At 37.5% G+C, this 121,219-nt stretch overlaps 10 protein-coding genes across 11 annotated transcripts; 7 read left to right on the top strand and 3 right to left on the bottom strand.

Moving 5' to 3' along the window:
- Positions 1-1,250: 1,250 nt before the first annotated feature.
- eif4ebp2 (eukaryotic translation initiation factor 4E binding protein 2) lies at positions 1,251-6,102 on the bottom strand. Its single transcript, XM_066678333.1, has 3 exons — positions 5,717-6,102; positions 4,437-4,613; positions 1,251-3,630 (listed from the first exon to the last, which is right to left on the bottom strand). Exons 1-3 carry the CDS (start codon positions 6,075-6,077, stop codon positions 3,599-3,601), a joined length of 570 nt encoding a protein of 189 aa, XP_066534430.1. The 5' UTR covers positions 6,078-6,102; the 3' UTR covers positions 1,251-3,598.
- Positions 6,103-6,666: 564 nt separating this feature from the next.
- Positions 6,667-14,232, top strand: ppa1b (inorganic pyrophosphatase 1b). The gene is made up of 11 exons (XM_066678331.1): positions 6,667-6,821; positions 8,387-8,451; positions 9,843-9,896; positions 10,080-10,199; positions 11,006-11,092; positions 11,235-11,361; positions 11,461-11,588; positions 11,897-11,982; positions 12,665-12,740; positions 13,433-13,472; positions 13,952-14,232. The coding sequence occupies exons 1-11, from the start codon at positions 6,761-6,763 to the stop codon at positions 13,978-13,980; spliced, it is 873 nt and encodes a 290-aa protein (XP_066534428.1). The 5' UTR covers positions 6,667-6,760; the 3' UTR covers positions 13,981-14,232.
- Positions 14,233-15,056: 824 nt separating this feature from the next.
- sar1ab (secretion associated, Ras related GTPase 1Ab) lies at positions 15,057-20,671 on the top strand. Its single transcript, XM_066678332.1, has 7 exons — positions 15,057-15,237; positions 17,942-18,011; positions 18,368-18,487; positions 18,606-18,671; positions 18,886-18,989; positions 19,147-19,278; positions 19,511-20,671. Exons 2-7 carry the CDS (start codon positions 17,954-17,956, stop codon positions 19,625-19,627), a joined length of 597 nt encoding a protein of 198 aa, XP_066534429.1. The 5' UTR covers positions 15,057-15,237; positions 17,942-17,953; the 3' UTR covers positions 19,628-20,671.
- Positions 20,672-24,750: 4,079 nt separating this feature from the next.
- tysnd1 (trypsin like peroxisomal matrix peptidase 1) lies at positions 24,751-28,458 on the top strand. The gene is made up of 4 exons (XM_066679418.1): positions 24,751-26,183; positions 26,272-26,402; positions 26,764-26,949; positions 27,361-28,458. Exons 1-4 carry the CDS (start codon positions 25,144-25,146, stop codon positions 27,561-27,563), a joined length of 1,560 nt encoding a protein of 519 aa, XP_066535515.1. The 5' UTR covers positions 24,751-25,143; the 3' UTR covers positions 27,564-28,458.
- A 450-nt stretch (positions 28,459-28,908) lies between these two features.
- spock2 (SPARC (osteonectin), cwcv and kazal like domains proteoglycan 2) lies at positions 28,909-67,254 on the bottom strand. Its single transcript, XM_066679864.1, has 10 exons — positions 66,952-67,254; positions 47,286-47,331; positions 42,490-42,604; positions 40,489-40,594; positions 38,250-38,364; positions 36,744-36,863; positions 36,172-36,390; positions 33,535-33,597; positions 32,290-32,427; positions 28,909-31,323 (listed from the first exon to the last, which is right to left on the bottom strand). The coding sequence occupies exons 1-10, from the start codon at positions 67,141-67,143 to the stop codon at positions 31,178-31,180; spliced, it is 1,260 nt and encodes a 419-aa protein (XP_066535961.1). The 5' UTR covers positions 67,144-67,254; the 3' UTR covers positions 28,909-31,177.
- A 10,333-nt stretch (positions 67,255-77,587) lies between these two features.
- On the top strand, positions 77,588-86,991 carry LOC136706077 (DNA damage-inducible transcript 4 protein-like). 2 transcript variants are annotated; one of them, XR_010804109.1, is made up of 3 exons: positions 77,588-77,700; positions 77,934-78,047; positions 86,268-86,376. XR_010804109.1 is itself a non-coding variant. In XM_066679997.1 (2 exons), the coding sequence occupies exons 1-2, from the start codon at positions 85,915-85,917 to the stop codon at positions 86,705-86,707; spliced, it is 570 nt and encodes a 189-aa protein (XP_066536094.1). In that variant the 5' UTR covers positions 85,866-85,914; the 3' UTR covers positions 86,708-86,991. The 2 variants fall into 2 exon arrangements, 1 of the variants encoding a protein (XP_066536094.1); XM_066679997.1 differs by lacking the exons at positions 77,588-77,700; positions 77,934-78,047 and adding an exon at positions 85,866-86,044 and having other exon boundaries at positions 86,268-86,991.
- A 628-nt stretch (positions 86,992-87,619) lies between these two features.
- Positions 87,620-94,526, bottom strand: dnajb12a (DnaJ heat shock protein family (Hsp40) member B12a). The gene is made up of 9 exons (XM_066679721.1): positions 94,349-94,526; positions 92,915-93,092; positions 92,584-92,729; positions 92,296-92,469; positions 90,132-90,211; positions 89,783-89,892; positions 89,437-89,609; positions 88,353-88,490; positions 87,620-88,178 (listed from the first exon to the last, which is right to left on the bottom strand). The coding sequence occupies exons 1-8, from the start codon at positions 94,479-94,481 to the stop codon at positions 88,366-88,368; spliced, it is 1,119 nt and encodes a 372-aa protein (XP_066535818.1). The 5' UTR covers positions 94,482-94,526; the 3' UTR covers positions 87,620-88,178; positions 88,353-88,365.
- Positions 94,527-95,517: 991 nt separating this feature from the next.
- Positions 95,518-97,582, top strand: trmt2b (tRNA methyltransferase 2 homolog B). Its single transcript, XM_066679708.1, has one exon. It carries the CDS (start codon positions 95,804-95,806, stop codon positions 97,211-97,213), a length of 1,410 nt encoding a protein of 469 aa, XP_066535805.1. The 5' UTR covers positions 95,518-95,803; the 3' UTR covers positions 97,214-97,582.
- Positions 97,583-100,376: 2,794 nt separating this feature from the next.
- On the top strand, positions 100,377-109,369 carry scdb (stearoyl-CoA desaturase b). The gene is made up of 6 exons (XM_066679250.1): positions 100,377-100,654; positions 100,859-101,090; positions 101,618-101,748; positions 103,285-103,490; positions 104,554-104,786; positions 106,274-109,369. The coding sequence occupies exons 2-6, from the start codon at positions 100,865-100,867 to the stop codon at positions 106,471-106,473; spliced, it is 996 nt and encodes a 331-aa protein (XP_066535347.1). The 5' UTR covers positions 100,377-100,654; positions 100,859-100,864; the 3' UTR covers positions 106,474-109,369.
- Positions 109,370-109,921: 552 nt separating this feature from the next.
- On the top strand, positions 109,922-116,310 carry wnt8b (wingless-type MMTV integration site family, member 8b). Its single transcript, XM_066678906.1, has 6 exons — positions 109,922-110,657; positions 111,218-111,251; positions 111,962-112,100; positions 113,506-113,631; positions 113,935-114,077; positions 115,234-116,310. Exons 1-6 carry the CDS (start codon positions 110,587-110,589, stop codon positions 115,795-115,797), a joined length of 1,077 nt encoding a protein of 358 aa, XP_066535003.1. The 5' UTR covers positions 109,922-110,586; the 3' UTR covers positions 115,798-116,310.
- The last annotated feature ends 4,909 nt before the right edge of the window (positions 116,311-121,219 follow it).

Raw genomic sequence — 121,219 nt, 5'->3', positions numbered from 1 at the left:
ATAGAGAGGATTTACAGTGAAAGTAAAACATAGTCAACAAAAACCGACATCAAAGGGCTCTTGTAAGACAGAGAAGTAGGCTGCTAGGGCTCTTAAATGACTAAGCGATGACTCAGTTTGCCACTATTCAACAAAAACCATTGAACCCTGTAAGACTGCATGACATTGGCTGCGTGATGGACAGCGGGACTGTTGATAATGCTGCTCAGACCTTTATGCAGAATCAGATTATTATTTAAAGATGTGGTATTGCCAGATTTCTTTTCATACAGAGAATAGAACAGTATTACATTTAATTTAATCTTGTAATACTAGTCCAATAATCCATAAAACCTTGTTATAACTGCTATTTCAGCCCTGTTTTTAAGCACAAGTACTGATCAAGTAAACAACTAAATTCAGTGCAGAATAACCACTGTAAAATGTATCGACAGTGATGGAAAATGTTGCTAATGTCACTTTTGTGCACATGGACAAGAGGCCTTAGTTTTACTGTCAGTGTCTTTCAGAGGATTTGGTCTCAGTTAAATAAAGTCTTTTTAAGAGGTGGCGCCTTTTACTGCATTGATAAAGAACAGCCTCAGTTTGAACTGCCTGCTGGTGTGCTATAGACAGTGTTGCCAAGGGTTTCCAAGCAACCAAGCACTTCTCTAAAGTAATTCATATACTGTAGTTCCATCCTTCCTGCTGGGGAAGCCAGGAAAGAGAAGAGTTTAAAAGCTCCAGAAGGATCCACTTTTCTCTCTTTTACAGTGTGATTGTGAATATTTGAGGCAATCTACATAAGTACTATGTTTATATTTATTATAAGTCTTGACTGCAAACTATAGATACTATGCTGTATATACAACTTTGAATATGGTGATGCTTATCAGTTTTGCTACAGAAATGTACTATCAAGCCCCAACACTTTCGCAATAATGGACGGAGTACAACTTTTAAGGGTTTAACACAAAATATGTTAATTTGTTTTGCTGTTTTTTCCCCCTCCTCAATTATCTTCACTGTTCTCTTCATTTAACATTTCTCCTGTCAGTACAGACCAATGAGATTTAAAACAAAATTAAATTAGCTAGTTATGTTTAAAGGGCCAAACGTTATGGAAAATTAAATGTGTTTTTTTTATATTCATGATTTGGAAGTAATACTTTGACACAAAATATCATTACCTTGTTCATAAAGAATATAAAAGCTATGTTAAAAAATATGTGCATGAAACAACATAAAGAAAAATGCAATATTATTAAGGAACTTTTATTGATTTTGCTGTTACATAGACCACTGGCACTGGCTTTTTTTCCAAACTAAAGTAAATTTAACAGGGTCTCAAATTCAGAAAAAAATATCAGTTCAGGTCAACTTTTATATGCAATATGATACCAGTTGAAACTAGAAAAGCCCCTAGTCAGGTATAAACTCCTTACAGGAAATTTGTGAACTCTAATGACACCAGTCATTAAAAATATGACACTTGAGTTTAAGGGTCTGAAAAGATACTGAGAGATTTGACAGCTCACAACAGTCTGCAGCAGTAAAGTGAGCAAGATGCTTCCTTTTGCTTTTATGCCCATTTCTCCTTCTCTTTGCCAATTAGTACTGAAATTTGAGGCAGCAGTTAGCCTTACAACCTGAGCAATCAAATCCAAATTTCCTTTTGATTAAATCACTGATCATAGTACATCCATTACACTGTTGTAAGCCCAAACCTCTCTGCCCTCAAAAGGTAAAAAAAATAAAATGAAATAACCAACATGTCTCTAAAAATATAAATGTATTCTGATAAAACAAACAACCTTGAGCTTAAATCCACAAAAATGAAAGACACCAATCAGACAAAGGGGAAACAACTGAATTTGTTTAAGTCACAGCTGCTAAGCTTAGTAAAGTAAGGCATGGGTAAAGAGACTTAGCACAAGAAATCAATGAGAAAAAGAAAACAAGAATGATTTAAGCACAGCAGGTATAGAGTTGAGAGAATATGTTGAATTCCCTCACTTTATTAGAAACAATCTCTTGTGAAAGTCTGAAACCTTCTGTTTACCATGAAGATGCATGAAACAACACTGAAGAACTTCACAGAAATTTGGCATTGTTGAATGCTGACATCTGAGCTTAGGAGAAGAAACTCAAAACCATATGCATAGAGAAGCATTGGACATGTTCAATTCAAGCTTCAAAGACTTTTGATCTATCAAAAAAAAAAAAAAAGTCACGTCATCTGAAAAATATCCATTTCCTCATTTGCTGCTTGATCACAAATTTTGAACAGCACTGTCAGTGATGGATAATAGGACGACTGACCCCACAACACTTCAGTGCTTTTCTACCTTCCATCTGGTCAGAGTTGGTTCATAATGTAGCTGTATATATAAGATATCAGGCATCACAACTGGTGTTAATGCTATGTAATTCCCTGTCATTTCACCTGTAAATCACATAAAGTAAAGTGTATGATGTGTAAGTGTGTGTTGAGACCAGCTCTGGCTCTGGGAACCTTTCTACACATTACTTATAGAGTATATTACACCCTTTACTCAGTCCAAAGCTGTGCGTGTTGTCTTTACCTTTGACCAACAACTAATATTGTGTCACTTACATTATTTGTTGTCTATCACTCAGTGAACACAAAGCTGATGGCGATGTTTCAAGTATCATCAGGATTCACTCACAATTCAAAGGTAGGGACAAACTGTATTGCTAGCAGGATAAATCAGATATTTTTAACAGGTTCTCTCTAGCTAAAGAGAAGCTGGTCAAACAGGATGGTTTTTACCCTACCAACAGATATTTTTGCAAGAAAGTAATAAAATAAGAATGACTCATGAAAAATCTGTACTGGGTAGAATGGCCAGAAAATTGGGTACAGTTCGGTAGCATTCTCAAAAACTCAAATTCCCATTTAAGGTCTGTGGTTTAGGCATGTTTAAAAAAAAACTATTGACCCAAGGCTAAACTTGACATTTCTGTGTCAGAACATAGACATCATAAACGGATGCCAGACTAATATAAAAGGCCTGGAATTATAATGGAATTTTTTTGATTCAGAGGCACAAAATATATGTTAATCGTGTTGTTCCGGGTTTACTTTGCAACTAAAAATAAATTATATTGAATTGGATTATCATAAAGAAGCATATGTAATGAGGAACAGGTATCTGAGTGAATGACACAAAACCAAGATACAGTTGTACAAAATAAAGCATTTTGGATCCTCATACAGCATCTAACCAAAGAGACAATTCTGAAAACAACTCTAAAATACCACACATAAATCTCTGATGGCTGTTTTGCAAGTAAATCTGTTTCCACAAATTTTTGTATTTGGGCACTTAAAATACAGACATTTCCCCCCTTGCTGTGTGGCTTAAGCAAGTGTAGCTGTTGGTAGCCCTGAAACCTAACCATGGGAATCATTTGTTAAATTTCAGGGCTCCAGAAAGCCAGTAGGCCAACATGAGTCAAATAATCCCATGGTTTCTTAGCACCCAGCAGCTAGAGAGAGCTAAAGGAGAGGGCTCACAACATTGGTTTCTACAAGCCAAGCCTCTGACACATCAGTGCCAGGTTATTATTTGTTCATTATGTTGGTTCCTCTTCCTTAGATGTCCATCTCGAACTGAGCATCCTCACCTGTAAGAACAAGAAAGTCATATGCAAAAAGTCCTGGAAAAAATATTTAAAACTGCAATCACATTACCAGGCTGAAGAGACTCCAATGTGATATTTGGCCTTAATGTAATACAGACCAGCTTTTTGAAGGGCTGGTGTGGACATATCAAATCAGACTTGAGTATTGTTATATGTGGTCCTACATTGCATATGTACCCAATCCATGTGACATAATGTGAACAGTGAGATCAAATTTCATGTATATTTTTTGTCCTGTATGCATGTGCCTTGTGCTGTTGTCTCAGTCAGCACCAGCAGAGTAGCCAAATATCCATGGAGGAGAGGCACAAGCTGCAACACAAATAGTGCCACACGTCCTACATAATGAAATACGCTGAAAATACTAAAGCAAGACAGTGCACTCGAATGGAGTACAACGGAGTATACGTCAATCATTTGACGTATAACACAATGTGTGAGTGCAGAAACCATTCATTTTTGACCTAGAATGTGCACTACAAAGGATAAGACATTTTCCTTGGTGCAGCAGCAAAATTTTAATACAAAGTGTCAACTTAAAAATATAATATCTGTTGTTGTTGGTTACGTAGATGATGTCCCAAAAATGATCAATGCCATTTCAGGAACAGATATGTTCACATTACAAATACAGTTCATTTACATTTATGAATGTGAACTAAAACAACAGCCAAATCAGATCTGTCAAATTATCAAATCACATGCATGCCGTTAGCTCAAGAAATAGTCTGAATGCACACAATGTTGTAATCTGAGAGAGATGTATTTAAATGTATGAAATGACAAACCTGGCCCTGGCTTCCCATCATGGTTATTGACATGATTGGCTTCATTCTTCTTGTTCTCATTCAGAATGTTTTGGCTAGTCACTCCAGGGATGACAGGCAGGTGTTTGGGGGGAGTCTGGGCAATAGGTGAATGACGCCGGTCTAACAGGAATTTACGGTCATAGATGATCCGGGTGCCTGAAGACACAAGAAACTGATGAATAAAAAGTCACATAGCCACACAATTATTTTAGCAAACTCATTATCATCCTTTTGCACTAACAATATTTTATCACAAACTTAATGGTGGAAAAGATGTGAAAAGAGAGACCGTGGAAATATGACATTATCATTTCTCCAGTGAACTCAAACTAACTTATTAATTATAGTCATACAGAGAATGTAAAAGTATATATACTATAAAGCCCATGTGTCTGGAATAAACTATCAGCGAATCAGCAGTGTTCCAGAGACAGTCACAAATGAGTGAATTAAAGTTTTGTCACATAATAAATAGACATTAGGAACCAATACTATTAGCTTGAGGGTTTAGGGTTTCAAGATGCATGTGAGTGGATGAGGGGTAAGTGAAGAAAGGAACGGGGACTTATTTGCATAATCACAGATCTGCTTGTACCGATTAAAATCAAAGATTTATTGTTGCATCAAAATGTATTACTATATTTTAATTTCTTAGAATAACTTCAGAATATTTAAACATCCACAGGGTGCAACACCAGAGGAAGACATTAAAGTGATTAGTGTTGCAATAAATATAGTGAGAAACGTTAAATCAAAATCTTCATATGCATTATATTTAATAAATGTTTGCACAGTGTACTTCAAAATCTTTCTATATTAATTTTAAGTAAAAAGACACTACAACACCTTAAGAGGATACATGTAAAATGTTTATTACATAATATAAACATTATATATTTGGAAAACCTGTGCTACTGTACATATTTACATGATGTGCTGATAAGAGCTCTGTGGGTGCTGAAGTTGGTTCTAGATGGAGGTAAAAAGCTCGATATTTCACTACTGCTGTGAGCTAACACTGGACCCTTCCCTTTGTTATCGATACTCGATCCGTCCTGACTGTCAATCACGGAGCTGAAAAGCAACCAATCATCGGAGTTACAGCGAGGCAGAGGCGGTGCGAGAGCTTGTTTTTGTTTTGAACACAACGGGCTTCTGACAGTAGCTAGGCCCCAGTCTCCAGAAGCGAGCTGAGAGGAAACACAAAACTGCATGTAAAGACCACTGGGACACAAGCAGCGTGCTGTAAGCCTGTTTACCTCCTGGGGTAGTTGAAAATAAAGTGCCTCCCGGAGTGGTGCAATAGTCGTGAGGTAGCTGCGTTGCGTCGTTGATCAGCACCTTCCTGGTCGGTATGGCCCTGCTTTCACTATGCTGACGACTGGACGACATGGCATTAGATTCGGGTACCCGGCAGTGTGGAACCAAAGTTGTACCCCTACGGACGGTTGAACTCCAGGCCCTTTGCCCTCTTTCTCTCTTTTCTGAGGCTTTCTCTTCGTTCTCGTCCTCCCAGCCGTCAGCACCGTCCCTCCCTCCGCCAGGCAGGAAGCAAAGCGTCCCCGAAGGATATGAGCACAGAGCTGTAGCCCAACACGTGTTCACGGGGCCGCTTTCCATTTTCTCCCAACGTACACTGTAGTATAGGAGTATTCCACTAGGACCCACATCAACATCAGTGCCTCCAGGATTTCATTCCATCTGTCTGGCTTGTCAGATCGTCTAAAACCAGATTCAGATGTGTAAGGGCAGTTGAAACTAAATTCTGGGAGGCATTTTTTTCTTTCTGGACTTGAATTTGCCACATCTGAAGCTACGTGAACTAGTATTTGTCTCATATTAAACACAGCAGGCTGCTTTTCATTAATTATAATATACACGTAAAACAATCACATATAATTTAACTTTTAGTAGAAGTCAAGAACATTTTGGCCCTTCACTATTTTGAAGCCTAATAAGATAATTATTTAAATAAATCATGTATTATATTTTATTAATTAATTTATTAATTTTTAACTTGCAGGGGGAATAATCTATTCAGCGGAAAGTTAAGGTGTCTTATAAACATGGATATTTATTATTTATCCTGTTCCTTTACATACAACATTAACATAATGAAAATTGTGGCCTTCCTGTACCTACCGCCACTTGAACTAACTCGAGTGGTAGTGTGTAAGGGAAGTGAGGAAGGGATGTTTTGAATTGGGATGCTGCCTCAAAGTGCGCATGTCTGTTTTAAACTCTTCACGGGTCATTGTACCGCAAGCTCCTCTCACTGAGTTTCCCGGAGACAGAGCGCTACCATGAGCTTCTCGACTGAAGAAAGAGGAAATCCTAACACTCTGAATTACAGAGTGTATTTTAGTGAGTGGGACATTAATTTCGTTTGACTGAACTCATAACGCGGGAATAAATGGCGACCCTTGCTTTTTTAAGCAGTGTGCAGTATCTTCCCACGTGTCGCATTGATTAACCGGTTAACGCCTTAGCCACGTTTAATGTTCAGGTTAAAGTAGGACGCATGTTATTATTGCTATTATTACACTCGCAATTTTTTAAATTTATTTTAAATGAACTGTTCTTTATAATTCGTATTTGTATTGTGAACACAACTTTAATTCACATTATGATGTATTCTGTGAGTTTCTTACTCGGAGGCGGAAAACTCAACTGTTCCATCCTTCACAGGTCTTTCAGGATTGATCTAAGGTGGCTGTAGAGGGTAAAGACCTAAGCGAATGCACCAATCCGCAGACTGATGCAATATCCTAGGCGGAGATACAGTACAAAAACTGAAAGTGAATAACATTTCCTAAAGTGATCCAAATCATAACGTGCAAGACATTGCTGATCAATATTGTATTACAGTAGTTGCTGATTATATTTTATATAACAGTAGTTTTACCCACATTCTTGATATAAATCATTTTACAGTTTAAAAAAACCTAACTGTACACTCACTAGTTCATATAATAAATATAAAGAAAATACAAATCCTAAATGACACAAATCCCAAATGCTTTTTACATTTATTCACGTTTATTGTACAAATGTGTAGCCCTACTGCTTTAATTTTCAGAGGTTCAATACAGGAAGTCCAATCACAACAAATACCTGTGCATCTCTAAATCTGCCATCTCATTAAAGCTATCTCCTTGTTTCTATGTTAACTGTCCATTTTGTCATTTTGAACATATATGCATTTTTTAGTTCTAAAGTTTTAGACTGTGGTCCATTTAGAACTGCATATTTTTAGCTTCATTTAACCTGTTTTCCAATGGTCAGGACCACAAAATAGCAAATATTGTATGGAGGGTTATTCATTCTCCATGTTGGGAACCACTGGGCTAGAGCATGACAAACACAAATTGTGCAGCAAAATATGAGCTACATCTGTTTGGTCGATCATTAAGGAAGGTGTGTAGAATAGATTGGACACCCAAAAAATACCTTTTCTGTGATGGTCCTGTGGATGTCCTCAACACTGAAGAACATTGCAGAGCAACAGAAGGATTGCAGTCTTTTAACTGTAGAACTACAAAGTGCACCCTTATTATCAGAAACCAGGAGGTGGTTCTAATGTTATGGATGACCAGTGTCTTAACAAAAAACGTCTGTGACTGTTGTTTTCGCGTGTGTAAAAATGAGTTAAAGAAGCAGCAGTGAATGTCAGATCCACTCACCAACTGAACAGAAAGAAATTAAAGCTTGAAAAACACAGATTTAGAAAGCAGATGTATGTGATTTACAGTACACTTAATTAAAAACTGTAATGAGTTTATATTCTAAACCCATCAACTTTTCAGTTCCAGTAACTGAGTTACTGTCTGTTAGTTACTTACTAAGTCTGCCCATACCTTAACTACTGTAGAATTGATTTTGTATTGGTTCAATGTTTGATATTTGTTGTTGGTTCACTGTCTAAACAGAAAATTCAGATGGAAAGTACATTTCGCCATTTCATGACATACCTATGTATGCAGATGAAGACCAGGTATGGAGTACCTCCTTAACCTCCCTCATATGTTTTCATTTTGACTGAATGACTGAGAGTTAATTGCTATAGGTGTTTATCGTTTTAGATTGCATTTTCTTTAAATAATACAAAAGAAATATTAGTCTGCCTCCCTTAGCCTTCTTGGGTAATCAGTGGTCATTTCACAATTTTAGGGTCTGTCCTTTATCACAGTTTTTGCAGAGTGACCTTTACCCTTAAACTAGATATATCTTGGTGTCTTACACTTCCTTCTTCATATTCAGTATCTACTTTTTTTCTTATTAGATGCAATCCATTTTAAGTCATTCATACAGGAGCATCTCAATAAATTAGAATGTCATCTAAAAGTTAATTTATTTCAGTAATTCAATTTAAAAAGTGAAACTCATATTCATTGCAAACAGAGTGATCTATTTCAAGTGCTTATTTCTTTTAATATTGATGATTATGGCTTACAGCCAATGAAAACCCAAAAGTCATTATTTCAGATTATTCAAATTAGAATAATTAACACAAAACAACTGCAAAGGTTTTCTAAGCCTTTAATTGGTCCCTTAGTTTGGTTCAGTAGGTTACACAATCATGGGGAAGGTAACTGACTTGACAAATGTCCAGAAGGCAGTCATTGACACCCTCCTGTTGTATTCAATCATGTTAATGGAAAGATTGTGTGGTAGAAAAAAGGTGCACAGTCATCAGGGGTAACTGCAGCCTTGAAAGGATTGTCAAGAAAAAGCCAATCAAAAATTTGGGGGAGATTCACAAGGAATGAACTGCAGCAGGAGTCAGTGCTTCAAGAGCCACCACACACAGATGTATCCAGGACAAGGGCCACAACTGTCGCATTCCTTATGTCAAGCCACTCAAGACACAGAGATAGCGCCAGAAGCATCTTACCTGAGCCAAAGAGAAAAAGGGCTGGACTGTTGCTCAGTGGCCCAAAGTCTTGTTTTTAGATGAGAGTAAAATTTTGCATTTCATTTCAAATTTATTGCAAATCAGTAGTATTAAATCTACATACTGTACATATGTTTCAGTAGGCCAACATTTGTGTTAAAAATCATTTTTTTATATTGGTCTTATTTAATAATCTAATTTTCTGAGATAATGACTTTCGGGTTTTCGTTGGCTGTATGCCATAATCATCAACATTTGATTGAATTACTGAACTTTTTGATGATATTCTCATTTTTTGAGATGCACCTGTATATCAGATATAATTACATTTACATTTAAAGTACATTTAAATTTACATATTTTCCCTGCACTCAACATCTCTGTTTATATGTAGTAACCAGTAACTGCTGATCCAGTGCACATTTAATAAAATAATCTGTGCATATAACTAAAAATTGCACAAGAATGACATGTAAATGTTCAATTTGCAGATTATTTTCCACATGGTTGTTGAAGTACCACGATGGACAAATGCAAAAATGGAGGTATGGCTGATCATGATACAGAGTTCAGTAGCTTTGAATTTATATTGTACCAATGTAAATTAATGCTCACATTTTCAATCTATAGGCGTATGCCTTAGAAATTAATAGGTTTAGTATGAATTAGGCAACTACAGCTTATCACATTCTTTATATTTTCTAGAATAATTTTTTATTTATTTTCAGATTGCTACAAAAGACCCCCTCAACCCAATAAAGCAGGATGTTAAGAAGGGTAATTTGCGCTATGTGGCCAATGTTTTTCCACACAAAGGCTATATCTGGAACTATGGTGCCATCCCTCAGGTAAGGCAGATAAGGACTGATTTATTTTGCAGACTATGCAAGAGCAATATACATTATCATCACTAAGCAACAATAGCTGAGTTTTTATATTAGTATTGTATCCTTCCATTGCATGTGATATCAATGTGGATGGTAACCACCATTTTGAGGACTTACTAATTACTGAAACACAATTAAAACCAAATCTAGGATGTTTACAGTGATTTATATCTTTGCTTTCCATCTAAAACATGTATGTTTATTTTTGTCAATTTTTAGTTTACTAAATCATTTGAACACAGCAGCTGTCATTCACATCATGTTCAAATTTAATGATGAATGAATTTAAATGCTCCAAAATAACTTAAAATAAAATCTTTTTTACATTCACTTTAATTGAAAGTTAGTGTTTTTTCTTTCTGTAAAGTTAATATTTTTGGAAATAAATGTTTTTAATTGGACAGCGACAATATGTTAAAATTAAATCAACATAAGTGAAAAACCCAACGATTGTATCTCAGACACATTTGAAAACAGATCCCTGTTCCCCTGCCACAGTCAGGACAGAGGCACTATTTTTATGACCTACATAGTACACTACATATGGTTTAGCCATTGGTTTTGTTGTGGTGTGAAATCATTAGATCACATTTTCAGAAAAGGAGAACCAAAAGAATGAATTTAGGCCGACAGTTGAGATAAAACATAGATAGAAAGAAAGAAAGATAGAAAGAAATTATAGTGTGACCTTGTAATTTTTTCACATGGAAAATTACCTGAATCTTGTCTGTCTTTAAATCCCACATCAATATTGCTTCCCCCAACAGACCTGGGAAGACCCTGGACACACAGACTGTGATACTGGATGTTGTGGTGACAATGACCCAATCGATGTCTGTGAAATTGGTAGCAAGGTATGCATGTATGTATTTTTGTGTTTTTTGACACTGCTTGTCTTAAGTGTACTGTAGTTATTTGCTCATTTTCTGTGCATGTAAACATGTTTTATTGGGCATAAGTGGTTTTTATTTTATTTATTTATTTATTTTTTTTAAGGTGTGCTCCCGTGGAGACGTTATCAAAGTGAAAGTCCTGGGTGTGTTAGCAATGATTGATGAAGGTGAAACAGATTGGAAGGTTATTGCAATCAACACTGATGACCCAGAAGCAAAGGATTTCAATGGTCAGTTCCATAAAGTGTAAGCCTCTTACATTTCAGCTCTATCAGCAGCAGGTTTATTAGTATGTAATAATTTTTATCTGCTTTATAATGTACGTTTAGATATTACAGATGTTCAGAGACTCAAACCAGGCTACCTCGAAGCCACTGTGGACTGGTTTAGACGATACAAGGTGCCTGACGGAAAGCCTGAAAACAAGTTTGCCTTTAATGGAGAGTTCAAAGACAAGGTACATAGTGTTGTCCTCCTATTTTAGAGAACCATTTAAAAAAATAAGAAAGAAAAACCTGCAATTGTTTTTCACATCTGTAATTAATTTGTGTTACAGTTAATAGCACAAATATTTCTTTTTTTATATTACATAATTTTTGTTTGTACTAAAATCCATGAATATTATTTGATCATGTTGTTGATTTTTTGCCTTTTAGTCATGACCTAAAGAATACCTTCAGAACACAAAACTGACTTTCAAGCTAAACACTAAGAGGATGTGCTGCAGTGTATTTTCTAGCAAAGTGTTTATTTGTTTGTTGACAGGAATTTGCCATTAAGACTATCAAAAGTACTCACGAGTTTTGGAAAGCACTTTTTTCAAAACAGACTAATGCAGGAGAACTGAACTGGTAAGCTCTCATAAGCTCTCTGAAGTCTCTTTTAAATTAGACCAGGAAATGTATACATCCTGAGAACTTCTGTACTTGTCTGTAGCTAAGCTAGACACAACTTTGTTCCATCCTAACCATATCAAGTTTTGATTGTGAAATGGACCCAAGTTTTACAAAACTCCAACTACTGTTGTAATTAAGAGCCTAAATAAAAACTTTATATTTCTTCTGATGGTGATGGTTAACTGAGTAGTGACCGTAACAGCCAAAAGTAGGTAACAGATAAACAGTGTGTGGGTGGGGGTTTGTGAGAGGCAGTGTTAGGGGATATGATCAAATGCTAATCAGGTATCCATAATTGAGATGCAAATTCACTTTAACTAATTTGCTTCATCCAGTGCTATTTAACAAAGCATCTTGGATCACAGTGCTAAATAATTTCAGCAACATCAACATGTTAAGGGTTGTCAATACATATTTAATCTATAAAATATTTGTTAAAAAGCATCAATTAGGCTTTGAAAACCAAAAGGTGAAATCCCAAGCCTACACAAGCTGGACACATTGGAGCATTCGGTGTTTGCCCAAAACCTTTCAAACTCTGCTACTTGGTCATTTGTTAGGTATGTCATGTTATGTGCGCTGTGAATGTATGTGTACTTTATCTGGCTGATTTTCTCTTAATCTGTCCTTTACGCAGCAAAAACACTTGTGTGTCAGAGGCTGGCAGTGCATTCTGCCTCTCACCGGAGGAAGCCAAAGCAATTGTTGAGAAAGTATGTTCTTTTCTTCTTTTTCCTGAATACATATTTTGTCCTTGAAGTGATTTTTCTTTTTATTATTATTAGACATTTAGAGGCATCATAACAAAAGTTAAATGTATTTAGTTACAACAATATTTAACCACTTATCCAGTTCATAGTCCCAGTGTGTCTGTAGCCTACCCAGAATCTCTGGGCACAAGGCAGGAACACACACTGAAAGGGGCGCCAGTCCTTCACAGGGTGGCACACACACATTTACTCACACACACACCTATGGACGCTTTGAGTCCATCCGCCAATCCACCTACCAACGTGTGTTTTTGGCCTATGTGAGTACACCGGAGCACCCGGAGGAAACAGGGAAAACACACCAAACTCCTCACAGACGTCACCTGGAGAGGGTTGCCCCCTTCAAATTAGATTCACTTAAAAAAGTAATAAATAAATAAAAGAGCTCTTTGTAGCATATTATGCACCAATGTCTTCATCATAGCTTAAATGGGTGAATAAATAAGAAGATAGTCTTCCACTGTTAAAGATTTTATATGTGGGGATTACAAAATGGATTTTACTGTAGTGGCAATTACTTCAAATACAATAAAATTAATGTGTCTACATTTAATCCTATTTTTCAGGTTTGGGTACACATTGCATAATTGTTTTTAAACTAAACTTTTTTCTTCTTCTTCTTCATAACCTCACAGACTTCTCCATGTGGAAATACAGGACTCATTCCTGACTCAGGTACACAAGTCATGGCTTCTGGTTTGCTTGCTTCTTTCCCCCCTGTTATTACATTGTTACAGTATTACAGCCAGTTAAAATGCTTATGCAATTAATGGACTAGGAGTGGTGAACTTTGACTCTGAGATTGCTTTCTATTCCATCTGTGTAAGTGTTCTGTGTACACTTGCAGGGCATGTTTTTCAGGTATTAAAACCAGTTTTAAGGTGCCTGGTGCACCTTTTTTCTCTCTCTCTCACTCTTGCCCCCTCCCTTTAGAGAGTACTGCAGCTCTGAACCAGTGAATCTCTTGAATTTTTCTAAAAGCCCTGCTGATAGTGGGACAAAAGGCAGCTTAGGAGAAATAGAAAGCTAATGCCAGTCCATGATATTTTGCATTTTTTTAAATAATTAAGGCATTCTCTCCACTAATATAAAAGGCAGGATATTTTAAATGGAATAAATTAATGAGTAATCTTGCCTTTTCTTTTCTTTTTCAGTTGACAAATGGTTTTATTATGAAAAGTGATAAAAGCAAAAGACAACATGGATGGACCAGTCTGATCTCATCAGTTTGGACAATGTAGGTGTAGACAGAGATGGGTAATTTATAGGTTCTAAAACGTTTAATGGTAGCACTGAGGAAGTTAACATATGTCTTGTTAAATTAATTTCTCATGTATTTAATCAAAGTGTCATTAGATACTGTTTAACTGAAAGTCAAATTCAACAGTCTAGTCAAACTCAGGTATTGTATGGTTGCTTTAATAAAGTTTCTTTCTGTTATAACACAAACTGTTGCTTGCTTTTTATGATTACTTTATTACAGCTGAAATGTATGGTCCATGTATATTTTCTTGCAGGTGTGGAAGAAAATGAGAATGTGTTTACTAGAATTTAGTCCCACATGAAAAGGCTTTTAATTAAATTTAGTTCTTTGAGTGGGATCCCCATAAACAAAATTGATCTTTAAGCTGCCACCTATTTACTGCCACCCTTGTGAAATGTTCATCTTTTCCATGGGTTCACGGTGGTCTACAATATGTTGATCAACCACATCCCATGTATATGTATATTTTTTATCCCATAATTGATACAGTAATTTAAATACACATTACTGAAAAACTTGAATACAATCAGAATGGACAGTGATTTTGCCATTTGTGTTGTCAATTAGGAGTACACAACAGGCAAATGCACTGTAACAAGGATTATCTTGTAGCTTATTTGCTACACATCTCTACACATCAAATCTTTAATTTTTTTTATTAATTTATTTATTTGTTGCATTTTTTTAGCTGGAATTTTATTAAACTTACTATATTTTTCCAGATTTACTACAGGTCACCTCATATATCACATGACACTGAAAAAATGAGTTGTACACATAAATGATTATTCAGAGTAATCTTTGTCTTGTACCATCCCTGCCCTGTATCTATCTGTGTATGTTGTGTGTGCTGTATACGTTCCTCTAGAACACACTTTCAGTAGGATCTCTAGATGGTGGAACAGCTCAACTGAGGTTTCTCCTACTTTCTACAGTCATTTAAGGGTTCACCACAGGGGGGCGGTGTTCAAAGATTCTACCTCACTAATATTGCTAATACGTGGCTGTTCGGTGGAGGATATTTATTTTTTTCTGTAGTTGGACTTTGCCAAAAAATAAACAATTCCTATTTACTGTTATCTGAGAACATATCTCACAGTAAGTGATCAGCTCGGTAGATTCTGTGAAACCTTCATTATCGACAAGCAAGCTCCCGGCGACCAGAGAGACCAAGAGGTGGGTTAAATATACAACCTTATTTAAGTTCGTAGTTCGTGTTGTTTAGTTTACAGCAGGTCGACGTTGAAGTCAGTTTGTGACAGAACTGTGAAGAGAAAGTGCAGAAATACACGTCGTCTTGTTACTTTTTTGCTATTATAAAAGTGCTGACAGAAAATGACATACTTAATCGAACAAGATGTACTGGTATATTCCGCATATTTAAAGAAATACGTAACATTACGTTGCTTTATATATATATTTAACGACGTTAAACAACTGGTCTTCAAGTGTAGCTAGCGATAACTGTTTGGCATTCAGCAGAAAGGGCCAATATCTGATGAAGCTAATTCAGTGTAAAATGTTTAAATGAGAGATTACCACATACCAGAGCTGGTAAAACAAAATCTGCTTAGTTTAAGAACAGGTCTTATATATTTCACAATAACTCGGTCTCGGTCACTTGAGTGACAGAGGTGTCTGTAAGGCATGGGAACTCGGTGTCAAGTAGCGAGTGTCCGCGGCGCTCTATAAAAATAGTTGTGTTGCACTTGGAGTCATTGGGGTTTCGGTTAAAAAAATGTCATTTTGAACCACGTGAGTATTGTGGACCAAACTCCAGCAACACAGCAATTTTGAACAACTCTGAGTGACCCCGAGTCTGTGACCTGCAAACACGTTACATTTACTGAACGCACTGTGTTACCAGTTTAATTACCAATTATTTATTTATTTATTTATTTACAAACACACGGCGAAGTTTAATGGATACACAAAAAGGTTCTCAATTATTTAAAATGATCTCAGGTCTTGAGAATCTGACAGGAGAAGTCTTAATGCTCCTAAAACCTCCATTAAAGAAGGTTATTCAATTAAATGATAAGGGATTTGCTTACATTAGTAAATAAATAATTTGCTGAGTTTCTGTTGTAGTCAGAGAATTATGCCACTTTGGTTTTGTTTACCCTTTAACAGTACTAGAGGTGTGTGTCAGTATGATCCCGGTACCTTTCGTTAATTGGATTTCCATTTCTAATTCTGCAATAGAAAAACGGAGAATGACCCATTTCCCTACTTTGTATGTTATCAACAGTACCAGAGAATGTAGATTTTATTAGTTTTTTCTTTTCTTCCAACACATCAAAACACAAATACATGGAATATTAGAATCTGATATAATTTGATTTTAGTTCACTATAAATTGATATTTTGTTTCACGTCACCATTCTGCTGTGGTTTCGCAAACTTACTTCTATTAGCCCTCTCCAGACACCCATGTCCTCAGTGTGAATTTCCAGTTCTTGCTAAAATATACAGCCCAATCCATAATCAGCCACAAGCAGGAATGAAAAAAAAAACTTATTTTATTTTAGTTCATATTCATTTTCCATATTTTGTTATATTTAGTTTTATGTTGTATAAAATGGTTTGCTTTCCTTAAGTCAATGATATTTATATCTTTTGAAACAGGAAAAACCAATTAACAAAAGGCACACAGACCCAGTATACTTTTTGGTCATTAGATTTGGTTTTTGAAATGGAAAACAGGAAAATACTTATCTTTTATAATTTTTGATTGAGAAACTAAGAAAAATGGAAACACCATTTTCTGATTTTTGTGTTGGAGTGGAAAACAGGGAAAAAAAACTTCCAAAACCTTTCTGTTGAAAACAGAAAAGAAAATTGCAAGGAACTAAAAGCAGGACAATGCTCCTTCCCACTTTTCTGGGGCTGTTGTCAGGGCGACTCAAGCTGCTGTACTCACTGTTCATGAGCTCAGAAGGATGCCTCTGGAACCAAATTCTGAAATAATTTTAGACAAATTAAAAATAAGTGCATTTCACAACAATATCTGCCATTATGTCAAATGATTATAGAGAAATAATTGTTGTTTATTTTAGGAGTGTGAGGAGATTTTAGTCTAAAATCGCTTGGGTTGACTCTTTCCACATCTAAGAAAATAGGCCTATGTCTTTTTTCTTGGCATTGTGACATACAGCATGTATTGCTCTGAAACATCCAAAACTATTGTCAGGGTATTGTTCCAAACCCTCCCGCTGAGCAGATTCACCACAGACATCAGAGTAGGTGGGATAAAATCAAAGTAAATGTAATTTGTTAAGAAGAGTTGACTCCTAATGAACAAATTCTTTGAGCTTCTGTCAAAGGGATCAACTTTTAGGATCAACTTTTATGTGCCAGTGACTCTGAGTCTGAACTTTTGAATCAGTCAGAAAATTGAATCAGTCTCAGTTTTGCAAGTGCCTTCAGAAAACAACAGCCCTAGACAAAACACAGGCATTTAACTTACCTGTTTGAACCTTTAGTGTTTCTGCCTTGTGTCGAGTAACAGCACAATATAGCAAAGAGGAACCAGCAGTTTCTACAGTGAATTGTCCATGGTGATTTCCAGGGTTGATTTATTTATTTATTTTTTGGCTTTCTTTGTATTGTTTTGTATTTTAATTATAAATAAACAGACTGTCTAAATGTAGTCTTTCAGTGCTCTCTGTTGGATTAGAGATGTTTCTCTTTAGTTTAGACATGGGCGGTAAATGTGAGAATGCATAAATTGTAATCTATTGTTTGGTTTTGAAATATTTATTTATTAATTGACAATGCATCTTGTAAAAAAAAATCTGTAACATTCTAATTTAATGTGTGTAGCAGCAGCTTTGATATTTGTCATATTTCATATTTTACATTACTTTCTTTGCTTTAGGATTGCAGCAGAATGTCTTTCATATGGGATTGGATCTACAAAGGATTCAGTGGTGTATTACAGATGTTAGGTAAAATAAATAAGCATTATTTACCAAATTTACAAAATTGCCATGCTGACATTGTAAATGTGTTCTTAATGACTGAAAAAAATGAAAAGAAAACTTTCCTTGTACTGGAAAAGTAGAGTACCTCAAGATAGTGAAGGTATTGTTGATGCCATCAAATAATGACTGATCACTTTCCTCCTAAACTTGCAACACAATAACAAACACAAATAAAGTACTAACTCTGTGCTGAATAGAGAATAAAATGTAGATTCCTTCTGCAAATTAAGTAAAAAATATAGGTTTAAATCACTGGATACTGGGTATATACTCATATTCACCTGTTACTGATTTTTAATCTTAATTCCTAATTCTTATAGGACTATATAAAAAGACTGGAAAACTGGTTTTCCTTGGTTTAGATAATGCAGGAAAAACAACGTTATTGCACATGCTCAAAGATGACAGACTTGGACAACATGTTCCAACGCTTCATCCAAGTAAGTTGTTACTAAATTAGATTGTTTCACTCTGAGATAAATTGAAGAATAAAATGTGGTGTAAAGTTTAAAATGTACCTGTTAATTAGGATGATGAATGTCATGTAATTTCTATCAGCTTCAGAAGAGCTGACAATCGCAGGGATGACCTTCACAACATTTGACCTGGGTGGACATGCACAAGGTAAACACAGGAATCTAAAAATTCAACTTCCCTAAAGCTGTAATTGTGTCTCCAAATTCCAGCTCCATGCCTAATTTAAGCTTTATAAAAGTGTTGTTATACCTAAAAAAATTGTTTGAATAGTGAAGTATGAATTAATGATCCACATGATTAGACAGATTTGATTGTGTGGTGTCATTTCCCGTGTGATCATTTTCAAATGTGTTTTTTACAGCAAGAAGAGTTTGGAAGAATTACTTACCAGCCATTAATGGAATAGTCTATCTTGTGGATTGTGCTGACCATGAGCGTCTTCTTGAGGCTAAAATTGAATTAGATGTAAGCATTCTTTTTCATTTATTTGTTTATTTATTTCTTGACACATTCTTAACTTATTTTCTGTGTTTCTCTTTGTATGACATATGTTTCCATATGTATACTTTCTACAAAATATTTTTATATCTGATGGTATTGTCAAAATTGTCTCAAATTATAGGCTTTGTTAACTGATGAGACCATTTCTAATGTGCCAATCCTCATTTTGGGAAACAAAATCGATCGACCAGAAGCAGTCAGCGAAGATGCGCTGAGGGAGATGTTTGGTCTGTATGGACATACTACTGGAAAGGTAATAAATAAGACATTCTCAAACTTGTTGCACTAATTAAAGTCTGCAAAAGCACACATTTTAAAGTTTTGTAATCACTTTAGATATTTTAATCTGATAATTTTCTCTTTATGTTGATGTAGTGATGAAAGTTTTTTTTTTTTTGCATATATATTTTTTAAAACTATTTAAAATTAATATTAGATGGATGTGATTTTGAATGTAATTGTGATTGTAATTCTTTTTGTTTCAGGGCACTGTGTCACTGAAAGAGCTGAACATGAGGCCAATGGAAGTTTTCATGTGCAGCGTTTTAAAGAGGCAAGGATATGGGGAAGGTTTCAGATGGCTTTCTCAGTACATTGACTAATTTTAAGTCTGAAATACACTGAAGAATTCAATATCCCTATCCAACTTCCCATGTTTATTTAAGGATTTGACTCAGGAGTAGATATAAAATGTTACACAATTAATACTGAATATTATGCTTGTGATAGGTGATCTGAGCCATAAATGTATTATTTTCTTAGGACTGCCACAATGTCTTTTATCATAAAAGATGTTAATGGATGCTGTAAATTTGCATGAAGGTTTTTTATATCTTTTTTTCTTCTATATACAAGGAATGAAATAATAAGCTTATGTATGGGTGCTTTTCACAGAGCAGGATTGCATTACAGACAACACATCTTTGTTAAAAGTACTTTTGCCTTGAATACATGTCACATAGCCTGCCATGAAAATATTTAATGTGCCTGAATATTAATTTAATCACAGCTGCATCACCTCTGTGCCTGTGTGGTATGTTAGTATGGGAGCATCAGTCAATTTTTTGTGCAATCACAATGAGGTCTGTTACTGAATGATGTATTTACAATGCTGTATACATGCTTTTAAAAACCACTCAAAATATGCTGCCAGAACACATAAAGTTGCAGAAACATAATGAGCAATATTTGATACTTAAATGTATTTTTATATTTCTAATGCAGAATTATTGTAGTTGCTTAAGTAATTTACACAGTACTCCCACCATGTTGACATGTTTTTCAGTGTTAAACTACCTGATATTTTTTGTGCAATATTAAGTTCTTTTTGACTATCACCTTTTGAATGCAGTTATGATACGAGAGTACACAAAAGGCACAATTACAAACTTATACAGAACACGCACTAGGACAGTACAAAGAATGTTATTAACAGGTCATTTTTCACATGCAATATTTGTACAAATTGTGTAGAGATTTTAATTACTTACACTTGAATCTTTACATTATATCTCTGCTGCAGATGGCATTACTTCAGTGATAGTTTTGGAGGATGTCAAATATAAACCTGTTGTTGGATTCACACTGTGTATTTTGTTCACTTCCTATCCTGACAGTTAATGAATGACAATAAATAAATTAATATAAAGTGGATTTATTTGTACGTCATTCATATGGCAACTTTATGTGCATATGTAATGTTAAGAAATTGGGTATGTGTATCAATGTTTCATTTGTCATAGAACTCACAGTCCAGTGTTATTTTATTGATATAATTTGTGTCAATTTGCATAATGGGCAAATAGTACAAACTATTAAAAAGCATAGTAAGATAGTATGGAATGTAAAATATCGGGGGCCACTGTAACAATCTTGTGCTTATTAAAAGCTAATGATAATGTTTATTATTTTAAGTGTTACTCAGTGTATCAATTTCAGGGACAGCTGGTCCTAAGATAACGTACTAAGACAAATACTGTAACATCACACTGTAGATTTTCAACAAACATTATTTTCTTTTCAACAAACATCAATGAAACAGACATGAACACTTGTAAACAGTCTATGGCTGTGGAACATTTTTTTTATCTGTTCATAACATTAACTTTTAAGGTACTGGGCAGTATTGAGAGTGATGTCATTGTAGTGTTGCATTCCTACCTGAGCTGGACGATAGTGTGTGCACTGTGATATGCAGCATGAAAGACCATAGCTTCAAATTATTACTGAATTACTCTGCAGCATGCTAACAGTATATCAGCTGTTAATCGACATTTGATGATAATGTGATATTTAAAGCTAATTAGGTGTTTTCGTGCCTCTCCTGTATAGCTACCTCTCACTTTCTTTTTCACAGCTGTCATTCAGTCTCTTTGGGTTGGAAGGAGTGTTATTGAGGCTGAAAGGCCTAGCATATAGACAACTACATATTAGGAGGGTTTTGCTGGGTCAGAGGATGTTGTTTAGACTAATTTACTCATGCTACCCCTATTCAGTAGAACCTACCTGTATTGAATGTGTGTTCAGTAAGATTGTAAGTGCTGTTCCTGATCCTAATAATTATATTAAGATAATTTGCATATATATTTGTCAAAATTTGCCAAAGGAACTATTAACATTTCACGTGAACATGAAGGCGAATGTGGAAATCATTTTTTAATATTTGAGTTTTTTTAAGCACACAAAATTACAAAACCATTATAACAAAATGAAATACCACCAATTAACAGTTGCCAGTGGAGACCAGGGCCCTCATTTATAAATGGTGCATATGCACAAAATTGGGTCTGAAATGTGTATATGTAATATATCATGCAGAAACTGTGATTTATAAAGAAATATTTAGTGTAAAAATGAGAGTATATTTAAGCAAGGTTTGACCCATGCGTACCCATAAAACTTTGTGGGGAGAGTGCAAATTGGTGATGTCATGTGATAAAATAGAGAATTGCAAGTAAATGTGCAGAATATTAAAAAATAATTATTTACATTGCTTGCCGTATCTCATACTTTGTAGTATTGTTTTACTCTAGCTTGTTTTATTTCACTTTCATTCAGATTTTGTCATTTAAATAATTTTTTGTTCTATTTTGTTTTATTTCACCATAATAAGTTATTATTATTATTATTATTAATTCATTCATTATCTGAAACCACTTCTCCAATTCAGGGTTGTGGTGGGTCCAGAGCCTACCTGGAATCACTGGGCACAAGGCAGGAATACACCCTAGAGGGGGCGCAAGTCCTTCACCGGGTGACACACACTCACACATTCACTCACACCTACGGACACTTTTGAGTCACCAATCCTCCTACCAATGTGTGTTTTTGGACTGTGGGAGGAAACCAGAGCACCCGGAGGAAACCCATGCGGACACGGGGAGAACACACCAACTCCTCACAGACAAGTCACCTGGAGCTGTGTGACTGCGACACTACCTGCTGCGCCACTGTGCCGCCCTCTATTATTATTATTACTATTGTTATTAAAATTCATTCTATAAATAAAGTCTAATAAATAGGCAAGCGGCTGATGCACTGCCTATCATAATGGCTTTTTTGGCACTAAAACCCAGAGCCAATAAGGGAGAGAGATATTCTCTCTATACAGCTCTGCTAAAGCCTAGCTAACTAACAAATAAAGCGACAACATGTTTTCAGAAATCATGAAGATTTTTTGTGAACAATGATTCAATTCAATTTATTATCTTACCGCTTATCCAGTTCAGGGTCGCGGTGGGTCCAGAGCCTACCTGGAATCATTGGGCGCAAGGTGGGAACACAACCTGGAGGGGGCGCCACTCCTTTACAGTGCTGATTCAATTCAATTCACTTTTATTGTCACATTAAAGTGTACGAGTGTGCTGTGGATTGTTGTTTGAATCACAGTATTTATGATGAGGTGTGAAAGTTCTGGCCTTGGCTGTTCAGCAGTCTGATGGACAGAGGGAAGAAGCTACCTCGCAACCGACTGGTTCTTGACTGAATGCTCCTGTACCTCTTGCCACTCAGCAGCCGCGTGAACAGGCAATGGCTTGGGTGGGTGGAGTCCTTTAGGATCCTAGTGGTCCTCCTAAGGCAGCGGATGGTTTACAGTTCTTGGAGGTTTGGCTATTGAACCCCAGTGATGTGCTGGGCTGTCCATACCCCCCTCTGCAGAGCTTTACACTCAAGGGCGGTGCAGTTCCTGTACCAGGCGGTGATACAGCCTGTCAATATGCTCTCCACAGTGCATGTGGAGCAAGACTGTTCAATGAGATGATTTAACAATTTACTGTTGCAACCACATGCTAACCACGCACTAAACTGCGTTTGTTTGTAATACCAGGACTGAGGCCACCAAACAACACATTTTTCTGGCTTTTGTGCACATGCACACTTTCACTCCAGGATCCACAATTTTATAAATGATGCCCCAGGTGTTACTGCCAGAAGGCATTTTCATGTGCACATCCAAGTGGGAGGTACAGCTCCAAGAGTGTGGGACAACCTAATCCTACCTTCCCATGCCGGTATCTGCCTACTTCTTGTGTTTACCCAATGCTTGTCTAGGGTTAGGATGTTTTATGGGGAGTGGCTTTGGAAGGAGTGAGATTCAGTTGGATTTTTAGATTTATATGTATGACCATATGAATATCCTTTTCACCTAATTCATAGGTTGCAGTAAAATGTCTGGCGTGCCATATTGGGGTATCGAACTGCAAGCTATTTTTACCTAAAATTACACCAGCGATACAAGTCCTAATTCAGTTTTCACTAGTAAAAATGTCATACTGACTAGTGAAAGGAGAAATAGATATCTATAATTCAGTTCTCACTAGTAAAAATTGTATTTTCACTAGTAATAATTGGAGAGCTCAAAAATTACATTCTTACTAGTAAAATTTTACCTTACCATCACAAGCCATTTTAGCTTTTAATGTTTTTCTTGATATCAAGAATTTAAATTCTTTCATTCATTATCTGTAACCGCTTATCCAATTCAGGGTCGCAAAGAATTTAAATTACACATGTGAAAATTCAATTGTTACTAGTACAAAAGCTATTTCAAAGATTTCAATTGTAACTAGTGAAAATTTTATTTCTGATATCAAGAATATAATATTTACTAGTAAATATAATATTTCTGATATCAAATTTTTAATTTTTAGTAGTGAAAATTGTATTTCTGATATCAACAATTACATTTTTACTAGTGACATTTTTACTAGTAAAAAAATCAATTCCTGATATCCAAAATTAAATTTTCACTATTAACAATTAGTAAAGCTTCAGTGCTTCAGTCATCGTCTTATTTCACTCGTTTTGTTTTAGTGTAAGAGACTACAGACAGACCACATATTCTTTATCTCACTGTTTACAGGGTACATTTCTGATCTCGCTATCCCTGCACTCTGAGAGTGCAACTGATTCATGGAAGACAATGTTTTATCGCAAATGGCGGCCTTATTATTCCTCCTATTTGGCAAAATAAAGTGCCAGTTCTCCTTGTCTGAAAGTGTTAGTGATTAGTGAGAGATGTTTCCATACCGCAGCGAAGACAAGGCTGAATCCAGCTGTAATGGGTTACTGGCTGAATCTCCAGTGTCTCTCGCCTCGTTAAATTATAGTCAACTACGTAGGGAACAGAGGGAGATTTGAGATTCAGCCTAGCATGAGACTGTCCTCTGGTCCAATAAATAAACGTGATGCTTGTAGGTTGCACAGACAGGCCAATGGTGTTCAAGCTACTTGTGACACGTATTCTGAACCAAAGACAACAACCTGTAAAGCGTTTCCGCATTGCCTCAGTTATAGTTATAGTTGTTTATATCAGTCTACATCTACTCTGAATGCTCTAAACCGATACTGCGGAGTTATACGCAGGTTGTTCGTGTTTGGCATTTTGCTGCGGGACTGTGTGGCTCTCCCCGGGTCGTCTGGCCAGATTCTAATTAGTTATCTGTTACAGTTATGTATTGCTAGGTTTAAAGTTCACCTCAACGTGTTAGTATAGACGTTTAGCTGCGGATAACGAGACGTACTCGGCGCAGTAGAGCTACCAAGCATTACAGAATTACAACAGATTTCAGAGTTTCTAATGTCCGCCACTTGATAAGTCAGTGTTTCAATAGTGAAGATGTCAGTGGAGCAGAGCTGCTGTGTGGTCAGTGTTTCAGAGACCAGCTGTGGACCAAAACGGAGAAGTCCTCTGAGCTGCAGCGGAGTGGTATTAAACCCTCATTCTGGAATAGTGCTGTGCAGTGGTATGGTGTTTTCACCATTCTTAATCGACAAAGAATGCATAAATCAAAAACCAACAGTACTGCATTCTGACAGCTTTAGCCACAATATGCAAGTCTCTATAGATTATGCTGAGGAATCCACAAGAGAAATGAGCTTAAATATTAAACATCACAGAGGACATCAACGTGCTGCGCTCCTAATGATGGTTAACTGTGTGGAATTTCAGAGGGCATTTCAGACAGTTTTCACAGAAGCAGACAAGTGGAACTTTTATAATGGTGATGAAGAGGCTGAATTTCTTCATGACGTCTTATTTCTGAGTTGGTTTGCGGTCTTGAAAATGCCTGGACTGGACAAATGTACCCATACTGATACTATACCTTGGATAAAAAGTACAGCCCTTGAAAAGGGCTACTCTGTTCTTGCATGTGGATCTCCTTTCGGTTCCTTCTGTCCAGATCTCTTTATGAGCACCCTGAGTAAAGGCATCGTGAGTAATCTTGCTGGGGAGGAGAATTCATTGATTTTGACTGATGCACGGTGTCTACCTGGCACTGAAGGAGGAGGACTCTTTGTTAGTGTTGGTGAAACACACTGTCTTGTAGGTCTCATCACTTCCCCACTTTGTTGGAAATCTAGTGAATGGATTGGACTGGCATTAGTGTGCTCCTTTCACTTAATTCTAAAAAACATACTACAGGCTGTATGTTCTAATCAGACAGTGAAGGAAACATATTCATCCATTGACATTCCACAAATCCTCCCTTGTGCAAACCAAAATGAAACCGACATAAAATACCCCATGGTGGCTGTGGTAGAAAGTGGCCAGTTTTGGGGCTCTGGAATTTTGCTAAATCCAAATGTAGTTTTAACCTGCAGACATGTGGTCAATGGAAAATCATTTATTCAAGTTAGGATCAAAGCTGGTGAAAGGTAATGTTGTACAACCTTTCTGCTGCATAGGACTTACAGGTACAACAGGAAGCAGCACGATGTGACACCTTTGTCTGTCTTTCCACAGGTTTCTTTCAGTAAGTGGTCGTGTACTGTACTCTTCAAAGGCATCTTCTCCATATGATGTTGCTGTGGTGCAGCTTCAAGAGCCATTTTTAGATGTTGTGGCACCACAGTTATCTACCAATTTTCAAACGGGTAGGATATTTAAATTGCAGTTTTATAATTTTTAAATGTAGATACATGTCTTTGCCCACTTGGAAGCTCTAGAGTTTCAAAGGAAATCTGAGTAATAAACACATAGTTGCAGTCAGAACTAAACCTAAAATAGGGTCTTTAAGGGAGGTTTTTTCCTGCTTTTATAAAGTTTCTATTTTGGAGATAAATGTTTTTCATTGGACACAATTATATATTTTATATTTGTTGTTCAATGTCAGGGTTTAGAAACAATGGAACAAAAAAATTATTTTGACTTATATTTTAAAATGAATTGTTTCTAAGAAAAAATAATTATGTTTTATCACAGCATGAATATCTGTTTATTTCTTTTATGTTTTAGGTGAAGATGTGGTTGTGTTGGGTTATGGTCCATTAGGGAAAAACTGTGGCCCCTCAGTGACCTCGGGGATTCTGTCTAGAGTCATCGCCAAGAAAAATAAGGCAGTGATGCTTCAGACCACATGTGCAGTGCAGTGTGGAGCCAGCGGTGGCGCTGTTGTCCGTGCCAGCACAGGGGAGTTGCTAGGTAAGTTTCAGATTTAAATCATTTTTATGCAGCTTATTAGATGACAGTAAAATACTATAAATCTTAGCTTATTCAAGAAGTGTGTTATTAAGTTTCAGCTTAATTCCATGAACCATTTTATTTAACATATCTGTGACAGACAAATGGCTGTAAAACAATAGTATGAAGCTTAGCTTATTTCAAGAAGCTTATGTTCAACTTCATATACCATTCTAGTCCATAGCAACATTTTTACTGACAACTGTAAATCTGTGACTGGCAAAACCTTACCCAATAACAGCCATCACTCAATAAATATGAAGTCTACAAAAAAATCATTATGTTTTTCAATTTGTCCACTATTTGGCTAAGCTGTAATATTTTCCTATTGTCAGTGCAACATATGAACATGAACCGTTTGCTTTAAACCAGGTATTGTTTCCAGCAACACAAGAGACTTTGCAGCAAATGTGACGTACCCCCACTTAAACTTCAGCATTCCAATGTCAGTTTTGGAGCCAGTACTGAAAGAGTTTTCACAGACAGGAGATCCTGCTGTTTTTCAGACTTTGGACAGTACAGAGGATGAAGTTAGGAGAGTCTGGAGACTACAAATTCCTCAGAGTAAGCTGTAAATATTTCCATTTCAATTATAATGAAAACGAGGATGTCCAGCTTTCCTGGTGTTTGCCTACACATACATTGCCACTACAGTATTCACAGAGAGGCTGCTCTACTTCTCAATGCTTGTGGTTCTGTCTATTGGGGAAATAGAAAGGAAGAGAAAATATTTTTTTTTTTCAAGTTATTTCACTTTAATTGACTGATATTTTGTTTTGATTACTGCATACTTAAGCATTGAAAGTAATTATAACAGGGTTGTAAACAGACTAATTATTTGTAATATGGTTTTTAGTGTTACATTTAAAGTTCAATGACCTTTACACATCATGGATGTCCTTTCTATTTAGGTATCCTTTTAAAAGCCATTCAGCCACTATGTGACTAGCAGGTATCCAGTGATACATCAGTTACAGGTGTGAAACAATTAAAAAATTGAAGTTATAATTTGTATGGCAAACTACTTGAAAACCTGTGTTTGTTGTTTTGCCTCTCAAAACACATTTTTTCTCTTGTGCTGTGATGCTTCACTAGGCCATTATCAAATCTGACATGAAAAGGGTGCAGACATTGAAAGGTTTGTGCAAGTGCCTTAGAGACATGCCTGTTCCTGCACCTCGTTCTCATATATTACTCCTCCCACAGGAGAAGGATTATTTGAATAAATCTAAGTAAATATTGGGCTAAGTCTGTTTAAAGAAAAAAAGAAAGAGATTGAAAAGAGATTGCTGCTGCACTGCCAAAGGCATTTCTCTCTGATAGAAAACACAAAAACACAGATTATTACTGCTGCTACTTTAACTGGTCAATTAAAAAGTGTCTTCCAAACAATCTCTGTTTCTAGCTGGCTGAATTTTTCATTATTGTGCCTGGAAGTCAAAGTAATTTCTTTCAACTTGGAGATATTGTGTCACATTTCTTACAAAATCTTTTCCTCACTGATTTCTTTATTTTTAAATTTAATTCTATTTTGGGTTTTTTCCTCCTCTGAAACAATTTAGCCCTGTGAAGGACTGGCGCCCCCTCCAGGGTGTATTCCTGCCTTGCGCCCAATGATTCCAGGTAGGCTCTGGACCCACCGCGACCCTGAACTGGATAAGTGCTTACAGATAATGAATGAATGAAACAATTTAATTTAAAAACAACATTTTAGGACAGATTGTTATTCTAGCGTTTAAAATGTATTTTTTAAACCTTTCCCATAATATTTTAAAAATAGATATTAGCCAATGCCATCTCAGACGTAATTTATGTCTTTTTGTACACATTTTCTCCAAGGCAACTGGCTTTGCCTGAATTCAAGCTTGTGCACACTGAATGATTTGAGAGTCCAAGAGAATAGAGTACTTTGGCCCCAATGCTTTTAATAATCATACTGAGGCAAAAAGATGACATCGCTGGACAAAGAAACATGCAGCCAAATGCAAATATAATGCAACTGCCAGGGCAAATACACTTTATATGTATAATCAAAATATTTACAATAATATTGTTTTATAGGTCAATACAACCATACTAGCGTGTTAGCTAGTTAATCCACATTGAATAGCAATTGGAGGTGGCACGCTCTTACACTGTTGAATAAGACATAATCAGAAACAGTTATCTTCTCACAGTTAGACAAGTGAAAGACTCCTAATGATAAAGCTTTAATCTTCCTGAAATAATGTCTTTGTCAGCTATTGGTTATCTGCTGTTCAACTAAAAAAAGGGCAAGCATATTACACCACAATGCTGAAAAACGGCATCAGATGAGATGCACACCACAATTCCTTCTCAGGGTTTATTCTAGTCTGGGTCTATCTGAACGTATTACCATGCCAGAAAAAATCTATAATTCAAACTCACTTAAGCTCTGCATGTGAAATATTACATGCATCCCTAATGTTTTTCATGGTATGCAGAGACATAGAAAATCATTCTTCAGAGCTGTGCTCTCACGAGGTGTGTCTAAGTATGGCATTATTGTTTCAGTGGGTGACAGTAAGTGCACTGAGTTCACTGCAAATAGCCCAGGTATTTTTGTATGCATGAAATCACTGGGGCATGAGGAATTCTCACTGAATGAACAACACAGTCATCTTAAAAACCAATGAAGACAGTTTTTTCCTAGAATCATGGAAAGCATTATACTGAAAATGTCTTACAAGTATATGGTACATGAAGATATCCTTTTGTCCACAGTAAACTAAGACTAAAAACCCTTGCAGCAAAAATATTTACACCTAGTAACATTACAGTAGACTCATATTTCACCATATATGATGAGATCTGATTAACAGACATAAGGGCAGTCTGGTCCCTCTGGGTGTCTACAGGAGGAGTATTGTGCGGTTGCAAATATTAGTCTCCATACTATTATTCAGAAATGTATTCATGATGACAGACTGTTGCCTGAGAGGTAATGTATTTTTTCAGCTTAAACTACTTTAATTGGATTCCATTACTGGAGAAATCTGAAACTGGAGACTATATGTAAAAGGATCCACTACTCCATGTAAAAGAAGAGAACAACATAGACACATTTATATAAATAATAATGCTTTAGTATATCCAATTTCAGCACAATGAAACTACCAGAATGCCTTAAAGAAACTGGTACCATTAAAGAATTGTACTATGATGCAAATAAAGAACGTTAAGGCCTTAGCATGCACTCAAATCTTTGAAAAGAAAGGCCTTGGACCTGCTGAGGAGACTAACAACAGACATTAGGTAGCTGCCCAATTTACTAGATTTATCCCTGGCAAAGGAAGGAATATTCCTTTAAGGTTATGTGCTGCCATATGAATTGATGCAGAGGCTCTTGGTGGCCAGGTAATGTGTGGCAGAGAAGTGGCTGCAGTTTCCTGGGTAATTTTGGCTCTAGCTTTTGGCTCTCATCGTGGTGAGCTTTATATCTGCTGTGCCCTAACCAGTGAAGCTACATGGGAACAATTAAGCCTGTAAATGATGTTTGCTTCAAAGGCCAAGAGATTATCATACACATGGTTTGAAGTGGCCAGACCCTGGTGCTAGTTGCTCCTGATGGATCAAATAGAAAAGAAAAGTAAAAAAAAAAATACAGAATTAAGGTTAATGTGTAGGGTTGAAACTCATCCACAGTATTTTACTTGCACTTTTATTAGTCAAATGGATAGATTACCTTGAAAGTCTGAGTCTAAAATGTACAATTTCCAAATATTTAGTGATAAATGTGTATTTGTTTATTATGCTTCTTGCATAACATGTCCAAATTCACAAATTAGATGAAGCACACTTTACAGCATGGGCAAAGCTCCAGTTTGTCTAAAAAAGAAAATGTCCATTTATCAAGCTTCTAGATTGTGATTGCTGATGCTACAGACTCTATCAGGAGAGCACAAGTTTGCACATACATCAAAGGAAAAAAAAGATGTTTCACAAGTATTCATATGACCATTATTTGAAATCTTTCCCAAACCCATAATTTCACTACAGCTATCACTACCCAGCCATCCCTCCCCCCAAGTCAATGTTGTTTGGAGTGCAGTATAAAGATGTCCAAACCTCCAGGTTCCACCATTTTGTGTCAGCAAGAGATGGAGCTGCCTCTGAACCAATAGTCAGAGAAAAGCTATAGTTGACCAATCTGCCACTTTCTTTTGGCCTACCAAATATATCCACCATCATCCACTTCACCCACTTCCCCCTCCTCTTCTTCAGCCTCTTCACCATTTTCTTCAGTTTCTTTCTCCTCCTCATCTTCCCAGCCTACTGCACTGCCAAAATCACCTGAGTAGCCAGTCGCCTCATCTGGAAAAGACGTGAGGAATATATGACAAAAATATTTTGGAAGAAGTCTTCAGGGAGCTGGTTTTAATAGACGTTCCAAACATATTTTCATTGTTTCCATACAATAGAGCAACAACAAAGCAACAGCAAACTGCATTATCCTATGCTTTATAGACCAATATAAAAAGCAAATTAGTTGAGCTACGGTAAACAACATATACGATGTGTGGCTCTGGCTTTTAAAGAAAACCAGGATAGGAAATTTGAGTGGCTAGAACTGCTTAAATACAGACAACTTCCATGAAGTAAAACGTTATGATAAATAAAAAATGAGTTACTTTGCCTTGCAAATAAAACCAGGATGAGAATTCGTGGCTTAAAATGGAGCAGTCTTCCATTCATGAAAAGGATTCATTTACAGCAATGTAGCTGCAATCTGTATATCATTATAATAAAGGCTATATAAAAATAAAATTGCTTGGGCAAATAAATTCTGCAGCCCTGTCAACGGAACCCTTAATGAGAGCCATAACATGTCGTGAAATGCAGTGGAATGAATATACAACTTCAACGCAAGTAAAACAAGCAATTTACTCATGATAAAAACTAAATGCTACCTCTAATACATGCTTGGGTACAACAAACAAGTGCTTTGGCTTTGACATTGGTCTTTTTAAAGGCTATTTTAAGTCCAGTCAGGGGATTTGTTCTTATCACCTGCAGGTCCAGCTCAGCCAGTAGTAATTAATCTTGCAGACCTTTATTTCAGCAAGACAACTGCTCTTTTGGAATGGAAATGAACCTGGCCTAATGAATGTAACACTTGGTCTTCTGTCAAAGGGGTGACTGATGTTTTTGTGGATCTAAGCCCTATGAACAAAGGGGGCCTTGTCCTTCCTGGGTGTGTGTGTGTGTGTGTGTATATGTCTGTCCATGTCTAAGTGTGTGTCTATAAGTGTGTGTGTGTGCTGGTGTTTGTGCACTTACCACAGTCAGGGTTGCCATGGATTCTGGAGCCCATTAGCTCTCCTCCATGCTGGTCTACACACCAGCACTCCCCCCTGCTTTGGTCGCACTGCAGTTTCCTGTAATAGCCATCCTCATCACAGCTGGGAATGAACATACCTAACATGAGAAGCACACATGCTGTTGGTTGACATGCATGTTTTAAATTCAATTACTTGTGCTGCATGAATCAGAATGATCAAATGTGCATTGCACTGAGGGTGAGATTGTGAAGCGGGCTACATATTGCAAGCAATAAGTCATGTGGTGGAGCCAAATGACAGCCTTCATTTCAGTGTGAAGAGCAACCTTGGAAAAAGGCTTGTGAACTGATTACTACATGTAATGGCTCTGCATACAGTGATAAAATTCTATTCTCACTGCATACATGAATGCATAAAAAAAGAATTATCATCAGTCCAATGTCACCTACATTCAAAGGCAGTTTTGAAGGTCATGTCGAAGAATCAATTGTGCTTATTATAGGCTGGAGGATCAGGAAGGAAAGGATCTGTGCTATGGCAATTACAGCAGCTTGTGGTGTGGCATCAGGGGGCATGTGCGTATTTGGCGGGCTCTGGTTGGCCGCTGCATCTGCAGAATGTCCTTGGAGAGTCCTGCGGGTGTCTGAGCCAAACATGCAGCACTGCCCACGGCCAAGAGCCAGCTCCGCTCCACTCTAATCCTCACGCCTGATTAGCAGCTAATCCCAGCCTCGTGCTTGTCATCTGCTTAATGAAACTCCTCAAGCACAACCCCTGCATGTTTGATCAGTGCATCTTTCACCTGATTTCTACCTCTCTGTCTAACTTTCACTATTTCCCTTTGTTTCTAGTTATTTCTTGCTCTCTTCTTACCCCAGTGTTTGTTTGTTTCTGTTTATTAAATGCCTCTTACATAGGATTGTAAATCTCTGATTTTTGAATGACTTGCGGATTTGATTATTTTTATGTACACCTAGTCCCAAAGGTTACTGGTGGAAACATCTACCCAGTAATGGAATACAGATAAATAAACAATATTCCAAACCTTACCCTAATCTTGGCTAAAAAGCACACATTAAATAATACTGAAATAGCTGTTTATGCTCAGTTTATTAACCACCTTCTGCTTGATTTTGGTTCTCTACTGCAAATTTTAACCTGAGCTTGGAGCACTTCCTCTGCCTGATTCCTGCTCTCAAGATACTGTGTGCCCCCCTGCACACACACAAATGTTCATACGTACCCAGCTTCTTTTTGGCTCCCTCCTGCATTTGAATCCTCTCTAGCTCAGCCAAGCAGGGAGGCTCTGAGGAGCAAAATAATCAGAGTATTAGAAGGAAGCACTGCTAATCTCCTCCAGCCAAAGGCTCAGCTTCTCCAGCAGCCTCTGATCAAACCAGCATTATGCCATGCAACTCCCACTGCAGCCACTCAGGCTTCAGCATGTTCCTGTTCACAAAGGAATTCATAGGTCATTTTTCAGTATTATTAGGAATGCATGAGATCTGTGTTCAATAAATCTGTGCTAATGCATTGAAAGTCAAAAACAGGAAAGTTGACAATATAGTCACATATAGTTCTGCCTGGCTGGCTGGCTGGTTCAAGTCCCAGAGTGTTCCAGGCTGAGCAGGCTGTCAACAAGCAACAGTGATGTTGTTTTTGTCCTATGATGGCCATTTCCCCTACACCAGGGAGAATATGAAGGAAAGAAATAGTGTGACAGACCAATGGCAACTGCATCCTCCCTGTGAGTGAAGACAGTGCTTGGTCAGAATCACATACAATTAGCAGATTTAGTGTAGAGTGTGGTGTTAGCGTGTGTCTGTGTGCGGTGAAGAGATTCTGTGTTCCTTCTTGAATTACAGGGTGGAACATATGCCGCTTCATGGAACAGGCATGCCCACTCACTCACTAAGGAAAATAAACCTATTAAAAGGGATGCTTATTTACTACAGAATATACATGCTCATACACACAGAGCACATGACCCTTGTAATGCTTTATAATGTGCTGCTCACAATCCCTCATACATAGAAAATCACTGAACACAACACCACCACCCACACACACGCCACCTACACATCCACAGCTTCAGTCATTTGTGCCTGTAATCTTCAGCGAATACAAATTCACTCAGAAACACAACACATGGGCAGCAGAAAATGACTCTTTTCCTACGCTTAAACAAATTAAACCGCTGCCCTCAGGCACCACAGACCAGGGAGGTCAATGCAGAGCATGTCACTCTCCCTCTCATCTCTCACTTTCTAGGCAGGGTGTGTTTGAAGCAGATGGAAGTTCTGGATTACTGTAATCCAAACATCCCACATATGGTTCAGTTCTACTCTCAGTGTTTGATTATATTTAGAAAACCAATTAAACCTAATCCAGTGCAGACTGAATGAGTTCCGTCAATGTGAGGGATAAGTCCAGTGACACTTTAGGACACTTTGCAGACAGATTGCTGCTGTGTTATTTATTTATTGTTAGCTCACATATTTTTATATTGAATAGGAATATGTACACTTGCACATCCAATGACTACAGTCACTGGGGATGCATATTTACACGGTCACTCTGAAAATTAAAAAAAAAAACCATTGTCTTCAAAACTGTAAACACTAGTGTGGTAAAATTTTCAAAACATTTGCTGGCATTCAGAGCTCAAACTCCAATATAATTAGTTGCTCAGCCTTAAAAGCCAGTAGGTTGCATCTCCATGAGAGCATTAAGCTGTACTGGCGATGCTTCCCTGCCATGTGTCCCCCTTCTGTCCTCCTCACAGAATTGGGCTGAACAGAGTGTAGGCCATGTCCCTCACTAGCTGGGCCAAGAACAGCTCAGACAACCTAACACTGACTGGCTCGGTTAAAATTAGGTTTAAAAACTTTAACAATAACTGGAGGTTGTGGGTTCTGGCTGTCTTTGAGGTGTTGGTGTGTTCTCCCCGTGTCCGTGTGGGTTTCCTCCGGGTGCTCTGGTTTCCTCCCACAGTCCAAAAACACACGTTGGTAGGTGGAATGACGACTCAAAAGTGTCCGTAGGTGTGAGTGTGTGAGTAATTGTGTGTGTGTGTGTGTCTGTGTTGCCCTGTGAAGGACTGGCGCCCCCTCCAGGGTGTATTCCCGCCGGCTCTGGACCCACCGTGATCCTGAACTGCATAAGCGCTTACAGATAATGAATGAATGAACTTTAACAATAACTCAGTTTTTTTTGGGAGGTAGCAATTTTCGAAACTGTATGCTTTACGACAAGTCTGTTAAAATAATTATTGAATATTACCTCATTAAAAGGGGACATATTATGAAAAAATAAATATAAAAATAAGTCACATATGGGGATATTGAGTACCTACAAAGCTGGAAATATGATAACTTAGTCTATTTGCTGTGGGTTATCTACGTCAGAAAACATGGGATTAAAAAGTGATTCAGACTTCAAAAAAACTCAAAACCAAGAGCTTCTGTTCTCTCACTTCTCACTGCTGAATGTATAAGACACCATATAATAACTATAGGTTTCAGCCATGAAACTTAATACGTATTACTTAAAATGTATTCCATAATTATTCTACATAGTTTAATAACTACTTTGAAACCTGCATACAAATTATGCAGTTATGAGAGTTAGAAACTGAAATGTGGACCCACAAGCTGTACAATTAAAAGGGCTTCAGCTATGGCTGGATCAATAGTATAGGTGTCATGAGTTACTGCCCAGTAGAACCCAATACCCAAGGACAGAATAATGTTGCTCTAAAATCATGTTTAAATAGGATGATGCGTCCTCCGTCCATGTTAAACAATGGATCTTAACGTGGCCCTGGGTTAATTATGATGATTAAATTAGAAAAGCTTAAAAATCAATAAGAAAAACATACTCTCTCTCCAGAAGCAGAGGCACCACTCCGCCGTGGAGACTTTTCCATCACGGTAGGAATCACAGGAGTTGAAGAAAGGCCGAATACACACTTCATATTTGTCCAAGTTGATTGCAGCTAGCTCAGCCTGGTCCAGATACAGGTCACTGTTAGTGTCCAGCTTGGAAAACATCCATCCAATGGAGTCCTTACAGGTTGCCACTAGAGTGCGGTCCAAAACTGTATGGAGGAAAAAAACAATTGCTCTTTAGCTGTTAACCTGATGTTTTTGTTTGTAATGGGTTTATCAGTGTCATCAAAAAAACACATATCCCCATTCTCCAGTTTTTCTTTTTCAGATTATTTGAACACATTCTTACAAGAAATAGGCAACTAGATGTAGCCTGACTGGAAAGTTTTATATGCTTTGCAAAGAGTCTGAATCTCTGAGTATGTTTCTGATGCTAATTTTATTGTGTCCTTTACATCAGTGAATTGTGGGTTTAGGCAACTTGCGCAAAAGCCCATTGGTGTGACATTGTTCCAAATAAAAGCACTGGCTGAGCAGACAGCCCAGTGCTGTGGGGCCTCACTTGATGCAGAGCTGGCCACAGGCTTGCTCGTGCTGTTCTGCTTGGCATTGCCCTGGAGCAGCTGGAACCAGTCCCGCAGACGATCCCCCAAATCTGCCAGGTCCTGACCCGTGCAGCTCTCTGTTGGGGGGCGGGGAGAAAGAGGGAGGCAGACAGAAAGAGAGACAGAGGGGTTAGAAAGTAAAAGGGAATGTGGGACAAAAAGGAGAAAATAAAATGCACAGTGAGGAGAGGTGCTTGGACAGGGATACTGTCAGAGTCTGAATGTTAAAACCTCCCTGGACCTTCCTGAATTGTGCCCCTGAAATAACCAATAGTGTTTATGTACACCCCATACAAATACAACATCAAGGGCAAAATAATGTCCCAGAAGGAAAGACAGTAAGAGAGACAGGAGGATAAAGTGTGTACTGCTGATAAATCAATACAGCCCGGGAGAATTGTAAGCTCCCAGGGGTGATGTCAGAGGAGAAAAATGTCCTGAGGCTATCTCTAAGCAGAAGTATTCTTTATCATCTATATGTCATGTATGTTTCTTACGATAAAGGCCTGCTAAATCTGCTGTACTATACAATCTTACAATCTCACACTGCATATGACCATGTTTCTTCTTTGGTCTGAAGTAATTGCAATCACAGTATGTAACAATGTATTAGCACTGATCACATTTTCTACTGTACTGAAAAATGTATTGAATGAAGATACCTCTGTACCTTAATACAATAAGAATTTTTCTGAATTGCTACATATATGCATTAGAATATAATGTTTTATTCAGGTGCTTGATGTCGTAACAATATTACAAAGACTATGACTAAAAGCACTATTACAATTAACTTGTTATATGTGTCTTGATCCAGTTCATAAGTGTCCGTGCCAGAGATATACAGCATATTGTTGCTGCTGGAAAAAAATGTATAATGTTTTTAAATTTATTGACATTTGTGTCCTAATTTCATAATGACTGAACTAATAGAAATTATCCTAAAATACTTTGAATAAATGACTGCTTCACTATGTTCCTTGAAAACTGAAGAATGTCTCTTCCTTTTCCTGTAAAGGTTTGACGATAGGAGGTTTTGTTCTGACAGTGACAGTATATATTAGGCTGATACTCTGCCTCCGTAGCACTATATGCATTCATATTCCAATGGTGTTCCACTTTTTTTCTTTAGCAAAGTAGGTCAATTTCATTTGTAAACCACATGCATTTGGACTACATAAGAGTCCCTCTGTGATATGACTTATGTAAATTAAGCTCTTGGGAAGGAATTGAATAAATGTGTCTTGTGAGATCAGTGAATGGCTAATGGTGAAACTAGTGCAATGGGCTTCTAATGCAAACAACAGACATTCAACTCATCAGCAAAAAGCTAACCCTTCAGGGGCAATAAATACATTGATTATAAATATTTATCTGTTACTGTAATGGAGTGATATAGATGGTTGCTGCAGCTGCAGTAGTTAGAAACCGGCAGGTTGGTGTTGACTGTGGCTGTCACGTACCATGTTTGTTGTCTGTGGGTATGCTAGGCTCAGCTGTGGGGGAACATGGGCAGGGACCAGCACACTTCACACTCAGTGCTTTCCCCGTGAGACACGCCTGCTGCTCCAGCTTACACTGAGGAAAACACATGCACATGCACATGAAATTCACTTGTTTTTTTTTTTAGAGCATCAGAACATAGGCTCATATTCTTAAGGACGGGAAGTATTTTTTTGTTATGAGTTTTGTGAATCATTGCATATAAATGCAACAAATTAGAGGTCTATTCAGGCTCCTACACTGAGATTTTGTGGATTATGTGCCTGGTGCTCTTAAGAATCATAACAAATATCAGTTTCCAGCAATTTTGTTCTGATTTTATAACATCTGACTGTTGTTGAGGGCGGCACGGTGGTGCAGCAGGTAGTGTCGCAGTCACACAGCTTCAGGGGCTTGGAGGTTGTGGGTTTGATTCCCGCTCCGGGTGACTGTCTGTGAGGAGTATGTCTCCCCATGTCCGCGTGGGTTTCCTCCGGGTGCTCCGGTTTCCTCCCAAAGTCCAAAAACACATGTTGGTAGGTGGATTGGTGACTCAAAAGTGTCCGTAAGTGTGAGTGAATGTGTGAGTGTGTATGTTGCCCTGTGAAGAACTGGCGCCCCCTCCAGGGTGTATTCCCGTCTTGCGCCTGATGATTCCAAGTAAGCTCTGGACCCACCGTGACCCTGAACTGGATAAGCGCTTACAGATATTGAATGAATGATTATTGTTGAAATGATTATTTTTATTGTGAAAATGTATTTTCTAAACCCAAACTTAACTGTAGTGATAAAGTGCTCTATTATAATTCAAATATAATTTCCCATGAAGTTTTCCAGAGTACACAGCAGATACCACAGACAACTGCATGCTTCATTACAAAGCATAATCAGTCTTTTTTTGCATAATTACTTTTAAAATTGTGTTAATATATCATCATATTATCTTTTCACTCAACACATCTGTAGTGAGAAAAAAATAACAATACATTTGAATTGAATTTAAAAATAAATCATAGTATTTGAAATGCTGCATTAAATGCCTTGCATCCATTTTTTATTTTTTATTTTTTTTATTTTTAAAGAGATACTGCTAGATCATTGTATCTGTTCCAGTCACAGAAGTATTACACATAATATACGAGGGTTGTCGTGTTACATAACAACTCCATTTTATCCTTTTAACACCAGCTACTTTTACTATTGTCAGTATTTCCTTTTGAACAGATTTTAAATTAAAAACAGGTTTTTGCCAAATCAAACATACAGAGTTTTGTTGTGACTGTGTTGAGCATTCAACCACAATTTAAAATCAGTGGCAAAAGAGAAATTAACCTTACAAATAGCAAAGAAATTTACAAAATCAGAACCATATTATTGGTCCTGATATTGTCGACCATCCTTGGTTTTCTATGTTATCTGTTTTTCAGGACATTTTGTTGCAAAAATATATGACATCATACCCATGCATGCACATAAATAGCACAGGATATGCTGCAGCAAAAGCTCATCACTGTCATGGGGCACTGCATAATGCTCAGTTCTCAGAGTAGCAGGGTGTGAATTATAGTTCAGATACGGATCAAATATTTATAAAGGTGACCACAAGCAAGACGATGACTCATTCCAGTGACACATCACCATTCAAACAAGGCTCCTGTAAAACCTTATTTTACTTCAGGACCCCAGCATCTTAACAAGGTCAGAAAAAGATCTAACAGACAACACATAAATCTCTCTCTCTCTCTCTCTCTCTCTCTCTCTCTCTCCCTCCCTCCCTCTCTCTCTCTCTCTCTCTCTCTCTCTCTCTCTCTCTCTCTCTCTCTCTCTCTGGGCACTGGGTGTTCATCCACCCATCCTTTGATGGGAATCCCTCTGTGCTATTTATCTTTAGCTTTTGTAGACTTTGGGGGCCAGTATATATGGATAACCTCCAGCAGTAGTCGAATAGCAAAGGGACCTAGTGTCATTGTACATAGTAAGACATAGGTGAGTCACAGAGGGAAACATTTGAAACTAGAAAACATATGACCATAATTATATCCTACAGTAAAGAGCACAGAAAAAGCTCATAAAGATAAAAACCAGAACAACACCACAACCATCAAAACTTGTTATACAGTACTATGAGTAAATAAATAAAAAAAAAACTTCATGACTACTAGATTATATAATAAGATTAATGGTGTGTATAATAAAATGAGTGCAGCAGATGTGCTGTACCTGAGAAGCATAATTATGTCCATCAGAGCCACACACAGGCGCAGAAGCAGACACAGGGCAGGGCTTACAGCTGTTCTCCTGCTGTCCCACCACTGGATGCTTCAGCCTGTGAAAAACACACTCATTACTGCAACACTCACAATAATCAACTGACTAATCATGTTTTCAGCCAATCAACTCTCTCTGCAATCCAAATTTTTCCTTAACAGCAGTTAAGGCAAATATACTGTATGTAATAATGTAGTCGTATATCGTACACATTCCTGATTAGGAAAATCTGCAGTACGTTTTTACATTAATTTTCCTAGCACTAGGTTGAACCATAGGAGGAAAGGAAGGGCCATTCTACACACCCACAGAGATTGACGTTAGTTGTGCTATCTTGGACTCCTGCACTTGGATGGCTGAGACGTCACCAGGAATCACATATATAAATTTTAAAGTAAAAGCATAAAGTAGCCCGTTTGTCTCATTAGATATCTTGTGTCATTGCTGCAGATAGTAACAACAGATACAGCTCAATACATACAGTTTTATACATTGCTCATGGCTGCTCTTTAAATTTTATAAAGAGAGTTTTATAAGACCCATGAAATGTGTTTTATGTTTTCATTTATTTGTATGGTTTTGCTCTAAGCTAACTGATTTAAAGGCTTGAGATTTAAAGGTTTCATGTGGACAGGGCAAGCAGGGCTTCTAAGTATGCATTTGTAAATAGAGAATATCTCCTGATGAAATTTTATAGACACATTGATTAAAGATTGATTAAAGTAATATAATTTTACCATACACTGCAATTTTACATTTTCCTTTTTTACTCTTAATGATAGCTTTCAAATGTCTTTTAATGTGTTATCTACATTTGAATTTCAATTAGCACATGACCCTTTACCTTAAGATGTATTTATACCATGTAAGGCCACTGTTCGCTGTGGCAGAGCAAATGGGAGCAAAATGCCTCATGGATACATGCTGTGTTCAAGGACACAGTAGTCATCAGAGCAAAGATATATGAATCTGCAGCCCTTTAGTACAGGGCTGGCATCCGTGGTGACCACTAGGGGATCTGAGTAGGAAGCCAGCAGCTCTTTATGTTGTTGCACCATCGAGTGCTGTTGATGTGAAACCTCTGAATCTCAAAACGCAACTCACAGTTGTTTTCTAGTGTTAGTGCAGTGTAGCAATATTGACTGCTATAACAATTCAAGTTGAATATATTTGATTTTCAGTGCGATTATTTTATTCTGAAAAGCCTGAACATGCTTTTAAAGCAAATGTTTTATTTTCCTTTGTTACGGCTAAATGTGAGCATACTTACTGTGCATAAGCAGTCCAACTGCAGATAAATGGTCTAATTTAGATTGGGGTGGGGTTTGGAGTATATTTTCTGTAATGAGTTGTCTAACTGTGTGTAACCATGCCTCAGGGAGCTAAAATGAAGCAACTAAGAAGTGTGTAGCAGTAGGAAGCAAATGTGTTTACAAGAGAATGGGCTTCAAGGAAAAAAATAAAGAAAGATGTATAAGATAACAACACTCAAGACACTCAAGTGATTATTTTTGAACATTATGTTCTTATCTATGAGTCTTGTGCTTAAATCAGTAAATATATTTTGACATTCTTAAATATGTTTTTTGACAGCAAATCTGTGATTGTTCCCTCAAAACAGAACAAGATCATTGTGCAGTCTCCAAGGGACAGAGAGAGAGAGAGGGCACAAAAAGCAAGAGAGAAAAAGCAAAGAAAATTGATATTGGAAAGTCAGAAAGCAAAAAACACGAAACAGCAAGAGATAAAAAGAAACAGGTCCAAGAAGAGGATGAGAAAGAGAGAAGACAAAGAGATTAAAGAGCATGAGGGAAAAGATAGACAAGTAGAAGTGGTCAAAGAGGGAAAAAAGGGAAGGAAACCAGTGAGAGAAAAAGAGCCAGAAGGAGGGGCAGAGAAAGGGAGAGACATAATCAGATAGAGGAGAGTTATTTCCCTCTGGATTAAGCTCACCTGTACTCCAGTTTCTTGCGGTTGACACACACAGCGCGCTGGTAGCCCTGGGCAACACACGTCTTGTGTCGGCTGCACTTCACCTTCTGGCAGGGGTCTTTAGTGGTGTCCACATCTTTTGAAGGACAGAGGATCATTGGCATGGTGTTCTACACATTCACTGTAGCAGCATGCAGAACAGTTACAAGCCCAATCTGCTGGACAGCTAATATTTGGAACCACATACATTTGCTTAAGGTTAGAAGGCATCAGTACTACAGGTCTGTTCTGTCAAACCACAGAATCACAGCAGATCAGATATTCTACCCAGACATTCACAAAACTGTCCCCTCTCACGAGAGAAATATATTGCTGCTACACCTATTTAAATATTGTAATTCTGCTAACTGTTAGTGACACACATTAATGATAGAGGTTGTAATTAACCAATTTGTTGTCACATTGTCACCAGCCTTCTCCTTGTTTAAGCACTAATGCTTGTCATGTCACTGTCTCGATACCTGTAGCTACATGGGCATTAAGAGCATAAAATTCATTCATGAATGAAGAACATTCATATTTGCTTTCAGTGTTATGCATGTGTATATGGTACAGAGGAACTGAGGGGAGCTTTAAGCTCCACACTATCACTACAGCTTCATATGGATTAAAGAAACACATGAATGATGATGTTGCCATAGCAACAAGCCCACTATAGAGAACTGTAGGACTGGACTGTGATGAGCAACACCAATTTCACTTTGCTTCCACACACACACACCTTTTACCTCTCCAAATACTGCCAGCCCATTTTCACCCACTAGATATGTCTTTTAAAATATGCCCAAAGAGCTTAACCCCATAAAATGTGTAATTAGACTTCCCATATCCAAGTGGAGCCAAATCCAGCTTAGGGAGATGGGGAAAATCCCAGAAGCTTTAGCACCAACACTGTGTCTGCTTCCTGGCATCATCAAGCCAGTCATCCTTTGTTTACAATGGATGCTGCAGCATTTAATGTGATCATCAGTGTCTCAAGCTGAAAGTAAGGACCTCCAGCCCTGAGCTAATGCAGCCAGTAAAAGGGGCAGACAGGATGATGCAAAGTGGCTAAAGCCCTCTCCCATGCCAGAGTAATTTAGAATACATGACCAAAAGCTTTATCTGCAAAGACTAAAAGCCTCTGAGCTCACAAAAGGTTTGATTTTGATTCTCCAGAAAATAACTGAATGCATAGTGAAATCTCATGTTTCACCATGACTCGAATTTGATTTGGTTATTTTGGATCAAACTGGGGCTATTTGTAAATTAATATACCAAATATACAGTGTCTAAAAAAAATCAAACAAATACCAAACAATATTGTGGCCAAAAATGTGTGAATATTAGATATTATTTTAGTTGATAAATCACCTCTCCAGATGCAGATCAGTGTGTTACAATTTTCAATACAAAATGTCTTTTTACACAGCTAACAAAAAAAACTGAAGGTGACCATGTCATGTGACTGATAGCTCACATCTAATTATTATTTGTTTCTCAATTATAAATGATAATTATCAATCAACTTGGATGAGGCCATTTAAAATAATGTCTTTAAGCATTTTTAGATAAATCTAGTTGTATCACCTGAACTATGTGACAGGAAAATAGCAGTAAAATGTTGGTAATGGAGAACAGATATTCTAAAGGTTTCAGACACCCTTTTGGTTTATTTCATGATGTAGAAGAGTGTGTGTTGATAACCCAAACTAGGTAGCATAATCATACAAGCATTAAAAGATTAAATAGATTAAAGCTTGTGTTATTATGCAGATGAAGTTATTTTGTGGTCAAAAAAGGTCCTCAGTATGATTTTTTTATTTCACAGGCTGCAGACAGAAGTACTCATTCTCTATGAGGTACATTTTATCAACTTCATTTAATAACAAAATAAATAGGGTCACTGCTCCCTCTAAGATCAGTGAGCAGCTTGTCATGTGTCCCTTAAAGCAGAAATAAAAAGCCCTAGAGGTTTCTCCACAGATGTTTGCCTTTAAAGTTGAGACAGTACACTGCTTGAGTAAGGTGGGGATGGGAGGATCTTTCAGGTATTCTTTCCTCCCTAGCTTTATTAAACTCAGAAAGAATCAGGTCATCTCAGCTTTAATTGAGACAGAAGGGAAGGAAAAATTGAGAAATCTTTCTCTGATTATATTTTACATTCAGAATACAGTTTGTTTTTTGTTTTTTTGTTTTTTGCCAGAATGGTTGTATGTGTATATTGACTAACCGTTAGATATTTATTTGAGCAGTAAACATTAGTTGCTGTCAAAAATATCACAACTATTGCACCTGGTTATTGTAAGATACTCTAGTATATTAAATGCACTTTGATAATAATGATAATGTGCAATTATTTGTCATTGTACAACATACAACAAAATGTGTCTTCCCATCTGTGGCAGTGGACACACCTGAACCCACATTGTGGATTCAGTGCCTTGCTCAAGGGCACTTCAGCCGTGGATGTTACCGCCAGTCTTGGGGATTGAAATGGCAACCTTCCGGTACCACCCCACGGCTTTAGTATTATTAACAAAAACTTGAAAACTTAAAAGCAGAAAGTAAAATAACAGCGTGGCATACATGTTATTGGGACACATATCAAGCGTGATTCATTCATTGATTCATTGTCTGAAACCTCTTATCCAATTCAGGGTCATGGTGGGTCCAGAGCCTACCTAGTATCATTGGGTGCAAGGCAGGAACACACCCTGGAGGGGGCGCCGGTCCTTCACAGAGCGACACACACTCACACATTCACTCACACCTATGGAGACTTTTGAGTCACCAATCCACCTTCCAACGTGTGTTTTTGGACTGTGGGAGGAAACCCACGCCGACACGGGGAGAACACACCAAACTCCTCACAGACAATCACCCGGAGTGGGACTTGAACTACTTGTCTGCTGTGCCACCGTGCCACCCACGTCAAGCATGATAAATGTCAAAATTCATTCTGTCAAACTTACTAATCATTTCATCTTTATACAGTCTTATAGAAGTTATATATTGGATATGTATTTTTGGATTCTTTTGGTTAAAAAATGATGTCATTTGCGATAAAGACACTTATTATTAATTTCTTTTGAACAGTTTGCACTAAGAAGGCTCATAATTCTTCAAGGAGGCTTTGAGTGTGAACTTAAAAATGAATCTTCAAATTCACAGACCTCCAGCTCCAATGTCTGCAGCTTAAGTGGATTCATGCTTTGTGGGAACAAAGCCAATGTCACTCTGTACTAAATCAAGTCCCCAAGGCTTTTACAGGGCCTTCAGTGGAACTGGCAATTACCCATTAATTACATTCTGCGATATTTGCTAATGGACTTCTCTATTCTGTGGACTTAATTTGAACTGCAAATCAAGACACTATGTTCAAATGTACCTGGCCATCGCTCTGCTCCAGCACACAGAGCAGATTACCTCATCTTGGCCATGAGCAGTTACATCTATTTAGTGTCTGGCAACTGCTTGAGGAAGAGGGTCGCCTGCAGTGATAAGAGTTGCTATGCCCAGACCATTCTGAGCATAAGGACATAAGACATCAGGCTACATTGTAGCTACCTCAGGAACACTACATAAGTCATAAGAAACAGTGACATTTATTGGAATGACTAAAACAGCTCATTTATAGGAATTTATTACTTAAAATGGCTAAAATACATTGATTCCTGACAGTGTTTTAAATTACTTTTGTCATAGGATTTTGGCAAAAACATTTTCATCCTGGAGAGGTACAAACCCCTTTTCCACATAGCAGACACGTTCAGGCCTAATCTTTTTCAATTATTGGCCACTTACAGTCCAATAACAGTACTGGCAAGTGTTGTGTGCGTCACATGTGGGCCAAATGTCATGAGCCAGGCTTGACTTGAGTATGGCACAATTTGGCCAAAATTTGTTCCTCAACACACCTGATATTTGTCGTAAGTTCATGTAAGTGAACTTACAGCTGAGTTGAGGCAAACAGACTCACCCTGAGTCAACACCATCATTCAAGGCCAAATGTGGGCAAAAAGTAAATGAATCAAACTGTAAACAGGCCAGTGACATGACAGGGTTAAAAAAAGCATACAGAGACGCTAAGTCTTTCAATTTTAAAGCTGGGAAATATTTGTAGTTGTATTAAAGACCAGGACCAAGAGTAGCATTTCCCAAAGTAAAATTGTAAAGAACCTGGATATTTCATATATGGTAAATAATATCATTACAAGATTCAGAGAATCTGGAGGAATTTATATATTCATGGGGCAAAGCACACAACCAGTATTAGCTGGCTGTAGTCTTTGGACCCTCAGGTGACACAGAATTAAATAACATAAATGTTTCTCAAGTGGAAATCACTGCGTTGCCTCATCCAAAAATGCAAGTTAATCTCTATCATACAGAGAAGAAACCATAAATAGACAGGATCCAGAAACATCACTGTGTTCTCTGGGCACAAGCTCATTTAAGACAAAGTGGAAAAGTGTCCTGTGGCCTGACAAATAAAAAGCTGAATTTTTTACTAATCATGTATGCCACATCCACTGGGCTAAAGATGACTGGGACCATCCCACTCGTTATAAGCGCACAGCTCAAAAGCCAGCAAGGTTTAAATTATTTACACATCACACATGACTTGTTTTTATTTACATTTTGCACACTGTCCTAATTTTTTTGGAAATGGGTTTTGTAAATGCAGGGTAACTGTTTATACAACCCCTGAATTAAAAAATAAAATCCTTTTTGAAACAGATCTGTGGTGTTTATGAGGGTTGAGAGGGACTTACTTTCATTTGAGCTTTGACTTTCATCCCATGACCTGATGTAATCATCCTGAGGCAGAGAGAGAGAGAGAGAGAGACACTTTTGTTAGAACTACTGGCAATTTGAACTTGGAAATTGAGAAATGTATCTTATATAGTGATCCGGTCACCTAGTAATGAAATTGTCATGGGTTTGCAAGGCAGAAAATGGTGGACAGAAAGACAAGCAGATGGAAGTTCAAAAAACAGGAGTAAAAGGAAGGAATTGAAAGAAGGCTGTACATTGGAAAATCTTGGAGTTAAAATGGATGGTAAGGGAGTTAGAGGGTTTGAATCACTCATCTTAAAAGAGACATCAAAGAAAGGCAAGGGCATGGGACAGATTTAGACAGCGTTACTGACCTCCACTTCCTGGTGAAACGTGAGGTAGATGAGTCAAAGAGAAAAGAAAAGGAGGCAGTTAGAGGAGAACAATGTGTCTCTTAGGAGATTTTATAAAGAAAAATGACGATAACATTCAAATGCTTAAAATATCTTATGCCCCCAGGTAGAACTTTAGACTTCATCTGCATAACCCCCCCTTTGTGTGCATTAAAAATAGGCCAACACTGTTTATCATGCATCTGCTATTCAAAATCAAGTTTCATATACATTATCATTACATTCACCTTGCAATGCGTTGTCAGCTGTTTTTAATGTTAATAACCCATGTAAATGGACTGGCTCCTAGTCAACCTCATAAACCTCAACTTATTACAATAAATGACAACAGATTCTGTGGATAACAGAGTTTAGGTCAAATCACCAAAAAAAAAAAAAAAATTCAAAGAAGTGTCTCTTTGTATAAAAACAAGGTTAAAATGTACTCACTTGCGATTGGTAATAAATTAAACAATGTCAGTGTCCAGCACAGACATACTGTTTACTTGTCCTTCTCCAACAATAAATACAAGCCATTTTGTGAATTTATGTGCCTTGTGCTAGAGCTGTAGACTCTTGAGAAATACTCTGTCATAAAAATTTACAGTACATAAAAGCGCTGCCAGAAACCTCTTCATGCCATACAGTGTGACATTGGGGATAAGCATTCCTCATAAAGGAGGACTGCGCTTTGGCATTTCATTTAGAGGCCTATTTCGTTGAAGTAAATTACTCTATGATTGGCACCAATTCAGCTCAGCCATTTGCACACTGTTAATCAAAGTGCCTCAGCCAATTAAAGGCTTTTTGCTCCATCAAAACGAAGAGCAGCCTGAATTCCTTATGACAATGAACTCCGAAATTAAGTCATTCCCTTATAGGCTAATACCTCACACCTTTGATAATCTATTGCAGTCTTTTTGTTGGTATATGGATGTATGAATTATGCACATTTCTTTGGTATATAAAATAAAAAAATGGAATTTAGTAGGGCTGCACGATATAGGAAAAAATCTGACATTCAATATATATTGTGATATTTTAATTATGCAATATTATTAATGACATGTTTCTAAGAATGCTTCGATATCTACAATTGTTGGGAATTGGTTTGTTTACTCAGTGTCTTTTAAAGTGGAACAGTATGTTTGAGAAGAAAAACGACTGTTGTCTGAGTGTGGCTGAAGTTTTTATTCAGTGTTTGAATTACCACAGAAACTCATTTGTAACTCGAGTTGTTTTGTAGCTAGCACTTTCTGTAATGCAGTTAGCCTTCCGCTGAATTTGGAGATATTTCCACCTTAAGTGATCTAAAACAAAAATAAGTGTATATTACCCACCTATGGATCAGTCACAAGCAATATCCTAATTTCGTTTCATGCTTTTCAACGTTTGGAATACTCCAGATGCCTCTGCCATGAGCACAGAGAGAGAGAGAGAGAGAGAGAGACAGAGAGAGAGAGAGAGAGAGAGAGAGAGAGAGGCTAGCATACCAGACCGAGCCAGTTTATCCTTAAGTTTTTTACAGACATTGGAGCTTTGTAAACACATCAGAGTGGTTTCCTATTGTGCCAAGCAGTAGACAAAATTGTAAAAGAACATTTATAAAATTATTTAACCAATAATCAAAACCACTGCAGTCTTAGTAATGTAGCAGTGCAGTGCTTCGGAAGAGTATGTGTCTATCTCTCTCTATGATTTGCTTTTCATTTCCCCAACTCCCACCCCATTTCATTTGTCTGCTCTATTCAGTCTACAGAGTCCATCTTTCTTTTATGTTTCTTAGTAAGACAAATGAAATGCCAGCACCACCCACAGCGTACTCAACATGACATTGAACATCCTGCTATGTGACTACTGCACATGTGTGCATTGTGATGACGATGCTAAAATGATACATCGTGCAGCACAAGTATAGATGAAATGTACTGTGTGGGTCAAAGTGGTTTTCAAGAGCTATTTCAAGAGCTTTCTTTTTCCAATGTTAGCTTATGTTTAAACATATCTCCAGCTAAATGCAATAATTAATAGCTTTTGACATGCACTCCTGTTGACTGTATGATGATTATACACTCAGACAGCACAAAAAGAGTGGAAAACATTCTGCCAATGTGTTCCTCATCTCTGCAATGGTCAGCAAACACAAGTATGAGTCAAACCATTGAAACAATGGCACAGCACAAATAAATCTTTTCAAAATATATCACCGGTTTTGCAAGGCCAATATAAGGAATATTCACTTGCTAAGGTGTAGAAAACTGGAAAAAAAACATCATTATACTGTATACTGTACTGAAATATATACAATATACTGCCTACATTTATTTGTGGGTATCTGCTCTTCCAACATTTCCCCTGAAAACTTCTACTCTTCTCTGAAGGCTTTAGACAAGATTCTTGAACAACAAAGTGAGGTTTAGTGGCATTCATCCATAAGAACATGCCCATCTAACTCACCCAAGGTATTGCGTGCTGCTCCATTGCTCCAGAGAACAGAGTTTAACTGCGACACTGTCCAGGCCTGGGGTGCTTTAGACCTGACTATAGCTGATGTTTGGAATACAGCATGGTGATATTAGGCTCCTGCTAATGAACATCCTATTATATTACAGGTTTACTGTGGAATTGTTCAAACTGAAGCAGTGAGTTCACTCAGTTCTGACATAACCCAGTTCAGTAATTATGTTCAATATTCCACAAGTCTGAATTTAATACCAAATATTTGTACTGAAACACAATTTCTTTTATCTTTTCATGGTTTAAAACATTCAGCACATTATAACATCTTATGACACTTTAAAGCACATTATATTCCCTTTATACTAAGTGACTGAAAATCCCCTATTTTTAGCAAGGAGTGTTAAAAGTGTTGCATAGCTGAGGCATCTTCACTGCAATGTGTGGAGGAGAGACAATGTGTCTAATATAGTTTTTCTATTCAAAGCCTGAACACTCTGTACACTCTTTGCAGACAGATTAGCATCACTGTTGGACTTCAATAGAGCTCAGAGAGCAACAGACAGGCACAGCTTGAATTCACAGACATCCTCAGCACATAGCCTTGACAGTGTGATATTTTAGATAGCATAAGCAGTCCATGAAGTTATTTGTTGTGCTGTATTTCATGCAGATGTATTACAGCAGCAAATGAAAGCCTTCTAGAAGTTTGTGATTTCAGGCACAGTTGTGTCAGAATGTATTGAAGATTGTCTTTAACAGTAAAACATTGTAAATAATTCAGTGATCTAACATTCAGTACTAGCAGAGGCAAAAATGACTAGTGTGGTATTCATAGAGGTGAAGTGTGTACAGAAACAGATTACTAGGTCAAAGTCAGAGACAAACCTCCATCCTAAACAGCCATTCAATATTTGTCATTCTTTTCTGAAAGGATTAGCTATATAAAGGTCTAATGTGTAGAAGACGTGTTATATATATATATTGCGCATTGTGTGCTCGGTTTTCAGATTCCCCCTAAAAACTGACATAAAACATGGCATATATTCCTGAAGGGATTAGATATATTAAAATCCAATTGTATAAAAAGGAGAAAAAATAGCTAGTAGTTTTTAAACTTAACTTCAAAGAATGATTACGGTTCTTAACATAATGACCACCAAATATCACCATCAGAAATATGAGAAAATTAAATCACAGCCCTGAACCACTGAATGTATTTGGGATTGCTTAGATTGTGATAAGCAGACATTGCAACCAAATTCTAAGTGTAAACACTTATCCCTACAGATTTTTTTAAAGAAACCTCTTGTTTTGAATAATGTACTACTATTTTTAGCAATAATCTACATGAAGCATTTTTTTTAAATAAAAGACTGTGATGAATGATTATATTTGGCTCATAGTTAATGTTTCTTTTAAAACATGTTGAATGCATTTAACATATTAAATAAATTTCAATGTTTCATCTCAACCCTTCTCACCCTATCTCACCTTCTTTTCTTCAGCAGGACAAGCAAAGAAACCTAGGCATCTTTGTCCTGCAACTTTCTCTAACTCTTTCTGGGGATCCTTAGAATTCTAATTCAGGTCCTCGTTCCTGTTGGCCATGGCTGGTATATCTCCAGCAGGAAGCAACCAGAGGCATCCTTATGATATGCCTGAACACCTCAACAGGCTTCATGTAAAGAAGCAACAGTATGTGAAGAAACAGTGGTTCTACTCCAGTATCATCCTGGATTGAAGAGTTTCTCACCCAGTCATTGAGAGTGTGCCCAGGAACCTGCCAGAGAAAACTAATGCCAGCCGACTGTATATACAATCTCATTCTTTTGATAATTACCCAGTGCTCATGGACATATGTGAGGGTAGGGATGTAGAACATATGGTCAGCTGAGAACTTTGTTTTTTGGCTCAGCTCCATTATATATATCTTTTATGTAACACTGTGATTGATACTGCTAAACTGGATGAAACCAGGTATTGTGATATCATATCTGATAGCTGTGTCGACTTTTAAATTATGATTCCATGACAACTTTAATACACTGATCTGTGATATGCATAAACAACACTTATTTTGTTTAATAACCTATTTTTCTTAAGGTCGTTGATGAGCTGTGAGTATTGCCTTGTGTTATTACATCTGTGATATATTCCAGAGAGAATATTACTTACAGAACCATTTCATCATTCGACAAGGAACAACACATCACTTCCGCCTGTGCATAAGAATGCTGAATGACAGTTTTTTAATCCCCTAAATTTTCATAATGAACCTAAGCATGTCAGACATGCACTCCACAAATTGAACTGTGGTTTAGAGGCATGTGTGTGATGTAAGCCCTTGATTTTGATTTGACAAGGCTCTGCACATGTGGTGTTGAGAGTTGAATAAAAAGTAGTTGGGTAAGTAGAATAACTCTGTCAAGCTTTCAGTCTCTGAGGAACATTATAAGGTAATGTAAAGAAGAGAATAATATTCTTAAGTATGTATAATGCAAAATGTTCCATTTCTTTAAACGTATTGAAAAAAAATACAATACTTCAATTATTGTGGTTTATTGCAGGAATCACTTGACACCCAGTTGAGTATGATGAAAGTGAAAAACAGCACAAGGGGAGTTGAACAGCCTACGCGAGCCTTTACCCAATCAGACAGACTACACTGACTCTGCATAGAATTCATTCATTCATTCATTCATTGTCTAGTTCAGGTTTGTGGTGGGTCCGAAGCCTACCCAGAATCACTGGGTCAAGAACAAACCCTGGAGGGGCTGCCAGTCCTTCACTGGGCGACACACACTCACACCTATAGACACTTCTTGAGTCGCCAATCCACCTACCAATGTGTGTTTTTGGACTGTGGGGGGATACTGGGGCACCCAGAGGAAACCCATGCCGACACAGGAAGAACTCACTAAACTCATTTTATTTATTATTCATTTATTATTTTTACTGTGACGCTCTAAGGGTATTTTTTGTATAATTTTTACTTTTGCAGTTTATATGCATGCACTATGCTTTCTGAATTTTAGTTTTGTGGCAGGTTTATTTGTTACATTATTTATTTAATACAAAATTAGAAATTTACTCTTGTTTACAATACAACCAAATATTTACTGATATTGTTTGTATTAAATATTTGAAACTGCTACATTTCTATTAAAATGAGTAACATTTTTCTGTGTTTGTTAATATTGCCAAGAATGTTGTTATCACAAAAATACTCTATCAAATGTTATTTTAGGGCCATATCACCCACTCCTACTGAGTACTCAGAAGTACTCGATACTCAGAAAGAAATAAACAGAATTTATTTTCCTGCACTACAGAAAAGAAAGTTACAGTGCTATCCAAAGTGCTTGGTATGTCACTGTAAACTAGAGGGACACTGCAGTACATGCTGGGAGGACCACAGCAAAAAGATTTTCTGCTCTTTGTCTCTCTGTCCCTTAGGTAATGAATAATATTGCTTACAGCCTGTTCCCTCCTACTAGCAGTGACCTTTTTTCGGCTCATTTCGTGTCATACAGAAAAGCTTAAAACAATTCTTGACAATTCAAGCCCACCTCTATTTTTCTACTAGCTACAACCCTTCAGTCCCTTTTAGACACAAACAAGAGAGTCTCTGACAAGCTTTACATGCTTATAATGATAACATGAAAGAGGCCTACTGTAAAGTTGCCCTCCATAATTGATCAAAGTCAGGCACATCCATGTGGTGAAGCTTTCACAATAATGTGGCATCCCACGCAAAGACTACACTGCAGGACTGCCGACAAGCATCTGGGCTCCTCACAGCTTGCAAACACACGTGTTCACATTCAGCTGCTTTTCCACTGTGAATCCCATCAGTCATGTACCAAAAAAAGCAGAGGAATAAAGGCTGTACCCACCAGAAGTTGCCCGACAATGTTTTCACTGTCATTGCATTGGTAGAGCGGACAGGCAAGCAAAAACCCCCTACATCATTTATGCATGAGGACCTTTTTTGACTAGGCTTTTCAGATTAGCAGCAGTGTAGCACATCAAAAGCACTACTAACAGCCCACTCGGCTGATTTGCTGCCCCACAGCGTTCCTTCATATGCAGGAGGAAGCTTGAAGTCCTGCCATTCTGGAGAGGTTTTTAGAGCTAGAGAGAGAGGCAGACAGTCCCTCAGAGGCACATTTCTGACCCAGACAAAGAGATCAGCTGAAGAAACCCAAAGGCTGTACAGAGAATACAATGAATATCTCAGAGAGGATGCCCTGCAGTTGCTTGTCGCTGACTATTGTCTATTAGAAAAACACATAATGGTGGGTGGTAGGCCTTCAGTTTTCAGAAGCCCCAAAAACCTGACATAATATATGAAATACAACTCATCCATATCTTACAACATGATGTATAAGAGCTAGAAGAACTCTAAGGCTTTCAGACAGATCTTGTCTTGAGGTTAATAAATGCCATGCCACACAGGGTTCTATAATAAAAAGAGTAATCAACAACTCAACACTGTCAGTCAGACGATGAGATCCCAAATTACAGCCTTTTTCAAAAGTAAATCAAAGACCAACTTAAAAAACAAACACACACCAAGCTGAAGCTTTAGAGTAGATATTTCTACTACATTACTGGTGCAATAGATGTGAGACTGAGCAGGGGGTCAGTACAGGAGAGACTAAACAGTATGAGTAAACAAAAATCTTATCCTGATTAATGCCTTAGAGGTTCACTCAAAGAACATTAGCTATTTGTCTGCTGCAAGATGGTAATTTCATGTGATCTTCCTGTGATTCTGGAAATGATTCAAGTATTTGTTGTTTGTTATTGCAGTTTAATCAAGTCAATTGACTCATATCTTTAATAAAACCGGGATAAAACAGGATATAAAAACAGGACAATTAATATCTCTAATATTGTTGGTGACTTCCATTATATTGAGCATAATCTTCTTATAAAAATATAATTCATATTAAGATTGTTATTGATTTGTCGCATATATCTTAATTTATTATGTTTATTATTTTACTCCCTGTAAAACATTTAGGCAATGTGTATATTATCATCAGTAGTCATAATGGGTAGTAAACATTTGCATTTGCAGCATTTATATGCTAATATGGATTTCTTTACATAATATTGATCTAAAATATAGATATTTGAGTATTTTCAAATCGCTAAAACAATTAAACTATAAGCTTTTCTAGCGAGGACAGATTTATTTATTTGACAATTAGCATAAAGAACCTGTTAATGTCAACAAAATATGAGTATGCACAATCACTCACTAAAACATCATTTACAATATGTGACATTATTTAACTGTTTAACACTGTCATGTCATCATGCCCCTGCCATTTGAGACATCTGTATGTGAAACCATTGCTGTGAGTGTGAAAACTTAAATAGGTCTGGTTATTTGTGTGGGTTAGGAAATTTGTTCAGATGTGGCACAGAATTTAGCAGCAAATAAAAACAACATATGAAATGAAATACCTTCTGTAAAATGGAAATAGACCAAGATAGTGTATACTATAGTTTACACTGGCATATGCCCTGTCCAGTGTGTGCTCCCACCTCACACCCAGTGATTCCGGGTGGGCTCCAGACCCACAGCGACCCTGAACTGGATAAGCAGCTTCAGACTATGAATGAATGAAAGAAAGACCATGGCATGTATATGTCATTCAAAGGACTGTATAGTAGATATAAACCCATACAATTTGTAAGCTCAAGAACAGCACTTACAATCTTATTCAACACACATTCAGTACAAGCAGTTTCTACTGAATAGGTGTAGCATGGGTAAATTAGTCTAAACAACCTCCTCTGACCCAGCAAAACCCTCCTAATCAGCAGTTGTCAATATGCTAGGCCTTTCAGCCTCAATAACTCTCCTTCCAACCCAAAGAGACTGAATGACAGCTGTGAAAAAGAAAGTGAGTGGGAGCAACACAGGAGAGGCAGGAAACCAACTGATGCCTTTAAATGAGCAAATCTGACACTAGAAGCAGTCAATAATGCATTCTTCTCAAAAGCAGGGAATAGAAGTGAGGCACTTGACTGCTGTGGAGCAGAGCTTGACAGCTTCGACAGGTCATGTCAACCATACTCCTTTATCGAGCTCATTGGACCTGATCCCACTACACCCTGGCTCATTACGGCTGGAAGCAGACAGCACTGCTCTGGCATTGGGAACAACTCTGTGCCACTTAACCTAAAAAGTCATTACTACTTTTAAAGAGACATTCATAATCTGCCATAAACTCATTTGTGAAAAATGAACCCCTAAACTTCTCTGTATCCTAAGGCTTATTATTTAGTAAATACAATTGAGGTCAATACAAAATATTTATGTAATTACAACAGCCACACTAATTGCACATGGAAAAGCCTCTTCAGATCATTCATCAAAAGATGGGAGGGTGTTCTGAAATATTACCACTGCTCTGAAGAGATGTGAAATGTGTTAACATTTCAGTTAAAATGTCTAGCACTGCCTAACCGGCTCATAAATATCCACCCTTAAGTTATAAGAGAGAAAAATTAAAATCACCATCCATCAGCTGGTCCATTAAGGCTGACGGATTAAATCTGAGGAAGCTGACTTTCTCAAGCAAAGCCAAGCGAGGCAGATGTTGTTCTAGCACAGATAACAACACCCACATTTTGCACATGAAGACAATGTGCTGTCTTCTTTCAGCTGTGGTCTTGTTTTTCAGAATGTGCAAAAACTTCCAGGAACAAAGTGAAAAGGCCAGTGGAAAAGATGGAAATGTTGGACATAGTTCAGTAAGAGCAGTAAAGACGTTAGGAGCCTTGTAAATGGAATGAAAGGACCAGCTTGGGGACATGTGAGAGCTGGGGCAGGCCAGAGTCTGGACTGTACACTCCAAATTAGCCTAGGCCTGCCACACTCTGCACCTGCACTCTCCAGATAAAACGTCCAATTCAGCAGAAAAGGGCACGAACCCCAGTAGCAGCATGATGAAAGACTAGTTTTTCTCGACTCAATTAAAGCCCACCTACACTTTTGGTACATGGCCAAGAAGAGCTGCTGAATCCCCCACCCCCCATAGCTGCCATCAAAACCTCAAAATTGTCAACTGCCCTGTTTCAATGTGCTCTATCTGTTTTGCCCAGTAAAGTGATGATTTACACTAATATTAAATGTATGCAAATGTATCCTCACACCATCAAGATACTGTATGTTTGTTGTGTTCTGCTTCTTCCTTCGTGTTCACACTATAGTTCCTTGATTAAACCTTAAAATATACAAACATAATCATACAAGTTCGAACTCCTTGGTCAAGATCAATATGTTATGGATTGTCTTACTGAAAATCAGAGCATAATACATGTGACTAACTAAGAATCTGATTGTAAATGTAACATTCAAATAATTGTCAAGCAGGAGAACACAATAACAAATATCTAAACAATTCAGCTGGTATCTCCACTGTCTGACATGTCATTAGGGAAGGAAGTTAAGAAGAATTTATATCAGCACACGCCAAATGTTAACTCCAGGCTATCACCAAAATCATATATAGAGGAAAAAATAAAAGCAGTAATAACATAATAGCATAGGGCAGCACGGTGGCATCAGGTAGTGTCGCAGTCACACAACTCCAGGGACCTGGAAGTTGTGGGTTCGATTCTTGCTCTGGGTGGCTGTCTGTGAGGAGTTGGTGTTCTCCGTGTCCGCATGGGTTTCCTCCGGGTGCTCAGGTTTCCTCCGACAGTCCAAAAACACACGTTGGTAGGTGGACTGGCGACTGAAATGTGTCTGTAGGAGTGAATGTGTGTGTTGCCCTGTGAAGGACTGGCGCCCCCTCCAGGGTGTATTCCCGCCTTGCACCCAATGATTCCAGGTAGGCTCTGGACCCACCATGACCCTGAACTGGATAAGCGCTTACAGATAATGAATGAATTGATGAAAACATAATAGCATGAAAGCTTTACGGGGATGTTCCCTAGTCATTGAAGAAGGAAATAGTTTGAATATTACAATTAAACAATTGCCAACAACCCACATTCCACATAAAATTAAGATTGTTTTTTTCAAATGGCCTAAAAAACCCAGTATATCTCAAACATGTGTATGCAAGGCTGTCTATGAATATTTCTGAACTGAAAATATTCTGCAGTGAGAAGAAGAACAGCCATTGGAGGCTGATTTCAACAACAACAACAAAAAAATGCACATGCCATGTTATTTTTACAACATGTAAATACATAACATTTTTCATTACACATTTTAGAAGGATATCATATTAATACTGATAAAGTAATAAGTTTGTGTTCAGGTATTAACCCTATAGCAGAGTGAAAAACAGGTGTAGCACAAGCACATTGTAATTATGATGCAGTCAGGAAAGTTTATGTCTCCTGCTTTCACTAAGGCAGGTTGGATTTGTGCCAGTCACTTAATGCTGATCTTTTACAATCCAGCATTTAATGGCATATTTGGATGCATTACATTATACTGCATTATCCATAATCATGGCCCATATGCCTTGCTGGTATGATAGTGACACAGCGACAAGGGTATTCCCACCTCCACAGCCACGTGGCTGCAATCCTGATGGAGTTGTGCCATTCAGGGCATCGCCGTGGGGCTTTCATAAGACTGGGACACATGCCCAGCAAGTCTGTCACAAGTGCTCACTCGCTGCCCCTCACAGCAAGGTGTCTTACTTATCACTGACAGTGATGACAGACACTTCAGCACCTTAGCTAAAACTGCTATGCCAGTAGCGCTGTATGGTACTGATACAAGTCAATGCCATTTTAATCTCAATAGTTTTCCATCTACACAAACGAGCCATAACATTTTAGACAACCCTCTAAATTCTTTGTACATTTTATGTTCTCCACTTACCATATAAGTAAACTTTGTAGTCCTACAATTACAGACCAGGCTGTAGTCCATCTGATGTTCTATATGCGTTATTACCCTTTTTTTCACCTTTTCTTTGACAGTCAATACTTCTCGCAGAAACATCATAGCACAGGTATTATGTCTGTGATGGATCATTCTCGACACAGCAGTGTTGCTGATGCGGTGGTGGTGTGTTATTCTGTATTGAGCTGGTTTAAGTGGACCAGATTCATCAGTGCAACTGGAGTTTTAAACACTGTGTCCACCCACTGGTTACTCTATTAGACGTATTTGATTTGTTGTTCCACCTTGTAGATGTAAAATCAGAGAGAGTAGCTTATCTGTATCTGCACTGTTTGTCTTAGTCATCTTATCCTTCATCAGTAGTCACAGGAAGCTACCCACATGACCCTGTTGGCTGGATAGTTTTGGTTGCTGGACAGTTGTTAGTCTAGCAGTGATACTGATGCATTTAGTAACTCCAGCAGCACTGCTTTGTCTGACACAGCTCACACTAAAACACCTCCACAACCTTAGTGTCACTGCAGTGCTGAGTAAAACCCATTGACAATGGTCCTTTGGGGGGTCCTGACCATGGAACAACAGGGTGCCAAGCAACACACAGACAAAATTAATAACTTGTAGAAAAAAGGCACTAGCTTTCATGCCATGGCTGATTGGCATATATAACAGTTTCAACGAATCAAGTGGTATTAAGCTTTACAATAATAATGTACTGTTACTGTACCCAAAAAAAATGTATTATAAACTATACTGATCTGGGTAACAATATACCGTAGGCAATCTTTTAACACATTCATAAACTTTTTTATGACAACTAACATAAACCTGCATTAATATTTACAAAAATGTATTATTATTTATTTTATTTTCAGTTATTATTAAAGCTCCTTTAGCCAGTTTCATCCTCAAAAGTGTTTTGACAAATGCCACTTGCAGAAAAGGGGTTTTATAGATGGTTATGTAGGTTTATGTCACTTGTCATAGAAATCTAGGATATGTATTTGTCATGTAGTTATAAATGAGGACCTACAGCACAGTTTAAGATTTTAACTTGAACATTTCTGTAGAGTTGTGTTTAATTATACCAGAAAGAATGTACATAATTTGCATTTTCATATGGAATACCACCAAATGTTCACAGTATTTTACTTTTGAGCTATGAACAATGTCATTCACAGTGGTCTGATGAATGAAGAACTATAAAAGAAAAGTACAGTCTACTTTAGTGTTATATTGTGTAATACACATATTTAGCTAAATCAAATCAATCCCATGATCAAGTACTATCTACATCAAAAACGACATTATGAATTTTCATGATGATGCTGATGTATTTTGAAATCATCTTTCTGACTCTATGAAATGAAAATCATTCCAAGCAGCAACTTCTCTACATCCAGCCTCATCTTAGTCCAGTGTGCATCTAAATGCCATGGAAAAAACTGGGGGACTTGGGAGAAGACGCACAAAACATTTTTTTGCTTCATTAAAAATGTAGTGGTGGCATAACAGGTGCAAGCTGACACATCCTTCCGCTGCTGAGGGGAAGCACTGCTTTTTAATGAGCTCCTTCCAGAGAGAGGGAGAGAGAGAGAGAGAGAGAGGGTGAGAGAGAGAGAGACAGAGAGAACGCCAGCCACCAGAGGATTGGCCAGCTTCGTTCGTTGTTTATTTTCAGTGGAACAGATGACAGATTCACTCCTGCTTTCTGAGAAACTCTTTTAGCGATTGGGGGAGGAGAGCCAAACACGCAGAGAAACTGCTACATATTTACAGATAATGAGTCTAATCCTATTAAACCAGTGAAATGTTCATTAAAAGATGATGTTACAGCAGCCAAAAGAAAATGTGTCCAGCTTTTCTACTGCAGATTCATCAACTCTGAAACATGCATTATCACATTTATCTGTCGCACCTGTGCACACAAATAGTGCTAATGTACTTCTTGGCTAAAATATCAAAAGTGTAAAAATGAAATGGAATGTTATCCAGCAAAGATTTGTCCAGGTATATTGCATAATCTGTTACACTGCATTGTTGTTGTTGTTTTTTTTCTGGACTTAAATACCAACCATGAAATAAGATTTTATTTTCTACTTACATGGAACAGGATAGAGATTATGACTAAATTGTCCAGAGACTGATATATTTAGTGATGCCTGATTCATATCACTAGACATAGTGGGTCCAATTTCAGTTTTCTGTAAGATCTGTTCCATTTTATAAAACACATTTTTTACCCTCATGGAATTTCAAAAAATGAAAAATATAATGAAATATACACCTACACTTTTATTAATAACATTTGCCTGCCAAGCCATAAAATAAAACGGGCAGGTCAAACACATATATATCTCCTTGAAATGGCAAAATTGGAACTCCAAAAAGGGACATTTCTAAATAATGTGTGAATTTAAGGTTTACTTTTAATACGCATATGAAAATACATGAAAATAAGCTGAGGCTGGATGTAGTGAAGTTGCTGCTTGGAATGATTTTCATTTCATACAGTCAGAAAGATGATTTCAAAATACATGAGCATCATCATGAAAATTCATAATGTCTTTTTTTGATGTAGATAGAACTTGATCATGAGACTGATTTGATTTAACTAAATATGTGTATTACACATATTATTAAAATGCTAAAACAGGATTACTGGTTCACATTTCTTGCTTCAGCATCTGATTTAAATTTCAAAAATCCAAAAGGAAACAGAGTTATGCTTCTTCTGATCAATTTATGATCAAGTTAAACTCTCGGAATCAAAGCAGAATATTAACAGAAAGAATCAGGTTGATCAATTTTAATGACTTGTCTTGTATGAGTAAACATATTAGAGAAGTACCAAATGCACCCGTTCCTTGCATCACATAGTGATCTCACAGTGTTACCATTTGCCCATTTACTCTCATTTCAATTTGGCTGACATTCTCTATTTGTATTAAGGAACTTACAGACACTGACCAGTGAACAGATCTGACTGTAAATGTAGAGCTTAAGGATAATTAAGCCCATGAGTATTTGTTTTTGTTCACCTATCCAACTTATTATGCATCATTCAAATGCATAATTCAAACCTTTAATAATCAAATTTATAAGCAAACTATCTGCTGAGGTGAGGGTTTGTATGTAAACAATGACATCAGTAGCAACTTCATCTGTCCTAGAAATACATTTATAGAATGTCTGGAATATAAAATAATTAAATGCAAAAAAAATAATAAAATCATTAAATATTCATGTATAAACTTGTATAAAATATATGCATATCATACGTATGAGTCTCTCTCTCTGTGTGTGTGTGTGTGTGTGTGTGTCTTTTATCTTCTGTCCTTTTGAATATTTTTGTCCTTCATTACAATGTTATTCAGCGCACAAAGCCTTGGAATACAACCAGAACCTGAATAAATTAAGACTCTGGTTATTTTATTATCTCATTATTTCAACTTTAAATATGTTTTTTTCCTGGAAAATAAACTGGAAAACAAAGAAAATATTTAAAGTACATTCTAAATGACTGCTGTATTAACAGCATTGTACTATGAATATATCAGGTCTTCACAAGTCTCAAAAACATATGCTAATACTGAGATTCAGGGACTACTGAAATATAATATGCTGAATTTTGCTTTCATGTATTAAAGTTTGATCCTGACTGCAACTAATGCAGAACTGATTCTCACCAGGAGATTTCTCCTCTGTGGCACCAGTGAAGGGCATACACTTAATCAAAATCCGTATGAATACTGCCATTGCATCTTTTCATATTATGCAGCTCTCAGAGACTGTTGTGAAAACTCAGAGGGCTGGGTTTTGAAATGTAATATTTTTATGGTAGGAGGTTTGCTCAGTACTGCTGAGTATCACAAATATGTGTCAATGTCAATCTTTGTCTTTGATTTCATTGACCCCTGGATAAATCTGGACTGGCAATTGGCTGATATTACTGTATTATATTATTAATGTCAAAGCAAATTGAATACAATTACAAATACAAAAAAAAGCTTAGCATCTGAACATTCAAACTTATAAATATGAAAACACTGGCTAAAAAGTTTGAATCACAAAGTCACAAAGTCAAAGATAACCACATACGCTAGTAGTAAGCTATTCTGTTTATCATTAAAAAGGTTCTTAAAAAAGAGTCATGAATCTTTACATACCAATTTATATTCTACTACAACAGTTTTTATTGCTAAACTCATTCTTAAAATCAAAGCATTTACTGCAGGTGTTCTCTGGTTCATCATTACATCGATTCTCCAACGTTCATTATAGACAACAACCTTATCACCTGTATGCACACATAGTAACAGAACCAAAGAGCTGCTTTCCATACACTCTGACTTCCGTCTCACCTTCAGTATCATGACAGAACAAAATCAAAACACTCTCATGAATTCATGAGCTAGAAAGCAAGCAAGAAGGCAAAGATCTTAAATGGACAGCTAACCCCCAGGGACCATTGAAGCCCTTTTCGTGGAGATACTTTTATCTAGATCTAAGCATTAGACAGTTTACTATACTGGCAGGACTCTCCACTATATAGTATATTTGTATGCAGAAGCTGGTATGAGCCAATCAATAGGCTTCGATCAGAGACTACTGAGGCTGCTGTGAAGCCTAGCTTAAATCAAAGTGTTTCGTGTAAAAATGCTGTGCACAGCCATTTCTAATCCGGTTTTAATAAATAGTTAATCTTTTCATGCCCATGATTGGACTAAGTCAATCAATAGTACTCCCAAATGTGCATTTTACATAATCATTTAAAGAATAAGACACCATCCAGCACCAGATACATAAGCCTAGCCAGACAATCGCTGATAGAGATAAAGTCAATTTTCTCTTTGGGGGTTTAATGTTTCGTGCTGAGATACGCTAACCAACCAAAAGCTGAGCTTTTAGATTTTTGTGATGATATTCACTGTAGGGCAGCATGGTCATCAGCATGTGCGCCTCATTGTCTCATGCATATTTCATGTGTGTTAAGTGTTCTGGGAAAGGCATACAGCACCTCTATGTTAGCATTTAAGCCAGCTAAGTCATTTCACAAGAACAAGGCCACATCAGCTGGATGGTTCTTTGGCATCATTCCATATGCTACATCATTGCTCAATATGTGATTAGAAGTTTGAATTACACTACAAAAAACAAACAAACAAACAAAAAAAATTCAATCAGTCAGCCTTTAATAATCTATTAGATCTGGGTATTAAAATAATCCGTCATTTTCATTAACCCATACCCCAAGTGAATTGAAGCATTCCTTCAATTATACAGCCTCTGTCTGATTATAAAGGACACCTGGTTATTTCCATTTCAGCTGAGGAAAAGCGTGCTTATTAAGTTGGTATTGGTATATTTTTACAAATTAAATAAAAGGAACTATAGTGTAATGTTGCTAATTACATTTCACAAGTCCTTTACTGTGTTCGAATAAAGCACATTGTGTTTGGATATGACATTGGTCACAATAATATAATAATACCTTATTGTATTGCCCACACCCAAATCATAGATTCTTTTTATCATTGAAGGACTATGACGACTATCAAACACACCTCCCCTAAGGAGAACACTGTGTGCTGAGCAGAGGATGAAGGTTTCTAGCTGCTGAAACTGGCATTCAAGGTAATTTACAAAAGAAAAGCTTCATGATTAAATCAAATATCAACACAAATGTTTTCTTGCAATCTACAGTCTACCATAGACAAGACCTGTGGATTGTGTAACATGTAGGACAAAAGACGTAATATTAAAATGAAAATGTCACATTTAAGCTGTGTGAATTATAAGCATCTTGTTTAAAACACTTATTCAAAACACTCCAGCTCTGTGTCCATGGAAGCCTGTTTCCACCTTTAAAATATAAACCCCTTTTCCTGAAAAGTTGGGCCAGTCCCTAAAAATGCAATAAAAACTGTAATCTGTCATATTTTAATTCACCTACACATTTATTTAACAGTCAAAACAACAAAGCAAAGATTGTCAGTGTTTTCAGTAATAAAATGTAATACTATCTGTTAAATATAAAAAAAAAAATCAGAAAATGATGCCAGGAAGCCACAAAAAAAAAAAACACACACACACACACACACTGCGGACAGAGGCATGTTCACCAGTGGGTCACAGCAACTATTCTTTTATTTGTATTTTAATCATTTGGTATATGAAAGCTAACAATTATTTGAGTTTTCAAGTGGATTTTTTCCCAATTTTTGCTGTATACAAGACTTGATCTGCTCAATAGTTTGTGGTCATCATTGTCTGATTTTCTTCTTCATAATGTACCATACATTTTCAATAGGAGACAGATCTGGACCAGTCAAGCACACACACTCTGTCTACGAAGCCATGCTCTTGTAACTAATGACTGGTGTGGTCCAACTGATTTCCTGGGAATAAGATTGTCTTTATGGCAACAAACCTCACTAAAACATCAATGAAAGCATTTGGATTCAATGGCAATTTCACATTTTTGCACATCACCCTTGCCCTGGCACTGATGCTGTTTTTTGCACTGGAAACAGTCCGGATAGTGTTTTTCACATTTGGCACATAGAATCTGAGGTTTCCACAGTCATTAGTTTCATCTAACTTGACTTTGGGCCCAAACAACTTTCTAACAAAATTAATAAATGGCTTCTTTGAATATTACAGATTTAGATTGCACTTCTTAATGCAGTGTCAGACTATTTGTTAAGGGACAATTCATTCATTAATTCATTATCTGTAACACTTATCCAATTCAGGGTCGCGGTGGGTCCAGAGCCTACCTGGAATCATTGGGCACAAGGCGGGAATACACCCTGGAGGGGGCGCCAGTCCTTCACAGGGCTAAGTGACAATTATTTTCCAAAATACTCCCAAGCCTATGTGACTATGTCCATCATAGTAACATGATGATTTCTCAAACAACATCCCCTGAGGGCCTGATGGTCACATACATTCCTGAATCGTTTTATAATATTATGAACTGTAGCAAGTAAAGGCAAACTTGCACTGAAACATATTTTGTTTGGATGAGTTGACAATTCCCTCAAATCATTTAACATAAAGTGATGAGCAACAACCTCTTTTTGCTTGCAAAGTATACGCCTTTGGTGAATGCTCCTTTTATATCTATCACAATCACCCACTTGTAGTGTAATCCTTCAGAATGATTTGACATGGAATAAAATGTTAACACTTATTTTTCTTCTGTCCCAGCTTTTCTGAAGTGAGCTACAGGCTTTCACGTTTAGTGTTTGTTTACACTATCAAGTTGGTCAGTGAAAACATTGGAAAACATTTTTTTGTGTGTGTGATTTTGACTGTTAAATAAATGCTGAAGAGAAATAACAACACAGATTTATGTTTTATTGCATTTTACACAATGTCACCAAATGGGTTTTCAGAGCCATTTCTAAAATCATAACAATGAGAACATTTTCCTCCTTTATTAACTTAGTCTTTACATCAAACAGCAATGAATTAGCTCCTCGTAATTGTGCCTTAGAATTTCATAACTATATTCTGAGATTATCATTATCATGAGGATGGTAGACATTATAATGAGGGTGTGTAATTCCCAGTTGAAATGCTATTAAATAGAAATTATGAGAAACGTTCATTATTCTGTTATTTTAAACGCCTATGTATGTGAATATTTAATAGTGAGACTGAGCTGATTGATTTGGAGAAACAATCACTGATTCTCTCTCTCTCTCTCTTCCCTCTCTCTCTCTCTCTCTCTCTCTCTCTCTCTCTCTCTCTGCCCAGGGACCCAGCTCTCGTCCTCAGGACAAACTTGACGCTAATCCTTCGCATTTCGAGCGCACTTTAGTGTAAAGTCTGTAGTGTGTGCTGGCTAGTTTAGTTGGTGTAATATTGGCTAATTTCCAAGCTGCTCGTGTATGCTGCTCAAGGCGCACTCACGTCTCTGAAGCGGTTCCAGTGCTTGATCTTGCGGCTGTATTGGGAAATGGTGGACAGCCACTTCTCGTCTTCCATGAAATTCCCGCTTTTCTCCGCGTCTTTCCCGCTCTTTCCCGCGTCGCTCTGCAGCGAAACCCCAGCGAGCATAACAAGCGGCACGAGGAGGCGCGCCATGCCCCTCACGAGCGCCATCACTCCTCTACTGGTCTGTGGGTCAGCGGCGAAGTCCGGATAACAGCTTCCGTCCACTACTCCTCACGGCCAGGAGATGGATGCTGAGTCTTCAGTGAAATGTGACCTGATTACAGGATGCTGTTGCTCTCATACTGCTAAGAGAGAGAGAGAGAGAGAGAGAGAGGGAGGGAGGAGGGGGGAGGAGGAGGGGTGGTACCACTCATAAAATTTGCAACATTGTGAAAGATTAATCTGCTGATTATATTAAATAAATAAATAAATACAAATAAAAATACATAGCAAAAAAACATCATTAAATTTAAAAAATGAGTCAAATACATTTCTTTACTCTTGTGTCCAGTCATGGCCTAAAGATTTCATCATTTTTAAAGATTTTTAACTGGTGGTTTGTTAATTTTGCAACACATTTATGTTAAAAATCGTTTTCTTTTTAGGTTTTTCAAACAGCATATAGATGCGAAAATGCATATTGATTTTTTTTTAATAATAGATATGTGTTCGGAAAATAATAACTACATACACATAAAAATATTAGGTGCACAAATAAGCTTTAAAGCTTTAAATTAAAACATTACTATTGAACATTAAACTAAAAATGACCATTGTAATTTTATTAATCAAAACAAATCTAAAAATTAAATATTAATGCACTATATTCACCATTCCTAACAATGAAATCACCATAATTTATCATCTTTTATCATCACTAAATCACCTATTGTCATGTTGTAATTATTTGTACAGGTATCTAGAGTCAGGGGTCCAAGTCCTTTAAATCATTGCTTGTGATCTCAGTGAGCATGCATTTAAAAAAAAAACAAAAAAAAAACAAAAAAAAAACAATGTCCATCCGAGACCCCAAGGTGAATAATTAGCGGGCACAGCTTATGCACAGCTTGTACACATTGTGTTCACAGTGTGTACTGGTGACTTTAGGCCTTCATGCAGCACACATATCCTTTGCTGGTTCTTATGTTGGCTGTAAAGAATAGCATATAATTGAGGCACTAGATTAACTGATGCAATCTTTCTAAACCTCTAAGACATGTTCTTTTCTCCAAAAACATGATGTGTACTAATCTATTTCCTGGATGCAATCATTTTACACTGATTTAGAAATGAAGGAATCATTTAAATTGAAATCCATATATGACTTCACAGTTAAATAGAATTTTATGAGTTGCAAATGAGTTGCAGATACAAAGCTAGCATTAAACAACTACAAACACATGCTATCTCACCTTCGAAATTTCTGTCACACCTTCAATAAAAAGATGAAAATATGCAGATTTATAAAACAGCTGAATCGCTGCTAACCTACACTTTTGTTTCTCAGCATTTACTCACACTTTTATAGAGTCTGAAATAAAAAGAGTTCACTACAGTAATGAGGTGGCAAATATAAAATCATTTTCAAATTTAAAAAGTAAATATCAAAGACCTGAATTCTGCAAACAGACAATAGCATAAACAGGATGGCCGCGACCCTGAAATGGATTAAGCGGCAAAGAAGAAAATGATGATGATGATGATGATGATGATGATGATAAGTAGGACGGTGGAGAAGTGCACACAAATTTATGTGGAATAAAATATAATACGGTAATTAAACTGGCCCCAGCTGACAGTGCTTTTAATTATGTTCAGTCAATGCTGAACATAATTAAAAACAAATAGCAAAAATCTAATAGCAAACCTGTCACATATATATAGATATATATATACAGACAAGTTAAAATGTTCTGCAGAGGTCATATAACTTTGATCCTGTAGATTTATAGCATAAGTAGGCACGGCACATTTGATTAAATTATTTACAGCATATAGGTTCTGGAAACAATTTACTTTTAGATTTGTTGCAGGGACATGAGTTTTATATAGCTTTGAACATCCTCCACTTGTTCTCATGGAGAGTAATTAATTACTCACTCTCCATGACAGCACTCACTTGAAATAGCATGTAAAACATGGAAAAAGCTGCCAACTGATTAAACAGATTAGACTTACAACATGTGAACATCAGTGTGTGGTGTAACTCAAAACTTACATACATTTTCAGGTATTTTTGTCGCTGTAATTAGAGGACCATTCTACCCTATAGCTGACTATCACATCCTATACATCACTAGGAGTATAATTCCACACAAGAGCCACGTGCCCAAGGCATGACATATGAAACTTGACACAAAGACAAAACAGGACTGAATTATCCTAGGGTATTTGGTGTACCATTCATGACATGTATATGTGATCCTGTAGAATGCTGTTCTTTAATATGCTGCTTATTGGATTATGCTGAGAAACTTTATTCAATCAAAAAGTTTATTCCACTGTGACCCTGAACTGGATAAGTGGTTACAGACAATGAATGAACGAATGAATAAATGAAAGTTTATTCCATTCACAAGCTGCAAACTAATTACCACTATCTCCAAAAGACAATTTCACCTAATAGAACATATTGTTTCACACAGAGGAGGTCAAGTGCTCTTTTCTGTGTGAAGAGCAATCCGAATGCAATTTAAAAGTAGCTCTGTTAGCATAGAGAACATTTTCCACATGTAATTTCAAAAGCTATTTATAAATATAAAAAAATCTATTCGATTTTGTTTTATTTTTCCATTCCTATGTCATGACAAAAACTGAGTTTCAAAAAACAGCATTCGAAATGTGTAGATTGCTGCTGACAGTTATCTTTAGATTAAACACTACCCTCTAAAAATAAAGATGCTACAAAGTGTTCTTTGGCCAATGTCTTAGATGAACCACTTTTGGTTCCATAAAGAACCATGTTGGTGTGAAAAATCCTTTAAAGCTTTAAAAATCCTTAACATAATGTTCTTTACCCATTTCAACCGATTAGCAAAAATGGTTCTATATGGAACCAAAAGTGATTCTTCTAGGTCATCGCTCAAATAACCTTTTATAGCACCTTTATTTTTAAGAGTGTACATATGCAGATGTATGCAGAGAGGTGGTATGTTTTTCTGGATTCTTGCAAAGATTAACTGTTTAATGTCTAAATAGTTTTTTCCAGTGCACCAGGCCAGTCAAACCTGTCATCATGGAGTAAACCTGTTAACATTATTAACTGAAATTATTAAAAGGTTTTTAAATTAATTTAATGTAGATTCAAACAATTTTGTGAACTTATTGATCACTCCTCTGTCCACTGGGTCAATACATACATACCGTCACTGTCATTTAAAAACATGTATCTCCCAAAATTGTAACTTTACAGAAGAAGGAAATAACTTCTTATCTTTCAGTGGAAGTGAATGTAAAAAGATTTTATTCAAAGTAATTTTGGAGCATTTCTATTGGTTCATTCATCAAGAAATTTTAACATGATGTGAAGGACAGCTGCTAAAAAAAACAGTTTCGTTGGAGATTCTACAACATTATGTTACCGTCAGTGATTTCAGTGACCTTATATCCTTTTGTCATTTATGCTTCACTTAGTTCATATGGCATGATTTTCGATGCAGTCAAATCAAGACTGTAGGCTGCCTGCTCCTTCATTTATCTCTCATGCACTGAGGGGGAAACATCAATGTTTGGAGGCTAGATTATATCACACGGCCCAGGAGGGGGGCAGTTTTTCCCTGCACTCAGCAGTTCCCACCACTGCAGCACAGTGCCACTTCTGCCACTGATATACTGCAGTGAAGGCCAAAAGAAGACTCAGCCCCCATCCTTTCACCCTCGTTCGGTTTCAGCAAACTGCTGACGCAACATGGAAATTAATACATTCTCATGTTTATTGCTCCTCAGCTTTGAAATTGTGACCTGATGTTATTTTTTCAGTTTGTTCTTGATACAACTTAGGACTGAATACTTTTGGTAAATATCTCCATATATTGCAGGGACAGCAACAGTCATATAAATTTGTCAATTTCTGTTTATAAATGACCAAAATAATCTGTTTAAAAAAGAATAATTATCATTTATCTATTTACGTATCTATCATTTACGTATCATTACCTATAGCCAATGTTGGGGAGTAACTAGTCTCAAATTAACACACTCTCTAGCGGGGTCTGGTACTTTTCGTCATGTAAGAGGAAAAGAACTTTGACTGACACGCAAAAGGACCAATCACAAGTCTGCTATTTTGGGGTGCTGTCTATAAAGAGGCAGAGAGGCAATCAGAATGCAACTGACAGAATCCTGGCTGCCTGTGCTCTGGGTGTATGGGTGTTTAGAGACAGTGTCACTGGTGGTAGTTCACTGGTTTGTTTTTCCATATTTCATGTTCACACAGGTTGCTGATAATAATCTGAACCCTGAGTGGCAGGAATGACACCAGTTTAGAACAGACCTATGGAGAAATGTTCTTTCATGTCAAACATATTGAGATTAAGAATCAACATTTCATGGGGTATTTTATTAATGGTGCCATCTGTAAAAGTCTTCTCCCGTACACCTGCTGAAACCATGCACCCTCATAATAACAAACTTCCTTCTCCCAGTTTAATGTTTGTATGTGCAGTCACTGTGATGGTCTTGGCCAGGACCAAACATGCTGGAGCCCATAGGATCTAAACCACATTACTTCATGCTTTCATTATACATCAGGCTTCTTTTCATGTTCTTTGCAAACTGCAAACCTCTGTCTGGTAGTTTTGTACCTATTGGTTGGAATGGTTTTCTTCTTGGGTGTAATGCTGAAGTGGACTTTATTATATTATATTAGTGTATTTTTCAACTTTGTTAAAGGAATACTAGAGAAGGTAAGGTATTTTTGCTCCTGGGCTGTTTCATTTGCAGAGTGCACTTCACTTTTACAGCACTCTCCTGAAAGAAAAAGGTTACATAGTGCAGTTTGTGCAGTCTTGAATATGGCATAGAAATGACAGAGGTTCTGCTCTCTTGATTACATGTTAGCGAAGCATCCCAACGATTTTGAAGCTGTAAATTTAAAGTTAAAAAAAACATGGTGTGTTCCATTAGTTATTACAGTATGGCTTGAAAACAGTTGCTAAACAGAAGTGTGTCATTTCTTGGCCTCTCTAATTTAGTTCATAGCAATTTAAATTTAAATTAATGTCATTATTTTAACATGATGTGATTTTAAATCATATGATATTTTAGTAATATTGAACAGGGTGAACTCACTTTCACACTTTGTTTAAATTATGGGTTTTTTTTTTATTTCTACCAGCCGTTTTAAACTGACCGCCATAGGTAACATACGCTGATTCCCACTGTAGGGATGTTGAAAAAGCTGTCATCAATGTACCTCAATATTCAAACACAATAACAAGACACAAAAGACCTTAAAATTGATAATGTAACAAAGCGTGAATAAACCTACAGATTTCTCACTGGCTTGGATTCTGAGCTTGGCTAATGGCTGGATTATCTAAAGGTCAACTACATCTTCCTTCAAAGCACAGAGGACAGTCCTCAAAGAGCCTCAGTAATTCTTCAGTTAAATGCTACACAATGTGGAACATGTTCTTGCTTCTGGCAAAAACTCATATAAGATTGTTCAAGTTGATAATTATGTTTTATACTATAACAGTACCACAATACTATAACAGTAAGACATAATTTTCCTCGCCATAACATTTGCAATTAAACTGTTAGCTACATCATCCATGTCTCTTATATATTTCCATTATCCTTAAGTGTAAGACTGTACACTATGCTGTTGGGTAAAGTGTGGGAACCGGAAAAAAATAAAAAATAAAAAATAAAAAAAGTTTGCATCTCAGCAAGATTTCTCTAGCATCACAGTTTCCCATGCACCTCTGGGGACTGGCAACTTCTGCTTCTTTCAGCCATAAATCAAAGCTTAACGTGAACAGAGCTTTAGCCAAACACCAGGAGTACACGCACACAGAGGCACAGAGCATGATACCTGACACTATTCCTCTCGTCTGCATCATGTACAAGGAACAGAATTTTGCTCTAAAGCTGAACACTTACTATACATCAATGATACTGTATGGCCTTTGGCTGATGTGGCCAAAAGCCAAATGTCATTCCTATATTGTCCGATTGCATTAATACAGGCACAAAAGGTAGTGTCGCTGTCAGGGTCCTGGGGTTGTGAGTTCCAGTCGTGCTCTGGGTGATTCTCTGTGAGGTGTTCAGTGTGTTCTCCCTGTGTCCACGTGGGTTTCCTCCAGGTGCTCCGGTTTCCTCCCACAGTCCAAAAACACACAATGGCAGGTGGATTTGAGCCTCAAAAGTGTCCATAGGTGTGAGTGAATGTGTGAGTGTTTGTCACCCTGCAAAGGACTGGCGCCCTCTTTAGGGTGTGATCCTGCCTTGTGCCCAATGATTCCAGGAATGCTCTGGACCTACCGTGACCCTGAACTGGATAAGCGGTTACTGACAATGAATGAAAGAAAGAATGAATGAATGAATGAATGAATGAATGAATGTATGTATTAATATACTTATACAAGTAAAAGTAAATAATCTATAGCTAATTTTGCTGTGTTTTATATTTTTTGTCAGAATAAAGCTAAGTGGATCTGTAATCTTGCAATCACATTATAGTGAAAACAGGCAGCAGTGAATAAAGGTTTCGGGACTTTGAAAAGTAGTGGCACAGACCAAATAGGAGGCTTGGTCTTCTAAAACATGGTGTTTCTATGGTTACTGACTACTCAAAGCAGCCCTGGGACTCTCCTGTGGCACCTCCCCTCTCTGTGATGTCCATTTAATTCAGCACAGCTCACTGTTTCACAGAACTCTGGCTATCAACCCTGAGCCCCCATGCACATGCACAGAGGGAAGCCTTCTATTCTTCTCAGTGCAAGCTCAAACACTGTAGTATGGCAACAAAACGTCCCATTTCTTCAAAAGAGAGGAAATTTTTGCACTGCACAGTCAGAGCTGCTCTAAATGCAGGTCGGGGTTTCACTGCCTTAGACAGGACCCTTCTCAGTAGTAAAATGTCCATCTTATACTTTTGTTCTAAAAGTTCCATTGTGCTTCCAATGTGGATCAAAAGTACAAAAAGACACTTAGAAAGGGCACTCCTTTTATAAATATGAGTCAGTTCTATTACAACTTGAACATCCTCAATGAAACAGATAGAAACCATTCAAATAACCTTAATTTTCTCTGGTGTTTTAAAGAATTGATCTGGAATTTATCACAGTCCAGATGAAAAATTCCACTTTACAAACTTATTGTCTGTAAAGTCATTTCTATCCAGCACTATGATGAAGAAGAGTAAAACACACTTGGATACTTGTGCAACATAATATTTTGTTGTTTTAAGCATTTAAAAGTTATATTATTTACGTTTTGATGTAACATAGAAATTTCATTACTCTAAAAAGCTATACAGTTATATTAATGGAATATTAATGGAAATGATTTGAAGTGGTTTCATTAAAATTAAAATTACTAATTTATATCTATACTTTTATAGTTATATTTTTTATATTTATATACTACTAAGTTATATCTATACTTTTTACAATTTTCTCTGAACACAAAACTCAAAAAAGCAAAAAACAAACAAAATAAAAACTGAAAAAAAAAAGCTAAATTCCATAAATCACTGGCAAAATAAAATAAAAAACTGTATTTTAAACTCTTAAAATACTGTAGGTATTTGTATCAAAAGATGATACAAACACATACACTACAGAATCAACAGATCTAGGTAGGAATTTGCAACAGTACAAACTGAATTGAGTGATGAATTATATATTTGCTTTGTGCTGACATAAACATAAATATTCATGTTGAAACTTTTGTGGGTTACTTGTAATTATTTTCAATAAAGATAACTCTAGCAGTTGAGACCCAACAGGTAGTGTCACTGTTACACAGCTCTGCAGTCCTGAGGTTTTGGGTTCAAACTCAGTTCACTAATGGCTGGGGTTTCCCTGTGTCTGTGTGGGTTTCCTCTGGCTGCTCCAGTTTCCTTCCACAGTGCAAAAACTTGCTGGTAGGTACACTCTCAGAAAAAAGTAGGGATACATTATTGTCACTAAATGTACAAACAGTCTAAATGTTACTTTAGAGGTACAACAGTAGCTTTAAAGTCCAGTTGTGTTCCCTAAATGTAGATTATATTCTCTTCTCCAAAAAGAGAGGTGAATATTTGTAATATTTCATTAGAGAACTGTATAAAATAAAATCAGCAATAAAATCTGGCATATGAAAGCAACACCATTTTAAAATCTATAAATGTAACAGAATAACAGATATGTAAGGGTACCACAACAATGACAGTTTTTCTGAGAGTTTTAATGTGTGGAAATTCGTTCTTAGGTATGAATGTAAGAGTGTGTGATGCCCTGTGATGGACTGGTACCCTGCACTGGGTCTTTTCCTGTCTTGCACCCAATTATTCTGGGTGGAACCTGACCATGAACAAGATAAAGCAATAACAGATACAGATAACAGATAGCCCTTTTTTATATAGATCTTGTTCCTGTAACTTATCTACTCTCAGTTTGAACAATGATGAATTTGAACAATCTCAGCTTGGTGACATTGATGATATTGAGCATATGCTGAATGAACCTAAAAGAGATTAAATGGAAAAACAGTCATATTTTTGTTACCAAAAAAGTATTGTACATGAAGTACAACTCGTTGACGCCTCCTAGTGTACGATTTTGTTATAGAAAATGTGAGCATGTTTAAGTCTATATTTCGTGGAATTAATAAATTACAGAATATTAAACACAGACTTTGCTTTTTAAGGTTGTAGATGTTGAGTAATGTCATGTGGTTGACTTTAAAACTGAAAAAGAACATTCAACTTTCATTAAAACCATTTCAATATTGCTTTAATTCTTGTCATAGCCTAGTATTTATTTTTCAGTTTATTTCTTTAAAGGTAGGGTACTACATAATATGTGGATGAAAATCAACAATATATTCCAGATTTTGCTGTCTCATGATGCTTTCATGGCACTGATCTTCTTTGTTGATATGTTCATACAAGGGGATGCATGTGTATAGTAACCAAAACATGAAAGTCTCTGAAGGAGCAGACCAGGAATGTGAGAAATAGCTGACATGTAAATGATGATTCTATAAAATTTGCAAACAATATTTGTGATTCAATTGTTGAAATAGTCAACAGTGGTTTGAAGTTAAATGGCTTCAGTTGTCTTCATCATTAATGCAGTGTTTCCTTAAGGTATTTTATCTTATTGTAAATAAACATCTCTACAAATATGTCCTCAATCAGTATATTTTAAAAATATTTCATGAAGTGGTTTTCTGTATGTATCAATGGAATTTAGAGAATTTAAGGGGAAAAAATCCAGCCCAATTTCACAAAAAATTCAGAGTCATTGTTTCAACATTTCAATTTAAACTTGTTTGGTCAGAAAGAGGGCAGCAGGTAGTTTTGCTGTCACACAGCTCCATGGTCCTGGGTCTGTATGGAGTCAAAAGGGGTCAAAAAGATTTTGAGTTTGTAAAACAATTCTCACAAATGTAACGGACTTTGTAACTGCGTTTGAACAACTACATACACGTAAAACTAAAATCCACAAATGTATTGGAATGCACAAATTTAAAACAACAACAACAATAACTTAAAATCACAAATGCGTAAAAAAAAAAAAGACTTGCATTTGTAAATCAAATGCCATGAATGTGTGAATCAGTACCTTCTCAAATGGCTTAAAATGTGCAAGAGCAGACCTTTTTAAGGTTCCAAGTGTGACAGAGGGAGTTTTTGCATGAGATGGAAAAAATCCACACATTCGCCTTCTCTGCTGCGTGTGTGAATCTCTTTTTGCAGTTGCGGATTTAAGACCCTGTTTTGACGGCCAATTGACGGACCAATAGGAAAGTTTTAGCTGGACCAATCAGATCGCGAGGTTTGTTTAACCAATCAGAACCTTGATTTGTTGCTGTCAGCCATAGCGCTTTTCCACAAAATGAACTCTGGTTCTTGAACCGGTTCTGTTCCCGATTCTTGGAACCTTGGTTCTTTCCAGTGAACCGCCGCGTTTCTACGGACAGAAACGTAACCAAGAGCCGAGGCTCTGACCAACGTGAATGGCATCGCGCCTAACTGCACCAGAGACACATAACAACAGGACGTGTTCCTGTTTTTTCCTATTATTTATTTATATGAAACGTTGTAAATGACCCTGTGAAGCTCCACTGGGCGATAACGCTTTGAAGCTCTGAGCTCTTTCTTACGTTTCTTCGCTGTTCACGAGGTCAGCAGGACACTTCTGAACTCGGTCCCAGCGTCCCCTGCTCATGACGTATTGCTGAGTCCCCTCTAAACGTCTAGAAACGCGGCGGTTTACTGGAAAGAACCAAGGTTCCAAGAATCAGGAACAGAACCGGTTCAAGAACCGGAGTTATTTAGTTGGAAAAGCAGCAACAAATCAGTGTTCTGATTGGTTAAACAAACCTTGCGATATGATTGGTCCATCAATTGGCCGTCAAAACCGGGTCTTAAATCCGCAACTGCAAAAAAAGATTCACACACGCAGCAGAGAAGGCGAATGTGGGGTTTTTCCATCTCATTCAAAAACTCCCACTGTCACATTTGGAACCTTAAAAAGGTCTGCTCTTGCACATTTTAAGCCGTTTGAGAAGGTACTGATTCACACATTCATGGCATTTGACTTACAAATGCAAATCTTTTTTTTTTTTTTACGCATTTGTGATTTTAAGTTATTGTTGTTGTTTTAAATTTGTGCATTCCAATACATTTGTGGATTTTAGTTTTACGTGTATGTAGTTGCTCAAACACAGTTACAAAGTCCATTACATTTGTCAGTATTGTTTTACAAACTCAAAATCTTTTTGACCCTATTTTGACTCCATAGGTCTGGGGTTGTGGGTTCAAGCCCCATGCCAGGTGACTGTCTATAGGGAGTTTGGTGTGTTTTCCCTGTGTCAGCGTGGGTTTCTTCTGAGTGCTCCGCAGTCAAAAACACACGGTAGGTGGCAACTCAAAAGTGTCCCTAGGTGTAAATGTGTGAGTGTGTGTCACCCTGAGAAGGACTAGGACCCCCCCCCCTCCCCAGGGTTCCTGCCTTGTGCACAGTGATTCCAGGTAGGCTCCAGACTCTGAACTGGATAAGCGGTTACAGACAATGAAAGAATTAATAGTCAGAAAGACCTGTTGGTCCTCAGTCATTTATTTTTAGGATGGATTCATTGCCGCTATTCATATGTACTGGCAAATTTTTCACTGTTCACATTGTTGTAATCAGCACCGGGGATAAAGGGAAAAAATATTTTGAAAATAAAAATTTTCATTGTAGGAGTTCAGTGTAAAATCTGTAAATATTTAAAGCTTTAGCTAAAATATATAACTATTCATTTCCATTTCCATGTCTTTTTATTAGTTATTATTTGATTGCACTTTGTATTTATGAGAAATATATAAATAACTTTACATTATAAATCAAATTGGGAACGGGCAACTTCCTGATTCATCTGTAAAAATGACTTAATCAATTAGCCTAAAGATCTCACCTTAGAATTTTTGTCCTCAGAGAGAGTTAGAACATGTGTATGTGCAGAGTATTACGCTGAAAAATGCTAATTTATTAGGCTACTTCACACTTCTCCACCCACAGAGGGCTCATATTTTCAATGCCAATTTTAAGATGAAAGCTGAAATGGTATTGCTCATAAATTTATTTTGGCCATTGAACACACTGCCAGCACAAATCACATTGCCAAATCCTGTTTCATATTCATCCAGGTTTGTAGGTCAGCAGTGGACGGTCTATGGTCTAGAAATCTGTGAAAAAGCCTGCTAGTTTTTTGGTGGTTTTCCAGAGTACCACATTAGCTAGGTAATGTAGGGTAAATCTCTCTGAAATTGTAGTTAACTAAATAATCGGCTCTGTAAGTAGTAATTCATTTAAATAATTATACCTGAGTCAAATGTGGAACAATCCCTTCACAAAAACTCTAGAAAGGATTATCTTTTGAAAAGTAAATTTGAAGTCATTTAAGGTGCTTTTTCAGTGCATGGCTTCGGCACGGCTCAACACGCTTTTCCGCATCCACAGCGCCAGAGCTAAATGTTGCCTGTGACATTGTGAAACCTTGTCTCTAACAGCAATCGCTGGCTTTGAAAACCACTATGGTTACGTTAGATGTGGTTTACTCATTGTGTGTTCACGTGTTGTTTTGGGGTTTTTCTTTTGGACTGTTTTTTGTTGTTGCACGTCCGGTTCATGCTGGAGTCTTTTGTTGGCCACCAATCCAAGGAGCCAATCTAGGTACCAAATTTGCCTAATGAAAACACAAAAGAGCAGAGCCAAGCCAAAATGGTCCATGTAGGGTCCTTGCAGTTTAAAAGTGCCATCACCTGTTTCTAACTGAATAAACATACCAAAACCTTTCCTATATTACATGTAGCTAGCTATAGTTGAAATATCTCTTGGAGTAGCTATTAGCAATATGCCAGAGGGGAAGTGTTATAGAAAACCAACTGTTTTCAGAGCATGCACACATTGATCTGGGGATCTGGAGCCTACCAACCCACAAACTGTTAAACAAGACCACCCTGTCATTATATAGTTACCTAATCAGTGAACAAAGGATAAACAAGTAGTTATGATTGTGTGTTGGTCTTACATAGGATGGAGACACTTTCGAGTCATACTGCCTCCCCCTCTATGCATCTTTAATCAGAGTGCTGGACCAACATGCAAAGGCATGGTTAAACTGTGTTAAAGCAGACATGATCAGAGCAGAGACATTAGAAAACAGAATAAAAACATAATAAGGAGTAATGAGAAAACAGGTAGAACAAATTAAAATAAGTGTGGAGGAGGAGAAGAGCTTGTGTGTGCCTTCATGCAGCTGTTTTGCACTGTGTGTGACCTCTGTGAAAGCTCATTCTCATTTAAAGGAACAGGGGCTGAAACGGGGCATTACTTTGACCAAAGCATGCAACAGACATTTCACTAAGACCTAGGGGGACTGTGGTAACTTGTGGAAAAGGAGTATAAGGCAGTGAAAATGTTAAATGTCATTTCCTCCTCTTATCACATCTTAACTTTTTATATTCTGTGTACATTGACCCATTGCTGCAGTACTGAGCCCAGAGTAGCAGTGATAGAGGCTATATTTCTGCAATTACATGTCAGTGGAACATATCAATAGTTTTGAAACTGTAAAGTAAAAATACAAGCTAACGTTAGTTTAAAAGATTCTGAGAATTCAGGGAAACCTTTACATGCAAGGAACAAGGTCCAAAACCTGTGTTGTCTGGCTGTGATTTTCAGGCCCTCAGGAGACTGAACAGTCTCGATTCAGTACTGAAAATCATTGCATGGGCTCAGAAACACATCAGTGACTGTTTGTGAACACAGTTTATTGCTGCATCACTAATGCAAGTTAAAAATGCACTTTGTTAATTGTACTCTTCTTGATGAAGTCTTGGTCTAAAATTTAAAAGAATCGCCAAAAATCCAACCAATCCCACAGCAATTCAGATTATGTGACATAATCTGACAAATTCTAATGAATTACACAAATTGTAATGAAATAAACACAAAAATGATACAGTAACTGCAAAACTTACCAGGGACATTTTGTAAAATGCAATTAAAACTAGAATCTGTGATATATTTACTTCTCTTTTACATTTATTTAACAAATACATTCATGAAGAAAAGTGTTCCCAAGTTTTTATTGAACAACTCGATTGTGATTTGTAAACACACACACACACACACACACACACACACACATTTAGTATTTGACACTGCAGAAGAGTTGGGATGGGCAAAATCATAGTAAAATGTCTATAAAGTGTTTGTGTATTACACTATGAAAAGGTGAATTTGAAAGTATAAAAAGAGGGCGTTTAAGGCCCCAGATGGCACTGCATACAAAACTGTCATGCTACAGTGATAAAGCCAGGGCTTGGGAGTATTTCAGAAATTGCTGTATGGTTGTCACTTAACAGAATCCGCCACTGCAAAATGAAACTCTATTATGCAAAGAGAAAGCCATAAATCAATTTCATGTAGAACCACAAACAGTTCTCTGAGCCAAAGCTCATCTCAGATGATCCAAAAGATCATGAGTTGTTTTCAGAGGGGGCCATGTTTAAGCTTGTTCTTGTGAAAAATGAATGCTGTGCTTTTCTGTGCTAATGACAAAAGGGACCTTTCAGACTTTAGTCACCGATGGGTTCAAAAGCCAACATCTTTTATGGTATGGGAGGTGTATCAGCGACCACGGCATGGGTGACTTGCACATGTGAGAGGTTTCCATTGATATGGAGACAAACACTGGGTTTTAGAGAGACATATGCTGCTGTCAATACAATGGCTTTTCCTAAATATATGGCAAGAAAATGCAAGTCCTCATTCTGTACATGCTACAACAAAATGGATTTATAGACACAGATTGTGTGTGTTTGACTCATCTGCCTGGAGTCCAGATCTGTCTACTATGGCACACTCAAGAGAAAAATCAGGCAATGGCAACCACATACTGTTAGGCAGCTGAAGCTAAAGTTCAAGAGAATTAAAATAAATATGAAACATTTTTGATTTATTGCATTTTACAAAATGTCCCCACATTTCTGGAAATGAAGTTTGTAAATGTTAATGTCTAAAATGTAGAGTCAGAAATATATTAATTACTAAGGTAAGTTTTTAAGCTATGAAAAACATATCTCTTACAAATTAGCAAAAAGTGTACTTAAATACAGGTACTTGAGGAAATATAGTTAAATAGTGAACACTTCTGGGGCAGCATGGTGGTGCAGCAGGTAGTGTCACAGTCACACAGCTCCAGGGACCTGGAGGTTGTGGGTTCGATTCCCGCTCCAGGGACTGTCTGTGAGGAGTTGGTGTGTTCTCCCCATGTCTGCGTGGGTTTCCTCCAGGTGCCCTCAGGTAGGTGGGTTGGTGACTCCAAAGGGTCCGTAGGTGTGAGTGGATGTGTGTGTGTGTGTGTGTGTGTGTGTGTGTGTGTGTGTGTGTCTGTGTTGCCCTGTGAAGGACTGGTGCCACCTCCAGGGTGTATTCCTGCCTTGCGCCCAATAATTCCATGTAGGCTCTGGACCCACCGCGATCCTGAACTGGATAAGAAGTTACAGATAATGGATGAATGAATGAATGAATGAATGAACACTTCTGAGTGTCCAGCAACTGTGGATTTGTAGAGTGGCAAACACATGGATCTGGTCCAGAAGGTGCCCTAAGCACTGTAGTTCTCCACAGAGACTGCACTCTAGAGAAAAGTGCTGATATAGGAGACAAGAAGCCTTGAGGGAACTGTTTGACAGCATATGTTTTGGACAAAATCTTGCAATACACAGGCTAGAAAAGTACAGTACCAGGGGAAGCTATTACTCATTGTTATTGTAGATTAGCTAATCGTCTTATATACAGTGGCTCAATACAGATTACAAGCATAATGCAGCTCAAAGATAAGTCAATGAATAAATAAATAAACGTACAAATATCCTTCCACTCTGACTTGTCTAAGCCTGCATCAAAGGAATTTAGAGTAAGAGGCTGTTGCTGAGTCTGCAAAGCTTTTTTTTAATCACAAATGAAGTTGGATAAGCTCTTGGATATTCTATACTCAGTAATGGATGAGATACTGCCACATTATCAGTGAACTGGAAAGAATTTAGGAAACATCAAATAATGTTATAAAAAAACATTGTTTTCTGACATTGTGTGACATTGTTTTCTCCTTAAAGAGTAAATGATGGGCTAAACTATTTTGAAATTAATCGTTCTTATAGCTCTGCTCCCTTTTTAGAATCCTGGAATTTATAAATTGAAATTCATAATGTACATTATGCAGTTGCACTGTCAAACCCATCCATGTTTCACCATTTTGCCAGTGTTTTGTCCATTTAAATTGAGCAACTTCTGCATTGTCTGGACGTGAGGTAGTGTTTTTTTTTTTTTGTTTTTTTTTTGGCAATCATTGATACATAACCTGTGTCCAACTTATTTAGCTTACATAAAGATAGTTCTTTTGGAATTACCTTAGTGCTATGGGCAGTAATTTGATTGAGAAATATTAAAAGGACTCTTTTAGAAATAAACTTTAAATTAAATCATTGTAATATTTCTTAAGGAAGTTTAAATTACTAAAAAAAGTCCTCTTATTGTCCATTCTCTCAGCTCCACTTACCACACAGGTGCACTTGTAGACACACAATCCATATGTTGCTCGGTATCCTTTTTCACGCCCTTTTCACCTTGTTCTTTAATAGTCAGGCCATCCAATGGACCACTGTATTAGCAAGTATGATTCGGGTGGTGGGTCATTGTCAGCGCTGCAGAGACACTGACGTGGTGGTTGTGTGTTAGTGTGTGTTTCACTAGTATGAGTGCATTAAACAGAGCAGTGATGCTGGAGTTTTTAAACACTATGCGCCATCACTTCCCACTCTATTAGACACACCATTGTGGTTTCACCTTAGAATTGTAAATTCAGTGACAGTTGCTCATCTGTCGTCCTCTGCCCCTCATTATTGGTCATGGGACACTGCTTAGAGGATGCTGTTGGCTGCATATTTGATATGAATACAGATGGAATCTGCAGTTGTAGAACTATAGTGTCCTAATGTAGCCATGGATTAATCTGAATATATAATTTTATTGCAAAATAAGTACATCCCTCATTAATGTGATTATTTATATAAATATTTGCTTGTTTTACAGAAGGTCGTTTTCTTATTTTTTAATATTTATTAGTTTGTTCATTTATATCAACTGTTACGTTTGGTGTGTTTTCAAATGCTGCTTTTCCCATCCAGCTCTTTATTTCAAAACACCCCATTTCAGAACGAGCTTTGCTCTAAACGACCCAAGGATTGGTTGATACTCGAATCGGAATACAGAGGAGAATCGTATTCCGGTTTTAAGGAAAACTAATAGCCAATTAATAGACTTACTGGAGAATAATGCTGGATGTAGGCCTACTCTTGCGTCTGAACTGGAATCATGCGCTTCTGAGGACACGGGTAAACGTTTCCTGACGTAGGTCGCACTGATAATCCAATCCCAATAGTGCGATGGACCCTTTCTGATCTTGTGGACATTGCCTTGGAGAGCAGCAGTGGATAGAAAGCTAAAGAAACGTGTTTGTGTGTGAATCTCTAAAGCCCAGCCGAATGGGACACAAACCGCGGTCTAAACCAGTGAGAAACAAAACAAAAACAAATCACCGGCTCTCAATATACAGTCGTGCTGTTTGTAAGCCATCATCGCGTCTTTTGTCGAGTGTGAACCCCTCCAGTCGTTAGATGTGCAAATGTTTGCTTGTTCGGATTCGCTGGCCTGGACTGATGATTTTAACACGTCAAACGTCACACAAATGTCTTTATTAAATTATCGGAATCTAAGACTAAAGGCCAGGCGTATCTTGTAGGTCTGAAAAGAATATCGACAAATTAAAAACACTCAGTATATTTGAGGGAGCGTAAATTGGTTTACATATATTAATTCAATGATTTATTGAATAGACTACAGTATTTTAAAGTCGTGTTCCTGTGTGTATTTGTTGTCGTGGTTTTGCTGCTTTTTCTATAACCATTGGTAGTTGGAATTTTTCATATTGAATTCAAGCATGTGTACGTTCAGACTGTGAGAACTGAATGTTCACCATTTGCAGGAAGGACGTGTTGTTTTTAGCGTTACCACAGGCTGCGTGTGTTTTGGTGATGGGGGCTGGGTGGGGATTAAAGGTCCAGAGACCATTCACACTCTCTCTGTCTCTCACACACACACACACACACACTTCCCAAGGCCCTACAACTTTTGCATGCCTGCGCACTACAATGTCTCTGTGTTAGAAGTGTGAGGAGGTTCCCATAATCATGCTGTTTTTTTTTTATTTTATTTTATTATTTTTTTTTAGTAGCCTAATACACAGCTGGTATTTTTACTGGTTATATTTACAGGCTATATTTAGTATTTTACTCAAAACATGTTTTCACTTATTTCCGGTTTCATTGTTTTATTACCACGGGTCTTATCCTTGATATGGACAAATAAAGTTTATTTGGTAAAGTTGCTAAAAGTGACGAGTTTCCTTCCAAAAACGTATGGTATAATATTTGTAAGTTTTATTACCCTTAAAATTCTGCAAATCTGTGCAAATATTACTGCACAATTTTCATATTTTTTGCCTGTTAAAATCAATAAAACAATTAATTTTTTAACGTGCCATCTTTTTATAAAGAAAATTATCACCGTTTACCTTTTTTAAAAAAGGACTATAACCCAAGCTTTCAAAAGCAGGAGTCATTATGCTTGATTAATATGTAAGGAAAGGAATCAGTAGAGTTTTGAGACGTGAATGAATACAGTCAGCATGTGATAAATCCCCAACTCATTCAGGTAAGTCTTCAGCACATTCTGATTAACGCAATGGAAATAACATAATCTCACCACTGCACCACACCAGCAAAACAAATGTGTGTTATTTTCGGGAAGGGTCCTCATTTTTTTTCTCCAATGTAATGTTAATAACATTAAGGTCATTATGTTGGAACTACGCAAAATCCTGCGTGTTCTCCACGTGAAACGGGCGTGAGATTTATGGTACAATAAACATTCAGAATAGTTAACCCCCACTGAAGTTTGGAGTTTCAGTTAAAACTATTCAATGGCCCCGAACAGTCTCCCGGCGGGATGGAACGTTGGAAACGTGCGCTGAAATCTGATTGGCTCAGAAGTGTGAGGGGGCAGGACACCCCGCTAAAGTATAAATGAGTTTGACCTGCTGGAAACCCATTCCGCCTCCAGGACTGGACGGTGAGATTCAGGTCCACTTTGGCACAGTACAGGTTCGTTTACCATGAGCTGCTCGACACCAGAATCTGCCGTTTTAAAGCGTCCCTCATGGGGGAAAATGGTCCAGAAACTAATGGATTTTAACCACGCTGATGACACCAAACCGAGTGTGAGCTCTGAGAAGAGAGACTCAGGTATGTTTGAATCTGTGTTTAATGTGTCTTTTGAAAAGGGGTGTTCCATATGAATATAAATGAGCTTTTTAAAAGTTATTGTAATAAAGTGGTATTGATCATAACTTTGAAGTTTCAAGTCTTAACTGAGTTTTCTAAAATGAGTTTTAGAAGTTACTTTTGAAACTAACCTCACCAAATAATTAAGATGCAGAATAAAACATCACCTCCTCCTCTCTTTCAGGATATTTCTCAGAGATTCTGACCGAAGACCCCTTTGAGGAGGCGCTATGTGCTGAAATTGTAGATAATCTCTCTGAAATTCTTGCTGAGGCCAGTGCCAGAGCTGTGGGATGGTCCAGGCTCATTGTTCCTGATCAACTGGTTGAGCACATTGGACAAGAGCTCCTCCACCTGGCAGCTGAAGAACCCTGCGGTCTGAAAGGAGCACTTATTGACTTGTGTGTTGAGAATGGCAAGAACTTCCAAAGCATCGGACAGTTATCTGTAGACCCATACACTGTGCCTACGTTTCATCTCACATTTTTGTTGCGTCCAGATCTTGGAGGATTGTGGCCTAAGGTCACACGGAGGCTTAGTAATTCTTTAAGATTGAGCACAGGCTTCACAGCAGTCAAAAAGAAGCTTTATAGCTCCAGTGAAGCGTATATAGAAGAATTATGACCCAAAGCTGCTGATTGTAGAGGACACCAGAAGATACAAACTGTCTCCTGGGGACTTCTTTGCAAATTCCTTAATTTCTTATTTAAGAAAATGACTCATTATTTTCATGTATGGGTTTTACCATACACCTTTTTGATATGCAACTAAGCTTACTCAGGGAAAACAATGCTATGCATAAAAGACTAGAGGCAGCTACTTTATATATATATATATATATATATGAATACCAAAGTAACTTACTTATGTTTGAACACTTACACAAAATGTTTACATGTTCCCATTTGTTTGATGAAGTTTACAAATGTAATTTGCCAAGAAATAAAATATATTTTTCCATGAATGTAACTGATCCAAGTGCCATTAAAGGTTCTTTGAACTCGAGCATATCTAATTTGACTTTTAATTTCAGTGTATTAAAACCTTAATGATGCAAAACTGAAATACCAGGCATCTAGTACTGTATATACAGATGATTTTAAATTGTGTTAAATATTGTCCTCTGAATATATCCACTATAATTATACACAGGATAAGATGTAAAATGTCATATGCCAATCCATTAGAGCTTCACAAAGGGCCGACCACACTCTCTTCCTACCTGCAGCCACAAAACTTCTGTTGTTTAAATCCTACACCTAAACCCTAAGGTTGCTGTTTATAATTTAATCAGTAACCAGTTACACTTAACAACTATGGTTGCTCAATTAGCCCATCACATGAGTACCCAAACCACCCACTGCATCATTAGCCCTGTTCAGGGGTCATCATCACCCCTATGTTAAATAGAAAGCACAACTTTAAAGCCCAAATATTTACTGGCCTATTTACTTTATATAAAATATTATAACTTATCAACAATAAACAAAAACCTTAATAATGATGCGAGTCAAATCTAAGTTGATTTAATTTTTAATAAATACAGATCAAAATCTCTTCATTAATCTCAAATGCATATTAAAAAAAAAAATCCAACGAGCAAATCTACAGTGGATAATTCATTAAATAAGGAATGGCAACAACTTCATTTAAGATCACCAAGTTCTTGCAGTCAAAATACAGGCCCAAAGAAATACTAAAAATCTTTAGTGGCTCAGATACCCAAAATATAGGGTTCTAATAATTGCTCGGAGTGGATTCGGGGTGCACAGGCTTACTGAAAAGAAGCATTAAGCTAGCAGCATAGCTTACCATTCATACAGCTTTTAATATATGGTTTAAATCCAAAATGTATCACCAATTATTTTCAAATGAGCAAGTTTTTAAGATGTGTTTTTCAAATCTCAGGTGATTACACCACTAATGTGCAACTTTGCCAACACCATGAGGCAGAGGAAAGAAGCAAGCCCACAGTCACATGGATAGAGATTAATTTTGCTTTCCTTCCCACTGAAATTCCCACTAGATTTTCAGTGAAAACCTAACAAGAATATTTCTGTACTTGGTCACCTTTAAAAACAGACATTCACAGGACCTAAATGTATAGAAACAAGACAAAATGTCAGATAAAACAATCAAAATAGAAATAATTGTTTAAAATATCTTTAGATGTATTAAGTTAATGTTTTCTTAAATACATAATTTAGAAAAAAAAATAATAATTTGTTAATCTGGTTCTAGATTTAAAGTAAATGTCCTAATAACTTACTTTTTTTTTCTCTTCAGTGTCCATGTAAAAGTACTTGAATGTCTGAAAGCTTTGAACAACTGGGTGTACCCATTTTCTGCGCCCTTTGGTACAGGTCTGAGTCTCCAAAATAACGTGCGCGGTACAACAACCCTTCCTCTGCAAGGAAAAAACAAGTTTAGATTGCCAAGAAAATCTAAAATAAACTGCATAATTATTTGAATATACTTGCTTCTCTGCAATTTTAGTTAGCTAAAGACACTAGGAAAAACAGTGCTACAACATTCATACACCTCAGGACGTTACAATTTGAAATTTACAAAGTATGATAACAATATAAGAATATCACAGTATTAATTGCCCATTAAATGTAGTGATCAATTTTGGAAGCAAATTTTTTTTTTTTCTAAGAAATCTAAAAATTACTCTTATACATTAACTAGAATTACATAAACACATTAAGTAAACTTAAAAACATTAAAATCTTTTGTAAAATTTCCTACAATATGAATGCTCAGAAGATTAACGTGAAAAAAATCTTACTTTCCATAAACATAGCTTAGTTGATGTGGCAGCAGATTTTACTAATTAGTGTTTACAGCAGTTGTGGATTACTGAGCTGAAATTTTTTTAAATGGATATACGTAGGTTGCACTAGTATGATTACGAAGTCCAGCCTACACTCTGTTGAGTCACAGTACACAAAAATGCAGGGTAATTGGTCAATCACTGGTGTAAGTAACTTAAATGGTTAAAAAAATGGTTAAGCCTTTTATACATGAAAATACATTTCATTTGTTATTTTGAAAACCACAATGACATAACGTCAGTGACGTGTAGACACTGATTAACCACGAAACCGTGACACTGTAACAACTCTAACCTCAGTATCACTATGCAGATGTCCACTTGGGGGGTACACTGCACAGCACTGGTTAAGAGAGGAGAGTAAGAGCTTTCATCGATTCCAAATATACAGCCATTTACCTTTTGTTTTCCCTCAAGATCATATGGCACAGTGGACACAAACTACTACACAGAATATGCACCAAGACTGCAAAATACATAAATATTTTAAAAAGTATGTACGAATTTATTGACTTACTCTGTTGTTTCTCTTTCCAGCAATTGTTTCTAAGATTTGAAATGTAGTCCTCCTCCACACTCTGTTCAATATTCTTTAGATTTTTTCCACTATATTCCTCTGAAAAGTGGTCACCCACATAATAAGGCACCTTCAGAGTAGCAGTTTGTCGCCTGTTTGTGTGGCCTGAAGATCTGTAATGCATCACAATAAAAGTCACTAACAAATTTTTGATATTTGTTAAAGAATTGTATCATTGTTAATCCATCCAAAATTAAATAACAATCCTAACTAAGGACAAATAACTTAAATAAATAAATAAATAAGTAAATAAGTTAATACAACAAGCAAATTGGGGCAAACTTACGGCCTGTGGCTAAGACTGTATGGAGGGCTAGACACCATCATTTGGCTGAGGGCTGAAACTATGATGAGGATGAGGATGGGCATCAGCTGAACGAACAAAGCTAGGCTTCCCTAGTTCATAAACAAGAAAACACAGGCAAATGTAATAAACTGATTAGAAAATCAAACACTGTAAAACATGCAATCTGTTCATAAATTCCTGAAATGTAATAGACTTAACACAGATGCCAGAAAAAAGAAGAACCAAAACATGTTATTAATAAAATGCCTCGTATCAATATTAATGGTTTGGAAATATAAATCAGACATTTGATAGCATGCTTTAAAATTTAAAAAAGGTTTCCAGTTACATCTCTCTGCTGTTCTCTGCGTTCATGCCTGTGGTTATGCCCAAATCCCATCCTGCCATTACTGTAGACATGGACATTACCTAGAATTACAAAGAAATTATGCAAATAAAGCTATTACTTTCAAAATACTAAAGATTTGCTTAAATGTACAAACACATTAACAGTGTAAAACCTTATTGGTTTACACCATTGGTTCTCAATCCTGGTCCTGTTGAGCCACTGCCTGCATGTTACAGCATGTTACAGTTTCAGTCCATCACACCCACATCAACAGCAGAAGGGCTCAATAATCAGCATCCGTTGCATCAGGCGTGTTGGGAGCAGAAGAATCTTTAAAATATTCAGGGCAGAGACCCACCAGGACCAGAAGCGAGAATCACTGATTAATACTGAACTTATGGTATTTGAACTTAAAGTTTGCTCTTTGGACAATGAGAGCTTTTAAAGACATCTCATTGTAAATCCATAGGTGTTAATATGGAGTTGATCATATGGTTGCAACTTTAAAAACCTTCCACTCTTTTGGGGACAGATATTGGACGGTCTCTATTTAGAACAACATTTGTGAGGTTAAACACTAATGAAATCTTCATTTTAGATGTTCTTCCACACAATTTTATTATTACATTATTATTATTATTAATACAGCTCACAAAAAATATATATATAAAATAAAACGAGTTCATAGAGGCCATTAAGCAGCACTGAGACACAAGGTTAAAACTGGTCTCAAGATTGACATTCATTGTAAATAGTAGAACTATTAGCAGACCAGTAGCTAGAAATAGACCACCAAGACAACACAGAAGTAGAGTCTGCAAGTCACTAGACACAGTCAGTGGATAATAAGAATGTGTTCCCCTGGCCATCACCAGGAGCAGTGCCAGAAAACTGTCCCTCTGCAAAACACTGTCACAAAGACACACTCCTCGACCAAATTAACAGCAACTAGTGCTACAATACTATCCCTTTTCCATCAAACATTACAACTGGCAAAATGCAGTCAGACAGGTGATGTTCTCCTAGCATTCACCAAAACATCATACATCTGATTGCCAGATAGGGAAGTGTGTTTTATCAATACTACTGCTCTGGAGTTTATTCGCTATGTCCTTTACACCACCCCATTCGACACATGCATTGCACTTGGTGATGTAACTCATTCGGAAGGCCTGCGTTGTCCTGGGAAGTCCCCTAGACCTAGTGCTTGTGGTGGGAGAAAGGAGGATGTTAAGCAAGTTAACATCCATACTGGAGAGTGACTCTCGCCCCATCACAAGACTCTGACAACACTGGGCAGTTCCTTCAGTTCAGGCTGCTCCACCCCAAGTGTATGAAGAAACACTATCGCAGGTCGTTCCTTCCTGCTGCTGTTAGACTTTACAACTAGCACTACTCCCAGTAAACCACTCATCTGTCTACACTGACACTTTACTTACACTGAAATACACACATTTATTTAGATGATACATACAATGAGCAATACTTAATACAATAATGTGATATTCTACAATATAATGTGCAATATTTATCTACTAATGTGCAATATTTCAATGTAAAAGTCATGTTCATTAGTTGTAAACATTCTTCAGAGCTTTTGATATTTTGATTTTTTTAAATAATATTTTCTTTTATATTCCATTATTTATGTTTATATTAAGTTTTTCTGTGTTACCTCTTTTTATTACTGTACTGTCCCTTTGCTGCTGTAACACTGAATTGCCTCACTATAGGACTAATAAAGGATTATCTTAAGGCTTGCATGATGCTGCTTGGCGATGGAAACCCATGCCATTAAGCTCCTGACACAAAGTTTTTGTGCTAATGTTAATGGAAAAGGATGTTCATTAATCTGCATTTATTGAGTCAGTAGAGCATTGGCGACTTTTACACACTGTGTACCTCAGTTGCTGTGGTTCCTTAACACTTTCACGTTTCAATACCACTCACATTTCATTGTGGATTATCTACGAGGGAAGAAAATTCTTGAACTGACTTATTAGAGCCATGCCATCTTATTATAGCACCACAATCAATTGAGTCGATTAGAAAAGCAAATTTTTGTAAAGAAATGTCTAAATGATTAAATACATACATTTGTGGCAATGAGGCTGAATGAAACACCTGACTTCAATAACGAGGATGTGTGGCCTTTTCTACTTACTAGATGGAAATCCTCCTCCAAAAAACATGTTGAAGAGGTCCTCGGGAGAAATATCTGCTTCAAAGCCGCGATGAGAATGACTATTGCGTGATTGGTGGACTTTCTCTTCACCATAAAGATCATACTGCTTCCTTTTCTCAGTGTTGCTAAGAATTGCATATGCATTTCCTATAGCTACAACCAAAATATAAAGTAAAAGCAACATAATTAGCTTTAATATGTGAATAGCTGTGTGGAATTTCAAGACAATTAAAAGGTACATACATTTTAAACAAACTTAATTCATACCTTTAAATGCTTCTGTAGCACCAGGGGCATGATTTTTATCTGGATGAAATTTCAAAGCCAGTTTTCTGTAAGCTTTTTTCAGATCATCCTCTGAGGCATCTTTGCTTACTCCAAGTATCTCATAATAGTCTTTGCACTTTTTTATCCTACATGAAAGACATATTACAAGATAAAGCAAAAAAATCTATATAGTTAAACAATGAAGAATTTGCTGATTAAATGTCAAAAGAATTAGTTTAAAATAATATTGATAATCATGGTTAAATACTGAATACAAACATACTTGTAAAATCTGAACCAAAAACAACTAAACATTAAAATACAAATCCACCTTTTGACAGCATCTAACTGATCTGACGTGTATGACTTGGCTCCATCTGCAGCACTTTCCCCTGATGTCTGATCTCCGGTAATGTTAGTCCTGTGCCTTAATCCATCGCTGTCTTCCTCCCCACAGTTATGATCACTGCCATGTGCCACTCCATTCTGAGCTATAGATTCTAATAAACCTAAAAGAATAAATTCTGTGAGGCAAAAGGGTCTCAGCCACTAAGAATCTTCCATACACAAAATAAGTCTAGGTTAAAAGTGTTTATAAAATGAAGAACTATGTAAGCAGACAATCATGTTTCAAATTCAAACAATTTCTTATGATATTATAAACATTATTACCAGAATAGCAGCTTTACTTGATTGCCTGGCTATTAAGGAGGATCCCTACTCAATTTCTGAAACTATGCAAGATATTGTTGGTGGTTAGACTGACTGCAGTAGAGTTGCAAACAGCTCCCAGAACAATTATATAGCTTTCAGTTATTCATGTACACATTATTCTCATTACAAACAAATATAAGTTATATATGGTTTCAGTAAAGAAGCACTCAGCTGACCTGCATGTTACAAACTTATTTTAACCATTTTCTACACTACACTTTCTACTACTTATTTAATATCAAATGAAATGTTTGCTGTATTCTGCCAAATCATTACCATATCCTCAGATTAAATGATATAAAATGTTATATGTCTATGTATTTCCACCCAATTAGTGGCTAAGATTTATCTCTAACACTGCGTTCTTTCAGTACTCACAGATTTATTAATGTGCAATTATCCTGTCTCCTCCCTCCACCACCTGGCTGCACCACCCTAGCTTACAGAGAAAACCCTGTCCCACAGGATGATGGGCTTGGTTCTTTAGGTTTATGAGATAAGAAACCCGTTCTGAATTTGCCCATTGATGATTGTATTTAGAACACCGTTCTGTCAAAGCAGAACGGTAAACAAAAAACCCACACTGACATTTAACTTTTCACTGGAGGGGTTGTTTAAGCAGTGTAAATAAATATTTGTGACACGTGCCATTATAATTGGCAATTATACGGAATTATTGTACAGAATACGTTTGACAAATATGTAACTGTGTTTTGTTACCGACATGTAAAGCATTAAGTAAGAGTATGAGGACTATCTGAAGGTGTGCTTTAGTTTATAGTCTTTTACATGTGAATTGTCCTATTAAGGCTTTAGCTTCCTGATGCTAGTCTCACTGTTAACTACTCTCCAGTTTAGCTGGGATCCTGTCATAAAACACAAACACCGAGAACAGAGAATAACGAGAAAAATCCAAGATGAAGGACAAGGTCCGTGCGCACAGAGACAGACGTTAGCTGTGTGTTAAACGTTATCTGCCAGAGAAGGCTAGTCTAATGCTAGCTGCTATTCCGAGGCCTGCTGTGAGTTTAATAAGAACAGACTGCCGTACGCCTCGCTTTCTCGGTGGGGAAGAGCTTCTGCGCTTTGTACAGGAACCTGGCGGCTTTCTGCGGCTGGTTCTGTCTCAGAGCGGAGACAGCGATGTCGATACAACGATCAGCCTCGTCCTTGTTCGAGTCCATCTCCACAGCGAAGCTCCTCTCGCTCCGAGGCGCCGCCTAATGACGCGCCCCACTATAAAAACAACACTGGGAGCGAAAATACTGCGTCACGCTCTGAACCAAAGACGTTAGAGCCGACTCTGGTCCTGATTCTAAATTAAGAGTCAATTCTTATGAGTCGATTCCACACAACGACTGCCCAACCCAAGACATATACAAGATTTCCTTAGAAATTGTACTCTATTAATCGTTTTTGGCTTTAGAAAGAAAATGTGGAGGGCTACGTAAACTAATCAACCAAATCAGCTAACCAGGCCTGGTCTACATCCTTTTATATGGGATGAACTACACAGTGTTCCTTGTGAAACCCAGCTGGGTAGCTAAATGTTTTAGCACTTTCTGAGATGTTTAACTGATAGCGTGCATACACTAACATATAGGCTTTCATGGCTAGACTATAAAAATCAGTGGTGCAAGTGTTTCTCAGCTGACCCCAGAAGAGCCGATTGTTCAAAGGTGTGATATGGGTAAATGAATAATTAACAAAATAAGTGTAGATTGTGGAAAAATATACGTTACATATTATTGTGGCAAATCCATAGCAATCCTTATTCTAAATTTAATTCTAAATAACAAAACTCAGTACACCAGATTAGGCAGGCACAATTATTCTTGGCTGTTGAACAAATGTGTGTTTATCTGAGATGGCTCGCTCAGAAACTGAAAATCCAAGATTTTCTATCCTTTGAGCAAATAGGGGTGGCTCCTCCTGGCCCCTCCAAATATAATATACACCTTTATTTCCAAATCACATGATGACATTAAGACATTTAATGCAATTATCTCCAAACCCCCCATTAAAACTCTTTGATTATCTACCATGTTATTATTTACATCCCCATTGTCTCATCAACAATCAAAAAATATATATATATAAAATGAAAAAAAAAAAAAAACTTCTTCAACGTCACCGTGTGGTATCGCCTGGCTTTGGAGTCGACTCTCGGTTCTTAAATAGGTTTAATCGAGCAATTGATTCTTTTGTGATCGACACACAACCATAGTCGGAAACACTCGAGTCTATCTGTGGACAAAAAAAAAAACAACTGGATAATTTTATCCACTGCATCAGTGGGTTCAGCAATGCTGAAGCATATCTCAGTCATCAAGGCTGTCTAATAGAAACGCGCACGGAACGGAATGTACGGAAAGTACTCGCTGGACTACTTTACCTGTCCTACATTAAGCCGAAAAGAGTTTCAATATCAGCAGGAGACTCTCTCCAATTAAATGATAATTATTAGATTTTTTTTGTGCTCAGAAATCGCAACATAATCTTTAAAATGTACGTGAGTAAAAAAATTGCAGCATTGTTCCCTCGTGCTGGAGCATTTGTTTACTGTGGTGTTAGTCACAGTTCATTTTCAGCTGTCAGTACTGGAAAGAAAAGAAGAGTAAGGCAACCCAGGCCTCCAGGATGGGAGGCTACCTCCTGGGAGGAAAGATTAGCTGATGTTGTGACACCTCTCTGGAGACTGAGCTATGAGGAGCAGCTCAAATGGAAACAGGAGCAACAGTACAAACTCTTACTTCACATGACACAAGAGTTGGCACAGGATTCAACTTTTGTATGCAATAAAGGAGAGCTCCCTTTCCCTTTACTGCCCATAGTTCCTTCACCAGTAAGGGATGGCTACCGCAATAAATCTACCTTCTCTGTGAACAGAGGAGTAGATGGAAACCCAAAGACTGTAGGATTTTATATTGGCACTGGCAAAGGTGGAAACATTGTCTGTGTGCATGGCGACCATCTTCTTAACATGCCATCTAAACACAAATTGGTTGGAAGATGTTATGAAGATTTTATACGTGCCTCACCACTGAAGCCGTGCATTTTATTCCATGACGGTGGACACTGGAGAGAAATTACAGTGAGAACAAACTCTATCGGCAGCACCATGGCCATAGTGTACTTTCATCCACAAAACTTGACTACTGAGGAGATAAATGTCCATACAGATGCTCTAGTGGAGTACTTCACCAAAGGTCCTGGGGCAGTTTGTGAGCTGGACTCTCTTTATTTCCAGGAAAGTACAATGACAAGGTGCAGTCATGAAGATTCTCCATACAAGCTTCTGCATGGAAAACCTCATATCTATGAGAAGATACTTGGCTACAAGTTTAGAATCTCTGCTGATTCCTTCTTTCAGGTGAACAGGAGTGCAGCAGAGACCTTATATAACACTTTAGCAGAGTTGAACAAGGCCTGTGAAAAGGGCACACTCTTGGATGTATGCTGTGGCACAGGAGCTATTGGCATCTCATTATCCAAGAACGTGAAGAAGGTTATTGGTATTGAACTCATTGAGCAGGCTGTGGAGGATGCAAAATATAATTCAGCATTAAATGGTATTCAGAACTGTGAGTTTGTCGCAGGAAAAGCAGAGGTCGTTCTTCCCAAACTGATGCCCACCTTGGGTTCTGCGGAAGGGCTCATGGCCATTGTTAACCCTTCCAGGGCAGGCCTTCATTATAGAGTGATTTCGGCCCTGCGCAACCATTCCAGCATACGAAGACTTGTGTACATATCCTGCAAACCAGAGGGAGAGGCAATGAGGAACTTTAGGGAGCTTTGTGGGAATACAAACTGGCAGAAGCTCACTGGAGAGGCCTTTAGACCAACTCTGGCAGTCCCGGTGGACATGTTTCCACACACACCGCACTGTGAATTGGTGCTTGTCTTTGAACGATAAATGAAACACACCTAGGCACAAAACATAAATAAATAAATTGAAAAAACCCAGAATCTTATTTAAAAAAATGTAATATTATTATTAAAGATTTGATATGTTACAAGTAAATTTTTCAGATATGTTTGAACTGTGCAATTTAACACTTAATTAAAAACAGATAGGATATTTTCCTTGTGTAGTTCCTTGTCCCTTTTGCACAATTAGACCAAATACATTTCAATGGCATTGATGTTTCAGAGGAACCTACCCCTCTAGTGTGTTTATTTCACTGTGGCTTCAGAAAACGCATTTCCTAATCCAGAATGTGGATCCAATGTTTACATTAGGAGCTGGTGTCCATTTTACCACTTTATTTGGTTTATGTTCAGCTTGGCTAGAGTATGTAGTAGCTTAAAAATGTATGCTATGCAAAAACATCCACTGAAATGGAATAAAACATGAAAAGGTTTGTTGGAAAACAACATGGCTTTTGTCAAATCACAAGTAACTGTTTAGAAAATATCGACACTTTGCTCAGATTTGTGGTTTATGTAAATTTAATATGTCTTCTAAAATCTTTTGACACCTTACATGGAAAAGATCATTTTAGAATAAAATCTTTGGAGATCAGGGCGGCACGATGGCGCAGCAGGTAGTGTTGCAATCACACAGCTCCAGGGGCCTGGAGGTTGTGGGTTAGACTCCTGCTCCTGGTGACTGTCTGTGAGGAGTTGGTGTGTTCTCCCCGTGGCGCCCCCTCCAGGGTGTATTCCTGCCTTGCGCCCAATGATTATAAATGATAATGAATGAATGAATGAATTTGTAGTTTTTAAATACTTCACCTCGGAATAGTCAACAAACAAAAACTTCCACCCAACAGCATCATTTAGGTAGTGTCCTGTGACCAATGATGAAGGATTAGAGAAAGATTAGATCTGTGCAGCAACACATGACCTACTTTTTTAAATTTACTTCTACAAGGTGGAGCAGAAATGTAGTGTGTCAGCGGTCAGTGAGAGTTTAACAACATCGTGTTTAACAACACTAATAGTTGCTATGTCTGATCCACACTTATCCATTCAACACACATTAATACATCACAACCACGTCAGTTTGTAATGAATCCACAATTCAAATATTATCTGCTCTGTGGTAGCTCACTGGGTGTAGAAAGGGAGATGGTTGAAAGGGAGATAAGAAAAAAATGCAGAGCAAAATATGGACTCCATAACTATAGCATACACTATAGTTATGGACTATAGGTACAGTGTGTACCTATAGTCCATTAATATATTCATTCATTGTCTGTAACCGCTTATCCAATTCACGGTCACAGTGGGTCTGGAGCCTAGCCAGAATCACTGGACACAAGGTCAGGACACATCCTGGAGGAGGTGCCAGTCCTTCGCAGGGCCACACACACTCACACATTCACTAACACTTTTTTGAGTAGCCAATTCACCTGCCAACATGTGCTTTTGGGAGGAAACCCCCAACCACAGGGCCTGGAGCTGTTTGACAGCGACACTATCTGTTGTGCCACCGTGCTGCCCCCCTATAGCCCACAGAGCTGATGAAGTAGATAATGCCTCTAGAAACCAGTAGGTCATTTTAAGAGCTGATCTGTAAGTGACTGTGTTACAATCCAAGGTGCCCCTGATCTCTAAAAATGAATGTTTCAGTTTTTACACTGTCAGAAAACTGCAACATTCCATTGAATGTAATTGTACAATATTCTGCTTTATATTGCACTGATTTAATACGGGGCAGCATGGTGGCGTTAGCAGGTAGTGTTGCAGTGACACAGCTCCAGGGAACTGGCGGTTGTGGGTTCGATTCCCGCTCCGGGTGACTGTCTGTGAGGAGTTTCGTGTGATCTACCTGTGTCTGCACAGGCTTCCCCGAATGAATGAATGATTTAATATGCCCTGTTTCAAACAATTCTGTCATGAAAACATACAAACCATCACCTTTCCCAATATGTAATATAAATTCATTCATTCATTCATTATCTGTAAGCGCTTATCCAGTTCAGGGTCGCGGTGGGTCCAGAGCCTACCTGGAATCATTGGGCGCAAGGCGGGAATACACCCTGGAGGGGGCGCCAGTCCTTCACAGGGCAACACAGACACACACACACATCTACGGACAATTTTGAGTCACCAATCCACCTACCAACATGTGTTTTTGGACTGTGGGTGGAAACCGGAGCAACCGGAGGAAACCCACGCGGACACGGGGAGAACACACCAACTCCTCACAGACAGTCACCCAGAGCGGGAATCGAACCCACAACCTCTAGGTCTCTGGAGCTGTGTGACTGCGACTCTACAATATAATGTTACAATATACAATATAATGTTTCAGCACAGACCTTCACTAAATACCTCTACGACCTACACAGACTCACGGCTGCTTCTACCTGTAATTTTAAAATTAAAACTATATTGTTTGGGCATTGAGCCCACGACCCAGGTTGACAAATATTGATTTAAAGGACCTGCTGTTTCTAAAGACTGCTGTCCTTCTGAGGTAACATTTACACTGATTATACCTTTAATGAACACTATGTACCCATACAAGACCTTTGCTCCAAGAGCATAAAACATCTCTTTATCCCTTAGGATTAAAAATGCATTATCTCTTATTGTGCCTTTATGACTGTTGTAGGTAAATGATGTAGTTTAATGAGCAATCCAGTGTAAAACACTTTTCACAAAAGGTACCATACTATTGTGATAGATTAATATAACTAACTAAGTTTTTTAGTTTTTTGTGGCATTGCAAGAGTGGCTTCAGAATGGGGTGTCCAAGGGCGCATGTGTTGGAGAGAAAAAGGTACATTGTACATATAGAGCAACCCTGAACTTGAACAACTCAACAGGGCATCCTTCCAATGTCAATGTCAGATGGAGCCAAATGTAACATTACACTAATAAATAAATAAAAAGTTAAATAAAAGTTAATCACTCATGATAAAAAGCACATGTAAAAGTGCTGGTGTAGTGCCCTGACCTACATTTCTGTATGGGGTTATTCTTGGGCATGGACTGAGTCACTGTGGACAACATCATGGTCTGTCTGCCTCTCTGTTGCAACTTGTATCCTTCTGGACTGCAGTGAATGGTCATCAGGAGAGAGAGAGGGAGAGAGAGAGAGAGAGAGAGAGAGAGAGAGAGAGAGAGATAGAGAGATAGAGAGAGATAAAATAGATTGTTTAGATTGTGGCTTTCAGCGTGAACATCAGATAAGCAGGCGACCAATGAAACTGGCAAGTCTAGGTGGCATCCATTCCCTCCCAGCCAATTGCAGGCATTTAAACGACGTACGGACCAGAGGCCAGCAACTTAGGTAAGCGGGAGGAATCAGGCTATCAGAGACACCTATTGTCCTCCTAGGCTCTCTCCGGACGTACTAAGCTTTCAGTTGTTGGATCGCCGCAGTGCTGCTGTAACACTGAAGGTAAGTGGATCAGTGCGGCTGCGTGGATCAGCGTTTATGGCAGACACTGTGCTTATGTATCCGCAGGCGCTGATGCGGAGACCCACCCTTACACTCACTCACTCACCCACACAACAGTTATACATGCGCTAATGTGTTCTTCGTGCTCTTTGTGTTATTGCTTCGGCTCTCTGAATGTTAATGATGCACCATCTCTGACACCAGGAAATAATGCCCGACACAGAGAGGCGTTCCATTCAAATCAGGCACCCGGACACCGCAGAAATGGCCGCAGGAGCGGACGACGTTTTTGACGAATCCTACAAAGAAAAAGAGGGTCCTAGTCCTCCCCGACAGATTGTGTGGAGAAACGTTATTCTGATGGGTTTACTGCACCTCGGAGCAGTTTTCGGACTCTTCTTCACCCCGTACGCCTCTGTCTTAACGCTGATGTGGGGTGAGTGTGTATATATAATCGTGTTGCCTAAAATGAAAGACACTGACTATTTAGGACATTGAGTGTATGTTGGGTAAAATGGATGTTGGGTATTTTTATCCTGATGTAGGGGATGTTTCAGTGTATTGGATAAGAGATCATTTATTACAAATGTTGATTTTGCATATACCTGATTTTGTTTTGAATAGAGCCTGGCATCTCTAACCCAACCGTTTTTTTTTGGTCTTATTTTGGCTTTGTTGCTCTGCATAATATTTCATCCAGTTGAACAATGCACAATCAGCATTCCAATAGGCTATCCATTGTGAGCTGAAAAAGCTCATAACAGTACGTCTTTCACCACTATGATCACTCAGTCTGAGCAGCGTTGTCTAGAAACACATAGAGAGACATTCAGTACTCACTGCAAAAAACATCTTTGAGGAAGACAGACACACCTCCCAACAGTGCAGACGTAAATAACATATAAACATCTGTGTATTGAAGGCTACTTTAGCATTTCAGTTTTATTCCCCCTTTCTCTGCAGCCTCTGTGTGTTTCATGATAAGTGCCATGGGGGTGACAGCAGGGGTTCATCGGCTCTGGAGCCACAGGTCCTACACAGCAAAATTACCTTTAAGAATCTTCCTAGCCATTGCAAACTCCATGGCTTTTCAGGTAAGTTAATCTTTAAATATATATATATATTTAAAGATTTTTCATTACTGAGAAATATTATGGTTTTTATTATGTCCATTTGGATGCCAGCAATACATTCCAAAAGGGCGGGGGCCAATAAAAGACAGGTTAAGTTGTATAATGCTAGGGAAAAGTTTAATTGAATTCTCGGTATGCAATGGACAAGACAATGTCCAAAACAATATATGCTGGCTGGGGTCTTTGGGCCCTCAGGGGCACTGTGTTAAAAACTGACCCATTTCTGTAGTGGAAATCATTGTATGAGCTCCGGAACCACTGTTTGTGAATACAAATGTAAGTTAAAAATGTAAGTTAAAAATCACCATATATCAATAGGGTTCAGAAATGCGGTATCATTATCTTGGCCTAAGTTTATTTAAAATGGACTGAGGCAAAGTGGAAAAATCTCCTTAACACTAAAGAGGAGAGGGACCACCCAGCTTTTTACAAGGGCAAAGTTAAAAAGCCAGCATCCATAATGGTAGGAGGGTGCATTAATGCACATGGCATGGGTGATTTTCAAATCTGTGAAGGCACCGTTAATGTTGAACAATATATACAGGTGTGAAAGGTTGGAGCAACATGCTGCTATTTAGATGTCTTTTTCTAGGGGGCGGAGAGGGGAGGCATTGCTTATTTTAGTAAGAAAAGGCCAATCCACATTCTGCATGGATTACAACAGCATGACTCTTTAGTAACACTACTGGTGAATTATGAAATTAAAAACCATGTAACAGAGACCCGAGTTGTTGAGCAGCTGAAATCCTATAACAAGCAAGAATGGGAAAACATTTAATTTTCATAACTACAGCAACTGGTCTCCTCAGTTCCCCAAACAATTAGAGTGTCATTAAATGAAGGGACAATGCAACATAGTGGTAAAGAAACTCTTGTTTGGAATGTGTTGCTGGCATTAACATGGGCAATTATTTTCTACGTTTCAATAATTCAATGTACTCTTTGTTCTGTTTCCAACTAAATATATTATATATTGAAATTATTTAAAATTTTCCACAGCCTTCCAACAATATTATATAAATAGGGTTTGTATATACAACCTGCAAGATGTGGCCAAGTGAACTCCCAGATAGCAATGAATCTTTGGCCCAAATGTCGCCAAACATCAGCTGTTTTCTTATGGCCAACAGTTGGCCCGGAATTATGGCATTTATCTGTGAGCCAGAGGTCTACCTTATATGGGTCAAATATCTGGTGTGAACAAATCTGGACCAAAGTATTTGACCCATGTCCAGCAAACACAACATATGCCATAACCCAAGTCAAGTCTTGCTCATGACAATTGGCCCATGTCCAGCAACACATGCCCATTCATTTCAAAATTGAGTCAAAGTTAATTTTTTTGTGTGCTCTCTGGCCTGTTTCATTAAGACTGAAGTAACTTAAGTAAATCTTTGCACATTATTAATACATGTTACCATTTCTTGTAATTGGAAAGTACTTGTTTGTTGTTACTGTTATAGTTTTCTTAATTTTTTAAAATATGTATCTACACAGAATGATATCTATGAGTGGTCTAGAGACCATCGTGCACACCATAAGTATTCAGAGACCAATGCAGACCCACATAATGCCATGAGAGGGTTCTTCTTTTCTCATATTGGCTGGCTGCTTGTTCGTAAGCACCCTGAAGTCATAGAGAAGGGACGCAGGCTGGATCTCAGTGACCTCAAAGCAGATGGGGTGGTCATGTTTCAGAAAAGGTATGAACTGGTATGACATGCACATTTTTGTATTGCAGGGTTAAAGCCATGGATTATAGCCATGGATCGAATGCTATAGTCTAGCCTTTTGTCTCCCTAAACCATTGTACACAGATCTTAGAGATTCCACACTGCTAATTATATAAATGAACAATATTTGCCATCTTTTCCATTTTAAATTTAGGGTTTATTTTATGAATAAATTTGAGCCTAGTTTTGGAATAAAGTGCATAAAGTGGTAAAACACCATTGTATATTATTCTTATTGTAGGCATATACTTGACCTAGGTCTGGGAAACTCATTTTTGAGTTTTCCACAGTTTGAGCTGTTGTTCACCATGTTTCAGATAATAATCATTCATAAATATGTTTTGCTTAATTCTAAGAAACTGAACTTTGTTTTCCTAAAAAATACGTGGCTTATACAACAATGAATTTATTTCAGCAAGAGGCTAATTTCAGCGGTCACCTCACAATGTCCTCAGTACTATATTGCTTTTAGACCTGATGATTATGGACTACATGCTGCAAAAATACTGACCTAAATTCACTGTACAAGGTGATGCAGACAGGACTGTAACCTTTTTTGCTGTTGCGTGTCTCACATTTCTGTGGCCTGTCCTGTTGAGAAACGCAGCTGCCACTGCCACTGCCAGAGTGCACATCAGGTCACAGCCACTGAATGAGTGGTGTACAGTCACCCGATCAGTTCTCTTGGATGGAGTCCCACAACGGTCCTGAAGCTCTTTGAAAAAGGGATTAACACTCCTAAACTCTCTGCTGGTCAGAGGATTCCCTTAAAACATATTTCAGAGTGTTGCCAAATCAGATAGTGGAACAGTGACTTGTTCGTCAGCATATTTTAGTAGGTGTAAGAAAATGTTTGACGGTGTTAAACGTAATAACCAGACTGCATGAGGCAAATGTTGATATGAGTACTTGTCAAATGTTGATTGACAAGTAGCCACATGTCAATAGATATAATGTTTTGCTGGAAGAAATGCTCATGCAGTTTGTAACTCTGTATGATTGTTAATATTTTTTTTGTTCACTGTTCCTTTAGGTATTATAAGCTTTCTGTAGTGGTGATGTGCTTCCTCGTCCCCACGATCGTGCCTTGGTATCTGTGGGGGGAAAGTTTTTGGGTGGCTTTCTTGGTCCCAGGCCTTCTGAGATACACCTTGGTCCTTAATGCCACCTGGCTGGTGAACAGTGCTGCCCACATGTGGGGCATGAGGCCCTATGACAAAAACATTAACCCCAGAGAGAACATGTTTGTTGCCTTCAGTGCTGTTGGTAAGATATCCCATTCCCACAACTACTGTATTTTAGTATGTGTATTAAATGTTTTAGAAAATGGGAGGTGATGTAGAAATTCACATAAATTTACAAATATAACAAAGCATGGATTTCTGTGTAAATCACAAATCAATTTTCATATTCAGAATAGTACTTTAGGGTTATCAGTGTAAATATCTTCATATACTTTCAGATTTACTGTTAAAGATGTATGTTGGGTCCCTCTGATCTGTGATTGTACATTCAAAACAGTTCAGATGGGTTCAGATGTTAAGTTTGATGTAGTTGAAATTGCATTTTTCATATACAAACCCAAACAAACCCAATATACGGAAAATTTGAGATGTTGGGCAAAATGTAAAAATTAAACTTGGATTAATATAACGTATTTAAACCTATTAAACAGAAGATGCAACACAAAATTTTGAATATTTCACCATCCGTGATAGTATTAGGGGATGGCATTAGTGCACATGGGTGGCATAGGTGACATGCGCATTTGTGAAGGCACTGTTAAAGCTAAATGATATATACAGGTGTGGAGCAATTGGTTGCCATTAAGACAACATCTCTTTAGAGGAAGGCCTTGGTTATTTCAGTTAATTTCACATTCTGCATGGATTACAGCAGCAAGGCTCCTTAGTAAAAGAGTCTTGGAGCAAAACTAGTCCAGAGCTGTTACTCACTAAAAACAACGGGTGCATTATAAAATGAAAAACCCTATAACAGAGACCCTCAGATTCTGAGTAGCTTAAGCCCTATAACAAACAAAAAAACATTTATAAAAAACATTTCACTTTCAGAACTATCATAGATTGGTGTCATCACTTCCAAAATGTTTACAGATCTGATTCAATACAGTAGTAAACAAGTAAAGCTTGACACTAATTACTTAGAACGTGCTGCTGGAATCAAAATCAAAATCATAAATACAAAATCAAACACACATATATATAATATATATCCATCCATCCATTATCTGTAACCGCTTATCCAATTTAGGGTCGCGGGGGTCCAGAGCCTACCTGGAATCATTGGGTGCAAGGCGGGAATACACCCTGGAGGGGACGCCAGTCCTTCACAGGGCAACACAGACACATTCACTCACACACGGACACTTTCGAGTCGCCAATCCACCTACCAACGTGTGTTTTTGGACTGTGAGAGGAAACCGGAGCACCCGGAGGAAACCCACGCGGACACGGGGAGAACACACCAACTCCTCACAGACAGTCACCCGGAGCGGGAATCGAACCCACAACCTTCAGGCCCCTGGAGCTGTGTGACTGCGACACTACCTGCTGCGCCACCGTGCCGCCCTATAATATATATATTAAATACAATTAAATATATTGTTTAAATGATTTGTATATCATTGCACTTTTGTTTTATTTACGTAGTTGCACAGTGTCCTGACTTTTCTGGAAATGGGGTTTGCATATGATTGCTAGCTGACTGATTTTCTTTTTATCATTTCCTTTCAGGGGAAGGCTTCCACAACTATCACCACACATTTCCTTATGACTATGCTACAAGCGAGTATGGCAGTCAGCTAAACATCACAAAGGCTTTTATTGATCTCATGTGCTACATTGGCCTAGCCAAGGACTGCAAGAGGGTGTCTCGCGAAATAGTCATGGCCAGAGTACAACGCACTGGTGATGGTAGTTACAAAAGTGGTTAAAATTTATATTTAAAATAAAAACAAATGTCAAAGCACGTGATGACAAACCAAAATCAACTTTTCATAATATTTGCAGTGAGTGTGCAATGAAAGTCTTTTGGCATGACCCCAATCTTATGATGAATTATTGTCTAGAATTTGCAGACTAATGTGTCTCTAGGACCACTGTTCAAATTTTAGATATATATTCAATATTGAACTAGTCATGGTTTCAGAGTTGGATTAGGCAACATGGATGACTCTCACTCTGCTGCAGAAGCAGAAGTTGTAACATTATCGCTTACACAGTTGTGTGCCTCTTTATAGGTTTAACATTTGCTTGTTAGACCTAATCGGTGCCATTTTCTGTTTAAATCGTAAATTACAGCTTTAATTTAAGAAATTTTCACTCAGCTAAACTATGCAAGCTGTAAAATTCCAGCTTACATAACATCAGATATATGTGCTATTTGATCTTATGATATTTCTGGTTTTACTTTATTTACATCAGAGGTGGAAAAGTAACAGAGACAGGTGACAGAAAAGGAGGGGTTTTTTTTATTTTTAAATAACTCTGGACTACAATTTTTCAACCTCTGAAGTACAATAATGTTTAGGTGATAAAACTGGATGTGAATCTAAATTATGTACGTATGCTTTATGCTTTAAAGCTTTGTTTAGTTTTCATGTACAGGTCCAAGGTTTTTCTGGGCTCACAGTCTCTGGCACTTGATTCAATTTACTTTAGTTTCATAATTTATGTTCCAAACAGAAAGGTACTTCACCTTTTAAACTGCAGACTCTCTTTGTTTAATATAAAAAAAATGCTGGACAAACCTTATTTAAAAAAAATGGTTTAACTAGAATTTTTTCCCTCAGAACTAGACTATATATATGGGAAAATTCTTTTGATATTTTCACCTGAGAATATTCTTTGTGCACACTTTCTTTGTGCCCTAATCTGTAATGTTTGCTGAGGCAGGAGTGATCTGTGACCAATCTGCCTTATCCATTATCTCAAGACATCACATTCTTGGGCCCCACCTTTCTTAATCCCCAAAGGTTTCATAGGGGCTTTATAATGAGGATCTAGATGGTCAGTGGTAAAACCCAGATTGTGAAGGTTTTCTGTCTAGATTTGAGATATGCTTTTGTTCAACTTGACGATCCAGCGATGTTTTGTTAATCAGTGATATGTTCTGCACAATGTCCTGGAATTCTTTCATGTTATGTATAGCCCTGAAATTTTCCCATTCGGTTTGGAAATAAAACACCACCACCTTACTTAAAAGCAATTCAACAAAAAGCTTTTTTATGTAATAATATCTCTATTTTATTCTAAACCATTTGTGCAGCTTTAATGTACAGGTCTTGTTTGGCCAGAGAATCACAGACAAAACTGCAATTATGTTGAACATGGGTGTTTTTCTGTCAAGCCTTTCATGAGGCTTGATGGCATTGTGTTTTTGTTCTAGTTTGGGAGTCTCCATCACCCCTAAATTCACACCAGGATTTTATTTATTTAATTACTTAATTCTTTTAGAGTATACAATTTATTAACTTAAATAATTAATTAGATGAACACAAAATAAAGAAATTATACATAATTAATACCATGCATATAAGGCCAGGATACATGTCCAGTGTTTTATTATATATACACAAGTCCTTCCTGCAATCACTATTTAAAAATACTCCTACTGAATGCAAGCAATTTTGAAATATTGTAAAATATTGTGTTCAGTTTACTATGGACCAAATTGTAAGTGCCTTTTGTGTTTTTTTTCCTTAAAACATGCTTCATCATAATGTGCTATTCATTACAATGTGGCTTTACTGTTGGCAACTTACTTAAAAATAAATTGAGCTCAATCAAGTGCTTCTTAGTGCTACCCAATGTATACATACTGTATATTCCCTCACATGATTTACTGATATTTTATACTGAACACAGATGTATAATGACAAGTATTTTACACTGTTGACTTGTTCTGAGAGCCTTAAAGCAGGCACATTTTCAAAGAATGTTCCTTTCACTTTATCAGTGAATGACGCATATTTTCTATGAGTAGGCATGTTTTGAGATTTGTGCTGTGAGTTTATTATTAATATTAATATTGCCATTCTCTTCATTTAATAAAATTTGTGGATAAATGACAACTTTTAATAGCAAAAATGTTATTTTATTTGTACTAATTTCAAGGCTGCCTCTCTGCAGCAGTAATATCTTCTACTGTTACAGAAAGACTTTACACTATGCTGAAATGTTTTGGATGATGACATTCGGCCATGAGGTCTGGTACTGATGTTGCATGATTAGTTCTAGATCAAAAATGCCACTCCAATTCATCCCAAAGTTATTACAGGCTGCAGCATGACTCCAAAGAAGTCTGTTCCTCTTTTCCACTGTTCCACAGGGCAGTGCCTGAGAGACGTAGCCCTTAAGTCCAAACTTGGCACTCGGCGTGGTGAACATGGACCTGCTTCAGAGCGTCCTATTTTATTTAAAACTCTATGGAGATTATAGAAACTGAGCACCTTAAATTAATTAATTATGAATTTATTATATTTTTCACGAAGTTATGGACATATAATGAAGTTTCTGTCACAATGGACAGTGCTTGTTGATCATGCAGCAGTGGCTCACTGGCGCCATCTTTTGAAAACATACAGCCATTACGCAACAGTTTGATGAGAAAATCTAGGGACTTGCATAATTATCTAAATGGTATAATAATTTAAAACAAACCAAATAAATAAATATATACATGTAAAAACAACAAATCTCATACAATATCCTCCCCATAACATTTGAAATATGTTATTATTATTAATATTATTATTATCCCCAGCCTCCCGGGATTGATTTGGCGACCTCCTCCTGATGAGAGGTCCAATAATTATTTATATTATTGGTTATGTATTATTATGTAAAAATGTATTGTTTAATTGTATATAATATTTTAATCGATTTAAATATTAAACTCTATAACTTTGTTGCTGATTCAAATGCATTCAATCAGCCTAATGGCATAAGTATTTAACTATATATATATATATATATACATATATAAAGAGTTTCGCTCGAAAATGGCGTTGTATTTTTGTCGTTTCACACAAGTTTATTAGAAAGTGTATTATTCACCACAGTAAAATCATATTTATTTTTCCAACGCATCAACTTCATTAAACCTTTTCAGCATTTAATCCCGAAAGGTCTGGGAAAATCTGGGATAATTAATTTCCACTAATCCCGATTCTCAGGAGAATGAGACCCGCAGAATATGCTGGAAATGCAAGAGCAGGTTCACGCCAGTTTTACTCCTGTCCGTATTAACAGCGCAGATAAACTCTGAGCGGTTTATACTCGTCTAATTTCGGCTGTTTCTGTTTATTTTAGGGTTTTACTTTACCTCTTGTGCAGAAAATGTGTTTACACACAAGGTTTGTCTTCACCTGTGCTGTTTAATTACAAATAATGCGAATCTACAGAGGATTATACTGCGGGTATTTCATGGATTAAGGCGTTAATCTTTGGTGTTCTCTCTTTTCAAAATGGAGACACTGGCTCGAAGGTGTCGCCTCAGGAAAGTTGAACGGAAGGAACGTTTTCGCGGCACAAAAAAGGGTCCACTTGGATTAAGGCTGATTTAATCTAAAACTGTGCTAATTTCCTCAACAAAAAATGCCAAATAACATCTGCTGTTTGATCCCGGTGATAACGGCAGTAATCCCACTCTGTGGCCTACTGTAGTTCCCTCTCTCAGAGCGCTGCTCACACGGGGTTTGAAGGCCCGACTTCAGGAGATCAATGATCCCATTGGGATTCATATTCATTCCCTCCAACTGTTAACACAGCGAGCCGCTCCCGGAGAGCCGAGCCAGAGGAACCCAGGGTGCCCTTTTGATCATTTCAGTCTTTCCTTGGTACAATAGTTCTGATTGGCTGAAGCAGTAAAAAGGGGAAAATCTTTAATGAAGCAGATAATCTCTTGTTGGGATGAGAGCAGCTCCATTTCAGAGCCCCCTTTGGCTCACACGAGAGCCCAGCCTCTGAGACCTGCATTAAATCCACGGCTCTACAACAGCAGCATATTTCCAAACTGAACCTCTGTCCACCAGTCCTCTCTCAGGATGTTCATACATTTGGACGTTTATTATTACATATTAATCCTGATGGTCCACATGAAGTCTTGCTGCAGTTGGTAAGTTAGGATTTTTAAATGGTCTTTTTTCACCTTATTTCCAGTGTTACCAAAGACTAAATTGTTTTAAAATATTGTTTTAAATGCATATATCATGAACACCACATTTCATTATGATGAAATAGACCTGAAATCAGAGTGAAACCACAAGAGGTTTGGGCCTTGTGGATATTAAGTCAAAGAAATAATTAATTGAATTTCATTTTTCCTTCTAAAACCAGACTAAGGCATTGAATCGCTGTAGGATATTTTATGTTTTAAACAGATATCAATGTGGTTCTTGGGTTCTTAAGCTTTTGTATTCATTAATAATAATACAAAATGAATGAAAATTTATATTTGAAATCATAGGAATGTTTTTAAAGTTCTCATTTTTTTGTCTGACAATTTTATTATTAATCTGTCACTTAAGCGTTAAGTTTTTAGCAATTATGTAATTCATGGTATAATTGATTTGTAATATGAACATTTCTGAAACCTTAAGAGTAGGCAGAAATAGTTTGGTGATGGGTGAGAACTAACACCCTTGCTCTTGGTTAATAGGCTGCTCTATCTTCCAGGTCAGTGAATAATTTCCTGATGACTGGCCCAAAGGTAAGCCAGCATTCTTTTGATCTTCCCCCAAGATCTTTATCTAAAAAAAGAGAGAGAGAGAGTCTTTAAAATGCCTCTGAATTTATGGAATTATATAGATAATTACTTTATGATCAATTATTACACTGCAACCACAGGCAACAATCTAGATTCTGTCTTACTGCACTTTCATGGTGGTAGTGATTTCTTTAAGTATTAATCATCTGCTGCTGCTGCTGTTCTGTGTAACTCTGCTGTTTTTTTCAGAGACAGTGTGGACCTCATAGTTTTCGCACACTTGAACTCATTCACATTGAAGGGTCCAGTTTGTACTGAGTGGCCAGGGAAGGGGGTCTGGTGGGTGGTCATCATTAGCAAACCAGCCGCCTCTGAGAGCATTTGTAGTGCAATGTTTCTTAGACCACTTGAGACATATTAGCATGTATCAGTCACAGTCTCAACAAGCAACGTAGTTAAACCCAAACCACAGAAGAGGTGTTGACCTTTATTGGTGGGGTCAGTTTTGTTCACACAATCCAGCCACCAAAAAACTGAACAGTGATGTTGAGTTTTGTGTGGTTTCTGTCCTACCACTACATTTTTGTACGTTATATTTGCTTAAATACACTTTAGAAACTTAAATGTGTAAAATAAATTCTTAAATTAACAGAATACTTATTATTTTAACAATATTAAACTATCAAAAAACTTAAATTTTTATGACTTTTCAGGCCTACCTGATCTACTCGAGCAGTGTGGCTGCAGGGGCTCAGAGTGGGATTGAGGAATGTAAGTATCAGTTTGTCTGGGACCGCTGGAATTGTCCAGAACGAGCCCTGCAACTCTCCACACACAGCGGACTCAGGAGCGGTGAGTTTTAGGAGCCAAAACAAAATACAACACTTCAGTTAATTAATCTCCAAGTACCACAGCCCTTCAGTAAGCATAATTATAATCAGAAGTGCAAAAAGTAAAAGTCCTATAATGGCTTTTAACTGGCATGACACCTCTGAGCCTGGTCTGAGATGATTATAGAAGACAAGTAGTTTGAATGAAACCTAGGAGTGAATTTTACTTTTGCCAATTTTTATTATATTTCTTTTATTTGTTTCATGCCTGGGTTTAATACTTCCTACACAACTGACATTTACAAGTGAATTAATTTGGGTTTTCAAAATGTCAGCATGATTCAATGCTTATTACATAGATATACACAATAAATAAAATCATATAAAATAAAAATTGTTTAACACAAAATAAAATTGTTATGATGTACAAATATATTACAGTGGCGGTGATGGTTGTAATGTTTACAACATAAACATAGTCATTTTATTACTGTTCAAATTCATGTTATTACAAGCTGCTCTCCAAAATGATCATTTAAGTGTTTGTAATTTTGAAAATAGTCAACAAGTGGTAAATGTAAAAAAGCAGATGAGTTTAAAAAAAAAAGAAAAGAAAAGCTAATCAACATCATTGTAAAACCATGTTCAATTTGTCAGGCAGCACATTTATATAAGCTTTATATTGTCTTTCTCCTGTGAGTTTATTTCTAATATATTAATCTCTTCAGATTTATGGTTCCTGTCACTAACACTGTGAATAATTCATAACAGTTAATTCTTTTAGAACAAAGCATTTCACTTTTAACCATTCTGATTGAGTTTTCTTTCATTTTAACTGTGTAATTATACAGTTTTATGTATTTATTTGCCCTTTAAGATGCATGGTACACAGTAGTCTTAAACCTTTTTTCCTTTGAAATATATATATATTGAAAAACAAACAAACAAATACAATTTCAGAATGATAGTGATTTGGTTTTATTCAGCATACAGAAAAATTGTATTGATTAAAATGACTATACATATTTCTCTCTCATGAATTAAACACAGTCTGAGAGGAGGTAAATTTAAAGGCCACCTAGAGGAAACTGTGGCAGCTAGACTAAATAAAATGGATGTCGTCTCAATCTGAAGGGCGTAGGTCAAAGGTTTACCTTAGGGTCTATTTACTGGGTATTTCTCAAGTGCCAAAAGGAACCTGACCCAGTCTAGTGCTGACCCCTGTGTAATTGAAAGGCTGCTGAGCTTATGCCTGCTGTGCGCTTCACTGTTTGATTCAGCTTAACATGCATAAGGCTCCATAAGCAAAATAAAAGACTGTAATATCTGACAGGAAGGTGAAATTACTTAATGAAATAAAGAGAATGATCAGAAAAGACTGGGAACACAAAGATTAAAAATAATTTCAGGTATAAATCTACTTGCAGCAAACCGGGAGACAGCATTTGTCCATGCCATCAGCTCTGCTGGGGTAATGTACACCATCACAAGGAACTGCAGCTTAGGAGATTTTGACAACTGTGGCTGTGATGACACCAGGAATGGCCAGCGAGGTAAACACAGATCCATTTTATTTATTTGATTTCATACATAATTTGAACCTGAGCACTGTCCATTATAGTACATACTACTGTAAGAAGAATATCTCTGTAAAAAGAGTAACATGTATAACAACTCTCAACATGAACTAATGTTAAAAATTAAGACTATTTATGCCTTTCTATTTAACGTCCCTATTTTGGTAATTTGGTCATTTTGGACAGTTTCAATATGCAGTAATGTATTTCACATATGTAACATCTTGATTATGCTGTTATACGTCTTTACAGATTGTATAAATGAAAGTTATGTTTCAGGTGGTCAGGGCTGGCTGTGGGGAGGCTGCAGTGACAATGTGGGCTTTGGCGAGGCCATCTCCAAGCAGTTTGTGGATGCATTAGAAACCGGCCAAGATGCACGAGCTTCCATGAACCTGCACAACAATGAAGCGGGACGCAAGGTATTACTCCCATTCTGAATGTCACAGAAGGGTTCTCCTTAAGACCATGAGAGAGTGCTAGAGATAGTTTGGTAGAGTAGGGGATTTACTCTTGCACTATGAGCTGGGACTTGAAATGTAGGCAGCTCCCTTGGCCACCAACAGAATGTAAAGTGCCTTTTGAATAATTTTTCAGTGCTACCAATGATCGCTTACCACCCAAGAGTTTCATTCATGGCCTTATAAGCAAGGTGCCACTCGTTCTCCCAGCAGTGTGTGTGCCCTGTACCAGATGGGCCTATTTATGGCCTGTGAATGTCCTCTATGACAAGAACTCAACTCAAGATTCTTGGGATCAGTGGTGCGTGCTTAATTAGAAGACCTAGGGGGCCACACGTTGCAAAGGTTCTGTATTCTGTTGCTCCTCAAATAAGTGTTTAGTTTTATTCTTGCAATAAGGATCTTACATTTATGTTGGTCTTTGTTGCACTTGAGAGAGCCACAGGGATCACATCCATGCAGCTGAAGTGCTCTTTGTTTTTCCTGCCAGTGCCCCGTCTGCAGGTTTTGTCAGCTCACTCTGGCACCTGGAGCATCATTGTAACTGAAAAAAATGCAAAAGAATTCTTTTTCATTTCCTCCTGAATGGATTAACCATTGGGTATGCCCATGGCAGAAAACATGTTGACAATGGCCATGCTAAATAAATACTCCCCTTTCCTGTGCCGAACAATTCCACTCGCTGTGAAACTTTGATTCTGCCTCCTATCGAGAGCCAATGCCTCGCTGAGAAAAGAAACGTTCTATTCAAATGACAGATGTTTGTTTCGGTTGAAGTCAAAAAATATTGTCTTGGCACCAATGTTGAAAAAGAGGGGGAAAAAAAACCATACTCAGACTTGAACCTTGCACCAGCACTTCTTTAGGCCACTGAATTCCTCTTTTTGTGAAGTGGATGTTTTGAACATATAGTCTATCCAATAAAGAGTTCATTGTATTCTATCTTGAAAAGTGATGAATTCAAATCCAATCAAAATGTCGTTAAATGCTGAAAAGAGGAATGAATTGAATGAAGGCTAGTTGGGAGTTGTTCATATGGAATTAATTGTTGAATGAGATGCACTCTTTGCTGAGGCACATTAGTAATTTCTTTAATTTGAGACATTTCTTAAACAAGGCAGTGAAAGGAACCATGCAGAGGACCTGTAAGTGCCATGGTGTGTCCGGAAGCTGCACCACTCAGACGTGCTGGCTGCAGTTGCCCGAGTTTCGGGAAGTGGGGAACTACCTAAAGGAGAAGTACCACCGTGCCATTAAAGTAGACCTTCTGCGAGGTGCAGGTAACAGTGCAGCAAGCCGTGGAGCCATTGCTGAGACCTTCAGCTCCATCTCTCGTAAAGAACTTGTTCACCTGGAGGATTCTCCAGATTACTGTTTGGAGAACCGCACGCTGGGCCTGCCAGGCACAGAGGGCCGTGAATGCCTGAAGAAGGGCAAAAACCTGACCAAGTGGGAGAAACGCAGCTGTAAGCGGCTCTGCACAGACTGTGGACTGGCTGTGGAAGAGCGCAGAACAGAGACAGTATCCAGCTGTAATTGCAAGTTCCATTGGTGCTGTGCTGTAAAATGTGAGCAGTGCCGCAAGACTGTAACAAAGTACTACTGCGTAAAAAGAGCCAAGCGAGTGAAGAATGACAGTGCAAGTAGAAGGAAAGGCCTTCGGCTAAAGAAGAAGCACTAAATACACCTCAAAGTGTTTAAAATGGTACAATGTAATCTTGAATCTGAAACACACACACACAGGATATCATCAGAGTTTTGACAAGGCATTATCAATCAATACTGAATTTGTGAATGTTTACATGGGAAGACCCAAACTGTTTATGGGTGAAATTTTACAGTGAAATATAAGGAAGGATTTCTGTATTTACAAATGTTCTAAAAACAGATTTATTTCTAAGGGACCTAAAAAATATTATTGACACTTTTCATGATGCATTTTAAGATAGCACTGAAAATCATCATTAAATGTAAAATAGAGCACATTAGAATATGACCAGGCTTTTTCATGAAATAGTTTACCAGCAGAACTCTCTCTACGGTCTCTGTTCTCTGAATTATTAAGTGGCATTGAAGCAACTATATGTTATTATATTATGAAACTGGGACATAATCACACTGGATGTCAATTCTGTACATGAACTGTAAATAAGTTGAAGCACTTTGTATATTGTTTATTTATTGCACATATATTACGTAGTGGTGTTATGTGTTTAGTTCTTTTTTTGTATTTTTCCATATACATTTTTTAATTAAAGCTATGTAATCGCTGTTTTGTGATAACGTTTTAAATTGCATATGTATATTTTACTGATTTTTAAAATTTGACTCAAGAAACTAAGTACTTCTGGTGTTTATGAACATAGCAGGCTTTTTGATTTAAGCCAAGACAAGCAATTAACCATCTACTGAATATTTACTTGTTAATGTCAGTTCTAGCTTATTTCAAGTTTAATACTGTTTCTTTTAAATGACAACGATATACAAACAGTCTTTGAAAATAGGTTCATTGCTCTTAACTACTTATTTTTAAAGTGTGTAGGATTTTTTCTGTCATTCCTTCTGAATTTAGCATCAGATAACCCAGGGGCAAGAAAACAATAAGAGAAAAAATGTTTTAATTATGGTCTTCCTTCCTTCACGCCTCTCCTCAATTTCGTCTTTCAATTGCTTTTTTTCTGTCTTAGTAATCCTCAAAGAGCTCCCAACGCCTTGGCACTTGGATGTTTCTTTACTGTTTAATACTAGTTTAATTAACTTTGTCGAGACAGAGGGAAAACATGAACCAAGTTGCCCCTCAAATTATCCTGCCTCTAATTTTGTATGCTAATCTCCTTTTCACGCCATCATCTCAGGGAAAAAAAAATGTTGGGAAACTTCATGTAGCCTGTATTGGGCTTCCTGTGGATGTTTTATTCTGAGCCCACCTATTTGGCTCCTTTCACTCCTCTAGGGCCTTCCTTTGCTCGATTTAACAATGAATGGCGAGCTAATCAGCTCCCTCGGAAATGCACCGCTGCTGAAGAAGCTAATCCCCCTCTCCTCCTCCTTCAATGGGCTGTCGCCTTCAAAGAGACTTTGGGAAAAGGCTTTGCATGGATTCACACTGTTTGCTGAAAAGAAGTTAGTTCAAGTATTGTACCTAAACAAGTAGGGTTTATAAACAAATACTTGCCAGATACCATCCCACCTGCAAAAGTGCCAACTCTACAGTAGCAGAGTGACAAAAACTAAGGACATCCAAAAGTGATGTTCTCTTTTAAAAAGAGCTGATTAAACCTCTGTTGAATGGGTAAGTTCATTCCTGCAAGTGTAGTCTTCTTTACCATGAGACGTGTCAATGAAGCACCTCATTGACCTCTTATTTATAAAGGAAGGGGGAAAAAAATCCTCTTAACACAAATCAGAAAGGGCATTCATTTTGCATTACTGCTATCAAAGATTCTAACAGCCCAACTTAACCCAGTAAAATAGACCTGGACACTGGAGGTGCAAAGTGCAAAGCTTCATAAATTAGTAATCAGTAGTAATGCAATGAAAGCTTGATGCTTTGGAGACCCTCTGTAGCCTGTCGCTGTATTAAAATTTAATGTGGTCAAACATAGTATTTCAATACCCTCCACTTCGAATACAATGCAATGAAATGCAAAACAAAACACAAAACAGTATCAACACAAAGAAATACAATGTTGAACAGACTGGTGTCTTGACAATTTTTTGCCTTTTTTCTAAACATTTCTTCAACTTAAATGAGGGTAAGCTTGTGACTGGGAGGCTGGCTTTGCCAGAGAGATTTCAGAATACTCAAAGGAGGGAGAAAATTCTGGAGGAGGAGGAGCTGGAGATTAGGAGCTGTCCACGCATGTATGTCTAAATCTACTCAGTTTAGAAGGTCAGTGTGTGCATCTTCATCCTCACTTAACCGTAAGCAATCTGATATCTGTGGGAAATCCCGTACTTTCATATTTGTGCAAAATTCTCATTTGAACACAGATGTCCTTTGCTTGGTGTGAAACTTTAATAAAGAGAAAGGGCCAAAAGAAATGCTCCAAAGTACTAGTGAAAAATCCCCTTTATTTTAATACATGTGTGAAGTGAAAATGTTTTTACCCCTTGTAAAGTTGCCCTTTTGGGAATATTTTCTTTTAAAAAGATTTTCTAATGGGAAAATTAAAAACAACTTATGCCAGTTGTGGCTTCATATGTTAAATTCTTTTAAACAGAATATAAAGAATAAAAATACAAATTTTACCAAAGGGAATGGGAAAATTACATTTAATGGTTGAGAAACCTTGACTAATAGGATTTGTGGCTTAGGAGCTCTGGACACACAACACCAAGGGGGCTAGGGTCAGTATGGATGTGAGAACAGTGGTGGTTACGAAACTATATGCTGAAAACACATGATTGCATAAATATCAATTTATAATGAGAAGCTACTGCAAACCTGAAATTGATGAAGCGGAAAAGAAGATGAATGAATGAATGAATGATAAGTAGCTTTATTGGTTGCTTACAGGAGGACAGCCTTTGTCCAGGACAGATGCCTCCATAAAACTTGAGCATATACCCAGAAGTACTTTTCATCAACTTAATGTCATTCGGAACCAACAAAGATCTGATCACATAATAACAGACAGACTAATACAAGTGATGAATTTGTTTCATCTTATTTTTACACAACACACATAATTAGGCCTGTGTTTCACATAAATGGTTTTGTAGGTTTTTCTGAAAACTAAACACGAAAATCATTAAAGTATGTAGCTGTTAGATGTTATATTAAAAACAAACAAACAAACGTAAAATATCTTCTTGATGCAGTCTTCTAGTAAATTATTTAAAATTGACTCATGCTTTCTTATAGACTGCCCTTAAAGAGAGGCACCCTAGCAGTGCTAGAGTTCCATCTGCTGGAGAAAAGAAATATATTGCTGATAATATAACTACAAACACTAATTAAAGCAGCAGGCGCAACATAAATAAGTCATATCGTTTTGACCACCACTTCATTTCTATACTCACTATCCATTCTCTCAACTCCACTGACCATAAATGAGCGGTTTGTAGTTCTATAATTACAAATTATACCACAGTTAGATCCGTCCCTGCAATTTGATTGGCTGAGAGACGTTCCAGGAGTGCCAATATTGCACGATAATGGCACTCTGACCGAAGCTCTTCAGGTATCACTCCGCAAAAATACATGTAACCTAGCAATGATGCTATTTTTCAAGACCTGTGCTTGAACTTTTTCACCCCACGGCGGTCCGGTTAATTTTCCTTTCGCGCACATTATTTTGAACAAAGTAAAGGGTTATCTGCTTTCAGATTTGTAAACAAACAAACAAATACAATAAAAGTAATTGGATACGTCTATGTGGTTTCTGTGATTGTGTTCAACTCGAATTGGGGCGCGTCATTTTTTCTCCGCTGCTCTCGTTCACTAGCTCTGAAGCGATACTCCAAAGTACTCTCTTAACTTAAAGAGAGAGAACCTGCCATAGTTCCGTGTATGATATAGATATGTATATTCACTGAATCCGACTTAAAACGATTTAATGCGTTTATCTCTGCTTCTATCCTGATTTGGACAGAGAAGTTGTGAGTAGTGCAAAGATGTTGCCCAATAAATCTGGTGTGAACACGGACCGGCCTGCTGGAGAGAACCAAAGTTCAGAAATCAGTGACGGGTCCAACATTAGCTGACATTAGCTAAAGGTCCAGAGTTCACGGAAAAGAGCCAAATGAATGTGTGACGGAATGGAACTATTCTACCTCGCGGAAGGTTGATAAAAAAATTACATTTTCACGATTCTCTTTATCTCAAAACCTAATAGTAAACGGCAATAACGAACTGTCTTATAATCGCAATAATACACTCGAGGTTGTGCATATCTTCTGCATACTTTGTCCAATTACATCCTGTTCTTCAATTGTCAGGATCCCTACAGGACCACCACAGGTGTGATTTGGGTCATTCTCAGTGCTGCAGTGGTACAGATGATTTGCTGGTGTGATTGTGTGTGTTGTGCTAGTATGAGTTGATTAGACACAGCAGTGCTGCTCAAACTTTTCAACCACTCTGTTCCTGCTGGACTGAGAATTGTCCACCATACAAAAATATTATGCAGGCAGTGTCCTGTAGGCGGCGTCCTGTGACCACGGATGAAGGACTAGAACAACAGACGAGCTACTGTCTCGAGGTGGACCAACAAAGTAGGCATGTCTAACAGAGTGGAAAGTGAGTGGACACCGTGTTTAAAAACTCCAGCAGTACTGCTGTGTCTGATTCACTTATACAAGCAAAAATCACACTATCAAGCCACCACAAATATCAGTGTAACTGCAGCAATAAGTCCACAAATAATACCTGCTCTCTGGTGGTCTTGACCATTGAAGTTTGCAGAGCAACAAATGGGCTACAGTCAGTAATACAGAACTTTTAATAGAACTTTACATCCAGTGGAGCTGAGAGAATGGACAACGTGTGTAGAAATAAGTCGGTGGTGGTCTTGATATTATAGCTGATTGGTGTACATATCAAAGACAAAATCAAATATATGTATAAGAAACATTTAGGTATGGGCCAAGGAGCCTAAATTCATATTTGAATAACATTGATACTTGGGTAAAACAGATATTTATCAATCCCAACTTCATTAGAGGCACAAAAGTAGCAGCCTAAAAACTTAAGTCCTGCATAATAGCATCTTGTGATATGCTGTTCTCTAGTGATGTGTCGGTCGCGAACGAACCGGTTCAAAGAGCCGGCTCTTGTAAGTGAACGATGAGAGCCGGTTCCCGTTTAAGACCGAGCCATTTTTTTCTAAGGCTTGTCATTCAACCCCTTTCTTTTCAAAACTGAGCAGATAATAACAGAGAGAAGAAACCGGATCAACCCCTCCAAAAAATAGTTGAAGGAAATGTTAAATCAGTTAAATGTTTGTTGACAGTTGTGGTTGTTTTAATCACTACCGTTGAATGCTGCTGTTTTGCAATTTGCAGAGTATTTGTTTATTTTATTTCCCAGAAATGGATGATTATCTAATTTAATAAGATATTTTGTAATGCTTACCTTTTGGGTTCCATTGGCTGTATTT

The sequence above is a fragment of the Hoplias malabaricus genome, chromosome 8 (genome assembly GCF_029633855.1).
Source record: "Hoplias malabaricus isolate fHopMal1 chromosome 8, fHopMal1.hap1, whole genome shotgun sequence".
NCBI lineage: Eukaryota > Metazoa > Chordata > Actinopteri > Characiformes > Erythrinidae > Hoplias > Hoplias malabaricus.
Note: the sequence above shows the minus strand (reverse complement) of the source record. Positions and strands in the feature narration are given on the sequence as shown.

What these genes read in the sequence shown, in the direction of transcription:
- LOC136706077 (XM_066679997.1), top strand. Translation starts at nt 85,915, where the DNA reads ATGAGCTGCTCGACACCAGAATCTGCCGTTTTAAAGCGTCCCTCATGG. An exon ending in CTCTGAGAAGAGAGACTCAG is followed by an intron (nt 86,045 to 86,267) that starts GTATGTTTGAAT and finishes CCTCTCTTTCAG; the next exon opens with GATATTTCTCAGAGATTCTG.
- ppa1b (XM_066678331.1), top strand. Translation starts at nt 6,761, where the DNA reads ATGAGCTTCTCGACTGAAGAAAGAGGAAATCCTAACACTCTGAATTAC. An exon ending in AGAAGCAAAGGATTTCAATG is followed by an intron (nt 11,362 to 11,460) that starts GTCAGTTCCATA and finishes ATGTACGTTTAG; the next exon opens with ATATTACAGATGTTCAGAGA. An exon ending in AGGACTCATTCCTGACTCAG is followed by an intron (nt 13,473 to 13,951) that starts GTACACAAGTCA and finishes TTTCTTTTTCAG; the next exon opens with TTGACAAATGGTTTTATTAT.
- eif4ebp2 (XM_066678333.1), bottom strand. Translation starts at nt 6,077, where the DNA reads ATGGAAAGCGGCCCCGTGAACACGTGTTGGGCTACAGCTCTGTGCTCA. An exon ending in ATTTTCAACTACCCCAGGAG is followed by an intron (nt 4,614 to 5,716) that starts GTAAACAGGCTT and finishes TTGTGTCTTCAG; the next exon opens with GCACCCGGATCATCTATGAC. An exon ending in TGATGGGAAGCCAGGGCCAG is followed by an intron (nt 3,631 to 4,436) that starts GTTTGTCATTTC and finishes TTGTTCTTACAG; the next exon opens with GTGAGGATGCTCAGTTCGAG.
- sar1ab (XM_066678332.1), top strand. Translation starts at nt 17,954, where the DNA reads ATGTCTTTCATATGGGATTGGATCTACAAAGGATTCAGTGGTGTATTA. An exon ending in TGTTCCAACGCTTCATCCAA is followed by an intron (nt 18,488 to 18,605) that starts GTAAGTTGTTAC and finishes AATTTCTATCAG; the next exon opens with CTTCAGAAGAGCTGACAATC. An exon ending in CCTGGGTGGACATGCACAAG is followed by an intron (nt 18,672 to 18,885) that starts GTAAACACAGGA and finishes TGTTTTTTACAG; the next exon opens with CAAGAAGAGTTTGGAAGAAT.
- spock2 (XM_066679864.1), bottom strand. Translation starts at nt 67,143, where the DNA reads ATGGCGCTCGTGAGGGGCATGGCGCGCCTCCTCGTGCCGCTTGTTATG. An exon ending in AAGTCAAAGCTCAAATGAAA is followed by an intron (nt 42,605 to 47,285) that starts GTAAGTCCCTCT and finishes GTCCTTCAAAAG; the next exon opens with ATGTGGACACCACTAAAGAC. An exon ending in GACATAATTATGCTTCTCAG is followed by an intron (nt 38,365 to 40,488) that starts GTACAGCACATC and finishes TGTTTTCCTCAG; the next exon opens with TGTAAGCTGGAGCAGCAGGC.
- wnt8b (XM_066678906.1), top strand. Translation starts at nt 110,587, where the DNA reads ATGTTCATACATTTGGACGTTTATTATTACATATTAATCCTGATGGTC. An exon ending in CACCAGGAATGGCCAGCGAG is followed by an intron (nt 113,632 to 113,934) that starts GTAAACACAGAT and finishes GTTATGTTTCAG; the next exon opens with GTGGTCAGGGCTGGCTGTGG. An exon ending in ACAATGAAGCGGGACGCAAG is followed by an intron (nt 114,078 to 115,233) that starts GTATTACTCCCA and finishes TTCTTAAACAAG; the next exon opens with GCAGTGAAAGGAACCATGCA.
- trmt2b (XM_066679708.1), top strand. Translation starts at nt 95,804, where the DNA reads ATGTACGTGAGTAAAAAAATTGCAGCATTGTTCCCTCGTGCTGGAGCA.
- scdb (XM_066679250.1), top strand. Translation starts at nt 100,865, where the DNA reads ATGCCCGACACAGAGAGGCGTTCCATTCAAATCAGGCACCCGGACACC. An exon ending in CAAACTCCATGGCTTTTCAG is followed by an intron (nt 101,749 to 103,284) that starts GTAAGTTAATCT and finishes GTATCTACACAG; the next exon opens with AATGATATCTATGAGTGGTC. An exon ending in GTGGTCATGTTTCAGAAAAG is followed by an intron (nt 103,491 to 104,553) that starts GTATGAACTGGT and finishes CTGTTCCTTTAG; the next exon opens with GTATTATAAGCTTTCTGTAG.
- tysnd1 (XM_066679418.1), top strand. Translation starts at nt 25,144, where the DNA reads ATGTCAGTGGAGCAGAGCTGCTGTGTGGTCAGTGTTTCAGAGACCAGC. An exon ending in ATCTACCAATTTTCAAACGG is followed by an intron (nt 26,403 to 26,763) that starts GTAGGATATTTA and finishes TTTATGTTTTAG; the next exon opens with GTGAAGATGTGGTTGTGTTG. An exon ending in CAGCACAGGGGAGTTGCTAG is followed by an intron (nt 26,950 to 27,360) that starts GTAAGTTTCAGA and finishes GCTTTAAACCAG; the next exon opens with GTATTGTTTCCAGCAACACA.
- dnajb12a (XM_066679721.1), bottom strand. Translation starts at nt 94,481, where the DNA reads ATGGACTCGAACAAGGACGAGGCTGATCGTTGTATCGACATCGCTGTC. An exon ending in TGGAGGAGGATTTCCATCTA is followed by an intron (nt 90,212 to 92,295) that starts GTAAGTAGAAAA and finishes TTGTAATTCTAG; the next exon opens with GTAATGTCCATGTCTACAGT. An exon ending in GCAGAGAACAGCAGAGAGAT is followed by an intron (nt 89,893 to 90,131) that starts GTAACTGGAAAC and finishes TTTATGAACTAG; the next exon opens with GGAAGCCTAGCTTTGTTCGT.